A 121,896-nucleotide genomic window follows, 5' to 3' on the forward strand; every position below is an offset into this window, starting at 1 on the left:
GCTGCTTTTGACTTACCAGACATCCTCGTACCTGTCTGTGTGTGTATAATATGTGTGATGCTAAAAAAAAAGCACAATTTACGGTACAAAATATTTAATATCCCTTTCAGCATAAGGTCATTGTAAAAATACTGTTCATTTTAATCTAATTTCAGTTATGGCCAGAAGCAGAACTAACTAAAGTGCTCAGTGTCTATCTCAGGCAGTCACCAGCAGTGGATCCATGCTATTTAAGTCTGGGGTTTCAGCAGCTCTCCTGCCTTCCCCTCCAGTGCACAGCTTTCTGGTCAGGAGCTGTGTCCAAGGGAATTCTTTAGGGCTTTGGTTATGTGTTATTCTCTGAGGCTTCTGCCCTCTGTTATGCTTGCTAGGCCCAGGCATATCAGACTTCAGTCTGCATTCCTGAAATACTGTATATGAATCTCCAAGACCAGCAATATTATGGGATAGATTTGGGGTAGAGCAAGAAGTCATGGACAGGGTGACTTTACCATTTTGTAATCTGTCAGCATGTTTGTTTGAAGAACAGTGGAGAAGTATATGCTTTTGAATGATTTGTTTAGGAATGTTGCTCTGCACTAAACGAGTTCTGTTTCACTGCAGGCAGAATATCATATACTCTTTCCATGAGGCAATCTGAGTGTAAAATACAATCCAGAGTAGGAAGAGAAGGGCTTTACTGTTTTTAATCTTTTTAGTGGCTTAAAGAAAGATGAAATAAAAAGAAGAACTTGAAGAAATATTTTCTTGACCGCATTTAAATGTCATAATATTACCAAAATTCAGACACATTTAAACAAAGCATTTCATTTCATTCAGTATCTTTGCTTTGCACTCTGTAGTGGCTAACACAGCCTATTCCCTGTTCTCAAGGATTAACTTGAGTTATATTTCCTGCTGTCAGTTTGTTGGCCTCCTGATAACAGCTTGATAAATACTCATCAAAGCACTTCCAAAACTATTGCCGGCATTTGCAGCTGATCCATTTGCCTGGAAAATCGAATGCATACCTTGTCCTTTTATAGCAGCTCTCGTGCTTGGCATTTTTAGCAAGGGGGAATTTTCGGGGCATTGTTGCGTAATGGACATTATGTCAACAGTTTTCATTGATTGCAGTCCAGCAAATCTCTCTTGTCTCATACTTTAGACCCTTGGAATTAATCTTGAGCCATCTGTGTAAATAAATGCTAAACATTTTTCTTAAGTCATTATTTTCTCCTTTCTCAACCCCTCAGACATTTGTGTACATTTTTCTGAAAATATCTTCTGGAAAAGATGTCTGTTTATAATTTATGCTCATGGTAAAGGCTGTAATTCACTTACAAATGGATACAAGTGATTGAACACACACACACACACACACCAGTTTGGTTGTTTGTCCTATAGCTTTTCATGCACTTCGTACAGTACATGCATGTCAAGTGACTCTCCCTCCCCACTCCTCCCTCCTGTCCATTCCTTCCATCCGCTCCATCTCTCCATCCCAGCTGCATGTGGTCAGGAGTTTGGACAGTGGGCAGGGACATGGCTGGGCGGTCCTGCTGGCCTGGCTGTGCTTGGCAGTGGGGAGAGTGGGTGGATTAGGCCCTCCCTCCACGGGTCTAGAAGGCCTGGAGCTCTGAACACAGAGCTAACCACTCCAACTGCACTGTATAAATAGAACAAACTTGGGTTTGAGAGAGCCCACATCTTCACTTCTCAACTGTCAAACAGATATGAGAGGCAGCAGCATGTAGGACAGAAAGTAACAGAGAGAATGTGTATATAATGAAAACATAAGTAATGTTATTGAGAAGTGGAATTTCTTGTGAACTCTTGTAGGCAGCAGGAGAAGAAGGATAGGGAGTACAGGACTGGAGAGAAAATAAATGGATATGAAATGAGAGACAGGGGTTGAAAGAGCACTAGAGGAATATTTGCAGCTGGAATGACAAACATAGTCACTAAAAGTGAACTGTAATGTATAGGATATATTGGCAGAATTTAAAGTAAGTCATTTAAAGTAAATCCACATTCTCCACCTTTTCCGAGTGATGACAAGGCCAAAGCCAGCAACTTATCTGCGCAAATCCACTTCCCAACACAAACCAAGTCCAGGTGATGGTTCAGCACACATACACCGTTATGTAAGAATGCTTTCTGGCTAACTGTAACGAGCTGAGTGCGAATTTGACATGAGAGCCCCGGTAGGTCCACCAAATTCCTGCTGCCGTGGAGGATTTTAGCATCCACATTCCTCTCCTCCGCAATGTGGTTGTGTTACAATGAAATACCTTGCGATGCTGAACTCTACTGCCTTTGAAGTCCTGTTCAGGACTGTGCGTTGGGCTACTGTTGTTGCATGCCATTCCTCACACAATAAGAGGTGTTATGTCACTGTTACCCCTGGCCAACCCCATGATGTGTCACACGAGAGGAGGCCAATCCATGCTCACATCGATTCAGCCAAAAGATTTCTGCTTTTGAAAAAGTGCAGGAAAGTCAGATTGAATGCATGGCAAAAACCACAAAGTGGTCTTGAATGCTTTACCATGCAGATAATATGTTTTGATAAAAACATTATTGCTCTGCACTATTGACCACTTGGTTACATAATGCTATAAATGCAAACAGTGTGACTCCAGCAGACATTATGTCTCATTGTATCATTTAGAGTCTGTGCCACAAATAGGAATGAAGATAGATCATTGAGAATATTTCCATAGCGACAATGGGTTTGTGTATTGATTAGTAGCAATGTGTCATTTTAAATTAGGCCATACTAAAGAGATCAGAGCGTGTGTGAGGATGCTGCTTTATTTTGTTTAGTTTTTTTCTACTGCCCAGAGGGCAATGCTAATTCCATTTCTTCTGTAGTTGTTGTTGGAAAATCGATATTTCTGCCAACATCAGTGTCCATGTAATAGCTTTGCGATGATATTGCTTTTAAACTTACACACAAACAAGCACATATACAATCTGTTTGACCATAAGTTGAAAAGATGATAGCGCTGCAGCCGAGATGAGAGAGAAAGACAAATGTAGAGACTTTGATGATAGCCAGGAAATGAAAGGGAACATATCACTCAAGGCAGATATAAAACAGAGAGGTGTCTTATTGATTCTCATATTTTGTACTACTGTCATCACAATGCATATAGGGAGGAAAGGAAAAAGGAGAAGAATGGAGGGAGGAGGGGCCAGAGAGGGAGGAAATGATGACTTTGCTTCCTTCCAGGGGAAAAGCTAATGTAGAAGTTTTGTTGGAGGTGTAATTGAGCTGCACTTTCTCCTTCTGTCTTTCACCCTCCATCAGAGCAGTTACAGAGAGACACAGCATGGATGAGAAAATAGATACTATATGTATGTGTGTGTGTGTGTGTGTGTGTGTGTGTGTGTGTGTGTGTGTGTGTGTGTGTGTGTGTGTGTGTTAAAGGAGTGTAGACAAAAACCAGCAGAGCATGCAGTTTGATGGACAATAGAGGGCCTCTGTGTTGTGTTAGACAGCACAACCAGGTTAGCTGTTCAGAACATGTCAGGTGAGGAGAAACAGGAAGCTGGCTGTAAACAAAGATGGTTTTCAGCTATTCAGTGTTTCAAGTTGTAGCCATGTGTCTCTTCTGTAGGACCACAAAAACACTACCTTCCAAATGCAACTGAAAGACAGATTATTGCATCTTTGATATTACAGCTACAGTGTATGTTTAGTCTGTCGGTACATGTTTTATTAATCCTGACTCAACTTACCAACTTATTTTAGAACCATTCTGTTTGTCATGCATGTTTGAGCCATTTAAATACAAATTGGGTATACTTTACATGCTGCTCATTTTGGAAAAGGAAGGACACCGCTGCCGCTCTTTTAAGTACATCATCTCATTGAGCTTTCCTCTAAGCTGCAATGGTTTATTGGCAACTGACTGGAGAATTAACCATCAGCTGTTTATCTCGATGAACCAACTCCCAATATACACAACAGTAGTGGATACTGTAGAAACATGCATTAATTTGAATTTTCTTTTGCAAATTGTATGGAAATTAAGTTAACATTTGCACTTCAATTTGGATGGAAATTTTTAATTTACACCTGAAGTGCCCAATACAACTCCAGTATAAATTGCTGGCCACTGAGCAGCTCAACAGGAGCAGTTGGGGGTTGATGGCAGCACGTGCAGATGCGGCAGCCAGTAACTCCTTCAAACTTTGCAACATTTCTGTTTTAATTTTTGTTTTTTCTGCCTTTATTACTGAAGCATGTATTATCTATGGAAGCGCGTATTACTGAGTAAAAGGGTTCAAACCATCAGTAAAAACAGTTAACGTTTGGATAGATGAAGCTACAGCAGTGCTACAGGATTGCTTTGAGTGCACAGACTAGCACATGTTTAGAGATGCCGCTACCTAGGAGAACCACATCAATCTTAAGGAATATACACATTCAGTGACATCATACATCAGCAAATGTGTTGATGATGTGGTGATCACAAAAACAATAAAATTATTCCCCAACCAGAAAGCCTGGATGAATGGAGAAGTGAGGGTCTGTCCAGATCCAAAAAAGCTGCCTTTCGGTCAGGAGACAAGGAAGCTTACAGCACCGCCCGAGCGAGACTGAAAGCCGGCATCAAGGAGGCAAAGCGGAGACATCTCAGCGGAGAGACCTCAACACCAACAACACCAAAGATATGTGGCGAGCGATCCAGACCTTCACAGGCAACAAAACAGAGGATGCCATCTCCACTGCCCTCCACTCAGTCTTTACACATCTTGAAAATAACAACACCTGCATCAGAATGCTGTTTGTTGATTTCAGCTCAGAATTCAACACAGTCTCCCCCATGAAACTGATTGGCACTCTGGGCTTGAGTACCACACTCTGCAACTGGATATTGGACTTTCTCACAAACAGACCCCAGACAGTTCGGACTGGCGGGCACACCTCCTCCACTCTAGTGCTGAACACTGGAGCCCCTCAGGGCTGTGTGCTCAGCCCCCTCCTGTTCACGCTGTACATCCACAACTACAGTCCCCGACGTGAAGTTGACGGATAACACACTACCATCATCGGCCGGATTACAAACGATGACGAGAATTCATATCAGAAGGAAATTAACAATCTTGCAGAGTGGTGCACAGAGAACAACCTACTGCTGGAATTTACACTCTAATTAAAAACTCTCATGGTGGGTATTTTTTAGACTCATTATATTTAGATGCGACTGCAAACCGAATAATAGAAAATAAAGACTCAAAATATTCTGAGAGTGACTTGAGGTGTGTGTGGGGGGGCTTGTGACCTCAGTATTTCTTAAATTTTGACTACGGCCCTGGCCAAAACACATTGATGTTTTTAATAGTTGTTTAATAGTTATAATAGATGTCACCATGTAAAATAAAGGCTTGTAAAACATTTTGTCTGGAGTGACTTGGATTCTGCCTTTTGTTTTTCAAAACAATCAAGCTGCCTCTGGATTTAATTGTGGCACGGTCTGATAAGCATTCAGAAATGACTCATACCAGAATACTTATTTTCGCAAAACAAAGTGACTAACTTTTATATTTGAAGGCCAACACGCCATAACTTGGCATTTTAACACAGTTCATCCTTCATTCTAAAGTGATCTACTCTACATGTACTACATATCTTCATGCTCTTATTCTTTTAGTCAAACCCTGGGGTCAAACCTCTAAAGCAAACTAACATGAACACTACAGTGAATTAATATGGCCAGGAATACTCTGATTTAGATGCAAATTTGTCATTTGGAATGCATGAAGTAATTTCCCTCATAGTGATGCCCTTTCATTTTCCATTATCACTCACATAGCTGAATGGACACACTTACCGGAGTAATTTTCACCACTGGCTTTGAAAGTCTTTTATTCAGCTAGCTTGTTACTCAGGCAATTTGAGGTAAGTGCCCCTGCTCAAGGGCACCAAGTCATTTCATCCCAGGAGGTAGACCTGACAAGTAATCTTGTATCTTGAGAACCACCACATTATGCAGTTGCACCCCACAGTGTAAATGGAAATGCTCCATGAAGGTGCTATAAAGCTTGTGTGCCATGGCAATAACATTTATTGGTAACTAGCTTGACTTTTGACGACTCTTTTTTAATTGTATTTTCATTTGTCTATCTATCACTCTATCAAGTCCTTTTTCACAAAACTTGAGAGCTTCAACCTATAGCTTATAATGGCTGGGAGCCTCACCTGAATATTTTTTACATGTTTACATTATGTTGTGAAATGCAGTTCTAAAAAAAGATATCCCACTCTTGAAAGGGGGACTCCAGCAATTTAGCACTGTACTTTAATAAAGTTGAGGGGCACAAGAGTTACAGATTTAAAAACTCAACGGTCAAAATGAAAGCCTCGTCATCAGGCCAACTTTCTCAGACTCTAGTTTGAGCATGTGTAATGTATAAGCACATGGGATTATGCGTGGATTATGTGTACATGTCTGCAAGTTTCACTCCACACAAAAGCGTGTGTGTGTGTGTGTGTGTGTGCACGTGCATAGGAAATGGACATGTGGGAATTCACTTAGCGCCATTTCGATTCTGCCAGACACCCCTGAGATCTTGAGGTGTCGACTGGACCTTTTCACATCTGCAGCCCTGTCAAATTAAGTCTGTCTACAAACAACCCGGCTCCTGTCCGATAGATGCTCAGAGAATCCTCCTGTAACTATATCTGTTAGTCTTGGCTTTCTGGGACAGATCTGAGCAGGGATATAAAAGCTATATGGTTTCAAATTATTTCAGTGGTTTGAGGTGTGCCTGATTTGTCTACCTGGACACTCCAGCAGTCTCAGAAGTGGCCCTTTCCCTTGCGAGATCCTGAAGTCCAGCAGTCGTCGTGTCTTCCAGACTTTTAAAGAATTCCAAAAGTGCTTGAGTAGCGTCTTTGCCTCGGCCTGTTCCGTACTAGTCCTTCTGAGGTCATTGTAAAACCTGGGGTAACTAACTCCAAGCCTTGGACAGATATTCCCACTCACTGGGTTTACTGGAAAAATACTTAATTTGTGGTGGCGTCACTAAAGACACTGTTCACTGTGACATGGTGGGTTGATTGTATAATATAATATGTCATATATTTGTGTTCCAAACAATAGAATGGTTAAGATAAGTCTGAACTGACTCCTGGCACCATACATAGTAAAACGCGCCAAGTCTAATTCACTGACTGAGTTTTGGGGGTCAGGCTAAAAGCCTCAGGGTAAAGTTACTGACGGAGTGTCATTATCTGACATGAATCTAACTCCCCTATGATATACTATCCACTCTGGATTATAGATTTGACCTCCCCTCAGTTTTGCCAAATTGAAGAGATTAATCGAGTCCTCTTGCCTGGTTTTCTCCCAGGGGCTGAATCACTCGCTTCCACTGGATAATGTCATCCTGGCTTTGACAGGCCAAGCCTGGACAGTTCTCTCTACTCCTGAAACTTTAGTCAAAGTCACCAACTGACAAACTTGACACTTACAGTAGCTGACACAATTATGTCTGACCAGAAAGTGAAACAACTCACTGCTGAACTCATAAAGCTATATTTATCTATTTAAAGTCACATTATGGAGAATATAATGTGTTTCTTAATGTTGAACATGTATATGAGGATGATTTTTATTCAAAATGGAAGTACAATGGCCACAAATCAGCAACCCTACCTGCCACACTGCTCTGTATGACAGCGTTAGATAATGCTAAGATCTTTGGAAACTGTTTTGTACTAATAGCATGAAGGATTTTCAGGAATCCTAACTAATGCAGGTAGCAGCTATGTTTCTACTTTCATTTTGACACCGCAGGTTTGCAGCTGTCATTTTAACATCTCAATTGCTTACTGGCAACCCTTTACATCCTTCAGCTGCATTTTAAATGGCATGAAAAGCATTAGAAATATCATTCCTCTCTGCCCCTGAAGATGTTTTTTAATCGCCCTGCCAATTTGACATGTGTGGCACTCAAATAAACTAGCATGTCTATCATCAACCTGCAGAAAATGAAGAAAATAAAATCCCTTGTGTCTGTGTCGGTGGCTTTGAGCTAATGGTCTTATTTAAAGGGTTACTCCAGTGATTTTGTATTACACTTACCATACAAGTTGAGATATCCTCACTTTTAATCCCTAGTATGGGTCAAACGCCAAAAAATGCTGGATCCTACATTTCCCACAATGCAACATCAACAGGGTTAAACATTAAAAAGCATCCTCCGGAGCCACAGACGACATTATACAACTTTTTTCCCAGGCTGAGTAGTACTCCTCGTGACGAGTGAACTGAACTTTATGTGTAAAAACTGGAGTGCCCCTTTAACCTTTTCTGTAAAATGATGGCTGTTGTAGCTTGTTGTTAAAGTAAATTATGAAGTCATCCATCTTCATGTGTTGACAGAAAGCATGGCTCCAGTTATGCCTTGGTGACCAGCCAGGCTCTAAACATATTCTTTCACGACCATAACAAGTTTTTCTGACAGATTTTTATGAGCGGCATCAGTCAGAATACTGAGTTGTTTGCGCCTCCGTTAGATTCATCCAAGCAATCTCTACAGTGTGAATGATCTTGGATTTCATGGATACAAATTACAGATTGCGAAGAGTTCAGTTCAGGCCACCAAACACACTCAGTCTTGTTTACTGACCTTCAGCAAACTGATTTCTTGCTGAGGAATTATCTCACACATTCTACCCAAAACATCACAGCGGGGGCTTGTTTCATTCTCAAACACATGAAATTAGTAGCCTATTGATGTCCATTTTTGAGCCCATGTCAAAGTGAATGCCCAGAATTTGCAATTAATGAAGGATTACAGGCTGCGAGGAGATCAAAACACAGCCAGTCATACTGTTTCTTAATATTTCAGAGGATTAAATGCTTAGCAGCTGGGACAGAAAGATTTTTACTTCATGTTTGGGAAACATTTAATAAAATGTAGTACATTTTAACCTGTTCAAAACTAACTTCAGCTTGTTTGTAGTCCCATTAATTACAGTATATATCTTTATGGCTATAGTTGTGGTAATTATTTCACATGCAAGTTACCTGCTATATTACTTTTCAAAAATGTATTGCACTACTGTAGCTGTTTTCCTACATGTTGTTGGTTAATAATAATAATAATAATAATAATAATAAAACTTTATTTATAGAGCACTTATCAAAACAAAGTACAAAGTGCTTCACAACAAGAGAAATAAAAAACAACAACACAGTGAATGACGAAATATAAAGAAATAAAAGACATAAAATACACAAAAGCAAGAAAATAAACAGCCAGTTCAAGTGGTTGATTGCTTATTTATTGGTAGCAATGAAAACATGAACAAGAGAATTCATTATTAATGAAATGAAACGGGCTTGAAATGTTTCAGTCGGTTGTCATCCTCACCTCCAACACACACACACACACACACACACACACACACACCCTCCCGACAGATAGAGCGCGGTAGCTTTAAGAGGGGAGGCGTGGTACTGCTATTTTGACCGACTTGTCAGTCCCTTCGCTCTCCACTATCATTCAGCTGAATGAACGGCCCCGCACAGGCAGCGCAGGGCATCGGCTCTCTGTTTAGTCAGGCCACCGCGTGACTGAATTTGGTCGTTGTGCCTGGTGACAGCGACAAGGGATTATTATTATCGAGCAGCAATTGTTTTTTCCGCAACGACGCTGGAAGGTAAGTTTACGATTTCACTGAAAATCGAGCGGTACCATGTGATGGTGCTCGCCCCCGGCTCTCCTTTCAGCGACCGTGGAGGCAAAGGGAGCCATCGGCTGGGAATTGTTCCACTGACGCCTCGCTATAGGAGATGGGCACGATGAAGGGACTTTTATAGTGTTAGCTGCGCCGGGTAATTTAGCATTTAAAAATAAAATAAAATAAAATAAGACTTCCACTTCAAGGTTTAAGATGAAAATGTGCTTTGCCTGGCTGCTGTCTTTTTTTTTTTTTGCTCTCCGTGCCAATTAAGATCCAGCGCCTGATTGGAAGCCTGCCAGTCCTCTGGATGCATTAATATTAATTACAACAGTGATTAATGGCTTAATCTCACCTGCTTACCAGCAAATATAACCCGTTGGTGACCGCCATTAGATGCATATTGGTTCATTTATATGCAGTTCTGCTCATGACAGTCTGCCTCCACCGATTATGTTTTGTAGATTTGACTTTTGGTGACAGTATAATTTTCAGTTGTTAATACCGATTTGTGACATAATGATGGGCTGCATTCAGCCTTCACATGATGCGCATTGCGTTTGACCTCGATATTAGGCGGCTGAGCGCTGACTGGGCTGAACGGACAGACATCTCATTCCTGTGCTCATCCAAAGAGGGCGCTGCTTCACCTCAACTGCTCTGTCATCACAGCAAAAAAAAATTGTTCATAACAAGGCATGATGTGTAGTGTTGAGTTTCTGAGTGAGCTTTTCCCTACTTTTTCATTTTTCTGCCCCCCAAAAAAAAAAAAAAGTAAAGTATCATATCATCTATCATCAATATCTTGACACAAGGCAGTGAGAATCTTAAGAAATTGGAACTGGATTTATGAAGCTCCTTATATCAAAATGAACCAGGACAAGGGGAATTATATCACCTCTTTGGAAGACATTTTCTTGTTTGCAGAAAAACACGACTTTCAGGCTCAATATCAAAATAAATGTCCTGTCATGACTGATCCTTCTTGCGGTAGGCAGAAATTCCTATTCTCTTGAGCCAAATTTGGCTACAGCAACTTTTCAGGTTGTGTTTTCAGCATTGTCAAAATGTTTCTTTCTGTAACGGAAACCAGGTGTCTGTTCATAACTTGGCCGTCTAACTTTCAGAAATGAATCTTAACAGCGCCAATTGGTACAAAGGCTGGGATTCTTAGTCTCTCACGTTGGTTTCTGAATTGTTGTTTTGTTCCAAAAAAAAGCAACAACGTTCTGCATTTGTATTTCCTGAAAATGAAGGTAAATTCTTGCACCCTTGGGGGCATCCATACCTCTTAAAGCCCACACTGCTAGTCAGTTAATAGAATGGGAAGGCATCAAAAGCTATTTAATCCAACTGAACATCTGGCAGTGATGCAGCATTGGGTCCTCTTGAACAGTTGTTGCACCATGCTAAGCACAAAATCATCCCCACACAGCTTTGCATAAGGAGTACTTAGTATCTGCTACATTCCTCCTATTGGATCAAGATTGTGCTGTTTGGGAGCGTCAAGTAAGCCATAGTGATCCTTAACTGTTTTTGGCCGAGGTTCAGAGAAATAAGAAAAAGAGAAAAAATAAAAGCGATGATTATAGGTGAAAGGATTGGAATGGATTATGACATAGAAATTACATTTTAATCACGCTAACCCATGGGGACTAAGTGGCTTGCAGGATTTGTCCATGTAAGGCTGCTGAAGGAATTTTCAACAATGTGTAATGCACATACTTTACAGGCATCAATAGGCTGCCCACTGAACCCCACAGACCTGTGTTAATGGACGTCAGTGATGGATGGATTTACTGAAAAGCCCTGCACTATAGCTGGTTGTATATCTCTAAGCAGCGCTGCAATCCACTGAGCTTTTAATATGTTTTAAGCTTTTTCACAGGTTCAGCTTCAGGCATGTAAAATCATACATATAAAACAGGAATATTTCTCTGTTTACTCTCAAGGCAACTAGAGCAGGTGTTCCAGCTATTTGGCTGGAGTATTTTTAGGTCCACTCTTTTGATTATAGAGCATATCCTTGTCCAGCTACCTGTGTGTCTTCAGAAGGGAGAGAGGGAAGAAAAATAGGTCTGACATCCAAGATTAACAAGGCCACTGGGCCTCTGGCTGTGCCCCTGCTGACTGAGCGGAGGGTATAGAACTTTTGGTTGTGCGTGTATGTTTCTGTGGCAGAATGATGACTGGAAGACTTGCTCAGCTCAGTGTGGCTGTGTGTGTGTGTGTGTGTTACCAGGTATCGGTGCGGCCACAAATGGCTCTGGTGTGTGCCCAGTCTAAGCTCCTCTGCCATGGGGGAAAGGGTGGCCAGCAGGGTAAAGACAGGGCCATTGTTCCCAACCAGCTGCTGAGGCAGAGGTTTACTCACTTCACCAGGGCCAGATGTTTTGGTTGGCAATTGCTTCTGCCTGTTGGTGCCGTAAGGTGAGAATCTGGTGTGGCGGGCATGATAGGGCAGGAGCTGAGGCAGGCCAGAGGCATGTGCTTGGTGCACGGAGGGCTATGCTGCTCAAATCTTCTGCATCTTTTGTGCAGCCTTCATTGTAAACACATCTGCCGCCAATTTACTGATGTTTTATGGTTTGTCACAAGCACTCTGGATTTAGATATACAGTGTATGTGGTCCAAATGTGACTTTGTAATAAATCAGTATGCAAAACATACTAATCATCACATCATCTAGAAAGCACTTACACCCCCATGTACTGCACTTGTACCCTTACAGTTCATCAACAAGCATTCCAAGTCAATGGCTTTGTCCTAGTCTCACCTCATAAAATGTGTGTCCTAAAAGTTTGCCAGCAGCTGGCCCTTCTTTTTCTTCTGTACCCTTAACTCATCACTAACACACCGAGCGGCCACAGTGCATGTGTGAGGCTTCGTGCCAGTCTCTGCTCCAGCCCACTCTTTGTGCGGTGGATAGGCAAGCAGCATGCCCGGCTTACTGTATCTGTGCAGAGTTTCTGGCGCAGAGCGAAGGAGTCTGGGAGTAATTAGCTGTGAGGACATAATCCTATACCAGACACAGTGTTGAGTCTGTTAAAAGTGCGCTCCCCCCTTCCTCCCCTTCCAATCCTCAGTAACAAGTGGTTGTGACCCCCCCCGTACACCTCTACTTTACTATCACCTTAATTTCTGAGTACATGTGAAAAAAATTCAACTGGTTTGGTTTGCAGCACAGGCACCTTTTATGTTCAGCCTCATTCAGTCTGGGAGATTCCTGAAGAGTATGGGTCAGGTTTACTTTTTTTAATTTTTTATTGGCGATGCTAGATTAAATAAAGATTTGGACATGTTGAGGTTAAAATATCTTACATATTTTTATTTATTTTTGTCTAAAAAAAAAAAAAAAAAAAAAATGACAGGCAGTAAGTAGCCTGATCTCAGCTTTTGTAGACCAGGTCCTGGCCACAGGGGCTTGGTATGCAGGGCTTGCTTATGGGTGGTTGCAACAGGCAAACAGTCTGTTTCTCCCATACAGTAGTGAGGTTGTTCTCCACCTGAGTTGGAGAGGAACTGCAGCATGGCAGGACTGCCCCAGTATGCCAGAGACCCTTGGCATCAGATCAGCATTGGGGTTACCCAACTGTGCTATGATATGATCTTAATGCACATTTGCTGGCACCTCGCCTCAATAATCTGTATATCTGCAATATTTACTTTCTCTTTCTGTTCTTTGTATCACTTTTGCATCTTAGTCTAGTTATTGTGGTGTGTATGTAAAGTTATGCAACTATAAATATATTTACAGTAATTGCTTGGAAAAACCATCCATGGGTCATGTGTCATACCTCTTTGTTGAAGGAGGAAACCTCTTGTCCAATGGGATCTATCGAACAAAAGAGTGCAGGACACTTTGCATTCCTCTGCTACTCCCTTCGTCTACTTTTTCCTCCTTCTCAGTCTGTACCTATAGTCTAATTTCCTGTCAGTCTTACCACACACACCCACTCGTGCCAAATGAAACAAAACAAGTTATGCAATCATGTGGTTAATTAAGATCTCATAAACCGCAGATACTTTATTATAGGATAGACACCTCAAGTTCTGTTCTCGCAGTTCTGCACAATGTATCATTGTTAGCCAGGCTTTTGTGCACTCGTGCCACTGTAGTGTTTTTGGAAACAGTAGCTTGCTGCCTTGACTACCTGATTAGACTTGCATGTTTCCACCACTGGTATAAATCAGAGGCAATTTAAGTCTCGGTTTCACCATGCATTGTTCTGATTCTACGGAGGGGAGCTTGTGGCCACAGTAAAGGTGGCATTTTGCATTAAGTGTGCATGATGGCCAGATGATTGGTTCTTCAATCATATCAGGGCTAAACACACAGGGAGCAGGTGCTCATGTAAGATTGTCTCTTTAATTTCTTGAGGCATTATCTCCCCATCACTGGGAATGATTTAGCACTGGGGGAATGAAGTTTGAGAATATCCTAATATGCCTTCACTTCCTGACAGCTCCCTGCCCCCTAACTCTCGCTCCTTGTTCCCAACCTTGGTCCCCTTTTTCTCTCTACTTGCCTTCACTCCCCAGACAACTAACTCAATGGAATTGTTGTTTCGACCCCCTTTCTTCATGTAATCACAGGCAATTAGTTCCCATCAAAATAAGCTGCTGGATGGAGGGTTGAGACTTGGGCATCCAAACCCCTTGCTCCTGTCCCCACGCTTGGCTAATATTACCCATATCTACCAAGAAAGGGCCAGATAGGTTTTGTCAGTAGATGGAAGGGAAAGACAGGAGGGGGGTTCCACTCTGGACCTGTGCATGTGCTACCTTGCCGAGCACAAAGCAGCTCTTTCACTTGGGATCTGGAGCACATATGGAATCATTTATCAAACCTCCAGTGCGTCAGTCCCCCGTATTCTCTCTGCTGCAGGTTTCCACTCACCTCCGCATCTCAGATTCACTTTGCCTCTGAAATGAGCTTGAAACGCTGCACCTGGAGATGTTCCTCCATCTGCCCTTGCTCCTTGGTACTCCTCAAAACCAGAATCCAACATAACCGTACCATCTTGAGGTCTAGTCATTTATGTACCCTTAAAATTGATTTCAATTTCTTTGATGTTCTGTTTTGACCTTGTGGTCTGTATACACCATCCACTGGATATAACTGACCACTGTGACTTTGGTTTTTGAACCAAATCGATATTGAATCGTTAATCGAATCGGGACCTTGTGAATTGGAATTTAATCGATTTTGGGAAATCAGTGGCAATACCCCAGCTCTATTTGATATTACAATTAATTTACTGATACTTTCATCGTGGAATATCTGGCATTAATTGCAGTTTACACTTTGTTGAACTATTTCAAAGAGAGTCAGAGTTCGCTTGCGTTTCCTTGAATTAATTACTGTCCACACAAAATTATAGGAATGCTATTTTAACAGTAACAAAATGCCAGCGTGACATCATCTCCAAGGATCTGCCTCTAAACTGCACAGCTGGGTGTAGATAACGGAGCAGCTTGGATGTTTATTTTTTCCCCTTCTGCATTCCAGCTTCTTATTTATAATGGCTATGATATCCAGCTCGGGGGGTTACTTCTATAAAAGGAAATTTGAAGACTTTTGCCGACACACTCGAAAGGAGGTTTGCATGCCACATTTTCTCAAGATGTAACCTTTAGATTTCCAAGAGAAGGACATCAATCACACAGAAAAAGAATGGCGAGTTTGGCTTGGGTCAAAGACAGTGGGATACATGACTGACTACATGACTTCAAACACTGCAGAGTCAAAACACAAAGCTATCAGCTCCCTCAGTAGGTTTCTGCTTTTGTATCATCCAGGTGTATCCTCGAAAGATTTAAGGCCATGCCGTTTGAAGTTTTTGATTTTTCTCCTCTCTAAATAGTCAAAACTGCAATAAGGAATTGTGAAAAGAAGCTGTGTAAAATAATTATAATAGATGCAGCTCTTTGTATCAGAGGTCAAACCTATGTTTTTGTTGAGAATAGACTACACACACAGTTAACTGTGGTGAAAGCTGACCTTTGACATGTGACCTGGTCCAACTCCCTGGCTGGCCCTCTAGAAAATAGTTTGTGTTTACAAAGAGCTTGTCATTATGTGCTTTAGATGTAATTATCTTGACATGTTGGGTAAGTTGCTAAATGGCATTCAAAATCTATCTGGAGTCATGCAGCTTTGTTTTGCCTATGGCCTAACTACAAAGTTCAGCTAGTTCCTCTTTAACCTGAGAATTTCCTCTGCTTGCAAACTGAGTAGATTTGGTCCCCATTGCCAAACTGACGACAGTTCATTTGGCTTGGATTGTCTGCCCTTATGTTTTTATCTTGCGTTGTTTGTTTCCCAGGATCAAATCCTCCCTACATTAGCCTAAACTTCTCAACACTAACAATCCAGATGTCCTCAGTGGCCTGACACCCCATTTAATGCCCAGCATATGGTATTTGTAGCGGTGGATTGTGCTTTAAACAGATTACCTTAATGAGGTCAATTAGCAATGAACTGTGTGGGTTTGGCCACATCATCTGGTGGAGGCCCATACCAGACCTCTGAGTTTCAAAAATTTACTTAAGGTTACTTACAGGTTAAACACCCCTGGAAGAATGTTGAGTCCTTGCTTGGACCACAGAATATCCTTCACAGAACAATGTTTGTGAGTGCATTCACCGTGAGGGGCCTCTTCACAAGAGATACGGCATAGCATGTACTTCTTTGGGCTGTGTTATTGTAACTATCAGATCTTCCTCCTCTTTCCCTCCCTCACTCTGTCTCCTTGGTGGATAAGGGTCCTTTCCACTGCCCTGTGCGGCTCTGTTTGTGTGTTTGATTGTGGGAAAAGTTCTCAACTGTCCATGAGAGTCCCCCGCTCTCAGGACTGGCTTTTCCCTTGGGGTTCTCCAGGCTTGGAGAGGCTGAGCCCCACCATTGCTCTGAGGCCCTTCTCCTCCCAGCAACCCCTAGTGGTAGCAGTGGTAGCACTATTCCCCTGCCCTGTCTTTAGAGTCCCAAACCGCTTGTCTAAGCCATTTGTATGACCAGTCCACTTCCCTAATAACCAGGCTCAACAGCACAGTTTATCTGTGTTTTCAGCTGTGCTGAAAAGCTGTGCTTCAAGCTTTTCAGCACAGCGATAAAGAAGCCTGGCAAAAAGCACTCCCTACCAATGAATCATTTCAGATGGGGGGCTGAGACCGAGACATGAATATGTGACAGTTTTGAGAATGGGCCAGGCTGTGGTGGGTGTACTTTGGCTACTCTTGGAGAATATGTCCTGGCTCCAAAGCTGGGTATTGAACCTGAAATTGATAGCCAAAGAAATAGAAGTTTATAGCTTTGAGTTTGCAGTTGTTTTTTTAATGAGACTTGGTCTGGTTTATGTACAATATATGTCATTTGCCTGAGGGAATTACCTCATTAAACTAAGTTTATGGCTTTGTATATTCAGATTGTGAATTCCAGTGTTTTAATGCATTCATTTGCCAATGATATTGATTTGCTTCCATTTACACATTTGGATACTTTACCGTTTTGTTTTCACATCGGTTTCATGGGATTCCCCTGAAATACAGGTTTTGTCATTCTCACGTAGTGCAGTAGTGTCACTGGAAATTCTCAGACTTTAAATTCCACGATGTATTGTTTGTGTTTGACTCTATACTGACCAACAAATACATAGCCTGTCTTATCTTAAGTAAAGAATTACAGGCTGTCAGTTAACCAAGCCTCCCGCCTCCAGCCTCAATTCAATCTATTCAACTGTAATTTACTTTACTAGTGTGACAAATGTGTTTTTATCAAAGTGATCTAAGCATCTTAACAAGATTTAAGATGTAGATGCATCCCATTCACCCATCTTGTTTTTCCCTTCTAATCCATCATATATTTCTTATCCTTTCCTCACCTGCAGGGTTTGGAAACCATACCACCATAAATTGTTTGACCTGGGGAAGAAAGAATGGTTTAAACATACAGTATCAGACAAAACCTCCCCAGTGATCTCAGTTTGTTTAAAACCAAAGGCCATTACTAAACAGTAAAACATTTTAAAAGCTCAACACCATCATAATTCTTGCTAAGAGTTTTGGATTACTAAATTTGGCTTCTATGTCTTCCCATGCATTTCTTTCCAATCATGTAATGACTTTATGGTGCAGTTCAAAGCTCTTATGTAGAATAGAAAGCGGGGACAGGCACTTTTACTGTGTTCTCCAGGCTCTCTCCCAGCCTCTAATGTATCATCTGAGCTAACTGCCATCTCATTGTGTTTGAGCTTTGAGATGGATGGACGAATGCGGTTAAGGATCCAGGAATGATAACAAATGGTTCTGTCTCTTTGCTATAGAGTAACTAAACAGACAAACACCATCTGAACAGTGGACTCGAGCCATAGATCCTTCATCCCCGGCAAGTTCTTTTTAAAAACTCCTTTTTGCCAAGTGACAAACCGCATGGTTGGCAACAACTAAAGCATTCAGAGGCCGTATGAATAGGGGTCTATCTCAGGAGAGGCTTGTTGAAATGGGGCCTTTGGCTTTCATCCCTCCGGGGGCAGAATGATCTTGTGCAGGTTTTGCGCTGGCAGTGCACTTCAAATGGACTGTTGAAAGGCAAGGCGTTTATTTGTGCTGCATTATAAACTGTGTCCCTTTTCCCAGATTTAGCATCTGTGGGTGTTCTCCATCATCCATAAACATTACCAGGCCATCCCTTCTACCCTTTACATCTGTTCTTCCTACATTCACCTGTAACTACCCCTAACTCTTCCTCTTGACCTGCTGTTGGTGTTTTCCGTGTGTACCATAATTCTCAAAACATTGCTCTTCTCATCTGCTCTCCCCGATCAATACTGATGTAAAACACAGGTTCTCATGTAGATTAGGCGTCTTCTTTCCATTTTTAAAGTTATGCAGATGGAGAGGAGATGGGGAGGAAGCCTGTTAAAACAGTTCAATCCTCCTCTGATATACACTCCATCACTCCCTCGTGGTAAATATCACATGTGGACATCAGGTGACCCCCTTGGTGCTGTTCCCTTGGTTACTGGGATACTGGCCCCTCCTTTGCATCGTGCAGCAGCCCCTCGGAGCAGTGTGCTGTTTTTCTTCTCCTTCCACTTGTATAAACCAGGAGACTATCTGCCATCAGCATTCAGGAAGTGTGGGGGTAAACAAACGACAGGAGCCAGCAGGGGAAACTCAAATGACCCAGCCATGTCCTAGCAACTGTGCAGAGCAGGTTATTTTTGGTAGTTTCTATATCTATCTGTGTTTTATAAGGGGCTGTTTATATTTGTTTATGTGTCATGGTAAACTTGTTTGTGCACTTGTGAGATTACATGGGTTGTAAAAATGAATCAGGTTCAGCTTCTTTTCATTTTAAGCATCATCACTGACGGATGGCGTAAGTTCTTTCCAGTCCTGCCATTGACTAATTAGTCATTTTGAGTGTATTCACTCCCATGCATGCAGTTCCTTGCTACTGTGGTTATGTAGCTCTCTTCTCCACTCTTCTCCACTAATGTGCTGTTGGGACTGGTTACTGTGACTAGTTTTGCCATTGCTTTGTGCAGTCAAAGGATGAGGGTTTGGTTTTTCAAGGCAATTTTCAAGCAGAGGTGTCAATATAAGAAAAATACAGAACTAGAAAGCTAAAAGCTCTGCAAAAATGTGTCTGTGTGCACATATGTGTTGAAAGGTCCATCCTGTCAGCAATGGTGTGATGTAGAGATAACCCATAAGCCACCACTGTCTGTGCCAAACCATCTGACTATTTCAGCCACACAGGAATCGGCCTGCATTAAAGCTACTGGAGGCTGATATATTTTCTCTCTCTGCCTCTCTCTCTCAACAGCTTGGCTGGACTGCCCATTTTCATACAGCATCAGAGCCTCCAATATTTCTTCAGGCAGTGATCCATCCAGAAAATGGCTTTTTAAAGTCCAGTCTCCCTCAATCCCCCCCCCCCCTTACCTTCACATTGTCCAGCAGCCGCGGGGATTAGCTGTGCCATTTATAGTGAGGACACTGAAAGATATTGTGATCATCAGAGAGAGAGAGAGAGAGAGAGAGGTGAAATGGGGATGGGGGGTGTCAGCTCAGTGGCAGTGATGCTACCGGACTGTAACCATGCCCTTGACCACATCTACTGGGATTGACGCTAGCTGTGGGGGGTGGATTAGAGGTATTTGGCAGACAGACTAGACCTTTGGTGCAGGCATTAATGCTCCCATATCAACCCATACACACATCCCTGTCAACCCACCCCCAACCCCCATCCTGCTGCGCTGACAAACGAAATCCCTTAAATGCGCAATTAGCTGCTAGAGTGTTTGGAGCTATTAAAACGGTACAGAGATCAGCTTTAATATGGAAGGAATATGGATGTGATTTATCTTTTTATTTTATGCTACTGACAGTTAAGTGGTTGTGGGATACCAAGAGCCAGAGGGGAGAGACATTTTGGACAGAAGTTGAGGTGGGTATATCAACTTACAGACCTTTTTTTTTTTTTTTTTTTTTTTTTTATTACAAGAAGAAGGAATTATTCAAATCCAATTAGGAAATGAGAATTAAATGAGATTTTCCTGTGGACTTGCCTGAGGTGGGTGCACATGGTTTGGACCTCCTGTTAAGTCAATTTAAAGGCAGCACTTGCCTAACCACCAGTAAGGTATTGCCATGATTGTAAACAATCGGCAATACAGTGACAGCATGAATTTGGAGCTATAATAATGTACATTATTATAGCTCCAAATTCAAAGATTAAATCAGGAGGATATTTTAATATATTTCAAAGTATCTCATCTGGATCATCTTTCTTAAAAAAAAAAAAAAAAAAAAAAAAACCCACTTTCGTATATTGCTCCAAGTCTGTTTCTAACCGCCTTGCCTCCTTCCCTCTCTCACCCTTTCCCTTTCTTGGATCACCATCACTCTGGTGCTGGGCTCTGATTCGCTGCCAGGTTGCTTAGATGACGGGCCGCAGTACATAAACCGGGCAATGTTTGGGGAAGGCAGCGCCGCGAGGCAGGAAATGTGCATTCTTTATCTCTCGCACCTCGGATGGTGCTTCCACAGTCCTCAGTAGTGAGCAGCAGCCACATGAGCAAATGGAAGCCTTATTTTTCTATCCCGTCCATTTTCCACCTTTTTTAAGCCAGAGATAAACTAAATCTTTGAGGTCCGGACAACCCACGCTTCTTTTTGTATTGGGGCGAAAATGAAAGAAGGCAAGGGAGCAATGGTTTGTGAAAAGCAGCAAGAAGGAGCAGCAACGCTATGGAAACACTGAAAATATGATACATCTCAAGGAATTTTCTCAATGATGACTGAATTTTCCTTTCATCACCTGCAGAAATCAGAAGTCGAGTAGTGTCATGCAGAACAAGACTAGATTCACTGATGAGTGAGCACACAGCCTCCACTTCTACTATACATATAAATACACTTGAACACACTCTCACACACCTTACCCGTCATTACCTTGCCTTCCTGACATTCCATCCAAGAGTTTGAGGAAGAGGAAAGGGATCTGCTGATCAGAAGCCTGCTGGTCTGGCCCGTGAAACAGAATGGAGGGAAGAAGCCCTGCTGTTATTCATTTGTGTGTCGCGTACATTTGAACACATACACACAAACTCACTTAGAACACAGTTGACAAAGTATTAAAACAGATGCTGATCATAAATCTGTCTCATGCTTTTGGCTACTGGTCAGTGGTGTGCAGTACATTTCTCAGACTTATCTTCTCTTACTTTTTTTTTCATTAGAATCCACTTCTACTTAGAAGCTTCAAATGTAATGGTATATCAGTTATCAGTACTTTTTACTGTAGTGTATTTTTAGCTGTATTCAACATCAGAGTAACAGTTGCAGACACCTCTCCAGCTTGGCTTGACTTCCTTTTTTAAATTTTTTTACCGTTGTCTCCGGTTAAACTAAAACACTAGGCCAAAGCTGACTAAGCCATTTTGGCTCCCCTAAGGAACAGTGCCATTCAAATAGAAGGCTGTTGATAGCTGAAGAGCATGAAGTTGCCGTTGAGCCCATTTTCCTGTTCTCTCATCGATCTGCTCCTTTCTTCCTCTCACCTCAGTCTCAACAATCAATGCTCATGATTACTGCAATGGCTGATGGGCTGTGTTTGTAAAAAAAAAAAAAAAAAAAAAAAAAAAAAAAAAAAGAGGTGAAGTTGTGAAGCAAGGTCACTGAGTTCTATTTCATATCACGTCCTGCATCGCAGAGGGCAGGCGTGTTCACTGTCTGTGTGCACTACAGTGACCATTGTGGTCATAATAATGCCAGTTCCCACTACAGTACTACTGTCTCGGGAGGGGGAAAAAAAAAGGCAGACTCATTGTTCTATAAAGGAAACTAAGATGCAGAGAGAGGAAAAGCTCCGGGGGGAAAAAAATGCTGACCCACATTTTTGTTGCAGTGTGCAATGGGACAATGATTCGAGGCCCAACCTTACCATTTAACTTAAATAGCATGAAATCGGAACAATGTGTGTTGATTGTATGCCGCCAGAGCAGATGTGATTAACCCAGATTTGTACTACGGGGGTCAAGGCTTTTTTTTTTTTTTTTTTTTTTTTTTTCAGAGCAGGTTGTCATCCTGTGGAGGCCAGCAAATGGGACAAATGCTCAGATTTTCTTCACTTTTATAACCTGCACACACATTTCTGCAATGCTTTGCATTTTTGAAGCATGGGTAAGGAAACTTCTACATCTAAATAAATACAGTTTATAGTGACTAAATGATGCCTATAGTTTTGGCCCATTGGATGCTACACATGACTGCAGTTGTAATGTCCCTGCGGATACACTGCTCACTGAGTTCAGTAGATGTCATACTCTTGAGTAGGGATGCACCGATCGGTATCGGCTGATATTCGCCTTGTTGACTGCTATCTATCGCCAAATAGGATGACATTCATCGATGGCAGTGGCCAATATTTATCTGCTGTGTCGCATCAGTTTTGCGCTGGCTAAATTTTGTGTTGGTTATTTGTATTTGTTGTATAGCAGGCTAAAAAGGCTTGAAGCAGTTATTTTTTTTTAAATAATCTTTTTCATTTTAAAGAAGGTTATATTGAATTTATGCTCATTCAAAGATAGTGTAATGAAGGACTGAACGACTTTTAAAACAGTCCAGTTATTTTTTTTATAAAGAAGAGTTTTTTGTTTCCCTGGCACAAAAGGGGGAATAAATAACAAAAAAACATTGGTATCGGCTATCGGCCAAATTGTTATTTTAAACATTGGTACTTCTACTGGCAACCATTCCAATTGTGTGTGTGTGTGTGTGTGTGTGTGTGAATGTTTGCTTGTATTATAGTTGTGAGGACCAAACAAGTATAGAATGATTGTGATTTTGCAGAGCTTAAATTGAGGACACATTGGTGCTCCTTAAACCTGCAGTAACAGATTTTTTGGCCACTTGGGTGCAGTGAAAATTAGCTGTGAAGAACACTGACAAACAGTTTTGGCAAACGGTTGCCTATTTACACATCCAGCAGACACAGCGAAAAACCTGCTGTCATAGAGAGGAGCGAGATGCAGTAAGGGGATAAGGGTGCACACTTTTGGACAGTCTCTCCTCGGAGGCATTCATGGTGTTGCACTTGTTTTGTTACACATGAAAAGTGAAGGGAGTAGTTGTGTAAAGAACAAAAAAAAAAAAAAGAGAGACCTTGGAAGAGAAGTTCAAATTGTGCCTTCTTTCCTCACCTCTGCACAGCTGACCATTCAGTGTGTGAAGTGGGCATGCTTGTCTGATTGTCCAAAATTCCAACATTGACAAGGTATGGAGTTAAGGACGTTTCTTGACAATCTGACAAGCACTTAGTTGAAGGCATAATGAACCCTTTGCTTTCTCAAAGGGCAACTAGGATCAGTAAGAATGTAACCAATTGAAAGTCCTCATGCATGTAGCAATACAAACCCGTGTATGTGTTTGTCAGAGCAAAGTGGTCAGATCCCTGCTGATGAGCACTTGAGTTGCCACACCAGGCCTGCATTCTTATAAGGAGAGAGTCTAGCTTGATTTCACTAGCATTGTGGGTGTGTTAAGAGCAGAAAATGAACAAGCGTGCAGGACTGGCTTGTCAGTGTGTGTCATTGAGAAGCCAGATGGATTTCAGGGGCACGTGGTGCTGGGTGTGCGTCTGCTACTCCGGGAGCCTGCCTGGGCTCAGCTGGCTTTAATCAACACCATCATTTATCCCTCTTGCCGGTAATCGGTGCACAATGGGCCCCCTCAGCAACACTCCCCTCCACCTCTGCTCCCCCAACACCCCTCCACTCAGCATGGTGCTATATGTATTTACATAGTCTCTCTTGCTCACACAGCAGTGAAAAGACGCATATGTGCGCTCCCCACACTCACACCCACACACCAGGTCATTCACTCATTGTCTCGCACATACAGTAGACACACTTACACACACCTTCAAACCTCAATTTCAAACCTCAAACGTGTTGAAAATTCCTCTCATATAAATCTTAAAGGATAATACCGGTTTATGACAACTTTGGTTTATTTTCATGGCTTTGGCCAGTTATAATAACATTGTATTTACCAAAATAATTGTCCATTTGGGCAAGAAATATGAGCAGTCCAATGATTAGACCGGATGTAAACAAGCCAACGGTTTAGCCAAATTTGCCTGACTATCTAAACCACTTTATTTTAAAACCCGTCTGATTGTCTGACTGTTCATATTTATACCGATGGGGGAAGATGACCCAAACTACTAAAGTATGATCCAAATTGTACAAAATCTGAATTATCCTGTAAGTATTCTTTGAATGTTCTATCTGGATGCAGTTTACACAGTTAAGCAGCGTAGCACAGTAGCAGATGTGGAGGGTGGATAGCTTATTCTTCAGCCGTGATATAAGTAATGGAGTGACAAGTTAAGATTGGGTTGTTATCAATTTAGCTTGGGTGTAATCTCTTCTCCCTTGGTTTGTGTAGATATGTGCCTGATAGCTTCCTTCAGTCTGGGCTGAGTGCTGCTTATCAGCCAAAGCAGCTGGGTAGTCCTGACCCAGCCCTGAAACTATGCTTTTCAAGGACCCTTTGCCTCAGTATGTTCCTCTCAACCACTGAAGGATCATGTTGATTCAGCGGACAACAGCAAAATCCACGTGACAGTCCAAAGTCACTGAAAAAGTCACTGAAAACGCTGCTGAGTAACTTTTAGGGAGCCCCTTCTCAGCTGGGGAACAGGATGTGGCAAAGGGCGCCTTAACTTAGGGGGATAGTAAATCAGTGTAATAACATGTCTGACCCTTCCCACCATATAAGAGGCAGCTGCACAGATAAACTCTCTGTGTGGCTGGATGGAACCCAAGGCACGTGTGCTTGAGTGATGCTTATGGGTCGAGGGTCGACTGTTATTTGGCCTGGCAAGTTTTCTGCAGATATGTTGCATGGTCGCAACTTTTTCTTTTCTTTCCTTTTCTCACCTCTGCACACCTGACCACGGAATGGTGGGGAAATCCTTTGAGTTTGCTAGTTCCCATAGATCCACTGCAGCATTTTGGGATGGGATTAAGTTACTGTTTATCCCCTTCACAATTGGAAATTGTACTTGTTTCCTTCAACATTAAAACATGATAACCGCTGGATTTGTGTTTGAATGGACAGCGGCTCAGAACAGACTGCTCTGACCTACTGTACTGTACTGTAGAGATAAGCAGGACGTTTATTATTCTGTCATCGCTGGGGAGCTCATAAGCAGTGTTGGGCAAGCTACCTGGAAGTTGTAGTGAGCTAAGCTACCAGTTATTCTACATTAAATGAAGCTTCACTACACTAAAGCTACCCCCAGAGAAATGTAGCAAGCTAAGCTACAGCAACATGGCAAAAATAGCTTACTACATTGACAATATGTTTTTAAAAAATTAGTTTTTTTTACGTTGAACCAACTTCATTCCAAGTCAGTGCTATCTCAGTGATCAATAAAACTGTCAATAAGCTGTGCTCTCTGCTCTCACTGCTCCAAATTTGTATTCACTTTAATTTTATTCACTTTCTGCCAATAAAAAGTGAAAAAAATTGTAGTCAGCTAGCAACTTGTTGACAAGTTGCTGTCACTTACTGATCCTTAGCAGTTTTATTTCAGACCGCAGCAGAAAGCTCCGCTGCTTGAGCTTCAGAAATGTTCAAGTTTACTCGTAATGCTTGGGGAGATGTAACGTTAGCTTGTGTGGACGCTACAGCACTACTTGATCAATGAAAGAGCTAAGCTACTGAAAAGCTATTTGATTCAGAAAACAGCGACACTACCACCACGCTGCTGAGAAATGGAGTTAAACTAGTAATGCTGCTACTGCCCAACACTGCTCATAAACTAGGTTCAGTGATGTGCAACACCCAGCTAGGTCATCATTCTAAGCATTACATCTACCAAGAAAGAGGGATTAGGAAAAATGACAGCTTGTCATTCATTTTCTCAGAGTAAAGGGTGTGTTTAGCTGGGTTGGTTGGACCCATTATGGTCAAGCCAGAACCAAGGGTTTGAGAACAAAATTGGTGGGCTATTTTTAGGAAATCCACTTCCTGCTTTGTGATAAAATCTTTTGAGAGAGGAACATTTTTTTTTTTGTCACAGTGGCTTCAAAGGTTTGGTCAGTTGTTGCTTTTGCTGTCAGAGCATTATGCAAAGGCATACTTACAACTGTGTTATGTTTACTTTGATTATTTCTGAACATTATGACACTAGCTGATCATCATAGCTTCTGCCCAAGGAGCTATCATTAGCTAATTAAAATTTGGGGCACATGTTCTCTATTTGTTTGAAGCTGCAACCTGCAATTTCAGCAGCAGTGAACAACAGATATGCCCCCATCACCGGCACCTTCAGTCTAATGTAACGTGACCTTGGTTGTTCAGACGGCACCGTCTGTGTCCAGTGGTGCCACTGGGTTCAAAGAGTTTACCACCCATAACATGAGGTCAATGGTCAAGCAAAAGGGCATAAGGCTGTGGATGCAGACGCGCACCTGTTCACAGGGGGCCTCCTTTGGAAGAACAGATGACTCCCAGATGTTTTTATGGAGATACTGTGACAGCTTTGACCATGTGTGTGTCGTGACGGTACGATAGATAGAATGCACTGTTTCGAATTTAACTAAACTTCCCATCGCATTTCCCAGACATGCTCCACCATACATGGTCATATGCAATGCTTTTGAGGGACGTAAAATCCTTGATTTACATCGTTTTGAATGGATTTTAAGAAGGGACACTCTTACACCTGGAAAAGCTCAGATGGAGGACTTAGTCTTGGGTTCAGTCTGTGGTCAGCAAAGAAGGAACTCATTCTAAAAAGTTTCTCCTGAAAAGATCTGTACTTTTGAGCTTTTTCTTTTGACTGGTGGTATAGGAAACGGTGATAAATTGTAATTTCAGTTGTACAGCTGAAGTTGCTCAGGAGAGTAGTCCTCATGTTGCCAATATAATAGCAACTGGAATATACTGTATAAACCTTGCTTTTGAATGGAAGCATCTGGAAAAAGAGCAAGGCCCTCTCCTTGCAGTTTTACCATGAGTCTTTTTTCCCCATTTGCATTCTCTGTCAGTTTCTATTCTCCCTTTAACAGTTCACACACCTGGAATCATTATGGCCAAGAAGGAGCTATGAGAAGTGATGTATTAGAACAAAAGTCATGCGGGCCCTTTGTACTTTGAATCGCATATTTCTAAAACCTGAAGGTGTCTGCGATCATGGAAAAATTGTGCAGCACCGCATTTCAAAATGGTTGCACTATGAGATTAAATAATTCTGACATTATTCAAAGTCTAATAGTAATGGCCTTCATGCCCAAAGATCAAGGCATTAGATCATTGGTTGACATGGCGAAGCTGTCATGAGTCAGTCAGCGGAAAGCTGGACCATTGTCCAAACATGACAGCATTTAGCTGGCACATATCCAGGCAGACAGCAGAGGTACTGTGGGAGCAGGCAGTTGGGTGACCTCTGACCCTGCCCAGTCTGCCTCTGGGACAAAAGAGCCATTCAGATGCCCAGTACACCCCAAAAGCACTCTCAGTACAAATGCCTGGTAATCCTGTTGAAATACTTTATTTACTCTCAATTCAGATTGGTAAAATCAGGTGGATTATCATGTATTTGTGATTAGAAGAGAGGAAAGAGTTAAGGTAGAAGTACATCCTAGCAGTAGAAAGTAAAAATTTAAACAGGAGGGGTGTAAATAATGAATACAGGAAAGAATGTCACCATAAGAACATGGTGACTACAATTAAATTGATAGTTTATGGCTTTACTGTCATTAGGCTACTCTTCTGCTGATGCTTTTCAAAGATGGATAGTAGTGTTCCCCACTATCATGATTTATAGCTAACATACAATTAGGCCATGTGTAAAAATGTGCCCTCATGTTTATGCTGTCAAGAGTTCAGGCTTTATGCAGTGGCAGTATTTTTCTCACTACTAATTTATCTCTGTGTGGGCGTGAAATAAATGGTTGTGTGCAAAGTGCTGTCACAAGGAATTCCTCTTTTAAACACAACAAACTTAAATGAGAGCTGCCTGGTCAAAAGAACCCTTAAATAATACATTAAGGAACAACACGTTGTAAAACATCACTGTTTGCCATGTTAGCTCTGGCAGCTGCCAGTTTGGAGGAGGACTCTCGCCACTCCTCTTCAATATCTGCAGTTTTAAACACTTCTTCAGAGCCTCTCCTTCAGCTGTTTCTTTGCCCGTTATCAGGTTTGACTGCTCCTACAAATGAGAGGTCTGAAGGAGAAGAGTGGTTTATGAGCCTGGACGAGACCACCTTGGGTGACCCACTTCTTCTTGTCTAATATTCCATTCAACTCTCCACCAAGTGCCAAGTTCCTCTTTACTGCTCCCCCCAGACATAATTTTGCACTTGTTAGCCAGCCGGTGATTGTTCCTGCACTGTGGCAGTGAATTTTTGTTTGTGAAAGATCTCTGCCTGGAATGCTTAGTGGAGTCCTTCATCCACTACCTCACTGGGTACAGGAGGGTTTAGACAGCAGCTCAGCAAGCTTCACCCAGCTGACTGACAAGTGACTGGCAGGTTGTCTGGAGCTACTTGTCATTTCACTTGCACACATATCTGCGAAGAGGAAAGCACCCTACCTGATGTGTCAGTCTACGCTTGACATACTCTGCAGCTAGTTTATCAATCATGACATTTGCCATCCAAGGTGATTTACTGTGGGTAAACACCAACCTCACTTGCGTTTTTAAAGAAATTATCCAGGGAGCAGTGCAAGGTCACTGAAGCCAAGTTTGTAGAGGCCATAATCTGAAAACAAACCTACAGATGGACCCACCCACCCATCTTTTTGCAAGCATACCTAGCTCACTCCATTTGCGTCAATTAGCCGATTGTAATTTTTCCAGATGGTGATGGATGATACAGGTGTATCTGAAGTGTGCTTAATTAGACTGGAGCATGAGCTTAGCCTATTCCTCAGGGATTTTCCCCTGGTTTTGGGGATGGCGATATTACCCTAGAGAGAGAGAGAGTAGAAGTGATGCAAACCTCACTGTGATGCAGCACAGAAAGAGGTGGGAGGGGAAGTGGACCTCATGGAGATAAATCTGGCTCTGTCTAAGACCCGGGCTAATGGATGCATCCCCAGGGCTCGCTCAGGAATGCACTCAGGCATTACCCCTAGCAACTTTGTGTCATCTGTCTTTGGTCCCTAGAGAAAGATGACAAATGGTATTATGACTACCCCTGTCTCCACTCTTTGGCATATCGATGGCTCCCGTTTGTGTGTGTGAGAGTGTAAGTGCCACAGTTTCACCAAGAATGGATGGTGGTTATTGTATGTATTTGGGTCCTGTTTTATAGGCTATGTGACACATATTTATTAATATGCACTGGTATTTTTACAGAGCCGTTGCATTGTGGATACCAACTGTAAAATGCAAATGTACTTTGTTTGCATCTGTTGATTGTCCGAAACATTCACAGTGCAATGTCAAAGGGGCTAAATGTATCGGTCTTGCCCCAGGTTAAACAATCTAACAAAAGGAACGAAAACCTCTATAAAACTCTCTTCTGATACCCAAGGCGTGCCCTTTAGGTTACAGTCCTTTCCCAAAATCTGGTCAGCAGCTCTTTATCTATTTGCGCATTATATAAGCAAGTCTGGAATCAATAGTCTAATATTGATCAGAAATCAGCACCAGACAAGATGTCACCTCACCCAACCTGTGTAGCAGACAAGCAGTCTAGAGGAAGATAAGATCACTCAGTAGGAAATCAATTCACATTTGACCCTTATCTTCAAAGTGTTGGGCAGTAAATGTAACAATGTGTGGTATCTAGAAATGTCAGTGGATTTGTATTGATCAGTCAGTTTTGGGTCAAGAGGCTCTCAATTATGTCTTAAAGGTCCAGTATGTAGGGTTTAGTGGCATCTAGCAGTGAAATTGTAGTTTGCAGCCATTTTAATACCACTCTCCTCACCCTCCCGTTCCAAGTGTGTAGGAGAAACTACGGTAGCCGCGAAACCCGCATAAAACGCGACTGGCCCAATCTAGAGCCAGTGATCGATTTGTCCGTTCTGGGCTACTGTAGAAACATAGCGGTGCAACATGACAGCCTCTGTGGAAGGGGACCCGCTCCCTGTGTAGAAAAAATCAGCTCATTCTAAGGTAACGAAAACACAATGATTCTCATTTTCAGGTGATTATACAGTAATGATCCTAATCCTAAATGTTACACACTGGACCTTTTTAAGGTCTTGCTGATTGACGTGCTGACATTTTTCCAGACACATTGACTGAGGAGAATAGTTGATAGTGTTTGCATTCATTATGAGTTAATTTGCTTAAGTACCTCGTTGGTTAAAATGTTGCACTTATATTTCTTTAGGAGGCTAATTTTCTCAGCTGACTTGGGGCTATGTGGGCTCAGGGGTGGTGTCTGTGACCTGGCCAGTGCAATGGGAGTCTTGAGTTTTTTTACGCTAATGTTTGCACATGCTGGCCCCTCATATTATCACAGTAACATACTTGAACTGCACTTCACAGAACTGTCTGTGGTGTGGCTCTCCAGGGAAACCCAACCCCACCCCACCCCACCACCACGCATTACATTTGGCTGAGCTAATGGTGTAAACTTGACAAGGCCAACAGAGCTTTGTACAATCAAGCATCCCATCTCACCTTCTTCTCAATGAACACTGATTGGATCTCAAGGAAAGCCTTTTCCTGAGTGTGTCACAGGGGTAATTCCTAATGGAGAATCCCATATTTGGCATGTTTTTGTGTGTGCGTGTGCTTGTGTGGGCGTGTGTGCTTTTATGCATTGGCGTTGAGAGGATGCAACAGGAAAAGGGTTTTCCTTTGGGCGTTGTGTGTGTGATATCCCCTCATACACAAGCTTTTATTTGTGCTCAGTCTGCTCAGTGAGGGAATGCATTGGGTGGAGTTGAGATTGCGGGCAGGGTTGGGAAGCGCAGGCCGCCAAGGGTCATTTCCTTTTATTTTGCCCTCTCCCTTGGCCTCACACAGCAGGCACCGACACATACACACATGCATACTGTACATAAATGCATTTATATTCACAGAAAATCCATCACTTTCTCGCTGACATCCACATAGATGCTGTCATGCACTGGAACTGGAATCCAGAAGGGAAAGACGAGGGGGGCGAGTGATCTAAAGACAGAGAGAGGGAGAGAGAGCAAGAGAGGGAGGGGGAGAGAGAGCGGGCACAATGTCAACAGCTCAGCTCCCAGCACAGTCAGCTGAAATCTAGAGCTCAGCTCAGAAGCTCAGAGAGGGGAAGCAGACAAAACGCAGCAGCTTCGGCCGGGAACCGTCGTCAGACTCAGCAAAGGCATGGAATTCGGCCACCAAACACAAACTCCAAATGGCAAAAAAAGGGATCTAAAGCAAGAGGCTGCAGGAATGCTTTAAAATTTTCTTGTAACCTTACTTTGTTGAAAGGCTCTTTATTTTTCATTTCAAGTGACGTGACACAGGGACAATCCATCTCTCAGAGCAGCCCATCGGAGTGGGTAAGTAGGAGATACTTGATCTTGACACTGATACCAGTAACCCTTCCTGGTCACTGTGAGTATTAGCTACACCGTAGTGCTGTTCACACAGTAGGAGATTGCACACGACAGGCTACTGATGTTTAAGGGTAAACCAATGTTTGTCCATGCACTGCATTGTGCTGCTCAGTTCAGCCAGGAAAACACAGACTACTGCAGCCAATAAAATAAACATTAGTTAGTAGGCTCAGTAGAAAGCTGAGCAAGAAAGAAGCTGGTGGGCAACAAGGGCTACTAATCCCTAAGATGATAAAGTTTCCACATTTTTGTGTTGTTGTGATTGGAGGGAAAGGGAGTATTTTACAGTACTTTCTGTTTTACTAAGTCATAAACAGCAGTAAAAACTGGGTTGTGAAATGTGCATGGTCTTTATGCTTGGGCTTTTTCTCCAGTGGTGTTGACAGCATGCCTTGCTTTACCCCCATGTGTGCTGGTGCATTATATGGGCATTGGATTTTGGCATATTGGTGGTAGTCTTGGATTCAGCTCAAGCTGAGATTGTATGGAGTTTTATTTTCTTTGGAAAACGTTGCATGATTTCACGGATGATGGGGGTTCAGTATTGAATGCTGGAGGAGTTAAAAGAGATTGATATCCATGTTTGGTTTATACAAAAAGTTGTCATGTGATGTCTAGGACTCAACATGAAGTTCAGGGAAATGTTTGGCATTTCAGGAATTGAGGGAGGATGGGACAGTGTCATATGTAATGGGCATGAGCCTATTTTGGGTCCTAGACATGGGCTGATCAACATGTTCATCAATCACACAGTCAGGCCTTTGGTGTAAGTAATGGCCTGGCAGCAAGACATTCCATAAAGGCTGTACATCTCTCAGCAACAACTTGCCCCAATATGGAACCAGGGGAGCAGACTTCCACTTATCTCTAAGTGCAACCTGCTTTTGCTTGAGATGTTGGTATTGCTTTTTTATAGACTATCCTTCCACATTACCCTCAAGGGAAGCCAATACTCATTGGCAGCTCAGACCAACATTAACACACTGTCCTAATCTCCCAGGGTTCATAATTTTAAGAACTTGTGAAGCCTGCTTTCCTGTGTGGAATTGTCTATCCCAGTTGAGAAATTGGTCCAGCTTGAGAGTAGATTGACTCTCAATCGTGCTGATCACAATCACCTGTGTGATGAACGTGTTTGTGTGTGTGTACATATACATACTAATATGTCTGCTTTGCATTGTGATGGTTATTTGACAATGCCTGATGAAGATCTTTGTTAGATCGAAACGCTGCTCAAATAAAATTGACAGGAGTTATTAGTACAGTGTGCGGATCTTCTGTTTGATTCCTATCCCAGTTGAGAGGCCATCATCTTAGCTGTAAATTGTATGTGTCGAAAGTACAGTGATGAAAATTTCCATGTGTAAAATTGGTTAGGGATACCTACTTTGGGTTTGCCTAAATCCGATTGCTTGTCAGTGGAAAACATGGCAAACAGATACTTCTGCGTTTGTGAACATTTTACTAGAGGCTGGGCTTCTAAATAGCTGATCTGGGAGATAATAGCAATATGAAAAGGCATAAGACAAACATTATTCCTGCAACACTGAAAGTAATTTATTCCTTTTAGTGGCTTGCATTTGAAGGTCGATTAACCAGAGTCAAAACTCATTTATACAGTCATAGGCATGTCTCTTTGCATTGTGAACAAGATAGTATCCATTTCCACCACATTAAAGGCTTACTCTCCAGTCTGCTGGAAATCCTCCTACACTCACGTGCACCAGGGGGCAAGCAGAGTAACATTGCTAAAAGATTCAGTGCGTGTGGGCTTTAATGAAAGTTGAGGACTTGCGTGTAGTCTACATACAACCCTCTGCTGCCGTCAGCGCTCTCAGGGCTTTTCATATTTTATCGACCATTACGGATGCATGAACTGCTCTCTCAGGATTAGAGGGAGTGCAAAGGAGAGTTAGTGAGCAACGGTCGGCCTTTTATCGTTTCAGCCCTACTGCTGACTGGCAGCTCAACAGCCTTGTCATTAGGATGTGGACAGAGAGAAAAAGAGATGAGGTCTGTAAAGCTGCTTAAATTCAACTATCTGATATTTTGGATGGGATTATCATCATGTTGTATTTACAGTAGAGTCGTTACAGTGTCTGAAGGACAAAACTCAGGGCAAATTTAGGAGTAAGGCTGCTGTTCCTTTCTCTCCTTCAGTGAGTGTGTGTCAAATGGCACTATTGTATTTGTGCCAGTGACACTTTCTGGGGATTATGATGTGAAAGCATATCTCCTCTTTACAGTGCCTCAATTCAGTGCAGTATTACTGTAGGCTATTTTAAAAAATGCTGGTCACTTCAGAGGGCTGTCCCTATCTGTGTTTCTATAACAGTTTCAGAAGAGCATTCCAGACATTACCCAGAAGCCCTCTGTCCTCTATGCTGCAGCTGTTGACCTCTCACCCAGCCAAGATTAATGGCTTAACAATGCAGTGCCCCAGTCCACTCACTGACATCGATAGACATATTCAGACCTTGGTTCAAAGGATGAGAACAATGGCAAGCTGATAAACACATCTGTTAAGAACTGCTGAGCTAATTAGTGAGCGTTGTTGTTAGTATAATAAGTGTATGGCAACTCATTCGTTTTTGTTTCGTTTAAAAGTTCAAAAGTTACCCCTTTCACCACCCAGAAGAGCTAGATCTTCTCAAGCATCTGTGTAATTTGAATAAGTGCACTGTGCTGATGGACAAGGCTCATTCCCTCAAAAAGCCCAGACTCTGGGGTGTTTGAAGAACATGGAGTCTATGGGAAGTCCACCATCCCTTCACTATTGGGAGTCATGGTAACCATCTTTGACGTTGTACTCCTGCCAGTTTTTTCTAAATATATAATAACACATTAAACTGGGAGCTCTTGCGTTCCTCCCATATGAAATAAGAAAATGATTTTACACGGCAGGGTAGCGCTTTGGGGTTCGAGGGATAGTGATGCCAAGTATTGGATTTCATTCTGAGCCTTGTTAATATGTGGGAATGTTGGGGCCTGTGGAATGTGGCGTGGCCGACTTTCTTCTCATTCCCAGTATTAATAGCATAGTTATCCCAGTGATCCGGTCTATTTGATGAGCAGAGATGTGACTCGCAGAGATGTGCCCGTCAGACAGTAGAGAAGTAGGTCAACAGTGGGTCTGTGCTTCTGATGTTAGTCTCGCTCCTCAATACGACCTCCTTCCTGAGCCAATATTAACATCTGTATTGTTATAGTCCCATGCAGCAACTGGTGGACTTTCCTTGTGCAACATGTGGATGACATTCTGAGTACAGTTACTACTACACAAGCTGAAGCCTTGAGAGAAAATATGTCAAGTGAGGTGCAAAACAAAAATACACTTTTGAATGAAGCAAGGTGTCTCAGAAAAAGGTTTTTTTTTTTTTTTTTTTTTTTTTTTTTGGTCAGGCCTCCAAAACGTATCTCTGCAAATTAGGGCTGATTCGTTAACTTCACCCAAGTCGTCGGGTTCGCGCAGGTTCTTATTTAAACTTTTGTTCATGCAACTCGTGTCTGTGGTTCTTGTGCTTTAAATTGTTTATAATAATTAGCTTGGGTGCTTGGGGCCCCTCCACTGCTGCATGGAGCTGCTACATTTGTTTTGATCAAACCAAAAAACTCATTCTAAAAGTACAGTTGTAACAACCCCCTGGTATTCCATGTGGTCTGCACCATTATGAATGTTCCTCACATCAGGACATTTTTTTTTAATGAATCAAGCTAAATGAAATGGCTATTAATGACATCCCTGGAGGATTGGAAACATCCCCCCCCTATTTTTCCAGTGGTTTAGTTGAGGTATTTCCTCTTTATGGGTGAGGTGGGTTACTGTGCCTCATGGCCCTGTTAAAACAAACAGTGCTTATATATTTGTTTTGAATGAGGCTAGAAGCCAATAAGACCTCTGAGAATTCAAATGTTGGCTGTGAAAGAGTTGACAGTTTGAGTTTATGATGTGATACTGGAAGACTGCCATGTATAGGTGGTGAAGATCTGGCTTCTCACTGTTATTTAAAATGAAATGGGTAAGAATTGACACAATATGAACATAACAGACAGTTTGAACAGCTTATCTAGAATCACCAGTTTGTAACAGTTGAGTCACCAGTGATAGAATAACAGTTGATAGTAGACAGATATGAAAAGCATTCAGCCATTGTCATGTTTCCTGAAGGGACGATCTGTGTGTTTCATATACAAGATCAGTAACCACTGTGCAAACCTGGGGCCACTACATATAATTACACTGTCCTTGCATTGGCTGTCTGACTGTCTGTAAACAAAAGAAAATGAAAAATGTCTCCTTGTCCAAATGTGATTGCATTTGCCTTGGAGACAGTCTGGAAATATTTAAGCAACAGTATTAACCACGAGCTATTAAAATAATTAATAATAATTGTGGTTGTGGTCAATTTAAATGGAGGTACTTTGACTCGCTGATGCACAGTCTTCATGTTATACACAGTGCTTTATACTGTATGACAGCCCTATGGAACTGACTCAACCACACCTTCTTAACATTGTTCTGTTGCTATTGTTAAAGCTTGTTATATACAGTGACTAGAAACGCGAGGTGCTTTTGAAACTCTGCTTGAAGTCCATTGTTATGTTGTTTCAGAAGTATCATTTCACTATGAGGTTTCCCAGTACATGTTTTGCCACTGACTCAGACAGTCTTGCCCCAGACTATGTCCTGGCGACACTGTCTGAAGGCACGGTTCCCAGTCCAACAGCTGAATAGTTTTTCAGCTGTCTCATCCTTGCAGCTTCCACTATCTGATTGTGGGGCAGAGAGGAAGCGATTGAGGGAGAACGTAAGCTAGGGAATGAGGGAGGTTTGGAGGAATGGTTAAAAAGAGGGTGGGGTTAAGGGAAGGGTGGGTTTCTGATCTTCTGATCTTTTCCTGGAAGATGCACGTAGGCATAAGAGCACAGACAGCCCTTATCAGTAGGGTTAGAAACCCTTTTTCAACCATCTGTGGATGGTTTCAGTAACTGCTTATATTACTCACATGTACACATTATATTGAAAAGAATCCTTGCTTAATAAAATTATTCTGATAATATTTTGGAGAGAGTCCATGCTGTCATAGCTAAAAATAAGTGTCCCATTGGAGATCAGATGCACATGAACTCCAAAGCAAGGAGAGGAAATTTACCATTGCACGGGCCGAAAGAACTATCCCTGCCTGCATTAGCCTACCCTGTCAGGCCCCAGGAGAATTGTCAATACCAAATCCTCTGACCCATTGTCCCGGTCCACATGAGAAAGCCGCTCAGTGTACGGACTCTTGTGAAAGCGCTGGCCTTCTGTGTGCTTTCAGAACGAGTGCAGGAATGCATCGCATGCAAATGTACTGTGAAATAATGGCAGTTCCTCCATTGTCAACTCTGGTCATTGGCCAGTTGAGGCTGTAACTCGCTGCTCACCACGGAGACCTGCACAGGAATAGATGGGTGATGTCACACCTCAGGAATTCAAGTCCCAATGTGTGTGGTGGACTCAGTGCTGCATGTTTCTAATGTACAGTGTATTTGTTTACGTTAATTTGTTCATGGATGGTTTTAATGCCAGCTGTTTCAGATCAATCACATATCACCATTTCTTTACATAAAGTACACTAAAGCTTCATGCATCCACGGGAAAAGGGCAGGCATATATTAAAAGATCGATCTCAGATTTTATGAATCACTATCAGGTAGCTCAAATGATGATCGTTTTGAATCGGAAAATCTAATTTTTCTTTTTCTTTTTTTTAAACCCAGCCCTAAATGTAACCCTAACCCTTGGCTCTACAGTGTGGCCTCTGAACAGGGTAAGATGTGTGATGTGGTATGGCTTCCCCAAGGCCTGAAGCAGTGACTGTGGGTGGGCCACAGATCCAATGGGGTCCATGGGAGAGTGAGTTTTCAGTATCCGTGGTGATTTGGTTTGGAGCCAGTGGCTTTGGAGGGGGGGAGAAAAGAATTGAAGGGTAGGTCCATTAGTCATTGCACAGGCAGACAGTAGAAAGAGTAGGGCATGTTGGAGAGGGCATGTCTGGGGCAACAAAATCCAAAGGATGGCATCGCTCCAATGTGTCCAATGGCTGAGTTGAATAGCTACCTCATGTCAAATTAATGAGTGTGAGTGGCTCATTTCCGCATCATGTAAAAATTGCATGTGTCCTACATGCAATTTCTTACATACCCGTACACAACCATGACTACCCACAAATATGGGGACATGCAGACATGTGCCAACACAAAACAATTTAAGACCTTTTGGTGCGTGTTCACATTGGTGTCCCAGTCCTCCATGTTGGTATCCTGTATCAATTCTGCAGTTCACAGACAGTTAGGAGTTTACTAATAAATTGTGATTTGTCATCTGCTGTGAGTACCCGTACCAATTCGAGGAAAAGGTGTGGATCTGCAAAATCTCAATTTGAAATAATGGGATGGATTAGGTTTGATTATTCCAATAATGTTATAATCCTTACAATTGTCTTTATATCAAACTTCATTTTTGTTATCCTATTTATGGCTGGAATTTCTTAAGCAGTAGCATTTCACTGGATTTACATTCTGAAATAGGCCAGTAGTTTTCATGTTACAGGTGTCTACCTTTCCTGTGCAGGATTCCAATTGCATACTTAGTCCCAAAGGAAACAACATTTAAACATGAGCTGCGTATTACCATGTTGAACGACTTCTTTATTGTAACAATGTATCAATAAATCCTCCAAGCTCACAGTTTGTTTGAGGGTGCACACTGTAAATGGATCCACATTGCTCTTCTTTCTGACAGAGAAGCTGCTTAAGGCATATTTGCTGCCCCTCAGTAGTTGATAGTGCCATTTCGAATGGAACTCTGGGAACTAAATAATTAAAATGCACTAGCTATTCCACTGTAACCATAGATGTCACTAAATCAACCAGGACTGAAATCTTAGGGATTATAGTTGCCTGGTGCTTTTTCACTTCCAACACTGGTGTTGGCTCAGTCAGATATGTGCTTCTCTCGCCAGCTGCATACCAACAGTTTGCCGAAACAATGCCAATCCCTTAATCACTGCATTTTGCATCTTGTTGGCACTGCTTCCCCATCTCTGGTGCTGGGTGCTTACGTAAGGCTGACTGTACCCTCCTCTGCGGCCCAGCACCCTGGAGGAATGGTCCTCATTTGCGGGACTCAGAAACAATGTGTGTGCAAAAAAAAAAAAAAGTGTGCTGCAGGCCTGCCTCTGATCTTTTATTCAGTGCCTCTTTAAAATAATCTTGCTCTCTCTTCTGTGCCTTTTCTTATTCTACTTGTTATTTGTTTCAACCAGTTTTATTGCTGCTTCTTGTTTTTCCTCCTACATTTCTCTTCCCTTCCAAAAAGAAGGAGTTGGGTGAAAAGAGCTATATTAGAATGGATCCATGTACTACAAATGACAAGGGCACTTTCATAGTGTGAAAGTAAGGGGCAGGTAGAGGTACTGGAGTGTGGAGGAGGGAAGAAAAGGCAGGAGAATGAAGGAGGAGAAGGTGAGCAAGATGCATTTTAATGCAGAAGCCCACTGCAGTTGTAGTTTGAGGAGAAAGAAGGAGGGGAATGTGCAGAGTTAAAAAGGAAAGGAGAGACAATGGGTGAATGAAGCAGCGTGTTTGATTTGGTTCAAGCGTGTCTATTCGGGAGGGATGGGGGGAAAAAAAAACAGGAGCTTGATTTGTATCCGATTTTCTGTTTGGTACTAAAAGCATTGTGTTGTGTGACAGATGTTGGGAAGAGAATTGAAATTACGCAGGCACAGATGTTGGAGAGACTGATCTCTGCATAGATATACACCTTTTCTGCTGTCTCTCGCCTGCACACACACACACACACACACACACACACACACACACACACACACACACACAATCCCACACCAGCAGCAGCCCGTCTCTCCTCACTGCCGCCCCCTTCTCCTCCTCTTCCTCCTCCTCCACTGACCTACTTCCCGGCGCTGGGGATGAAGCGATGAGGTATTGGGCTGAATGAGAAGTGGCAGCAGTATCTCTCTTTATCCCTGCCTCCCTCCCTCACCTCCTTCATCTCTCTGTCTCTGCTCGGCTGCTCTCCAGACTCTTCAAACACTGAGCAGCCAGCAGGCTCCCCTCTCTGCTTCAGGGCTCTTGGTGTGTGAGTATGCAAATACTGCATGTGTGTATGTGCTTACATCTGAATCTTGAGTGGGTGTGTCTGAATTTTTAAACGCGTCAACATGTGACTGCATGGCTGTGCACACAGATGCAGTGTGTTTGTTGCAGTGGCATGTAAGCAGAAGTTCTGTCATGACAAGCAGTTAGCAGTGAACAATCTCTGAGCACTTCTTCCTGCATCTCCCACACAGATGGCTTTAATTAGCACTAGCCTATAGAGATCCACAGGCTTTCACTCGTTCAGTGATAGCTTCCCTTTCCTGTGACTTCTAACGCGACCATACATACATCTGTTTCCCAGTGATGAGCAGGGAAGAGTGAGGAAGTCTGAGTGTGTATGTGTAACTCACTGACATGAAAAAAGACCAGAGAGGAAATGACAGAGAAGAGCAAGTGTGAAAATGGAGAGCACTGCAAAAGTGGCAGAAAAAGAAAAATGAGAACAAATAGTTTAAGAAATAGTTTAGGGAAATTTTGCCCATTTGCTTTTTTCTGAGTGAGATACAGTAAGAAGATCGATATCAGTGTCACATCTGTGCATTAAACGCAGAGCGTTAGTTGGGGCATGGTTAGCCTATCCTAGTTTAAAGACCGGAAGCATGGGGAAATAGCTAGCTTGGCCCTGTCCAAAATTTAAAAAATATACTTACCAACCTCTTAAGTTGTCTCATTTGCACAATGTATCTTACTTCTTTAACCTGTACATTAACAAAAATGTAAAAAAACAATTTTTAATTTCATATGCCATATGGGAGGTATATGCCATTTCTTGACCACCAACAGTTCATCCATCCGCCCAGTACTTCTGTGTAGCATTTTCAGCTATAGTGCTAGTTGCCAGATATGGTTGGCAAGCACAGGTCTTGGTTTTGTTCTCTGTACATGCATGATTGCACTAAACCTCTCTCTGTGACAACAAGACTTCGGGAAGCTGCACACTGGCACTGTGTGACACCATCGTTAGCCAATAAATTGTTCTAGCATGTAAATCCCCCTAAAACCACAAGTTATTATTTCGACATTTCTGTTTATTTACAGGTTAAACAAACAAGAATTCATGTTGATCAGTGAGCTTTAGCGTTGTTGTTTGGTGTGTTTTATCCACTTTTGGAAAGTAAGCGAAGTGGATTTCCCAAAATACATTTACAGAAAAAGACGTAAAACAGTCTCTCTAGCAAGAAAAGCATAACCACCGAGATGGAAGGAACAGAAGAGTAGAACATGGGGAAGGAGATGCGAGAAGTGGCAAGGAAAAATGACAGATGTTACTGTCAGAGGGGGGTTGATGGAGGGAAATGTCACTCCATTCAGCCTGAAAAAGAGGAATAATGGGAGATGACAGCGAATCAGGGAGGAAGGGGAGGAAGAGAGGGATGAAATGAAAAGCTGGGAGATAAGAGGGGCTCTCAGGACACATATGGCAGTGGACATGGTCAATTTGGATTGTTTGTGGGGTGACTCTACTATACAGAGAATGATAAAGCTTACACATGCACAGTCTTCAGTGTTCTGGCTTCCTTATATTCTCTGTATTTCTGTATATAGACTGTATGTGTGTATTTGGATTCCTTGGCCTACTTTCCCTGGGCATGGGCTGGAAGACAGCCAGAAGAACTGGTGTTGAGTGAGGATTGGCCGCACGTGGGGCTCTGTGGGAGAGTGAAGATAGAAACACACACACACACACACAGACACACAGACACAGACAGACAGAGACACTGGACAGGAGGTTTAGGTTGTGTTTTTTGCTGAATGGCTTTAAAACCCCCGTAGAGCAGCCTCTTTTCCATTAGTCTCCGCCAGCTGTCCACAGCAACAATAACTAACTCACCACCATAAAGATTTGGCACCGGCTCATACTTATAAAAATGATGAAAAGTCGTCACTGTTAATAGTTCGAGGCAGAGCCTTTTCAAGTGTAAATGTATGGAAAAAATCTCCATGATTTTACCTCCCTGAATTGGGATTTTTTTTTTTTTTTGCTGTCATCTCAAGTGTTGTACCATTTCCTTTTTTCCACTGACTCAACACAATTAATACTCATCTATGCCTATACAGTACATCCATGCAATTTTGGTCAGCATGCCATGCTTAGCCACATCTGGTATGATACGAGTCAATGTAGCGTCTCTGCAACTTGTTGCGCACAATACCTGCATACTGGTTAGGGGAAGTTTTACACTGTGACTGCAATTTCAAGATTGAGAAGACTCGTTACTGTAGGTTGTTTCTGAATGGATAGAGATTTTGGCGGACAAGGCCTGTTTACCTGGGCAAAGTGGGCAACTCAGATCCTTGGGGGTTACAACCAAGCACCGTGAGCTGTATAACATAATGATGTGCAACAACGTGACCAATAGGAAGTACCATATTCTAAACAACAACAATTATCCAAAGAATGTTGTAGGACCTCACAACACTAAAACAAACCTTCCTAGACATAATTCTATCACAAAAAACAAGTCATTATACACCACTAAAGCACAATGTAAACTGAAATTCTTAAGGACCTTAAAGGATAGGGTCACATTTTTTCAGGTCTGTCTGAAAACAGCACTCACATGCTCATATGTACATTGAAACCGTTTTTGGTCACTGTAGTTGTCCCTTTTGTCCATACTGGCCTTCCTAACATGATTGCAATGTAAGAGCAACACATACTCACTGACACACAGTCTCTGGGGCTCTGCCTGGGCAAAATATAATGAAGATGCCATTTGTAATGTGCAGTGTCCATTGTACCCAAAGTTTGCTTACTGTACAGGCAACATGATACAGTAAATATACTATGCACAGAGAATGGGAGGAACAGGGGGTCAATAGGGGCACACAGGTCATTTTTGCCCTGGAGCCCCGTAGCAGGTTAATCCCACCCTGATGGGGGGCGTTTGGGGATTGTCACCTCGGCTATTATAATGCACATGCTGGTACAGTATCAAATGTACCTCACACAGGCACACATATACAAGATGCCACACATGCTATAATTGACATTCAGCACACTGATGCAATGACTATGAAACAGTCCCCATATTTGAAGGTGAATATACAGAATGATTTAAGATACAATACAATACATGCACATGTTCAACAAGCCAAAGAAAAAGCTTTTGTTGCTTTTTTTTATTTAAAATAGCCTCCAGTCCATTTGTAGCTGTGCACAGCTCTGCTTCTTCTGCCTTTTTAGAGGGATGGCAGATTCAAGGAGGCGGAAAAGGCAAATGAGCAAACGACAAAAGGGCAAGATGGAAATGTGGTGTTTTCTCTCTTCATTTTTTTTCCCCTTTAAGCTCCTGTCGAGGGCCCAGCGCATTCATAAAGAATTTACCATCAGGCTATTTTTAGATGGTGCAATGAGAACTCCTAGGCCAAACAAATGTGTGAGAGAGTGATGGGGGAGAGTTGTGCTCAGTCAAGATGTAGTAGATTGTGGCTTCTTGTGGAAACTCAAGTCATAAACTTTCATATTAAACAGATGGGTGCAAAGCTCTAGCCATTACTTAATACTTGTTTGGTTATGTACAAAATCTCAAATGCATAACATTTGGGAGTGGAACAGAAGTATGTGCTTTTTAAAATCTGCTTTTGTTGGTCTTGGTTCTATGTTCTTTTTTATTGTATTTCATATTAAATGGCTCCAAAATTGATTTATTGATCAAATACTTCTGCTGGATTTGCATTTCCGTGGTATTTGCACAACAGGTTTGAGGTCCATTCATTCACAAATGCAGTAAACTGTTACATAAAGAAGCGCTTTGGCAACTGTGTGAGCCACTGTGGGTGCAAGCTCACAATGTGTAAGCAAGTATGGTTGATAGGACATAATATGGTGTAAAGAGTGTATTATTCATTCAGTGAAGACCACCTATATCCTTTTCGTAGCATTGAGGAAATCCTCCAGGGTGTCTCGGCCTATTCAGTCTTCTGCTCCTGTTGTAGTGTGTATCATTCGCTTCTGTCCATACACATACACACAGTGTACACTCCATTGAAGGAGTGAAGGCACTGCTGGGGCAGCTCTTGGTGTACGTCTGCACAAACAGACACACACTGCACAGGCACCATTGTACCTCACGGACAAAAGGTTTCTTTGTCGAGGCATAAGAGCACCAATGTCAAGACGAGGATATGATGGCGGCCCTTGCAGCCTCTCTGCCCACTTGCCATGCAGCAAGAGTATCTCTGCCCTGGCACATGTTAATAGGGAATAAAGAAAATTTGGAAGGCGAAAAGATGAAACGGTTGTTAAAAGTTTTGGACTTGCTACAACTCCTTGTTGATGTTTGTGTCATCTGTGGCGGTAGGCTCTCATTGCTAAACCATTTCTGCAGTGTACTTTCGCTGGATCGCTTCTTAATCAGTCTGTATTCCTAGCACTGTAATGTCGTCTTGCTTGGATTTTCTCATGATGGAGTTAATACAGTTCTTTTTAGGTAGCATTTTTTCCTTTTGTTTAGCTGTGGTGGCTGTTGCTGCTGATGTGTCTTCCTGTATTTATTCCAAACAAACTGCTGGAAACATACATTTCTTCATTTCCTGTGCACCGCAAATAATTTCTTTCCAAGGAAACATTGGCCAGATACTAGGTGTATAGACCAGCAGGAAGACTTCATGAACTGAGTATAGGCTGAATCTCTGTTGTGCTACATTTTGATTGAAAATAAGATCAGTGATTTACTGTACATGGAAATGTCATGCACTGTGACATTAAACATGCTTGTCTAAATGTATTGAATGTCACTGAAAGTAATTCTTAATTACACTGGAGATACCAAACATGGTTCAGCTGGCATTGTCAAGGTATCGCTAACCTTTTCCCTCTTTCTTCTTTCTCTTCTAGATCATGCCCCCTAGATAGCAGCCTCGTCCTCCTCTCCACTCCCCCTCCCTGCCCCTGGCCCCTTCCTCTACTTTCCTGGTCCAGCACCATCACTGCCACCTGTGTCACCACAGCCACCATGCCCCCCAGGAAGAGGACGCGGCCGGGCCTGGGCTTCCTGTGCTGCTTTGGCAGCAGCGAGCCCCCGGAGATCAACCTCAAGGACAGCGTGCCCCTGCAGCTGCTGGAGTTCAGCGCCCCCATGCCACCCGCTGAGGAGCTGCACGCACGTTTCTCTGAACTGGTGGTGAGTAAAGATAAAGCAATCTTAATAGCTGAGGACGCTAGTCGAATGATTTCTTAGAATGTCATCCAAAGCAAATGTGTGCCCCTAATGAATCTAACTAGTTAGGCCTAGACTTGGGCCTAAGTCTTAACACAGACCACGTTGGACTTGTGGTAAGGGAATGTTTTATAAATTTGAGGTTTACATTCATCACCTCTTCAGCTATTTCAGTACTGGAGCAAAGTCACACTAAGTGATCGACTGGGCATTTTGTTCACTGAATGCTACTGCAATAAAACCTAAGCGGTTTCTTGGGCTACATAATGCATGACTCAGTCTTACAGTATGTTTCACATGTGAACTAATTGCCTGCTTGCTAGCAGTCGCTGTGGAATTACTTTGACAGTATACTAAGGACATTGTTCTATGATGTTTAATGATTTTTGTAGGATCGGAACTTATAGCAGCACGTTTTCAGGATAGTACAGAAAAAGTATAGGAAAAGTAGCTGGGTAATCTGCATATATATCTGTTGCCAAACTGAATCAGTTTAATGAGCCTGTTCAACTTGAATGTAATATAATTCTGTGCTGTTATGGATGCTCCACTAAGAACCAATTTCTGAAATTAGTCACCCTACAGAAATGCTGCCCGTGAAATGAAAACACAAATAAAACCTATGAACTTGGCTCAAAACTATACTAACCCAGGAATTTTCTTATGCTGAGCAGTCCAATTATTTTCCTTTCCCTTCCTTTGCGTGTTGTTCATTATCTCAACTCAACAGGATTAGGGACAGGAACAGAAAGGGGTTTGATCTTGTGTAGGGCATTTTGATGGTTGGATGAGACCATGCACCAAGTCCACCACCAACCCCCCCATTCCACAAATTCAGAAGCTCATCCTTTCCACTACCCCCTTTGCGCGACCGTTCCCATCTCGTGCACAGATCACACTCGTTGGCAGAGGTTGTTGGTCTGTATCTGTGCCAGACACAGGCACAGCTGTCAGAATGGAGAAGTCTGCTGTGGGTTTCAGCTGCCATGCAGGCTGGTTCTGGCTTTGCTGGAAGAACAGGGCTTTGCTGTTTCTGTCTCTTTGTTTGCCCAGTTCCTGTCTCTTGGTCTGTTTCGGTCCTGTCTGTCTCCATCTCAGGGCTTCTGTCATTCTCCTTCGAGCTCAGATTTCCTTCTTCGTCTGTCTCCGTCTCCCTCTCTCAACAATGTGCTCAGCAGCATGGCTACAGGACTGCTTCTGGCACTGTCAGGTCTTAGTCTTGGGGAATGCTAAACTTCACCACCTGCAGGATATATCATTCCTCCAACTGTCAAAATCAATTCAGGAGATTAAGTGAAATTCCATTTGTGATAGGGAATTATTCACTGTTATCAAGGCAGATGTTTTCCCAATGGTGATCTTTTCCCCATTTTTAATTGACCTGATTTGACCCTAAATTTGCTGTCTAGGCTCCTTTATAATCACTGGTAATGCACAAGCCATTAAACCTCAGTAGCTGCAGTATATTTATTAGCTTGTTTAGAGAAAAAAGTTAGGACTGTAGCAATCAAGACATTGATTGCCTCAATCAGTATTTGCTAGACTGGAATGACCTAATGTCCTCTCAGCTGTGTAATAACAAAAGGTTAGTGCCGAAGGACCAACAGGTTATTTGATGCACTTGATGCTCTACGTGGCCTGAACAAATTCATACATGAATCAGGTTTTTACATGGAGAAACATTTTGGAAAAGCGAACAGAGACATGGATTGCTGGAATAAAATAAGAACATGCCCGTCATATGGGAGCACTTAGCCAAATCACAGCAGTCCTCACGGTTGAGAGGACTGACCCACAGCTTGTTTTGGGGTAAATATCTGAGCTTGCAATGAAACTGACACAGATGCATAAGCTGAAGAAGAAACAGAGCAGACAGATCCATCCCCGATTTCAAAACCTCTTGATTTGCAGCTTTTCGACCCAGGAGAGAAAGAGGATTTGGCATTTTCTCATTGGATCTCAGCCCTTCCACATGTTGTGAATAGATTATTTTTAAGATGGTTGTTGGACAGATGCATCTGATGGTGTCGTTCGCAATCTTGGATGTTTTGTCTGTGGGGTAATGGTTGTGTTAGGCTCTGGTTCATCTTGTTGCAGAATTCTAGCATTGAATGTAGCAGACAAGGTTAAAGTCCAACTGATATTAAATTGCATTTTTTGTCTGCTACAGCATACATATCTGCTCTGCAAGTCACTAGCACTCAGAAACCAAAAGGGAGAAATATATATTTTATATTTTTTGTTTCATGATGGCGCCCCCTAGTTTTGCATTACTTCGACAGAATACCTTTCCTGTATCTGCCTACGCAGATGGAGACTTTATTTCAATACAGCCAATCAAACCTTGCATAAAGCAGTAATGTCAGCGTTCTATCATAGGCAGAGCAGATGCAGACAGCAGCCTGTTACGCAACACAAGAGCCAAAGTCTTTGAACAACAACCCACATTAACTTTCCTGCTAAAGTCTCCTTCTTATCTAACTTACAAACATGAACACACGTCTTTTCCTGCACCTTAGCTTGCATTGGGAAAAGTGCACTGCTAACTTAAGTTTGCAGGCTAGACAGCTGATTAGCTGCTCAGCTGCAGCGCATTAAACAGCATGTAAATGTACGTGCAACTGTCACTTCGGTCCAGTTAGATGCTTGTGTGGTCCTTAATCTTCAATACCACTAACAACACACTGTCTGCCCTTGACATGTAGGCTAGGTAAGTTTGTTTTCTTTGTCTCTCTCTTCCCTGCGGTGTAACACCGGCACTCTGACAGCAAATCTTACTGTTGATGATAATAAAAAAAACTATTAACAATACATTTTTTTTAAAAACCCGCTGACATTATTTTTGACTACAAAAAGGGATGACTAAGTGTGATGTGAAATCTCGTGCTACAATGTTTTTGAAAAGGAAAAATTATGTTCCAGTTCAAAGTGTGATAGTTATAGTGATTCATGTCTGCATTGATTGTATGACCAATGCACAAACTGCTTCTACCTAACGATGGTCATCTGGCCAAGCCCTCACATCTGTTTTACTGATCCTGCAGCCGACATGCTGACACATTTGACCAGTCGTCCAAAAACCTCTACAACCAGACCTCGAGCAGTCACTCAGTCTGGACACAATGCTTTTAACGCTGACATAGAGAGCCAATGTAGTGAGGCGAGTAGCTGTGCTACAGGAGAAGAAATAAAGAAAAATAGAGAATAACACAACATAGTGTGTTTCCATGGCAACGGGAGACGGGATTATTGTTATGAAAGCCTTCTCTGAGGAGGAGAGTGAGACTCAATGGAGCCTCTGGAGTGGGAGCGACAGATCTGGGCCAAACAGAGAAGTAAACCACCTCCACGTGTCTTCACGTCCATAATGGGGTCCTCCACTGTGTCTAGAGACTGCACAGTGCACACTCAGCCCACACTGTTGCCGGAAGAAAAGACTGTAGCTGACTTGTCTCGGAGATATTGTATGCCAGAAAATCTTTATCCTTTTTAAAATCCTCCTGTAACTTGTCTACTGTGCCATGGTCGTTGCTTGGAATATTAAATGGAATAGACGTATTACTATGGTGATAAACTGGGTACCTCTCATCGCATATATTTCAACCATTGTCACCACCCAAAGACACACCAGCAAGTTCTGGTATCTCAGAACCACATCTGCTGTCAACTCTCGGCTACATTATACCTAAACATTGGAAGAGTTCTCAAATGCGTAACTTTTAAGCAACCTCTACTAACTTCTCTGCTACTTCATGAAAAATACAGTGTAGAGTTCTATACAGAGTATAGAACAAGTAATGTACCTAAAGAAATGACTTATTGTCCTCGCGGTGTAGCTTACAAAACTAATATTGCAGAATAAGCATGTGTGGGATCCATCATTGGTTCCCTTGTGTAAACACTTACTCTCGTCTTCCAAATGTGCAACAACTTATCCTAGAGAAAAGAAGAATAAAGCTGGTTCCAAGTCTGCCATAAACCCATATGAAAGCCTCCTATGCCAATAATGAACTTGACAAACCCATGCAAATGAACCTGGAAGCAATCGCCACTGATTTGGACACAATGAACAAAGACCACATCAGAGGAGCTAATGGATTACATCAATTAAACTACACATTTGCAGCTGGCTGCAGAATTTCCTGATCGCAAATATGCCGCAGTTCTGGGTTCTGTTTCTTGGATCTGGGTGCATTTTAAACAGTTTCTTTCCACCAGTGTTTCAAGGCTCGCACGCATAGTTGATATATAGGCCATGTGTGAAGTTTGGCAGTGCTTCAAGAACAATGGCAGCTTTATTGTTGTTTATAAAGGCAATTCCCTGCTAATAACATTTTATCATCAAATGTGAAATTGCTCTTTATATTTAGGTAATTGAGAATCCTGCTTCATTTTGGTACTTGGGTACATTTCTCACTGATGGCAGTTTGGTAATCCAAAATGCAGTTTTTGTTTCTTCAAAAAGAAACCAAAGTGTGAGGTTGTTTGGGGACAACTAGACTGCCATTTACAAGTTTCAGCTGATGGGAATGAACACATTTCATTTGCTGTGGCAAGGTTGGCATATGGTCACAGTGTGTCGACACATTTGCAAGGGCCTGAACCCAACTACGCAGTGCCACTGCAGACTAAAACATTTTTTTAAAAAGAGAGAAGTAAACACCAAAGAAGACAAAAATGCAACAGTTTGGAGGCACTCGGGGTAGAGAATCTGCTGTGGAATAGAATTAAATGCAATGGCTCATTTTTAGATTTTAGTTGTGAAGAACAGAAGATGCCAAGTCTGACTCAGCATCCGTATGGCATTTTTCTTTTTGCATACAGGTTGCAAATGAATGCTCTAATTATTAAAAAGGAATGTCCTGTCTTTCACCCATCTGCAATGAGTTGTGTGTTGAGATGAGAGAGGATATAATGTACAGTACTCATAGCCAAATTGGCGCAACTGAATCGGGTCTACTAGGCCAACATCTGGCAAGTACAGTACTGGCAGACATCAGATTAGTGTGTGTTCTCTCTGCCCTCTTTTTGTATCTGCTTTGTCTGTCTGTCTCTTTCCTCTTTCTGTGGGAGCCTCCACTCTTTCTTAGTCCGTCTCGTAATTTGGTAGAGTTTTAATCCCACCACTCTGGGCAGTTGTCCAGCTGTCCGGTGTTGGGCACTGCATCTGTGCGCCTCAACCTTTAATATCGTCCACTTCATATGACTTCCAATTACTGTTTTTAGCAGCACGTAAATTTTGTTCTCAAAGCCGCGATGGTAAACTTAGCCTTTCTCATTTGAAACCTCAACTTGTTTCCAGGAAAACCGGACTCTTTAAAACATAAATCCTCTCCTAATGTTCCCTCCAGTGTGACTTTCAAGCCGGATGCGAATCAAAAATGCGTTGCATAACAGGAGGGAATGGAAATGTTCTCCACCCTCTGAGCCATTGGGAGCGAGTTTCCTCCACAGTTTACGCCCTGGGATGCACCATCTTTCCTTTCTGTTTCTCTCCCTCCATCCCTTGCATTTGTCTAACTGGCTTCCCATTTCTAATGCTCTCTTCCTACCTCTGTTGTAAAGCCAGCTCTGACTGTCCTGAGCCAACCTTATCACGGAAGTGGTCAAGAGGTGTTTGGACAAGGGGAGAGGCAGTAGGCTAGCAATGGCTACTGACTGACTCATCAAAGAGAGGATACTATGACTCATCTGAACGCTGCAAAGCGGTGTGAGCCCAGTGTGTGTGTGTGTGTGTGTGTGTGTGAGTGTGTGTGTGTGTGTGAGAGAGAGAGATGTGATTTTATAAAGGGATGTAAAGCATTTAAATTCATTCTCACCATATCTTAAGAATAAGAATTTGGTTTTTGACCTTTTCTTGGTTGTGGTAAATAATTCTGAGCCAATCTTTGCCTTGTGCGAAGAACTCCAGGACTAGTTGTAAGGCTAGGACTAGTGTAACACACACTCAGATTTGAATCTAGTTTGGGTCAATAATGGCAGCTACAGCTTCCTGTGGGTCCCCTGGAGGCCTCATATGACTTCCGGCCATCTTGCCTGTCTTTCCTCTGCTCGCCTGTCTCGCCCAGAGACAGGATATATATATATATACAGTGTCTGTGTGTGTGTGTGTGTGTGTCATCGCTACCCCAGACAGACCCTCTCAGCCAGTACTGTAAGACTTCACATGAGGTAAAGACATTCATATCCAATCTGGAAATGTCACTTCATAGACGCTCATTAATGTGAAAGGATTTCACTCTTAGACCACACACATTTCCCCATTTAGGTGGAGCCTCACACATTCTCAATCAGTTGTCACAGGGACACACACACTCCCACTCCTGTGCCAGTCACTCACACCTTCTCACTCACTGAGCCCTCTTTCTTCCTGTATATTTTGTTTCTCTCACATTTCGGTGTGCGGTTTGTCTTGTTTCAATCTTTATCTCAAACGCACACGCCAACGTGGACGCTTTTTACCTCGTCACACTTTGTACCCTCTACCTCTGCTCCTGCAGTTCATTTCTGTCTCCATGCTCTTAACCTGGATTGGACAGAGTCTAAACAACAGTAGCAGGTATTCCCACACTGCTGACTTTACTTCCATGTTTCATCACAACGCATCCCTCTCGCTTCCTTTACACTCTTTCCATATGGTGTAAATAAATATTTGAAATCTCCCACTTGTTCTATCATCTGACTCCTGTTATGTCATACAAATTAATTTATATAAGCCATGATTGGTGGCAAATGTGCTGAGATATCTTTATCATCATAATCCCTGTAGGGTATTACAGTACATCATGCATTTGTTAACTATGCTCACTTTCACCTCAAAGATCTACAAGTGATTCCTACTCTAAAATGTTGGCATTTAGAGAAACAGTTCAACATTTTGGGAAATACACTTTTGTTTGCTCCCAAGAGTGAGATAAGAAGATGGATATTTATCTCACTTTTCGTGCTTTATGTACAAATCTGGTGTCTCAAAAAAGTGTATCCAGACTGAAATGTGAAATGAGTTTTAGACACAGTGCGATGTCGTACAAAGTCAATGGAAAGACGCGAGTGGGCACAAATTTATGGAATTTTTATATTTATATATTTTATATTAAATAACAGCTGCCTCTAGTCTTTATATGAAGCTAGGCTAACGTTAAACATGTACTTACTCCAGCTCCGAACTTAATTCACAGACATAAGATTGATATTGATTTTCTCATCTCATTGAGTACTTCCTAAAATGTTTAACTATTTCTTTGAGTAAAACCAATTGAGCGACAGGGTAGGTCAGTTTTTAAATTTTTTTATTTTTAACATTATTCGATCTGCAGTTCTGGAAGAAATATGAAAGAAGAGGTTCAGAGGCCTTAGGTATGTATTTTTCCCCCTCTCTAGCAGCAGGTGTAACAATATTAGCTTTGGTTTACTGGTATGTGAAATCCCAACTGCAGCATGTTGGCGAAGGAGGACGGGTGCACATCAAGACAAGGTTTTACACAGCAAGTGGAGAGTGGTTTTGTTTTGGAAGATTGAGAGGGACTGGGTGTTATTTGGGTGTTGCTATGCTCATGACAAGAGGCCACATGATGCAGATGTGGTATTGGAGCAAGTTTTGAAGGCGTGGGGGGGTGGAGGTGGAAGAAAACGGTCGGTTATTGCATAACTGGAAAGTGAAAAGTCCTCTGGCTGGCATGACACGAACATTCCTCCATCCACCCAATGTCCTCATCCTGGACATCATCTCTCTTTTCTGTTTTCTCTGCTTCAAATGCAGACCGCCACCACTTCTACCTGATGATAATAACAAAATGAAATACGCAGTCCAGAGTAGCGGCGGGGAGATAGAGAGAGCGAGAATGAGCATAGAGATCAACTGCCGGGCTCAGCTCCCATCTGGTTCAAATCCAGGGGTCTTATCCTCAGTAATTTCCCCACCAGCTCCCAGTATTAGCGCATCCAAACAGCAGCAGCTTGGACAGCGAGGCTTTGACCTGGAGACCAGGCGACAGGCCAGAGACAAGCTGGCTTCTCCACCTCAGTTTCTAAGCCTGGGGATGTGGAGAAAGGATCGTGGTGCAACCCAAAGCTGAAAGATTGAAGGACAGAGAGTCACAGCTTAGATGTGTAGCTGCCACAAGATGGCTAGTTTTCTGCTTGAAATTCAAGAGTGTACAGGGTCACGAAAAACAGCAGCATGCATTTATTGTAGCAGGCAATATAGACCTTGGATGATCAGCTCTGGGTGTGAGTCACAATTAGTGATTGAAATCACACTGCGGAGATGAAAAACGCTTTGACCAAAGATTCTAAAGCTTTTTTGTGTTTTCTATCTGTATTAGACCCCCTTGCAGTTCACACCCTTCAGATTTTTCCTTTTTTGACAAAGCCACAATAATGCTGCTGCTGGTTATCCCATTGAAAGGACTGGATGAGAGATGATGTCATTCTTCATAGTGTCGGATACTTGGAATGTGGACCACCTCAGCCCACCCCATCCAGCTGAATGGATGAAAACAAACCCTGTGAATCTACTGGCCGGCTTTAAGGGGCCCCACCTCTGGCACTGGTAGCCATCTTCACTCTGGGGGGCCCGGGAGGCCCGACACTTCTGTCTGACGTCATGGTAGCAAAACTATTATGATGAGATTAGTTTGAGCTTGAGCACAAAGCCCTTGCGCTATAGCATCTCGTCCTTTCCTCTATTTTTTTTGTGCTCATCCATTTCCAGAACCACATAGTCCCTTTCTCTTTCTTCCTTCTTTTTCTATCAGTACATCTCTCTTTCTGTATCCTTCCTCCATCTCTCTCCTTCTCCCCTCAACCCTGATTTAACCATCTCTCCAAGACTTTACTTTTCCTCCCTGGCACACAGAGACTCATTTCCTGCTCTCATATGCATTTCAAAAGGTGCAGGAGGCTCCTTGTACCAAGCTGAAGAATTGAGCAGAGCAGCAGGGTGAATATTAAAACACTCCTCTGTAGTCTGCAGGGACCAGTTCTCAGTCAGACAGTGGGAAGGTTGGACAATCAAATGTCACTGTGTTTCCTCGACTATGTTTTGTTCTGTATTGTTATAGGGATAACAAAACAATAGGGATTGTGTCCTGAGGGATGGGGTAATTATATTCATGTTTCTCCTAGTAATTACTTTAAATGGTGCTTGACTAGTATGTTATGTTTTTTCTTAATCATTGTTTTTCTGCAATTTATCCTTGACATGCCATAAGGAAATCGTATTTAATCCAATGCGAATTCAATTGAATGGCAGTGGTATTGCTGGGTACGCGTCCTGCATCTCTCACGCATTAAAATCAGTGTTGAAATCATAGCAGTAAACAAAAGAAACCTCGCTTTTAGAACACGAGTTTTACCCGGAACGTTTTGGCAGAGCACCAGTTGTTGTGTATCAGCTGTAGCATGCTAGCCAACTTAGCCCGATTAGTCAAGCTCATGTAGTATCGCTGCTCAACTGTATGGGAGCATTACGGTTTCCCAGCTAGTTACAGTGAACATGGACACAGATTAGTGTCAAACTGTATGCCGACATTGTTCAACTGAAGTCGGGTTTGCATCACCCGAATGTGTCAAATAGCGGAACGAGACAAAAACAGACTGGAAGGCGAGTCCTTCTCACCACAGCGTTCAGGCAGCATCTCACTGCACAATCGGACCTTGCCAAATCAATAACTAATGCTATAGGAGTGTTAATCTTTGCAGATATGAGACCATACTCTACGTCTAGGGAATGCAGGATTTAAACATATGGTCAAAATGCTTGAGCTGTGCTACAACGTGCCTTCATTTGTGCATGTTAATCAGTCCGTTGTGCAAGTTCAGGAATCAACAGGTCAGAGTCTTACAATGGAGCATGACTTATTTATTATTTATTTGTGTTATTTATTTTTTCTTATTAACAATATGCCAGTATTTGAGTGCCTTATCTGTTACAGTAAGAATTATGGTCAATGAGCCACTGTTGAATGTTTACATTTTAAATAAAGGACACAAAGTTTATTTAAAACCAAGGTACATACCGAACTGTGAATTTTGTGTACCTTTAACATAATATAACATCAAACACGAGTTTAACACTACAATGTGTCAAAAAACACACATTTTTTCCCTGGGTAATGTGCAGTGGTTTAAAAATTCATACTGTGTGGATAAAACAGCCTCCCTTGTTGTTGCAGGATGAACTGGACCTTACGGATAAGAACAGGGAGGCCATGTTTGCTCTTCCCAATGAGAAGAAATGGCAGATCTACTGCAGCAAAAAGAAGGTGAGTTGGTCTCTGCCTTACTTTACTGTACATCAGTTCCGATCTCTCTGTTGACTGGCTGCCTGAACCCACAATTTAGAGCTAAACTGTCAGCAATGAATGTTATTGGGCAGCTTTTCACCAGAACCCATTTTGAATCAGCGCGGCCGCACAGTTAACCCCTTTTCCAGCTCCTCATTTCTGCATTGACGTAAACATACGCACATATTACGCCAGCTACATACTGCACAATAATTTTCATGTAATATTGTATGTGCACATACAGTACACATATGTAAATAACACGGAGTACACAAATGCAACCCCAGCCCTGTTTCAGGACCCTCTATCTCCAAATCTCCCTCCCCACGTTGGAGCAAGCAATTTCCTTGTGCTGCTTAAGAATTGTCAACATACCATGGAAGCACTAGAACATTCTGGTTAGCCCTCTCGTTCACCCCTTTCCCCTCGCCAAAACATCTCTCGTTCTCCTCATACCCTTCAGCATGTCTCTCCACAACAACTCCGGTCTCACTTTGTGGTCAAATATCTACCAGGAAATGACATTGTGCTTGGAGAAAAAGGGGAATTCAGCCCCCCCTCCCTCACTCAATAGCAAATTGAATAAAGAGTCATAAACCCTCCCCTGTGTCTCTTTGCTAATTTGTTTTTTGGCTGAGGGTTTTGTGCTGGAAGCAGGACGAGGACTGGACCCCTCCTTCCTCTTTCCAAGGCATGTAGGCTCTCAGCTTAGCTGATATGATAGGCTCTGACAACCTTTTTAAAAAGGAGTAAACACACACCGCATTTGTGTGTGTGCATGCATATGTGTGCACCTGCATGTGTAAAAGTTTGTACTTGTATTCAGGCCAGTATTGAGTTACTAGGAAAAAGAAGAGCAGTGGAATTGTGGTGTGTTTAGAGGGATGTCAAGGCGAGGATGGAAGCTGGAGCACCACACCAGTTTACAATGAAATGCAATACTGGTTAAAATAATACAAGAGGAGGATATAATCTTTCTTCTAATACATTATCATAACCATAGGACTTGCAGTGTGCTATGCCCTTTGAATATATTGCATAGTATCAAAGGGAGTTGAGTTGTTGGCAGAATGTGCATTTGCATATGTGAACTCAAATAAAAGTCGCAGCTTCAATAATACTCCAATATCAGTTATTGAATATCTCACTGAAGCAACCGCAGACATTTATGAGGACTCTTTGTACAGTAGAAGGTAGTGGAAACAAAATTTTGGCAACAGCCTTGGCATATTGGAACCAAAATGGTTTGCAGTGCGCGCCTAAGCCGGGTTCAGAGGTAGGATGTTTTAGTTTGTCGTTCCTCCCCCATCTCTCCCAGTCAGAAATCATTTCCTCTGTGAGGCTAAGGTGAAAAAAAAAAACAGTTGTGTGTCCAGGCCAGGAAACAGAGAGCAAAACCGGGGTAACAGTGCACAGCGGAAAGCCGGAGGAAAAACCAAACAAACCCCTCATTCATGGATAGAGGCGGCGTAATGGAGAATGAGGGGGGGAAAAAAACAACTGCCGTACAATATCAGATAATAACCTGCACGTCTGTGTGAATATGCACACACAGACACAGACATGAACAACTAAATACGTAGGAAAATGCACACTTGCAGGTTATTCAGACATAACCCACACACGCATACAGCACACAGTAGTGCCCTGTGTTCCTGAGAATTACAGCATGACAGTGATTTGAATGGAGAGCAGAGGATAGCAGAACTTCCCTCAGCCGTTCCTGTCAGCGACAAACAGTGGTTCCCTTGTTTCCTCCAGCCAAGCGACAGCTCCAGTTGTTGTGGTTAGATAACACTTGCAGGGAGCCACTGAGGGCATGACAAAGGGACAAACTAACTTTGTTCACCTGCAAAACAAACTGGCCAACACATTTACCGCAAACCACTCAAGCGTTGCCATTCCATTTCTTTTGCTGTCCAGTGAAAACCATGTATTCCAAATCTACATTTTCATATAAACTGAAGAACTAAGTTACGCTTCTTTGTGGGTTGAGAAAATTCTCTACGCTAATAAAACCGCTTAAACCCCCTAATTTGCAAGCATTTGACATTTCAGATACAGAGTATTCACTAGAACTGCAAAGATGGTCTTACCAAAAATGGCTTCCCTGCATCTTTGTATAAGAACTCGACAATAAACGAGTTGACAGACACAGAATCCAGTGTCCTTTTATAAAGTTGTTATGGCTAACATGTTAGCTAACAATTGGCTACCTACACAGACACAGAGTATGATTATTGTCCAATTGGAGTTGTGTTTTGGGCCACCTGGTGAATGTAAGCCAATATTCACTCTCGTTTTAGCAGTAGTTTGGTCTTGCTGAGAAAAATATTTGGTTCTTTTGCTTGCTAGTTGTAGACTTTCTTCTCCAGCTAGTTGCTAATTTTGTCTCTCTGTTTCTTGCTGTGCAGGTAGCATACAGTGATTTTATCAGAGCATGCTTGCGGAAAGTGGCTGCCTGCTACTGCTGGAAACAGGGTTGGTGAACAGTGGGACAGAATCGTAAATTAAATGTTCCTGCGGAGCCAAAACAATGAACTAAATGAGGCTAAAAAAGCTCCATAGAGCTGCTAACTGCTGAGTTAGCTGAGAGTTCTCTGTGGGTTTTTCAGTAAAGAGTTCTTTTTCACATTACACAGAATAAATTCTTTCAATGCTAATGTAAAAGTATTGATTAATGCAACTCTAACATTGTTGTTCAGTACCTACAGAACATATGAGTTAAATGCTCATAAGCCTGAATGAATGAAATGAGCAAGCTCTGCTTTAATTGCATCATTTACACCCAAACATAAAAATTCAAATAGCAGTTTTAGTTTGTTTATCAGGGACTGGTCCTCTTACAGTGTCTAGCTAATACCAGTCAGCAGTGATGTAAGGGAATTAGCGTAAATATGGTCTCTGTGTACCATGACTAACTCGAAGATCTTGTCGAGGCCTTCGGGCTTTACATAAACCCTCTGATCTCAACCACCCAGTCAGCCACAGCTAGGGGTATTGGATGTTTATCTGTGTGTGTGTGTGTGTGTGTGTGTGTGTGTGTGTGTGTGTGTGTGGACTTCATTCTTGGTAAGCGTGAGAATGAAGGGACAGCTTGTATACATGTTTAGTGCACAAGCGAAACAGACATGGCATGAGTAAATCTCGATGAGTGCATTGCATTCCTGCCTGTGAATGAGGTTGGTTGCGCACACGTGTGTGTGTGTGTGTGTGTATACTTGTTTTTGCAAGCATGACTCGTCCAACAGCCCCTAGGTAGAGAACACGATGTAACATCTAATAGCTCCTGATAATCGTTCAGTGTTGAGAGCCAAACAGGGGCTCCTGACTCTCATTAGTAGCACTACACACACACACACACACACACACACACACACACACACATTGTGTTTTCAGCCCATGATCACAATATGGCCCTTTATCAGTGTCAAAACACTGACAAAACTAGCATTAATCCATCACTTACTGTCCTTTATTTCCCTAATAAGAGGATTTTCTGTATAATATCAGTTTTGCTTTCCAAAAACATCCAAGTATGTGTTATCCTCATCTCAGATGCTATGAGTGGAATGCCATTGCTTAACATGCGCTGGCTGATGGTACCATATATACCCACCCATTGCCCTCACCTAACATGGCAGCAGCTTATGTCTTCATTTATTAGCCGTGTGTGCTTTATCCCCATCATTTAAACTTTTGAGACCCCAGGCAAAGATTTCAGCTTGAGCATGCGCTAAAACGTGTGTAATGTTGGCTACCTGTAAGAGGCAGCAAGTGTTACATAATCTTCCAGAATTCAATATCCTGTCCATTTCCTGCCTCTTTAGGTGAGACTTCCATAGATAAATATTCCCCGCAGAGAGATTGGCTCTTTGGAATGTTGGACAATCCCCCTGGTTGCGCAGACGGGAACATATTGTGGTGACAGTAGGAGCAAAGAGTACGGAAAAAATATTGACTTATTTATACTAACAGCTGAAGCATTCCAACATCTTGCTGAAACAAAGTGCTATTGTAGTTACTGGATAGCCCATGTGCTACCTTCTTTACTGGACTATACGGGTATTACAATGGAAAGAATTTGGGGCATGAAACTGGCATATTTCGGTGCAGTTATGCCTTTTGTTTCTGGGCAAATCAGACATGTACACACACAGTCGAAAGGATGTGTTTTAGCTTCATGATCGAACTTGTGCTCATTTGACATTGCCCAGGAGATCATTAAAGTCTCTGTGTATTCTGCATTCTCTGAGTATTTTGTCATCTATATCAAGTGTTTGCTTCTGAAATTGTTTGCAGAATATATAATTGGGAATAAGAAGAAACCCAGACATGTCTTTTGATCTGCAATTTAACAGTGATGCTGTATCTAAGCACCAACTATAGCAAATTCAATTCTTTTTTTGCAGACTTTTTTTTATTTCTTGCCAAATACAATATCTTCTAATTACTTTTTTCTTTTTAAATGCAGTCTTTTTGCACTCCCCGCCTTTTGTTTATGAAGTGGTCTGTGAATATACAGCATTTCATTCAGTGCTGTGCTACTTTGAGACATCAGGCCCCCACATTACAGCCCAGGGTCCCTCCGGCTTCTCTTAGCACATGTGAACAGAGTGCGAGGTGCCTGACAAGCGTTCCAGTTGCCAGAGAAACTGGAGATATCGTGAAAACATGTTAGCATGTCACTGAGAGCGATTGTGTAGATTCGGGCCCGTCTGACACCCTGAACAGTTGGTCTACACTTGAAGGAGTGACTGAGCCAAGTTGGCTGCCAAAGCCTAAAACATGAAAGGCAAAATATGCGGTTGTCTGATCTTTGTTGTGCAGAACATGCTACTGTGGTTTGTGCATGTGTGCAGCAGAATCAAGACCAAGCACATGTTGAAGTTAGCAGGGACCTGGAATCAGCAAATCAGCTTGAAGCATGGCATTTTTCTCTTTACCTCCCTCCCATTCTCTTAGTCATCATTTAAAATTGAGTGTACGTTTTAGAGTCAAGCAAACAGTAGAACCCTCCCATGACTCTTTGAAGTGCTTTGGGTTTAACTGTGGCCAATTGAGTATTTGGACTTTCCACCCCCTGTTGTTCCTGAAACCTGGACTTGGAATGTATATGTGCAGAGGTTTCTTACAGTCTGTGAGCTCCATTATCATTGTCAGTGAAACCTTTCAGGAGGTTGGAAATCTTTTTAAGACAGCTTGTTGCATGACAGCAGGGGAGCTGAAATATGTAATTTCATCTACTCTTAAAACAGGTGCCTCTGCAAATGCAATAGCCTGCCAAACACACAGGGAAATATTCTTGAACTCAGGCTTTAGTCAGGTATGTAGGTCTTCAGAGAAACAATATATACCTCAACAGATGGTTGTAATGGGCCGCTCCGGTATCTCACCTGGTGAAGTGCATACCATTACGGCTGAGTTTTTACCGCAGCGGCTCGGGTTCGATTCCAACCCGTGGCCGTTTGCTGCTTGTCATCTATCTCTCATGTATCTCTGCAGCTGTCACTACAAAAAAATACCAACCCCAAAAAAAAAAAAAACAGATCGTTGTAATAAGAGGAACACCTTACAAAAATATACCTGATACACTGCTGTGGATTCCTGTTCTCCTTTACTGCAACTTGGATTGTAAATCATATTTAATGTCACCAGACGTGAGGAATGTACAGTGTAGTGTAAGTGTGTAATTGCTCTAATAGAATGATGGGCTTGCAGCAGAGCACGCAACTGAAACGTTTTCACCCTGACGAGGACCATAAACAGAAGAACACTCAGTATATATCCATATAAAATATTTGTTCAGTGCTATCACGCAAATGTGTACACATACAGAGCCAGACAACCACAAACTCTCCAGTCATATCAAAAGCATGCTGTTTGCACTTTTCATTTGTAACAGGCTCCACTCTTTGGAGTCTGGCTTCCTATCATGAGATTTTAATACCAGTCATCAACTGTGATTAACTCTCAAAATGTTTTGATCAGGAAAGAACTGATTTACCATCACTTCACCCTTTTTTTAGAAATTCCATTAAAAGGGCAACTATTCAGGAAGTGTATGGACTGATATTACTAGGACCCCCCAAACAAACCTCATGTTGTAATCATTTTTCATTTGTCCCAAAACAAGACGAAAATTACAGTACTTTACTCCGGCTCGTGAAACTGCCAGAGTAAATGTTGCATTGGGCTCAACATGTTTTTTGAGGGCGTGTCGGCGGCGGTAAATTCGGCTGAAGGGCCAGAGAGAGGCAGTTAAGTTGTTAATCTCAGCGTCAGGATCTGTCTGGCATCGTGGCCCGAGCGTGTCAGCAGTATAGTGGAAAAGACGGCCAACTTGAAAACACAAGCTGAGTAGTACAGTGAGTTCTATTGTTTTTGTTTTAGTTTAGCTCTTTAGTTTGAGCTCAAATGTTGGCACTGGGTGCTGCAGATCAGAAACAGTGGTCTGTATGAGGACTGAAATCCACAGTGACCAACCTTATACTCAAACACTCAAGCGGCTCCACTGCAGCTTTTTGGGTTGGATTCGTAAATCAGTGGATTTTCAGTTTCTGCAGCTCATTTTTATGTCGAGGTTTGAGGTTCATTGGGTTACTAGAGATAATAAGATAATTTTATGTCTGGGGACGATCGATTCAGGCTCGTCCCAGAAAGTAGTTTGTCTGTCTTGATCAACAGATAAGGTCATTTTCTTTTAGCTGTGTAGAGCCACCATGCAAATATTGAAGCAACATTTTAGAAATGAGAGGATTGGGTGGCATAAAATATAGATTTTCCATAGCAAGAAGGAACACAGAGAGAAGTGAATGCCCTTGTAGTAAATGAAGTTAACGTACTTGCCCCTAATGGCTGCAACATAGTTAAATTGACAATCTCCCAAATAATCTGTTGGTGGAGCATTATTATAATAACTTTTATAATATGCTCATTACTCTAAGCAGATGTACTGCCATGGAATGTTTTGTTTCTTTTATTATGGTCTTACATAGAGTAATTTCAGTTGAGGGATCCTGCAGTTTTATGTAGGTTTTAGCAGCTTTGTGTAGGAAGGGGATCTGAGCCCCTCTAATGTCAGGAGTGTCTGTGATATTGTGCAATATATATTAGCAATAAAACAATGTCGCGTCTCTAACGCTTATCTTACAGAACTATCACATTTTGCATTAATGTGGCATACTGTAAGTTTCCGACTCTAGTTGACGTGCACACAGTAACAAGAACAACAACAACGCTCCAGCAGTGCTCTAAGCCCGGCCTAAACAAGACCAGATGTGAACGGGGAACATGGTCTCTGTTTTCCCCTGTGTCTTGGTTGCTCGTGGCATCACGCTTCCTCGGATTGGCCAGGACAAATTGATATCAGACAGAGCTATTGGAAAACTATTGTGGAGTGCATTTTGTTCCTCAAGGCAGTTCTTCTTTCTCTCTCTTTCTCTTTGTCCATGTGATTAAAAGCTAAGACAAGTGAATACTCTGAGATGCTGTGACCCACTTAATGTGGACTGGACTGCCTGATCTATTTAGTCTTCATGTGGCTGTTTGAAGTATGCAGCTACAGTAGAAAGTGAAAGAATGATACTAGGAGAGTGAAATAGTATGAAAATAATGTATTAGATAGATTTTGATATTTCTCGTACACAGGTGGAAATTCTGGCCTGATGGTGTCTCTAGCGGAAAGGTCAAAGGGTCACCATAAACATTTGGATTAATCTTCTGAGGAGCAGCCATTTCTTTCATGGCATATTTCGTGGAAATCCATTGATTTTATTTTTAGATATCATGTCATGGACCAAAGTCTCAATGAAGGAGCAATTTTCACCATAATCATTAGGAATCATATTCCAGGGTAGCCTGGTTCCAGACCTCTGAAAAGCTGTCCACATCGCTCATTGAAGGCTGTTTTCCGCCAGTTAGAGGAACAATTGACCAATCAGAGCTCACTAGGCAGGATTACAAATGGGGACGTTATCCTACTACATAGCTAGTTAGCTACGTAAGTTGACGTAAAGTCTTAAATTAACCTATTTCTTTGATCAATGCGAAAAACGTTAACTGCCTCTAGCACACACAATGTCAGGCTGAATACATGAACTGAAAGTGGGTGTGAATATAAGGCAACTTCAGGGGACCCGGAGTATCCATACCAAGCTTCTTAAAAATCGAGCTAGTAGTTGTTAGTATTGGACGGTCAGGCCAACTGGCTGCCATGCAAGGCCTCAGCCATGTTCGCATCACAGTGTACAGTATGTGATGCAAACCTTAACTAACTGTGGTCAGCATTGAAAAAGTAAGTTACAGTGGGTTTCAGTATGCACTATTTACTTGCAGAGCTATACTGTAACATATTTAAAGTGATTTTAAAGTGACTGAGTCTGTCTTTGTGTCCATGCACAGGAGCAAGAGGACCCCAACAAGCTGGCCACCAGCTGGCCCGACTACTACATTGACCGCATCAACTCCATGGCTGCTGTAAGTCAAACGCATTAACTTTAATTTTACTATTACAATATATTTCACTTACTTCGAGCATCTGACCACCACTCCTAAGAGGTCACTGTTCACTCAGTCATTCTTTCTCAGACTTCTCTCTTGGCTCGCTTTTTATCGTCTCCCTGCTGACTGCTTGTTAGATTCGCATGACCACATTCCTTCGCTGTGACCCCAGCATTCACACACACACACTGTGATGACAAACAGGCCATTTAGAGGCAGTTCAATCAGTGGGAATGGCTGTCAAAGACACGGAGCAAAGCCTAAGTGACAGTATTCATTATTTCTAGTCAGCGTGGCTGCCAATAAAAACAGCATGATACCATTGCAAAACTGTCTTCTACCACGATCTCAGTATCATTTTAAACATCACTGCTGTTATGTGAGCTGTTATTATTTGATTGTACATTTGGCCACTGACTAGTTTGTGACCAGTGGCCTCTGACCCTGAATCCTTATGTGGACGACAAGTTGGCTCCCAAATGTTTGGAGATCATAAAACATGACATTGTAAGAGGGACTCTTTAAGGATGACACGTAAACATGAAATTTAGAGACAAGTGGAGACAGTCTTGCAATTCCAGCAAGAGCTTCTCGTATCAGTAACTTCTCAAAATTCCACTAGGTCAGTTTTTTTTTTTTTTTTTTTTTTTCATCTAGCCAAGGAGACCAACACTTAATACATTTACAAGTCTTTCCAGGCCATGGATCAGATAAACTGTTCAACCATAACTTACGCAGACCACCATAAACATAGAGCCAAAAAGTAACGACATTTAATATCTGTTTATTGCCATGTTGTTTGTTTTTCTGGCAAACGCGCCTGTAGCAACAATCCATGTTGAAGATCGCTATTTTTACAGCTGTTTTTGTTTACTGGCTCCACTCAGGGGACAAAAATGAGCTACTTTTGAATGGTGCACCGGTACCTGAGCTTAGTGTTGAAGTCTGGAGAAACAATTTTACTGTCATACTCTTAACGGCTCAGACAGCACGCACACACACACACACACACACACACACACACACACACACACACACACACTCGCACAGACACATACAGTGTTGTCAAGACAGAGTGCAGATTTGTGAGTTGCCAAGAATGTAAAATCCGCCAGGGCTGTAGCAGTGCCTCTGCGCTATTAGGTGTCAGACATGCTGTCAGTTATGTTTCAGCCTTTCTTTTTCTTTTTTACTATACTGCAAAACAACCGGAGTCTGTAAGTCATTTGTATATAGTCTACAGCATACACTATAGAGTCTTATTTATGTTCATAAAACAAGTGTAAAATTGTGCCAGTGTGATGAGATATTTTCACTTTCTTCCAATGGTTTCACTTGTTCCAGACATTTTGTAGAAAGGCAGATCAAATAATCATCAGTAAACATTGGGGGAACAAAGTTGTTTCAATAAACAATTGAAAACAAATGTATTCACATTGTAAGCAAATTAAATTATATTACATCATTGGCAGAATTGGTTTTGCTTGCATAAAGATTAAAAATGTATGACTATAATAGTTTAAATAGATTAATAATAATAATAATAATAATAATAATAATACATGCAGCTCAAAGTGCTTTCAATGAAGATACAATATATATATATATATATATATATATATATATATATATATATATATATGAATATATATATAATATAAATAAAAATAATGATATTTCTTGCTGTCTCCATTCCCCTTTTTGCACAAGCAAGCTCTTGTTCAAGCCCCACTTTAGCAGTGTCTCCCTTATTCACCATAACTCGACCAATTTCCTCCCCTTCCTGAATAATTTTTTCTCTCCCACTATCAGTCTTCCATTTTCTCCACCACCGTGCCCCAGACAGCATCTTGACAACAGCGCATTTTAGAATTTGGAGGTGCTCTGCTCGCCCATGACTTCATGTCTTGGCTCCCAGGCGAGCTCTCCAGGGGCAGCCCTTCCACAGTAGCTGAGTTATTGGATGAGCTCATTTTCCCTTTGCCGCCCGGAGAGATTACTGTACAACCAGCATCTTGACGTTCATTCATAAAACCACGTCAGAGCCCTGAGGTTGTTCGTTGGCCGCAGAGTGATAATCCAAACGTCCTTGTGACTTTGACAAGAGTTTCTGTAGCCTTGCTGTCTCCAAGCTAGTGTGTTGAGCCTCAGAGCTCCTTCCTGGATAGGGCTTTCTGTAGATAGACAGAAAAGGAGATCCAACACAGAGGCAAGGGGAAGGGCTTCTTATATGCCAGTGATGTGAAGAAACACACAGAACTCTGAGCTATTGCATTTTTTCAGCTTCCCAACCACAAAATAGGGACTCAGTTCGGCATTACAAATGCTTTCAAGTCTTATAAACCTATTACATTTAGTGTTGTTGCTGTAAATGGATTTCTAAATGAATACTAGTGTTGCTCCATAACTGCTTGGATGTGTTTTTAAAAAAAAAAAAAAAAAAAAAAAGCAACTGTTTGCTAACAAGTTCGCCATATCAACTTAAAAGGTGACAATAATGTCAATGTTTTGTTCCTAGCTTGTTTCTGCTGCCTCCAAGGGGCCAAAAAATCAGTTATTGCAGGTTTAAACTATGTCTTATGTGTTTTTTACATTACAGTGTTGTATATTCAAATAACACTGTAGCTTTTATCAGTACTTTAGTAAAACCTAAGCAAAGTAACAAAGCTTCTGTATTTGGAAGTTATTTCCAGCTTACCAGATACATTGCTTAGCTGTGACGTTAAAAAGACTGCTGACAAACTAACTGGCACTCAGTTGAACTGTAACTCTATCTTCTTACACTTGCTAGTTTTGAAAATGCTAGAGCTCCTGTACAACTTGACAAAAAATAAATAAAATAAAATAAATAAATATATATATATATATATATATATATACTATATATATATATATATATATATATATATATATATATATATATATATTACTCTCATCCTAATGTAAGAGAAGCTTTCATCAGCTAAGTAGCATTTTAGTGGGTTAAATGAAGTCCTCTCAATGTGTTTAATTTGAACACATAAGAAAATGTGATAGAGGAGAAAAGACTGTGATAATATAACAGAAAATGGCATGACCAATTCGCAATTAAAGGCTAGTAAATGTGTTTAATTCCACTTGTTTCCAATCACATCATTCCACTCAATTTCAGTTTCTACCCACATAGGAACAAAGGATAGCTAGGTTTCAGCTAGCATTTTGTTAGCCTTGTTAGGTTTTGTGCCTCTGACTTTGCATGACTATTTTAGTTGAAATAATGTTGTTTGCCTTCATTTATATTGAGCAAATACTTTTTACTTGGCACATCAGTGACCCACATGGTCCAAATTAAGGTTTTGATGAGCTGCACAAATCACTCACTAAGTTAACGACGCACTGACGGCTAGCTTGAAGGCATAGTTCTGGCTCTGGGGGGCACTTCCCATAATAAGGATTTAGGGAAGTACCTTCTGCTGGTTTACCAACTGGCTATAATAGTATCCTTATGTGCATGTTGGCCACAGGTTCGAATGCGCTTACAAATAGCAGATGTAGGAAGGAGCCATTTGGCTAGACTCATTGACATGGTGAACTGGCTCGCAGCACGACCAAATCATTCACTCTCCCCAACACTTGTTGTGTCCAACTTCCCATTGACTAACATGTTCGTTTAAAGAAACAGGAGCCAGAGCCTTTACTTCTTGGCACAGGGTCCATGAGCCATCTGGAGTTGAGGCTAAGTCGACACGATGGATGTTTTGACTGCACTGTTTCTAGATTAAACACTCTCACTCACCGGACAGACCAGAGCAGTTGTTAGGTAGTCAGACATGGGGTCTGGCTTCAGCCGGCTATGTAGGCGCTGCTGGTCCAAAAAGTCCTGTCTTGCTATGGAATATTGCACCCAACTTTGACCTGTATGCCTTTTTAAGGGTTTAAGGATTGGAAAACAGGGTCACATTTAAGCAAATATTTTTTCAGGCAAATGAATGGCCAGTCACTGTGACTAGCTTACTCCACTGCTGAAACACACACTGTTTGAACCTTAGGACTTGGCAGTGAGCTGCCATGGAAAAAGCCTGAAGAGGCTAAACAGAAGCCCTGTGGCCCTGACTAATGGGAGCACAGCAGCTCTTTGATGTTGCTGAGGGTAGCCTTTAAGTGATGCAGAAATGCATTAACACTACCACCAAGTGCTTTTTTTATGATTTGTTGTAAGCTTGATTGGAGCTAATTGCCTGCATGACTTATTTTGGCATGTTGTATGGCTTCAAACAGTTCTTTAAAAGGAAAATGACATGGGGGATACACATGATCTGTTTTTTGTGGTGCCTGAAACATTAGCCTGCTAATGAGGCTCTGATTATCTGTGACGCTCGGACTAATTGAAACAAACACATTTACTTGTGAAGAGGAGGAAATATGTACTGTTGCCGTTTTATTGCTGCCAAATTAAGATTAACATTCTTGTGTTGACCCAGGAGAAACAATGAAAGGCTCTTAATTAAAAGTGAAAAATACAGAATTCTTGCCAGCAGGTAGCTTGCCCAATGGCACCTGCTCTAAAGCCAAATCCATGTCCAATATTAATCAGCTGTTTCCACAAAATTCGATTTTCATTTAATTTCTCACCATTTCTGCAGATGCAGACCCTGTTCGCCTTTGACGAGGAGGAAATGGAAATGAGGAACAAGGTGGTAGAAGATCTGAAGACAGCACTGCGGACTCAGCCAATGAGGTAAGTGAATTTCTCCATCCAGCTAAACCGTGATCTTTTCCTGTGCTGCAGACAGCGCAGAGCTTTGCATTGCTTGGTTCTCCTTCAAGTCATACATTCCTGCTATTTAACTTGTTGAGGTAATGCCCCACATATTAAATCCAGTTAATAATGTAACATGCTACAGAAAAGATTGACTTTCCATGAGGTCTGTCTCTTGCCACAGCAGGGTTTTGAAAAAAAAAGAATGAAAAATACAACCAATAAAGAAATACGCCCAATGATATTATTTTCAGATCTACGCTCCCATTTTTTTCACCCCCTGACATGGTCATCAGCAGCTGTTAGGCCTCACTCATCACCACAAAGAAACATTCAAGGACATTGGACTGCCCACTAATACAAACCGCCTCCCTCTCCCCGTCAGCAGCTCCTTTAAAGCTGTCCATCAACCTTTTCCAGACGTATGATGCCGTGGTCTGGATCAAACCGGGGTGTTGAGTTTTCTCAAGGGGAACTATGAAGTGACAGACGTAATGTGCAGAGTGACAAAAACCCAGAGCAGCCTTAGTGTCTGGGTCAAGTCTGGGTTGTGTGTGTGTTTCTAGGCCAAGTGTGTGTATGCATGGTTGTGTTTGTATCTTGTATTATATTCAAGTGTACTTAATTTACCTCATCAAAAGTGGATGTAATGACTCAATCAACACTATTCAGTAATGCACCTGCCCCCGTGCTGTACACAGAGTGACTTATTGCTCATTAGCACGCAGACGTTTTTATGTACTGTAGCAGTGGCGTGGGTAGCAGGTGTGTCCCACAGAATATGTGCATTCAGGGAAAGCCTGGGCAGTGTGTTAATGTCCCACCAGGCCTTGGCTTTGTGACAAATGGGTGGCTAAGGCAAAAAAAGATGACTTTGTGCTTTACAATTTAGATGTCTGGGGGAACTGTGCGATTTAATGTGGCTATCAGCTTCACCTAAACATCCCCTTTATGTGTCACTTCTTATGTCCCTGTGTGTATGTGTGTTTTTTGCGAGACATGGTGGTGTCTGTCTGTATTCAGCTTTGATTCATGCCTGCCTTTGGATGGCTGCCTGAAATGGCCTCCCATCCCTCCTTCCCTCGGCATTTCAGAGAGGCAGCTGGGCCTGGTTGTGAAGAGGTGCCCTTGTGCCCTCAGCCCGCTCCGCAGGGCCACAGGACCCAAACACATGGTGGACATGCAGGGTGCCAGGCAGAGCGCACAAAAGGAGCACATTGTCAGCAAGCCACCCACTGTTGTCACTTTGACTTAGAGGCTGATTATAAGCCATTGAAATGACAAGGTGACATGTTCGGGTCATATGTTCTGCTGTGTGTTACTGTGTGTGGAATATGATACTAACACTGGCAAAACCGGTTATTTAAAAGGTGTATATTTTCTTTATCATGCCAACCTGGACCTCCTGGAGGTCACTGAGGCCATTTCAGTTCCTTAAATTGAAAATCTCTGCTTTAGGTTAACTATTTCAAACTGGAAAGTAGTGATATGCAACCTTTTATTGGTTTGTCACCCCTTAAAATAAAGTAAGGTCTGCTTGTGACCTTCATCTCTTGTTATGATTGTGGTGTGTACATGAGTTTTTAGCAGCTCAACGAAACATATTTTCTCCTTCTGATATTATTTTATTTTATGAGGCTTGAAAAGCCTTCTCACCTCGACTCACCCGGCACATCTTCACCACCTGCACATATGGATTGTGTAAATTAGCAAAGTCTGGAAATAAAGCCAGTGACAGCTCGCGCGCAATCGCTACACTCCACATCCTCATTATCAGTCCTATAATATGCCGATTTAGATTCCCTAGAGCCGTGCTGTTGGATCTGTGTGCTGAAGTGGGTCCAGCATTAGACAGACCAACCCAATGGAACCGCGCCATCCTGGCACAAATACAGTAAGGCTACTAACCACTCTGTGGTTTCTGGCACCCGGCTGTTACCAGCGGGAATTAGCCGACATTATAGAATTCAGTGATTCTGCTACCAGTTATATCCATCAAGTCATGGCGGGCTTATAGTGCCACAGCATTCCTTGGTCTCGTGTTACCTCACATAAAAATGATCTTAACGTGTTATACACAATTGGGTAAAGATGCCAAAAACGGGGAAAAGACAGCACTGGTATCGGTGATACTGTGAGTTGAGACATCATAATCACCATGGAGAGAGAAAAAGTTGGATTGGTGCATCCCTAGGTATAACTATCCCGTGATTCTCAAGACAAAAGCTGAAAGTAAGAGATCAAAGTAGGGAAAAGGCAGAAAAAACATCATTTAGTGTCAAAGAAATATATATTTTCTTTTGCATTTCTTTGCAGCTGTATTCAATATTTTTATAATATATCAAATGAAAATGTGAAAACAAAGAGAAAGGGTTCAGTCGTAGTAATGAACCTACAGAGAATTATCAGCTGAATCTGCAGCTTTCCTTGGCTTTATGGAGCTTTCGGAGTTTCAGCTCATTGTTTAGCTGTCAGGCCCACAACGTTACTGTTTTCGTTCACTCTCATCGCATCTCATAGCATCGCTTTAGGCTGGAGCAGGCAGCTGTTTTCAGTGGAAAAAGCTCTAAAAACCCACTGTACACTACCTGCTCAGCACCAAACAGCAGACACACAATTTGCGACTAGAAAACCCTTAAACATGTTTTAGGACTGTGTGAAACTATACCACTACTGGGGAGTTCCAACCAAGAATATCACAGGAGCCGATATATATACATATCTTGTTGTTGTTGTTGTTATTATCTACTTATTATGAATATTGTTGTTATTTTTTGTTTTGATTAATTTAGTTAGTTTTTCAGTTCATCAACCCTTTGTTCGTACAGTAATAATTTATTACTATTATCATTGTTATTATTATTTTTAATATAATTTCAGGTGGAGGAAGGGAGGGTTGGGAGGTGAACATGGGAGGGCTCTGACGGGTGGGAGATATAAAAAAACAAACCAAAAAAAAACAATCCTGTTTATCTATACTTTATAGTTTGAATAAAGATAAAGTGGAGAGAGATTTTAGTGTCGGTCCCACAAAATAAACTGGTTTTCATCAAAGCTCATTTGCTGACACAAATCTGTCCATTAAAGGAATCTTTTGATACTAGAGACCAGAGTGTAATACAGCTGCTAGATTTTCTAATGATTTGAATGAGTCCATTAAATACCTGCTGTATTATCTCCAGTATTATTGTCCTATTATTGTGCAGATGAATGTAGTCATGCATAAGTCGACTATTCCATTAAGAGTTGTTATGTGTTGAGTATTTAGTAGCAGTAGGGCTGTATTTCTGCTTTCTCAAGTGAAAATTCACTGTCACGACTTTTTGTTGTGTGTTGTTATTCTGCTCTCCCCTAAAACCCAACAAGTGGATGCAGACATACAATGCTTCTGACATCCTTTAGAAAACAAGCCTGATGAGTAATGTAGGAAATGTGAACTGAAGTAGGCAGGATGACAATTAATTAAAATACGACTGGACTGTATCAAACATTGCCTCCAACAGTGAGAGGAGACAGCAGGCAATACATTCTTGCTGTGACTGATGCTGTACTTTGCCATTTACCAGAAATTGTTTTAATAGTTACAGCATTTTAAAGGCCCAGATGTTTTATTTCAAATATAAATTGTATTCATTTTAAACAGCCATAAAACAAAGACATTTTGAAAAGTGGCCGGATACCTCTCTTATGGGAATTTATAGCTTATCTCATTTTCTCTGCCAGCAGTTATTGCTTTGTTTACTAGCTGTCAAATGGAGCTTGAACCATCACGCTGGGGTTTTGTGTTTACTCCCATAACGCAGAATCTCAACTCAAGTGGGCACGTGAGGGCCAAAATGCAACTCCCACAGCCAGCTGTGTAGTCAAATCAAATCTGGTGTACATTTCAATTTAGCTTCCAAATATCTAAATATTTACACTGCTGTGTGGTATTTTAACTACACATGTAAGTGTACTTACATAAGCACTGTTGACCTATTGACTCATCTGCACTCATGTTTATGTCCATGCTGATGAGCATACCGTGCGTGCATTCTTGTATCTAAGACGTGACGTTCCTCAATCACTGTCATTTCCGGGATGAAATAACTGCAGGAGGACAGGAAATGAAGCTTTCCTGGAGGTCACTGAGGCCATGCTGGCCCAGAATGCACTGCAGTCCCAGGATCATGTCAGTAGAGCATCGCAATGCTTCCCAAGACAGCTCTCTGGACATTATTTCTGCGAGTCTCTTCCAGCAAGAATATTGACTTGAGTTGACTGCAGCCGTTCTCCCTGCTCCTGTGTCAATAACCCTTTGGACGATTCGCCACCACCACATGCAAATATTATCCTTCAAAACATTTTGCCGCCGGATCTCTCAAAGGTTCCGCTTAACAGAGAGTGAACTTTTCTGTTTTCATATATTACCAAATACATTAGTGGGGGAGCGGAGTATCACACCTTTGCAGTCTTGGATGGAGCAATGTTTTTGCTTCTCTCAGAGCGCAGATTTCTCACCCCTTGGTACTTAGCATTTAAGGGGAAAATGGAGAGAAATGATGGCCAGGTGGTTATATACAGGCAGGTTTAAATAGACTGAGCCTGCGGGTGAGGGAGGTTTGTGTTTGAATGGCAATAAACAGATGGAGAGAGGGAGAAAGGTGGTGTAAGGAAAGGGAATTGTATTCGGCCCTTACTTTGATCCCCAATACATTTGGATTTTCACGTAATTATAATATAATAATATAATCCTGCTTAAAACCACATACAAAGAACACACAGTGAGGTGAAAAGTTTGTGTTTAGTTTGGTTGTTTCCCAAATTATGTGTACTAAATGCAGAGATGGAAAGGGTACTAGAATATTTTACTTAATTGAAAGTAAAATGACTTTGAGTAGTTACCATCTATGATGGTATATGACAGGACTATTCAATTTAAAGAACACCTTTAAGCTAAGTGCGTTAACATGTCAGCGTATACACTAGCCGAACAACATCACACCAACAAAAATGACAACAGGAATGACATTAAATGAAAAGGGCTATAGACGCTATGGAGCGTGCAACAACCGTACATAAATGAAATAAACTGCCAGTAAAGCATCGCCAAGGCAGACAACACAGATGTAAAAACAATATAAACTCCACAGCGGCTGCAGCCCACAAACACACAGACTAAAGCAAGAAGAGAGCTGCACACAACCCCACAACACAGTGGTTGTTGATGTTCTGCTCTGAAGAGTGAGTTACAACCTACGACCATCAGTGACCGTCTGAACGCCATCCTGAGTTTTATGCACTGCGAAGTCCTCCCTAACCTACTCTAGGTTCAACTTCTCTGCTCGTTCATTCTCAATGCATAATATAACCAGTCAGCTCAACCTCTCTGGTCCTCAAAGTTTTCAAAACGTTAGAGCGGAATGAGCGCTCGGCCGTGACAACTGCGACTGTCAAAAACAGCAGGAAGGTCATGCACACCTCGCTGAAGGTAGACGATTCTAAGTGAACGTGGCTATCTAAGAAGTCACTGCTGGAGGATCCCCCCATGAGCATGCAGACCCAGCATGCACCTGTTGGTCACACCAGCAGCTTCTTCTCTGCTGCAGCTGCTGACTTGGCTCCTTTCTTTTGTTCCATTCTCACACAGTTTATCATGACTGTTGTTCTTACAACAATGCAGAGTATATGTAAAGTATATAAGTAAAATTACCATTTTTTTTAAATACTCCAAAGTACAAGTACCCCCCCAAAAAAAAACAAAAAAAACAACAACTTTGTTACATTAACAAGATTAAGTTACTTCCACCCCTGACTTAAGTGTCATACTAATGTCTGTGTGTGTGTGTGTGTGTGTGTGTGGTTTAATAAACAAGTCACAGGAACCATTGTGGAAACATGGGCCACGTCACACACACAGACTTCTCCCTGTAGATGTAATGATAAACCAAGTCCATAATTCCCTCCATGCCATGACACACATCACAGATGTGCACAGGGGTTTTTATTGTGATCTGTATGTGCGTGTGTGTGTGTGTGTGTGTGTGTCAGTTTTATGTGTGTTGCCCTTTGTTTAGCTGGGCCTCACATAGAGTTAAATTTATTTTGAGCGAGAGCCGTGGTGATATCGTATGACTTCTCTTCCGAGCGCTGCAGACACCTCAGTCAAATAGTTTAAAGCAGCACCTCTGAAGAACTTCCTGGGCTCTTGTCTACACTCTGGGCCTTTTTGATAGTAGAACAAGACATGTGTGCATACGTGTGTGTGTGTGTGTGTGTGTGTGTGTGTGTGTGTCCCTGTGCCTGGGGGTAGGTGAGTGGGTGTTGGAAAGAGATAAGTGTGTACAAACGTGGTGATTAAATGAAGGGTAGAAGAGAGGCAGAGAGCACATGATCGCTTGAGTGTGTGTGTGTGTGTGTGTGTGTGGAAGTGTTGCACTTTGATAAGTTTGTATGGTTAGGCTTTGAGGCAAGAATGAACTCTCGACCGACAGTCTGCCACACAGCGGTTCAAGAAGTTGACAGAAAGCACAAAAAGGCAGAATGTTTTTGCCTGTGCAGCTAAAACCTCAAAGTCCAGTTGTTTTGGAATGAATTTTAAATTTAAATGTGAGCATCTGGATTAGTTTTCTGCACTGTCCTGCTCATTTAGAATATCGTCTGCCTCTGGTTGAGGGGGTTTTACGCTTTTTAGATCAATGGAAATTACATGACCCTTAATGCTAACTAACAACATTGGCAATCATTTAATAACGTAAAAAAAGTAGGTATCTCAAGGTTTTAAATTTCAATCTGCAGCTAACCTTACCTTTTGAACAACCTTGGCCTTGACTACTTTCTTTCTACACTGTCACTTTTTTGTTTAGTCTTGTCCAATTCCAAGTTATATTCCTTGCTTCTTTCTTTTGTCTGTCTGAAGAACTTTGTGTGTGTGTGTGTGTGTGTTTGGCTCGTCATCGGTATTGTTCAGCTCTGCCTGAGCTCATATTGAATGCAGCAGTTGTCGAGCTCTCGCTGTCTTGAACGCAATCCCAGCGGCTTTTCAAGTATGCAGTGGTTGTTCCAAAAAAAAAAAAGAGAGAGAGAGAGAAAAAGCCTGCACGCCACTCGGCTGAGCGTGAATGTCAGCGGATAGGAGAAGACAAGAGGAGACTCCAAAGTCAGAGGAGATGGGACGCACTGATTCAAGTGCTCACTGGAGAGAAAATGAAAGATGGAGGGAGGAGGAGAGAGAATAGTTGTATGTTAACAGTACACCGGATAAGTTGCTGTTGAATGTCCTTTTTGAGGAGCCATGCATATGTGTTTGTGTGAAATGTTTGTGTGCATGCATCTATCCTCCTACTTCCCCTATACAAGCACATGCTCTTGCATGGTGTTATGGTGCACAGGATGTGTGCGTGCGTTCGCGCACGCGTTTCTGGCAAAGTTGTCGACATACCAGCAGAGCGGCGAGCGAAGCCTTGAATCCCGTCCAACCTTTAGAACCCAGACTCCGAGAAATCTCTCACCCTCTGCTTTCCATACATTAATCACAAGGATGTTCAGCGTAATTTCTCTTCCAGTGCGAAACCGCTCTCTCTGAGGTGGCCCCGCAATTCACAGACAGGCGTATGGCTATAGCTGCCTTCGCCGCTGGCCAAAGACTTGTCACTGATATAAGGATGTGTAACTTTAACAGTTGGATCAGTCTGCCTCGCTCTAGTTCCAGTGTCTGTGTTACATCTGAATCACGTCATATCTAATATATTGGATTTATTTTTCGCCACCTTGGTGTTGAGTGGAGGCCGAGACTGCAGCGTCTGTGCTGAAACAAGAAGCACATTGTCTGCTGAAAAGTGTGTGTGTGTGTGTGTGTGTGTTCTGTGATTTCAATGCATTGTCAAAGAAGTTTGACTGTATGCATGCATGCATGCATGCAGTATGACCTCCTTGATCTCATCCAGGCACTGCTGGAGATCAGAGGATTATACGTCTTTGAGAGATTTACTGGTCATGCCAGGTAAAGTGTGTGTGTGTACTTGTACTAGCTACATAGTGAGGACTGAAACACTTTTTTTTTTTACCTACAGAGGGAGGACATTTTTGGAAAGTGAGGACATTTTGGTCGGAGCTAGGGAATGCATTATGTCAATGATGGTCCTCACAAAGATAGAAGTACAAGGATGTGTGTGTGTATGTTTCATGTTCTTATATCCCGGTGGGGACTTGTGTCACCATGGGGACAGAATTTGAGGTTCCCCCGGGTAGAGACTGCTTTTTGTGGGTTAAGACTTGGTTTTCGGGTACAGGTTACAAATAGGTTAGGGTTAGGGTCAGGGTAAGGGTTAAGGTTAGGCATTTAGTTGTGATGGTTAGGGTAAGGTGCTCGGGAAAGCATTATGTCAATGACTGTCCCCCACAGGGATAGTGAAACAAACGTGTGTGTGTGTGTGTCTGCTGGAAATCTGGGACTGATTGTGTGTGAGCAGGGGGACGAGCCATGGCCTCAATGTATAGGAGAATAATTGGATGATTACCATTTTTTGCGTTGTGGTTTTTCCACGCCTGCCCGAGCCAAGACAGCAGTGGGACGGGATGGAACTTCTGACATCAAAACAGTGTATCTGTTGCGATGAGTAGCAATACATCTCAACTCGCAGACCCTCTCCCTCTTTCCTCACTGTCCTTTCCACTTTCTGGCTCCATCCTTCTTTTCTCTTCATGTGTTCATCATCATCTCCTCGCTCCTCTCCCTCTGCCTCTTTCACTCTTTTATACAAGCCCTCATTTGTTTGAAATAATTTATGAGGCCTATCAGGAATCTTAGTGAGTGGGAAGGTCATTTACAATACAGCCCACGGTGTGCTCGCTAGATGTGACTTCCCTCAATGTTTACATGTCCGGCCTGTCATTCAATCGCGCCGTGCTTCTCCCCCAGAGAGGTTAATTACTCGCTCCTTTCTAATTAGTTCAGCTACAGTAATGAGGGTTGTCAGTAGGAGACTGGGCGGACTTGGATTGTGACAGCGTCAAGTTTCACGTGTAAAGAAGCTTTTCTTGCCTTTGATGATTTTTCTGTAGGAGTTGAGTACATTATCTCATTCAAATCAAAATAAGTAAATATCTAAATTAGTGCTGAAATGATTAGTCCATGAGGGGCACTCTTATCAGTTTCACACATAAAGGTCTGTTCCCTCGTCATTGGGAGAACCTATTCAGCATGTGAAAACAGTGGCTCTGGAGGAGCTTTGTTACGTCTTTGAAAACAATGCCTCGGGATGTCGTGAGGGTTGTCGTTGCTTGTGCAAGGAAGCCTGCGTTACAAACTGAAGGTGTGAAGTTTGAAAGATGTGGGAGTGTCTGCACGCTATTGGTTGCAGTATGAGCAATTTAGGATGCAGTTTTTCTGGAGCTTGACCCATGCTAGGGACTAAAAGTCAGGATATCAGCTCAGATTTTGACCGTTCATTTTTTTTTTTTTTAATCTGTCTGCCTTGTGAGTCTCCTCAACTTTATGGAACTCTAAATCACTGGAGTACCTCTTCAACCAATTAGTTAATGGACAGACAATGAATCATGAACACAATTAACACATTTGACGATTAATAGTTTATTATTGTAAACCTTTGGTTTTGGACTGTTTGTTTGGCTATTTGAATACCTGATTAAAATAATAATTAGTTGGAACCTTAAGCTAAATAATAATTTTAATTTGAGTTGATTACTGAAGTGGACATTCCTTATGCTTGAGCAGCATATGTTTTTATTAATAATATATTTTGGGCATTCTATGCCTTTTACCTGATAGCAAAAATAGAGAGATGACAGAAAATTAGGAGATAAAGAGTTGGTGAATACTACCCGGCTGGACGTGAACCGGGAACGTTGTAGTTCATGGTTGGCAACCAGGGAGCCACAGCATATAGCCACAGCAAATACTTCAGTCACTGTGTGTGTGTGTGTGTGTGTGTGTGTGTCGGGGGGGGGAGCTTGTAAATAATATAACAGAAGGTAAAGATGCTTTAAGGTTTAAGTGCTGCTTTAAGGTTTAAGTGCTGCACGGTCTTTACTAACTGTAGCACTGTTTGTCCTTTTAAACTGTATTTTGACACTTTGACACACAATTACATTATGTCATCGTACTCTCCTTACGTTTGACTTTACTCTGAATCTGTACTCATGTTCCTTCCGACCCCCTCCAGGTTCGTCACACGCTTCATTGAACTTGACGGCCTCACCTGCCTCCTCAACTTCCTGCGCAGCATGGACTACGAGACGTCAGAGAGCCGCGTCCATACCTCCGTCATCGGCTGTATCAAGGCGCTGATGAACAACTCCCAGGGCCGCTCGCATGTCCTGTCCCACCCGCAAAGCATCAACACCATCTCGCAGAGCCTGCGGACGGAGAACATCAAGACCAAAGTGGCGGTGCTGGAAATTCTTGGGGCAGTGTGCCTGGTGCCCGACGGACACAAGAAGGTCCTGCAGGCCATGGCACACTACCAGAAATACGCTGCCGAGCGGACTCGCTTTCAGGTGAGGCAAACTGAAGTGATCTCTACCTAAAGTGAAAAAGGTGCAAACAGCACGTTACTTGAAGTGGGGTCATGTCTCATGGTACAAACATACTTTGGGAGCCTTTGCTGGAGACATGGGGCAGACAGAGATTATGGGAAAGGACAGGCAAAATATTTCAGAGTAATGCTTAAATAAATCAAGCTGTGGCCATTTTGATAAGTTGATAAGAGACTCGTGCTGCAGCACCTCAGACTGTTGGCCTCAGGTTAAGTCAACACTCATATTAAAAGCAGGTGAGGACATCCAGAGTTATGGAGGTCAGGGTATGTGTAGTGCTTTAGTGGCTAGCAGGACTGAGTCAGCAAGCCACATCTCACACGTCCACGTCCCCCCCCCCCGGGGTGTGTACAAAGTCATGCCACCTCAGGCTAAGCTAACACCACAGCAGCTGAGTGATTCAAACTTATGAGGCCTTTTTAATGTTTGTTCGAGCTATGATTAAGCTGCAAAGTATGTCGGTGGTCAGTGTAAGAGGGAACAAAGGGTGTGAGAAGTGAGAACAGTGACCCTGTGTTACCTTGTTCTCTTCAGTGTTGTATTAGAACAACACGGTTTTGATAAATCAAGATTCCTTTGTCGGTGCAGTGACATGTTCCTTTTATCTCTGACCCAGTTGCTATCTGATGAGTTCAGTGTTGAAATATATTTTAGATCAAACATGCTTGCTGACTGAACTTTCCATTCCATCTGTCCTGACCATGTAGACGCTGTTGAATGAGCTGGACAAGAGTACAGGCCGCTACAGAGACGAGGTCAACTTAAAGACTGCCATCATGTCCTTCATCAACGCTGTGCTCAACGCTGGAGCTGGGGAGGTCAGCATGAACACACCCATATGCCTTTTAGATTACACCCTATCAAATAAAGGCAAGGCTAGTGATTAGTTTCAGTATTTGGGAAAAGAAGTGATGGCAATTGTTGTTGTTTTTTTTTTTTTTATTTGTGAGGGGGGAAATTCTTGGGAGATGTGTCATTTATTTTACTGTAAGCTTCCTTGGCAAGGGTCATGTGATTTTCCTGGATTTATTTTGGGAATATCTTTGTCAATTCCAAACTTCCTCCAGTAATTTTGCAAGCGCTAAAATGTTGTTGGGAATGATGACCCACACTAGATATTTAATTACCCATGTCCCCGTTTGAGGTATCCCATAATGTCCCATTATTACCACTTGTGGATTCATAGCACCTTTATCATCCTCTCTTATCATTTGTTCTTTTGTTTATAGGACAACCTTGAGTTCCGCCTCCACCTAAGGTACGAGTTCCTGATGTTGGGCATCCAGCCGGTCATTGACAAGCTCCGAGAGCACGAGAACGCCACTCTAGACAGGTGAGGGGAGACCTAATGAGCAGTCGGCTAATGAACGATCATCCTCCTCAGTAGTAATTCTGCTGTGCAGACCAGCAAAAAAAAAAATACTTGAGATTTACTGCTTTATGTTTAAAAAAATAATAATAGTATCAACATTTTTGTTCCTGTAAAATGTTATTCTTTTGTTCTGATCTCATTAAAATCCAATATATAGAAAAGTATTGAAGTGGTAACCCTTCCCTTTGACACAAACTGGGCTTACACATTTGATGAAGGTGACAAAATACTGAAATGGCCATACACATTTTTTGTTACACCAAATCAGGACATATTTTGTGTTTTATAAGTTATATGGGCTATGCATGAACAAATTATTTTTGTTTGCCATAAAAGTAATTCACATATGAACAATTGTAAACTATGTTATCCAACATAGTGATGTTATTTCTAGGTCAGTGACAGAAATCCAAACAAACTTATTTGGCATTTGGGAGGGGTAGTGCTGTGTATAAAGTACTATCAACACCTAACATGGATATAGAGCATACTAGATGCAAATCTATTGTATTTAACCATGTTTTTTTGTGTGTCTGAGACCCCCCAAAAGAAGTAATGTGTTATTTTCTGTACCAGGCTTCTTAAACATATCATCAAATCATGTTTATAAGCAATTATCAAAAAAACTGGGGGGAAAAACATGAGTTATTAAGCTGATAACACAAAGTTAAGTTTATGTTTTTTGAGCTGTCAAAGAGTCTCCAGGATCCCAAACACAACATTAGGGTTAAATGAAGCTACAGTACATACTTGAATCTCAGACTGTTATTTCTCTCTGTCCAGGCATTTGGACTTCTTTGAGATGGTGCGGAATGAGGATGACTCTGAGTTGGCCAAAAGATTTGATATGGTGAGTAACCTAGAATTACTCTTAGACAACAGTCTATTTTCTTGTCAAACTAATATCAGTGCTTGTACGTCTTTGGCTTTATGGCACCAAAGATCCAAAGTTAAGCAGAGCAATGGTCAGACTTAATAGTAATTCAAGACCCGTTCTTTTTTTTATTAATAGACCCATGTAGATACTAAGAGTGCCGGTGCCATGTTTGAGCTGATCAAGAAGAAGCTGAGCCACACAGATGCCTACCCAAACCTCCTCTCCATCCTCCAACACTGCCTGCAGATGCCCTGTGAGTAGCTACATAACAAGGAGGTTTTCTTGCCTTGTCGATAAGGCTCAACTTTGGGAATGTGATTGCAGTACAAGTAAATTGTCTTTCAGCATACAGACAATACCATTACCACTCGATCAAAATCAAATCTGCATACAGGTTTCATGGATCTGAGGTTACATACATTACCAGATAAATCATATCTGGAGTGTACTGAGTAAAGTGATACCAATTTATTGATTTACTGTTACTATACTATTTACTATATTTACTATTTACTATTACTATTACTATACTATTACTACCAATTTACTATTTCTGTCTGTGCTTCCACACCCAGACAAAAGGAGCGGTGGCAGCCTGCAGCACTGGCAGCTCTTAGACAGGATCCTTCAGCAGATAGTCCTACAGGACGACAAGGGAGAGGACCCCGACAACGCCCCCCTGGACAACTTCAGTGTTAAGAACATAATTCGCATGTAAGTGTAATCTCATTTCCTCCATGAAAGCAGACATGTCACAGACACACACCCTTCACAACCTCTTGCCCATTGGCAGCTGCCATACAGTATATTTCCTATTATTTTGCATTAACGTGAATATATAAAGATGTCAGGTATAATGCAAACATCTGAGTGTATGCCCCATGTTTATTTACTATCATAGGATATTACTGTAAGTGGTGATTCGGGCCAAATGTTAAACTGTAATTCATACCATTATAAGAGAGAGTGACTGAAAGTGCACTGTACTTACAGTGAGTGCTCCGTGCCTTTTTTTTTTTTTTTTTTTTTTTTTTTAAAGCTTCTTCTTGTCCTCCGAAGCTGCAAACACGCTCTGATTTCTGGAAAAGATCTTGTGGGTAATGCATCCAATCAGCATCACTTTTAACTAAGATCAAAGACAACTCAATGCAATCAACAATATGTGCTTTTATGTCAGAATGTTTGAAGCATGGCTAGAAGGCAGAGCAAAGCACTGGAATATCATGAGTTATGCATCAGAGCTTTAGTGTAAGGAAACATTTACAGTAAGCCAGTATTGACTTGTGTAATAAGACCTGTTTCAACACTCGTGGCCTGGCTTTTTTTTTTTTTATTTTGGAGCTATTGTGTCAATGATGGGAGTAGAGAATGTGATTGCACAGGAAGGTGAGGTGAAGTGAAGATGGCAGCAGGGGGTCGTGAGTAGAAGTGGAGGAAGAGAGAGCGGGAATTGGCATGAAAGCAAGAGATCAAAAGGAAATTGCTCTAATCGCATTAAGTGGGGAGGCCGGCCAAGTCAGCCATGTTTAGGTGCAGTGAAGCAGTCACTTGGCTTCATGTAGAAGACAACAGGGAGAAATAATCATTTTATAAAGGAAAACCAAGCATTATAACTTGGAAGTAGATGTTTTCTATACGTCATCATGGGCATAGTCTACACTGTCGCTCAGAGAGATTCATTTCCAAATGATCATTGACATTTGCTGGTTTTTGTGGTCTGGGTTTCACTGAATTTTGAAACTAATCTGGACTTGTGTTCAGGAGCCAAAGACTGCGGTGTGTGCTGCGTGTAGGTAGTGTTAAAAGATGGCATCCAGGGCCCCCCCCCACTGCACTTTCCCCTGCTGAGGTGCTGTCATTCTTCTCTTCCACTCTCCACTTTTTTGTTATTTCTAAACCAAGCTTTCAGATCAGTGATGAATGTGTTTAGTCTTTGCGGTGAAAGCACCATAAAACATGTAGCGTGGTAAACCTTGGCCCCTGCTAGCTCCGACTTTGTTCACTAATTCAGCCACTATTGCTCGTGCAATCAGCTCTCTTGAGTGTAATTCTTTCCAGTAGCGTACAGAAAGTGAACTTGGATGCTGCATCTAAGCCCGGATGTCCATTACTGTCCATTGCAGATCCATCACAGTGGTCAAAACACTCACTCACTTTACATTACTGCCAATATCTTGTTGTGTTTCCATAAACTCTCCTAGAGTAAATTATGCCTGGAAAGAGAGCGCTTCAACTGAGATTTCCTCATTGTTTTGGCTGCATGCCGGAGGCCCTGACGGTTAACGGGTAAAAATGTACAGTCCGTCTCGTGCCGCGGCAGCTCAGAGGGGGAGGAGGGGAACGTTAAAACAACTGTTAAAACAACTGGGAGACAAAGTCATTCATCATCTGTGGTCACCATGACGATGGGTTAACACTCTTTTACGCTCACATTTTTCCACAGCTATGTAAAGGTATTTATTTGACTAGTCAACAATAAAGTCATTGTGTCTCTTTGTTTTAACGAGTTGGATCCGCGGCGCATTGCTTGCGCTGTAATTAACGCAGTACTGACTTCGTAATCAAGTTCAGACAGTCCTGTTCACTAACACAAGCGTTTAGAAGACCTAAATCTGATTAATGACTAATTTGCTTTTAAATTGCCTTGTGGATTTCCTCTTGTGAATTGATTACAAGCATTTAAGTGTGAATGATTACCACAGTGAAGTTACTTTATCCTTACTGGCAGTCGTACCTCAGCACTTTCCCTGTTCAGTAGTTCCTTCTCGCGTGCTCTTTCTTTCTCTCTCTCATTGTTTGTTTTATACTCTGTGCTTAGTGACACTGAAACATGTCTATTCTCTCAACTCTAGCCATGGCTTCCACCGATGCTCAAGGTTTCACTTTCCAATCTTTCTTCATCTAAATTAATTTCTAAAACCACTCCATTTGATCATGTAATTAATTACTCTTTCATTCAGTTTTTACATGTTACCTCCTATTTTTAATTTATACCCATATGCAGCCTCCCTGATTGCCTCATTATCAGGAGCACTCATTTCTCACATTAGCTGATCTCACATATATATCAGAACATCAGTGTAACACTGTTTAACCTCAAACCTTACCAAGTGCCAAAATGTATAACTGAATATAATTGATTTCAGCCCTGCAGGATTTATTTTAGCACTAATGTTGTGTTACTAATGTTGCAGCTTAAAAGACTGCATCAACCCAGTCAATGCTGTTAATGAATCTGAATCCCTCTCACAAAAAGGAAGTCAAGAATTATCATTAGTGATCAGTTGATTTCCAATCCAATGATTGAATTTCCTCAAAATATTCTGGCTTGACTTTGTTGGACTGCAGTTGACACCTTACGTGGAAGCATTTTGTGCAAGGCTGTGCTCAGTTTATCTGTCTGTTTTTGTGTCTTCTGTGCTGATTTTTGTCTGCCTGCTTCACAGGTTGGTCAATGAGAATGAGGTGAAACAGTGGCGAGACCAGGCAGAGAAGTTCAGGAAAGGTAAGATATGCTTGACACACTGCACTCTGCAGGTGGAAAGAGAAAATGCATCATCAACTGCATCATGGCCAAAATGTTGCCTACAAATCACTATCTGTGTGATGTGTCTCTCACTGTTCACATTTCTGCCCCATTGTTTCCTTTTAGATCACGTGGAGCTGCTAGCTAAACTAGAGAGGAAGGAGCGGGAGTGTGAAACCAAGACCCAGGAAAAGGAGGAGATGATGAAGACTTTGAACAAGATGAAGGACAAACTCCAGCGCGAGGGAGTGGAACTGCGCTCAGCCAGGGAACAAGTCTTGGACCTGTCCTCACGCATCAGTGACATAGCCGTGAGCAGTGCTGCTTTTTATGCTAGGTTACAATATGACATATGAGTCGGTGATATGCTGTTCTGTAATCTTGTAGCTAAATGCTAAGTGTTTCCCCCCACTTTTCTACAGTTTACCTAAAGTTTAAAAAGTTATCATGAATTGAGGAAAAATATGTGTTAGACAAGAACAATATTAACCTTATCTCACTGCATTCACTACAGAGATTGGTTCAAGGTGTGTTTAGCCTAGCTTAGCACAAACACTAGTAAAAGGAGGAAAAAAGTCAACGTTGCCTTCCAACAACTCCAAAGCTGTCATATTTACTCGTAGCTTAATGATCTTAGCTTGTTAGTTTATTCATTCAAGCTAATTACTTCTCTGGCCCAGTAACTGAACGCAGCATCTCAGAAGTCCTGTTGTCACTGTGAAGTTGCTATCTCTGCATTTTTGTTTAACCTTTTTAACAAAACCCAGCTGAGTTTTGGATGTATTGTTGGCTTATTGTTAGCTACATGTAAGTAAGACTGTTTTTGGAGTTGTTGGAAGGCTTGTTTTTCCTTTTTTTTAATATAGCTAGCTATTTCTCCCTGCTTCCAGTCTATGTGCTAAGCTAAGCTAATTTTGTTGGTTTTGTTGTTAAACTGCTATCTATCTTCTTATCTAACTCCTAATAAGACAGCAAACCAGCGGCTCTCTGACATGCTTTTAGCTGTTTGTTTTAGGAGGGTTACACTTATTTTTGATGACATCTAGCTTTTAAGTTTGAATGCACTTATTGTATATCGCATAGGACAAAAGTGTCCACCAAATGAATGTAATGATATTCAAAACATATATCAACTTTATCTTTTATTTTCCATCTCCCCTCCTATAGGGCGGCAATGTGTCTTTCCCGCCTCCTCCTCCCCCTCCTGGCGGCCCTGTGGCGCCACCTCCACCTCCGATGATGGGTGGCTTTCCTCCCCCTCCTCCTCCGCTACCATTCAGCTGCCCGCCTCCTCCACCGCCGCCTCCTCCACCTGGAGCACCGCCTCCTCCACCAGGAGCTCCTCCAACTTTTGGAGCCCTGCCTCCTCCTATTCCCTCTTCATTCAACTCAGCGACCACCATGCGCTCTAAGTCCGTCCCTCAGCCTTCTCATCCCCTGAAGTCCTTCAACTGGGCCAAACTAGGAGAGGTGAGAGAACGATGAGAGCCTCTGCTTTGCCAAACTGTTCTGCTGTTGTGTGAAAACATTAAGACTTTAATTCAGTTCAAAGAAAACATCCAGTTTTGTAAGTATTTTCATGAACAACACCGAAAAAATTAAAATTCCTGTTCATCCCTGATTTAAGTAAGTAACGCAGAACAAAATTTAGAAGTAGGACTTTCAGTGTTAATCAGTGTTTAACCCTTTATGTCCCTTTACCCCTTTTCAGAATGTGATCAATGGCACCATTTGGAATGACATCGATGACCTGAGAGTTTTCAAGATTCTTGACCTCAAGGACATAGAGAAGATGTTTTCAGCCTATCAGAGACAACAGGTTTGGATTTGTGGGATACAGTATTCTGTAATGGAGTTTTATGACTTGCAGTTTGGCGTGTGTATGTTTGTTTTGGCGAGCATCAACATATACACAGAAATCCATTATATGCCTGTTTTAATAACTGTTAGAGTTACATTTAAAGTTTGAATTTTGCCTTAATTCTTTAACGTGTGTGTCTAGGTGAGGGTGTGTGTGTGTGTGTGTGTGTGTGTGTGTGTGTGTGTGTGTGTGTGTGTGTGGGCTGAGGGGGTGGGATATTGTAAGAGGACTCTTGAGAGTGCCAAGGGTCCAGCTCCAGGCTAACATGAGCAGCTGTTCACTGCTGAATGCCTTATTGTAGAGATGCCACAGAGCTCAAGCTTTGCCCTATTATCTGCAGAACATTTGTGTGAGAACTGGGGAACTGACTGGGTCTTCACAGGCTCATGGATCAGGGCAACAGACACACCACTAAAGTCATGAGATGTCACGACACAGGCAACTTTTTACTAAAGTGAATGCACTGAAATAAAGAGGCAATTGACTAAACCATGAACCAGGGACTAACTAATAGGATAAGTGCAGTTTGCACGTGGCGATACCATACAGTACATAGCAATTCCTTCCCTCTGTGCTACAAACTAATTACACACCACTTGTCATGTGATAATACTGTGCGCAGTTGCATAAATTGATATATTTTATTGCCTCAAATGGGTTTAAGTGGAATGTTAATATGCTCTAATTAGTTTCTAGTAATCATAGTTTAAAGCAAGGTCTTTAAGGCTCAGTGGAAGAGCAGTACTTAACCTCTATAGAGGCATTACCATTGTTGAATTCCTTTATAATGCATTTTACTGCCATGCTTAAAAGCCTTCTGACAGCTAAAAGCACAACTTCTCCTTTCAGGCTTTTATTAAAGAGTAATGGGTCATTTGAGGTTGTTGCTGACAGTGATTTACTGTGGGTATTTATTTATACAGAGCAGGTTTTTATTGGCACAGGCCAATGGTTAAATGCAGATTTCTATGGATATAGCCACATAAAAACCCAAGATCTTTCTGGCTTTGACAACTCGGTTCTATTTGGCAAGAGCGATATTCAATTCAACTGGACAATATTGCAGTGTTTATACATGGCATAATTGCTTTTTTTAAGCTTGCCATTGGTCGTTCATTCAAAATGGGCTTTTGTTTACATTTGCCCTCTGTAAGATTACCACACTCATTTTTCATGTTCTTGTTTTTCCATGTCAAGACAGATGTAGATGCAATCTGTATTCTCTTTAAGAATACAGAAACCAAAATAGAGTTTAAAAGCTTTTTTGTTCACCTACCTATGCAGCACAGAGATATTTCAGACTTTCAAAATAGATTTCATGAGCCCATGATGACTTGGACAGTAGATTATTATTGTTGTTTCTCACAGAGGGCTTCCCAGCTTCAGCTTGTAGTATGCATAGTTGTAGTTCTTTGCTAGCCACCACTTTTTTTTCTGCTTGAAATGCTAATCTTTGCATGTGTTTTTAAATTTTTTGTCTCTTTCTGCACTCTCCGACTGCCTGGGCAGGACCTGCTCACTAACCAATCCTTCAAACAGGTGAGTTAAAGGTCTTCCAGCATCTTCATCTCATTGTTACCTACCTTCAGAGCTCTATCACCTTCTCTTCTGCGATGCAGCAGCCAGCCAGAGAGGCCAGTTACTTGTATAATGAATGTGTTATTATGTGACTTATCTCTGGTTGTAGGAAGTTTTACACAGTGCTACAAGTGTTTGCTGCTGTTTTCTTGGGATGTATGAACTGTCTCGCATACCTTCTCCTAAAGAATACAGAAACCAAAATAGAACAGAGATTTCTTTCAGCTCATTGTTTAGCTGTCCATCCCATAACTTTACTTTGCAGACAGACACAGTTAGCGAGCAGCTGCTGAACATAGCGACGCATTTAGCTGCTAAAGAGCCAGATATTTCCCTCAGGAGATGGTGGAGACCAAACACAAAGCTAAAAGGAGAGTAATAATAGTAATATTGGACTTACATTCATCATGTCAGCAGAAACACGATTCCAAATGAATGCTTATGTTGCTCCACGTGATAATAGGTGATAATATGTGATAATATGTCAATGCTAAAGTGGTTAAAATACCTGCAGGTTTAAAGACATGATTATCACCACTGGATGAAATAACAGTGTAGAGTATATAGCAAATGGAAGAAGGTACATAGCTGTAGACTTGGACAGTTTCCCTTGGTGGAGGTTCAGAAAACCCAAATTTAAATGCAGCATTAATCTTCATCATCATTGCCTTATTTTTGCTTATCATCCCCATTTTCATCTTAGTTAGTGTGTTGATTACCATTATTACCATCCTCATCTTACATTGCTTTAATTGTCATAATTCATCATCATGAACTGAGCAGGAAAAGCCTGAACTGAAATGCAGTCACTTGCATTTAAAATAAAGCTTTCACATCCATGTTGCCTTGCACAAGAGAAAAAAAAAAACCAGTTCAAACACCTGACCACATTTTGATCACGCCACTTAATAACTGTTATAAAAGATGAGGGGGCTAGTCTCTGGTTACATTGGGTTGAGTGCACATGCTTTACACACACGTTGGCAAAATTGACTTTAGCGCGTGGGCAGAGAGGGCTTTGGCAAGCACAGTGAATGGGAGTTGTCCCCCTAAGCCAGTGCCAACCTCATTCTGCTGCAAGGCACCATGGGTCAATGCAGGCATGGAAAAACGACACTTTCTTTACAAGCCACATCTGTTTTACGTACGTCATAGCCAGCAACCTCAAAAAGGACGTTTTCTGGCAAGCTGGAAACCAGCTCGGACCATAAATAGAATGTGTTTAACATGCAACCCCAACCAGTTTTCTTAGACATGTATTCTTTCCCCTTGTGGATTTATAATACTACATTTGTGTGAAGCTTACAAAAATATCTGATTGGCCTAAACCAAGTTTTGAACAGTGTTTCCTGTCCCTCTGCGAGGTTTATAGGCCTGCCTGCATTGTGTTTGTAGTGTTGACTCACAAAATAAAATCTCCAAGATCTCACATGACCTGCTTTGGACCTATTTTTGCTTGCACCGGTTAATGCAAGCAAAAATATCTCCACAACTTTTTTTGATACGTTGTCATACACCTTCCACAATTCAGTCCAGGGTTTATCATTTTTAATGAGACGTGCATTATGGCCTCTGAGAACTGATGCATGGACACTTAACGTTTGCAGTCAGTGACTGAAAGCAGGTCAGGAACTTGACCTGAGGCCAACTAAAGTATTTGGCTCGAGTGCAACCTTTTAGTCTGCGCTTGATAGTGGCAGTGATCAAACTGCAACAACTGGCCTTGGATTCCAGTATTTGAAGTCTTTTTTTTTTTTTTTTTTTTTTTAAATATCTGCTCCAAATTAACGCATTGTTAAATGCTTAGAAGGGGTCGTGTCATCTTTCAACAAGATAAAGATGTCAAACAGATGTGAGGAGGCGATGTTTCATTGTGCAGGCTTTGCATTTTATGTGAGCACTCTTGTGAACGGAACTATGTTGCAAAGTTAATCTGCTTCTCTGTCTTTATCTTTCTACAGAAAGAGACGGGGTCTATGGATGACATATACGTCAGCACGCGCAAGGTCAAAGAGCTGTCAGTCATCGACGGTAGACGTGCACAGAATTGTGTCATCCTGCTTTCAAAGTACGGGTCCCAGCCAGAATTATGAATTATGCTCCATTACACTATCAGTAAACAACTAGTTATTATCTGTTAATTAGATTACAATTCTGAAGAGATGCCCTGAGCACAGGCTGTTGTGAAATAAGTGACACTGCAGGGTCAGGGGTTAGAGTTGTAACTCAGCGTGGAGCTGCTTGAGGCAGTTGCTTCTTATGTCTGGTACAGGATCTGTGTTTTTAATGGACACACGAAGACATCTGTCAGTGTAATTGAATTACCATCTATGCACTTTTTCAAGAGCATGAGTCATATGACAGTCAGAAAGCATTGTCCAGGTACGGATGCATCTCTGGAGTAGTGTTCAGATTTCAACAAGGCTATTTTGAAACATTTAAGTACTATCAGTCTCCACATTAAGTCATATAGAATAAATGAAGACACATAAAATGACCCCTCTCCCCAGGGCTTTGAGCCTTGCTATATCTGAACCAGAATCATTTAAGATCCACCCGACAATACGGTTACCATTTGTATGTCCCTAACAGCAATGATCCAAAGCCCTTTTAGAGAATTTGAAACCTAACCCCTTTACAGATCAATAACAGGCTTCCTGAGACCTCTCTCTGTCTGACAAAACTGCATGGACCCTGAACTCACTCTCGTGTCAATAGTAAATGACCTGAGGGTACAAACTAGACCCAAATGGGGTCAGCAGTTAGTCAATAAGGCTTTGACACAGACTAACAATGCTGTTATTGATCACAACCCAGCGTACTTAACACTGATCAGATGCACTGAAACCAGCTGGCAGTGCTCCCAGGGTTGACACTGGTCCAGACCAGTATTCAGAGTCTTAGTATCAGCCCACTCGCAGGTTTCTGTATTGTGTGTTTGTAATGTGGCAATTAATTACATTTAATGAAAGAATGTAACTAATAATTAATAATAATTATGATTTTCTTCCTTTGCAGGTTAAAAATGAGCAATGAAGAGATCAAGAGGGCGATCCTAGAGATGGATGAGAGAGAAGAGCTAGCCAAAGATATGCTGGAGCAGGTGAGGTTCAAGCTAAAAGCTAAAAGAGTAGGTAAAAACAACGTGTATGGATTTGATTGATAGGGAAAGAAAATTCTATTGTTCTATCTATTGTTCAAAAAAGGCTTCAAAGAGGTTTGATGTACTTTGCCCAGACAAAGTGCTATTATAGATTTCAGTTGAAATGTGATTGTGTTTCACCCTGAAATGTTGGGGCTTGGATCTTTTCAATTTATTTCAGAGTGTAATTTTGTATCGATTAAAGTTTTAGAGAAAGTAACAAATATTACAGTAATATTAAAGTAATAAAGCTAATCAGGATTAAAAGAAAATGAATACTGAATTTCCTGAAAAAAGTTTGATACTATACATTTCAGTTTCAGTCCACAGATTAACATTGTCCTTGCGTCTTTGCAGCTTCTGAAGTTTGTCCCAGAGAAAAGTGACATTGATCTCCTGGAGGAGCACAAACATGAGCTGGAGCGGATGGCCCGGGCTGATCGCTTCCTCTTTGAAATGAGCAGGTACACAGGACTACATTATTGTATAACACTTTGCTTCAGATAACAACATTTGTGTGTTAGGTATCTAGTTTCTGGTGTCTACTACATTTTCTTTTTTTCAGTGTAGCCAAACCATCTGCAAAGCATGGAATTGCACAGATCTGCAATTTGCAAGGCTGGTTAATTTTTATGTAAGGCAATTTGTAAGAAAGTGAGGTTGTGGTGATGAATATATAGAGTATATTAGTTGCACAAAAGTCAGTATCTGTGTGATAAAACAGATGTGAGATGTTTGCATTGCGTACGGTCTGACAATCTGTGGCATGCATTTGAAATTTCCAAAGTGAACGAGATTTTGTGCAGAATCAAGACATCAGCCTGTCAACCACAACTAGATCCTGAAATATTGAAAAGCGCAATGTCTGTTGGAAAAAGAACGAGCTTTTGAAGCAGCATGGGAAGGCTGGGTTCAAGAACAAGTCTCAAACTTCAGGGTTATTCATCATTTAGCTGAGAAAAGAAGTCACGGCTGCCCTTTGAGGACTCCCATCACATCAGAGAGTGGGGATGTTTTAAATTGATGCCTTTTTTCCTGCATTCCATCCTTTCTCAGAATCTGCACTGTTTGTACAAGATAATTAAACCTTTTCATTTCCTTCAGTGAAATATTACCCTGTCCACTTTCTTTCCTTTTGACCGCATCTCCTTTGGTCTGAGGAATACATCTGGGATTTGGTTATTTCCTTTTTTTTGCCATTTAATATCCCTGGTCCCTCTTTGAATTTCCCACTCCCTCCCTCAGTGAACCTTTTGGCAAGTTTAACATACCCATTTGTCAACTCTCCAACTTGATGGCAGCCTATTAGATGATAAAAGGCCTGTGGAAACTGAGGGAGGGAGTTTTGTACGATTGGGTGACTTCTAGCTTTGAACTTACACTACCCTGGAGACGAATGTAACTCACTTCCCTCTGTTTTTTTTCCCTTTTCTCCTCCTTTGACCTCTTCCATCCCTTCATCAGAATTGACCACTACCAGCAGAGACTGCAGGCTCTGTTCTTTAAGAAGAAGTTTGCAGAGCGTCTCGCTGAAACCAAGCCTAAGGTTGAAGGTAAGGACAAAGACCTAAGAAGGCAGAAAACTTGACTCATCTAAAGGATGAGGCTGGCAATATTCTATATTTTTCTTGTCAACAAATTCCACTAAAAAGGCTAAAATCAAGAATAAATTGATCATAATAACAAGTGTTGTCTGCCAAAGCCTGATGTATCTTATTCCTCTGTGCCATAGAACTCCATTGTTTGAGACCACACCAATGAAGCCACACGGTTGCACTGGGTGACATGTTCATTCATTACCATGAACACTGTAGTTTACTTTGATTAGATCCCATATACACCATCCTGCTGCCAAAAAATACTCACTAGACTGAAAATAGTCCCCAACAACTGCACTATTTTCTCCTGTTTGAGTAAGATTTACTAAAAACTACAGCTGTTTTAGGAAATGCCTTTTTTTAAAAGAATAAAATAGTATATAGTATATATAGTTGTGAGCTGTTTTAAAGATTAACTTAAGTAGGAACCAATGGGCTTGGGGCAGAGTGCCGTGGGCAGGGTAGAGAGTATTGAGAAACACCTTGGGCCTGATGCAAGAATATTTACGTATTCATATCCTAAACCTCTTACTTTTTCCTGTGAGGCCTGTCTGTCTGAGTGTTCCAAGTTGGATTCACCAAACTCTTTTTTTTAACTGCACAAACTTACATTGTTTTGTTTCAGCCTGATGAGCGCCACCTGTTCACAAGGAAGCGCACGTTTGTGAGATTTGATCATTAGCATAATCAATGCCCCTAAAATTGCCATATAAGGCTGCCTGTTCCACTCTGGGAAGTTTTGTTCACAAAAATGTTACCAAAGAGCACAAAGAACTTCAGTCCAGCTGTCAGAAATCAGCAGAAGGAAACATAACAATTTAGCAGTGCCAGTAGTTATATTAGAGGACCACTTTGGTGTTTAGAATATTTTCTAAACAGTTAACATAATAATAGGACAGCTGCTAACAACCTGTCGACAGAGCACAAATACACTTAAATCACTCGAACATGCCACACGACTAATTTTTGCATGAGACCCATTCTTGGTTTTGTTCTTTTTGACACGTGCTCTTTTGACATGGTTTAAGCTTTTTCTCGCAACACTGTTACACACAAATGGAGCAGAAGATTACATTTTAAAGAACATGCTTGTAGGGCATACTACAATCAGAAAATTGTACGCGCTTACACGCACACAAAAAAAATGTTTCAGGCACTAAAAATGTCATCAGCTATGAACACTTTGACCAATGCTTTTCACAATGACTTGTGAAATCCCTTCTTTGTGTTAAGTGTACACGTGTGTGTGTGCATGGTGAGAGTGGGTGGCCAACTGTATACTGGCCCACTGTTTTTTTCCTTCAAGCCAGCTTCCAGGTTACCAAGGAGGCTGTTTTGGAAAGCTGGCCCATGTTGAGAGGGGAGAGCCTCTCTCGTAAACAGCTCACTGCAGCTCACTTCAAAGACTTCAAAGATGTCCATAGACATGTGAGCGTGCACGTGTGTGCACATGGGTGTGTCATGCCTGAGCTGTCATAGTGTCTGTCTGAGCCAGAGCTACTTGAAAGACACTCTGCTGCCTTTCTCGGCTTTGATGAGCACATTACATTATTTGTGCCAGCAGTGTTTTATTTGCAGCGAGGGCTGACTTGACAGTTTAGCTCTGTGTGTGCTGTAGCTTTTTTTTGTCAGACAGCCTATCCATTCTAGTCCGAGATCAAATAATATGTATCTTCTGACATACATTACTGGCTGCCAGGAATGGAAAGAAAGTACGAGCAGAAGAAGAATCCTGCGAGTTTAAGTATTGATTCAAGCCTCCAGAATCTTTGTTGTTGGATCCAAACGTTCCCAGACCGCACTGTTCATCGATGCCCGTAATAAAGTTCTCATCCCCTTTTATTTTTTATGTTACTTTTATCTATACTCTAGATGAGACTATATTTCCCTGGACCACCCAGCACGTTCAATAGAAGCATTTCTGAAGACAGTGCAGTGGGCCGCCAGGCCTTTCTGCATCCAGCAGAACACTGTCAGCAGGGCCAGAAGAATGGTTCCCATGCTGTGTCACAGCAGAAAGAACTGTAACAATAACAATATGGACTTTGTTAATGATTTTCACATTCACACTGAGGTTTCCTCTGTGGATGGGGGAACCACCTGCACTTTGCCAGACAAGTCTGTTCTCAGAGGGAAAGAAACAGACAGCATGGGGTTGTGTTTGGAATATTCCCTTCCCCCTGCTGTTCTATAGATGGATGGAAGGACTTGATGGGTTTCCCCACTGAGCTGCCCAGTTATGGGGAATATTGATCAATCATCATGAAGGATGTTTAAAAGGAAGGAAAGGATGAGAACCTTTGGGCCACGTACAGTTGAGACTTTAGTTTGCATGTGTGTCCATGGCGGCTGAGTAGAGAAACAGAATGGAAGGGAATGGCCAGTTCATTATGTAATATAAAGGTGATGCACTAAGCAAAGTGCACACATATCAATCACCAACTATATGATCTCTCCATCTGCTTCTCTCTCTCCATTTTTCTCCAGCCATCCTGAATGCGTCTAAGGAGGTGGTCCGGAGCAACAGGCTGACTCAGATCCTGGAGGTGGTGCTGGCCTTCGGCAACTTCATGAACAAGGGCCAGAGAGGCAACGCCTACGGCTTCAAAGTCTCCAGTCTCAACAAGATCGCTGACACCAAGTCCAGCATAGACAGGTGGGCTAGGGGGACATTAAATTAAGCCTCATACCTCTTCTTCTCAGTGTTATAATTTAGTCAAATGGTAATACACAGATCTCACACACAAACTGTTTCCAGTGCTAGTTTCTCAGTTTCTCCCATGTCTGGTGTAGATAAATGTCCACACATTTGTTCAGAATTCATATAACAATGTGCTCCATAGATCTGGCCTCATACTTATCAATTTAAAAATTTAGTATCAAAGTTAGTGAAGTTGATTGTTTTTCTGTACATAACATAGCGTGTTTACAGTGCAACAAGGACTGCTAGAAGCTATGGCTTCAAATTGTCAAAATGCAAACATACATTGGTGTGAAAAAGTGTTTGCCCCCTTCCTGATTTCTTGTCACACTTAAATGTTTCAGATCATCAAACAAATTTAAATGTTAGTCAAAGATAACACAAGTAAACACAAAATGCATTATTAAGGAAAAACTAAATCCAAACCTACATGGCCCTACATAACTGTGGTTTATCACACCTGAGTTCAATTTCTCTAGCCACACCCAGGCTTGATTACTGCCGCACCTGTTCTCAATCAAGAAATCACTTAAATAGGACCTGCCAGACAAAGTGATGTAGACCAAAAGATCTTCAAAAGCTAGACATCATGCCGAGATCCAAAGAAATTCAGGAACAAATGAGAAGGAAAGTAATTCAGATCTATCAGTCTGGAAAAGGTTATAAAGCCATTTCTAAAGCTTTGGGACTCCAGCGAACCACAGTGAGAGCCATTATCCACAAATGGCGAAAACATGGAACAGTGGTGAACCTTCCCAGGAGTGGCCGGCCTACCAAAATTACCCCAAGAGTGCAGCAACGACTCATCCAAGAGGTCACAAAAGACCCCACAACAACATCCAAAGAACTGCAGGCCTCACTTGCCTCAGTTAAGGTCAGTGTTCATGACTCCACCATAGGAAAGAGACAAAATTGGCCTGCATGGCAGAGTTCCAAAACGAAAACCACTGCTGAGCAAAAAGAACATTAAGGCTTGTCTCATTTTTGCCAGAAAACATCTTGATGATCCCCAAGACTTTTGGGAAAATACTCTGTGGACTGACAAGACAAAAGTTGAACTTTTTGGAAGGTGTGTGTCCCATTACATCTGGCGTAAAAGTAAAACCGCATTTTAGAAAAAGAACATCATACCAACCGTAAAATATGGTGGTGGTAGTGTGATGGTCTGCGTCTGTTTTGCTGCTTCAGGACCTGGAAGACTTGCTGTGATAAATGGAACCATGAATTCTACTGTCTACCAAAAACTCGGGGAGAATGTCCAGCCATCTGTTCGTGACCTCAAGTTGAAGCGAACTTGGGTTCTGCAGCAGGACAATGATCCAAAACACACCAGCAAGTCCACCTCTGAATGGCTGAAGAAGAACAAAAAGAAGACTTTGGAGTGGCCTAGTCAAAGTCCTGACCTGAATCCTATTGAGATGCTGTGGCATGACCTTAAAAAGGCAGTTCATGCTCGAAAACCCTCCAATGTGGCTGAATTACAACAATTCTGCCAAGATGAGTGGGCCAAAATTCCTCCACAGCGCTGTAAAAGACTCATTGCAAGTTATCGCAAACTCTTGATTGCAGTTGTTGCTGCTAAGGGGGGCCCAACCAGTTATTAGGTTTAGGGGGCAATCACTTTTTCACACAGGGCCATGTAGGTTTGGATTTAGTTTGTCCTTAATAATAACAACCTTCATTTAAAAACTGCATTTTGTGTTTACTTGTGTTATCTTTGACTAATATTTAAATTTTTTGATGATCTGAAACATTTAAGTGTGACAAACATGCAAAAAAAAAAAAAAATCAGGAATTGGACAAACACTTTTTCACACCACTGTATTGGGATCAGGCAAACCACACTTGTGGATGTTTTTGGGATACCCAAACAATATGCATAATAATAATGCTTTTTTAAAATAAAAAAGTGTCATAGAGCATATATAGTACCACTAATGTGCCAAATTGTGGAATTTCTATGCAACTTCTCATGAAAATAACAATATATAGCATTCCCGGTGAAGACATGTAATGACTATGCCATAAGCCTGCATATAAAATAATAATAAAGATTTAAAACTGAGCAAAACAGCCTAGGATTCAAAGGGTTAAAGAAAAGTATTCAAGATGATCCTTTAATAAGCAACTCTACAGGAAGTAGTGTTTCCTAGATTACATTTGTTTTAAAAGTTTTGTCTTCACTTGTGATCCAACAGGAACATCACCATGTTGCACTACCTGATCATGATCTTTGAGAAGAACTATCCTGACACACTGCACATCCAGCAAGACCTCAGCAGTGTACCAGAGGCTGCCAAAGTCAAGTGAGTGCACAACATTTCACTGTGGGGACGCTTGCAGGGAAAATACTTTTTCACCAGAGCTACAGTATGTATCTCTACAGTGCATCCGGAAAGTATTCACAGCGCTTCACTTTTTCCACATGTTGTTATGTTACAGCCTTATTCCAAAATGGATTAAATTCATTATTTTCCTCAAATTCCTACAAACAATACCCCATAATGACAACGTGACAGAAGTTTGTTTGAAATCTTTGCAAATTTATTTAAAAAATAAAAATATAAATCACATGTACATAAGTATTCACAGCCTTTGCCATGACAATCAAAATTGAGCTCAGGTGCATCCTGTTTCCACTGATCATACTTGAGATGTTTCTACAACTTGATTGGAGTCGACCTGTGGTAAATTCAGTTGGTTGGACATGATTTGGAAAGGCACACACCTGTCTATATAAGGTCCCACAGTTAACAGTGCATGTCAGAGCACAAACCAAGCCATGAAGTCTAAGGAATTGTCTGTAGACGTCCGAGACAGGATTGTATCGAGGCACAGATCTGGGGAAGGGAACAGAAACATTTCTGCAGCATTGAAGGTCCCAATGAGCGTAGTGGCCTCCATCATCTGTAAATGGAATTTGAAACCACCAGGACTCTTCCTAGAGCTGGCCGCTCGGCTAAACTGAGCGATCGGGGGAGAAGGGCCTCAGTCAGGGAGGTGACCAAGAACCCGATGGTCACTCTGACAGAGCTCCAGCATTTCTCTGTGGAGAGAGGAGAACCTTCCAGAAGAACCACCATCTCTGCAGCACTCCACCAATCAGGCCTGTATGGTAGAGTGGCCAGACGGAAGCCACTCCTCAGTAAAAGGCACATGACAGCCCGCCTGGAGTTTGCCAAAAGGCACCTGAAGGACTCTCAGACCATGAGAAACAACATTCTCTGGTCTGATGAAACAAAGATTGAACTCTTTGGCCTGAATGGCAAATGTCATGTCAGGAGGAAACCAGGCACCGCTCATCACCTGGCCAATACCATCCCTACAGTGAAGCATGATGGTAGCATCATACTGTGGGGATGTTTTTCATGTTGTCATTATGGGGTATTGTTTGTAGAATTTTGAGGAAAATAATGAATTTAATCCATTTTGGAATAAGGCTGTAACACAACAAAATGTGGAAAAAGTGAAGCACTGTGAATACTTTCCTGATGCACTGTATTACAGCAGAGAGGAGCATGCTCTCAGTCCACTCTCAAGTGCATGTGGTTTAAAGTATTGCAGTGCCAACAGTTGTGACTTGGGTAAAGTTAGTAGGTGATTTCAATTTATAATGAAGTTCTTTTCTGCCACATGTTTAGAGTCTTTTACTTTAAAAGTCATTTGAAAACATAAATTAGGACATAAATTGTATCCCAGAAGTTGGAAAGTGCAGTACAAGACTGTAGGCAAAGACTGTGTCCATCTGTTTTTTTTTTCTTTCTTTCTTTCACTAGTTTGGCAGAGTTGGAAAAAGAGGTGCACAATATCAAAAGTGGACTGAAGGCTCTAGAGGCGGTGAGTTGTTGAGTTGCATTTGTGTCACATTCCCTCCCATTGGTTCTTCTCCTGTCTGTAATTATGTTTTCGAGCATGGCAGAGAAGGACAGCAGGGTGAGGTGTTTAAATGCTGGTAATGTTCCATGCTGACATGGAACGGCAAATGTCACATTTGCAGCCACACACAGAAACAAGGGCTTGTGTGCACGCACACATGAATGCACATACACGTATTACACTTCAGAGATCTACTGAATTTGTTTGTTTTGTTGGGTGTTTTTATCGTAACTGAGGAACTTTAAAATCATCACCATTCATCAGATGTTCTTCCCTTGGCTTAAAGGGAAAATCACTGATCACTTCCTCTGTCTCTCTCTCTTCCTCCTTCCTCTCTAAGTATGTGAAGCACACAAGAATCTCATAACTTAACCAAGTTTCTTTTTGAAAATCACACACCTCTCATCTGATTCTCCCCCCCTCCAGGAACTGCACTACCAGCAGAGCAGGACGAGGGAACGTGGGGATAAGTTTGTGGCTGTGATCGGTGACTTCATCACTGTGGCTGGCTTCAGCTTCTCTGAACTGGAGGACCAGCTGAGTGAAGCCAAGGACAAGGTAGCTAACTGCATAACCACTCAGTTGTACAGTGAACGGTGTATGTGAATATGCGAGAAGAGCATACTGTAAGCTCATGTGTCCATGTGGGTGGCTTTAATGCATCCTTTGCTAGTTGTCCTCACTGCCAAACCTTCATGTCAAACAGAAGAGGAGGGAGGAAGAGAGAGGGACAAAATACTGAAGGGAGAAACCATGAGACCTCTGTGCATCCCTCTTAGTTCAGTGCGATGACTTGAGCAGTGCCGGGGAAACCCAGCATTGAAAGATTACCGTGGATTCCCCCCTCATTCTCCATTTGTGTTTGTCTCTTTGAGTTATTGTTTTAAATCCACACTCTCCTTCTTTTTACAACTGGGACAAATGGCCTTTTGAACCCAGCTGGCTCATGTCTTGATGTATGGTAGGAAGTATGTAAGCTGAAGCAAGCTTTTAAATCTTGCAGACTGCATTCAGCAGTTACATTAGCACAGATACAACATTCTACTTTATTATGACGCTTGTCTGTTTCCAAAATAATTGACATAATGAAGCTAAGAGCCCAAATTGCTTAAATTCTCTAAAGGATCAACAGATTGTGAGAGAGACAGAGAGAAAGAAAGGAGGAAGGGCCCTTGGGTTTCATTTAAAGCCTCCCCTCTCCTTAATTATTTGTTCAAGGTGGAGGTTGGTAAAAAATTTGAGGGAAAACGGGCCAGTTGGGACGTCATGTGAAAAGAACGGGAGGAGCAGGGCACCGGTTTCTGCTGTAAAACAAAAGAACCTGTGTTCACCGGCCCAGACTGTAAACACACACTTTTCCTAACACGACTGTGTGTGTGTGTGTGTGTGTGTGTGTGTGTGTGGTTGGTAAATGGGGAGTCTGACGCATTAACTCAGTGCTTGTCAAGGCTCTCTGACAGTCTGTTAGGTTTCCAGTGGAATACAAATATGGAAGTTTGGGTGTGCGCTCGGCGTTTGAGTCTTAAGAAGGTTGAGGAGGATAACTAAACAGAGCAGGCAGTCCAGTGAGACTCATAAAGCTCTGTGTGTGTGTGTGTGTCTGTCTACGAGAGACACACACACACACACACCCTCGCCAGACAGTACTACATACATTACAAAGGATTACAGTTGTCCAAGGTCATGTTGGTTATTGGGACAGAGGTTTCCAGAGGAGAGAAGGGATTTTCCTCTTATCCAGAGAGATTGGTTGGGTTTATCCTTAACAGCACATCCACACACCCACACATCGACATGCTCACAGACAATACAGTACAAGATTCAGTCTCTATCCCGGAACAAAACAGCTCCGTTTCAAACAGAAAAAAGCAGAGCAGGGAGTGCTTCAAGATATTCCGTCGCTACACGTGCTGTTGGAAGGGGAAATATGAAGATAAAAGATGGAATTAAGTGCAGCGGTAAATGTGACCTAAAAAAGAAATTCAGGTTCAGGCACTAATGTGAATTTGGCTAGTAAAAGACCTTCGACAGAACAGTTGGAACAATACAAACAGCACTTATGTATCAAGCTGCCTTCATCATTCATGCAACCGAACCAGTGTCTCTGAACATTTTAGCCCATTTGCTTTAAATTATGTATCCTTCACATTGCTGCCAACCATTTTCCAAAGCAGACTGAAGTGTTGTTTTTCTTTATTGATTTCACACAGTAAATGTGTTTTCCCACCTTACAGGCAGCCATTATAGTTTCAGTTCTTTTCAGTACAGCATGAGAATTAACCTGCAGAGACTTGAAACCTACCTGAGTCAGCTAATCCATCACAACAATGTGTAATGTCTTTTTATTATTGTCCAAGTTATGTTATCAGTGCAGGATCATGCAAATTGTAATTGCAGACTGATCTGAAAAGCGTGGATGGATACCACACAGCAGTGATGTCATTTTGACAAAAATAAGTTCCATGTTGCTAACTACAAACTGAGGGACTATTCATATCCTCTTTATTAGTGTCCATAGCGGGTGAGCGATCAGATAAAATTATTATAAAAAAGTATAATAATAATAATAATACTGATATACAATAAGACCACATTGATTCTCTGAGGACATCCCTGTCTTCCCGTAGGTACTTTGTGCTGGATAAAAAATGATGTGCTTCATGTTGTTTGTAAATAGATGCAGCTTAGTTAATTAGGTTTCCCTTGAGTGCATTTGCATAGCAAGTTCTCACACGCAGAGCAGTCGCAGTACTTCTGCATAATTGGCAGGAATTAAGCAGTGGTTGAGGAGAAGGTGCCAAGCAAGACCAAATCCATGATGTGTTAACCAGAGCCAGTCTGAAACAGCCTGTTAAAAAAAAAAAAAAAAAAAAAAAAAAAAAGTGCATCCATGATAAACAAATATTACAGTATAAATACAAATTTGAACACAAACAGCAGGGGCGTATTAAATATTCTATCAAGAATACAAAAAGATCATTATCCTCTCACAGAGCGCAGCAGTGTTTGTGTGCGTCTGTGTGAGATGAGCTAAATCGGTGTGACTTCACATTCTCCATTTCTGCGTGTGTGTGTGTGTATGAATGAATGTATGTGTGTGTTTACTCGTTTAGCACAGACCCGAGGGGATGAGAGGAAACAGATTTGACCAGACACATAATTATAGGATGGAGAGGGATGATGGTGGGGGTTGCCATGGTGAAAAGCCCATAATGACAGGATGATTGTGCATCCTCACAAAAGAGCGAGCCCCAACTCCGTCGTATCACAACACTAGAACCACATGCAGTATACTCGCCTCGCGAAATGCTGCTGAAGTGCTGAAAATGTAATATCAGTCATATTTTCATTCGCATTTATTGTTTACTTTCATTCTGTGGTGGAAAGTACATTCACTCAGGTGCTATACTTCAGTACAATTATGAGGTACCTTGCTTGAGTATTTCTATTGTATGCTACTTTATACTTCTTACATATTATTATTTATATAAATGTTTATCCAAATCTTAGGTATGTATTCATTAAAATGCTGTTTAGACATTATTGCTTCAGTGTAAAAAGGAAAAAAGAACAGATGCCATTCTGCAGTACTTTTACTTTTCATACTCAACAGCTGCACTAATCAATATTTTATATAAAGAATGCCACAAATGACTGTGTGGGTTTGTCACTACGAGTGAACCCTTTCACATTGCACAGTGAATGATCACCCAACTCCGTAGTTCCTCTCAGCTCTACCGACTTTGAAGACCGTTTCGGAGCATTGTTTTGGTTTTATGGCCCACAAACTCCACTCTAATCAACCTTGTTCTCAGCTGAAGCAGGCAGCAAAAAAAGCTCTAGTTGAGCTCTACAGTGGAACATTTAGGAGCTAAAGAGCTAGATATTTCCTTCAGGAGCTGGTGGAGGCCAAAATAGTGGTGAAAAGAGAGTGAATATTGGACCTACATCTGTCACGTGACCAGAAGCGCGACTCCAAATGAATCCTAATAATGCTCCTTGTCTGCTGGATGTGTTTGCGAACATGTTCGCCACAAACAACTTTATTAGGTGACAATTTATCAACGTTGTGTTTTCAGCTTGTTCTGCTGCGCCTAAGTGGCAAAAAGAAACAACAATTAATGCAGCTTAAAATACATTTTGCTGATAAACACTTCTTGTTATTTAATTACAAGCAGAAGTCCTGCTTTCAAAATGTTCCTTGAATATTCTTACACTGTGATATTGCTATCTTTACTGAAGGATCTAAATACTTCTTCCACCACTGCTTTCATTTATGTAAAGCTTGAGAATAAGAGCAACAGTAAGGGCAAGACTCAAAAGCTTCTTTTAGAAATACTCACTGAAGTTGTGTTGTGTGCCAAGAAAAGCCATGTGAAAAGTTTATTTCCTGAAATCAGTATAATCACGATTAAAAATCATGCACTGAAAAAAAAAAAAGGAAAAAAAGAAACACGATCTGTATTTTAGTTTTGCCAGAATTGTGCAGCCACACATGCACCGATCTGACGCTGTCCTGATGTCGTCTTTTAGCAAGACACTGACTCGATCTGGTCTTTAGAAACTACTAACTCTGTCCTCTATGTAGCAATAATATTGAACTTCAAGTATCACATTATGTTTAAGGATATTGGCTGGTCCTTGCTGTGTTTTCTGCTGTATACTGCAGTAAAACGCTGTGTGTGTGTGTGTGTGTGTGTGGGAATGTAGAGTAGGTTTGGCTACAGGCACATTGTTCTGGCACAGAGCACTGGACAGCTTGGACGGAACAGGGTGGACATACGGTGGTCAAATCATGCAGTCATTCTCCCACCGTGTGTGGGTGTGTGTGTGTGGGTGGGTGTGTGTGTGGGTGGGGGCTCACGTGTGCCTTTCATCTGGACCATAGAAGAGGATACAGTGCATGCAATAAAGCATTTGGTTTTGGTGTGTGTATCAGCCATGTCCATGTACAGGCCAGCTTTTTTTTTTTTTGTCACTTCCTGTCAAAATGCTAACATTTGTACACATGGTTATCTGGTTGCAGTTTACCAAATCGCTGAAGCACTTTGGGGAGGAAGAGAGGAGGATGCAGCCCGATGAGTTCTTCGGGATCTTCGACACCTTCTTGCAGTCGTTCAACGAAGCGCGGCAAGACCTGGAGAACATGCAGCGACGTAAAGATGAGGAGGAGAGGAGGGCGCGAATGGAGGCCATGGTGAGACACACATTTAGAGAGCAGACCTGAGACGGCAATGGTTTGGACAAAACTCTTACTTTGTTTTATTTTGTTGCCGAAAAGAGTTAAAGTGTTTAAAACACTTACGTTAAGGGGTTTTCTTCCTACTCTCCCATGGTTCTGTCTTTGTCCCGTAACTTCCTGTCTCCATTTTCCAGCTCAAGGAGCAGAGGGAGCGGGAAAGGCGGGCCAAGAAGAGCGGCGCCTCAGACGAGGCCGGCGGGGAGTTCGACGACCTGGTGTCGGCATTGCGTTCCGGTGAGGTCTTCGACAAGGACCTGAACAAATTCAAGCGGAACCGCAAGCGCTCCGTCAACCAGCTGGTGGAGGGTGGGGGCCGCGAACGGGCTGTCACCAAGGTCAACTACTAGGTCGGAAGAAGCAAAAAAAAATAAAATAACTCTAGACACCTAAATTCTGCCGTGGTGTAGATCTCTGAACACCTTAAGTCCAGGTCCTCGACCGGTGACCATTGACATTGGAGAGGATGTAAATAACGGCTGGACTAGACATGTAGCGACATGTGTGGACAGCCACGCCGTTTTGAAGGATGCAATGCTCTCCTCTGATTGGTCTTGTAAAGCTATTTCTAACCGGTTTGTCCTGGGCGTTATGATCTGGACAAAGGACAGTTGGGATCGATGGATGGACAGACAGACGGACAGACAGACCACTGTGACACATTAGCCCATGTCTTTTGACCATATCCTTTTAACACTGTGCTCAAGCTTCCAGCTCTTCATCACCCCCTGTTTTTCACTGCTCTCTTTATTTTTTATTTTCCCCCTCACAAACCCTTCACCGTTCCTCTCTTAAGTTCCTTGGTGCAGGAGCAGCCCAATCTTTTTGCTATCTGGCTCTAAAACACACAGGAAATTGGGATCAGCCAGTCACTGTACATAGACACGAGGCCAAGAGAAAGGACTGGAAAAGGGACTTCGGGCTGATTTTAAAAACAAACAGAAAAAGAAGGTGGGAAGGTGGAACTAAGCCATAACCTCCACAGTCATGGTTGCTTCAAGTGTCCTCCAGAACAGAGACTTTCCAGCCACAGAATAGGTGGATATTCATGAACTTCCTTTACTGCAAAGAAGGGCATGCAGTCAGCAAATCCCAGAATGCTTTGTAGGCTTCTGAAAGAGTTGGGAAGGATTCACGACCGAGGGGGTTTACGCTTCAAAACAGAGGATTCATCGCGACGGCCTCCTCCAGCACACAGCATTCCCAGGGAGGACGTCCGTGCATCCCGAGGTGCGATTTCAGAGGACACGACTCTCTTTTCGAGGAAATAAAAAAACAAAACTATTTCTCAGCTTGATCCGCATGACAAAACGATGACTGTGCCACAAGGGTCAAGCCTCACCTACACTCTCAACATTGTTCTGGCATTAACCAGTGCCAAAGCAAAGAGAAAACAAATGTAACTGTATTAATACAAAACAATACTGCAATTAGGCGTCGATATATATTTATATTTAGATGCAGACAAACTAATTGCAAAGATGTCGAGGTTTTTTTATGTTTTCATGGCATTTTTAGGGTTTTGTACACGCAGTGCATTATTTGTTGGTGTTGCAAGTTCACATTGCTGTTGAAGTGAATTTGTATACATTTTGACACCTGTATGTCTTGTTTGCACTGTAGCTCTTCTGACAAACGTTACACTCCTAGGTCTCCACAAGCCATCCACAGTGTCCTCTGGAAGAAAAAAAAAAGTCCTCTCTGTACTTAAATTGCACTTATCTATATAAAAAAAAAAGACAGTGAAGGAATAAATTTAAACTTAAAGGCACAATCTGCAGTTAGTTTGCAGTGCTCTCCCTGCTCAGCTGTCCGTGTGCATGATTCACATCTGAATGTGTTGTCTGCTCCATCGGCTGCAAGTAAAGTCCAGGCCATGTGGACTCCAGGTGAATAGGATGCTGTATAGCAGTTCTCATTGGGCCTTTAATGGCTCTCATCCATAGTATCTGTTCCACTGGTGCTAGAACATGTGGTCTCTGGACAGAGCCATCAGTCCAGTTGAGGATTTCGCAAGTTAAAGTAGTGCGTGATCACTCTGTTACCAAGATTCAGGCTCACCATACAGTATTTCTGTGCGTTTTTATTTCAGTTGGTATTGTAATATCCGACCACACCATGTGATGAGTCTGTCATTGCAAAGTCAAGGTAAAACAAAGCATGTAAAAGGGTGTGAAAATTCGTGTAGTGGCTTGATGCAAATATTTAAGGTTCTTTAATGGAAGACATTGACCGGACACTAACAAAGACAACAGCCTCAGAGAGCTTCATAGAAAACAGTCCTTACTTCCATCTCTCCTTCCAGCTTCTCTCAAACGTAAGTTTGCATATGACCCAGTTATTATTGGCAACCTGCTGCTAGCTAAAACGTTAGCAGTAGGCATGACAAGGGCTGCCATGTGATGTATGGGCTTAGATGTTCTTCTTGAGGATGGACCTACAGTAGCTTACTACAGGAAGTGTACCCACAGAGAGGGCTCTAATCCTGGGGTGAGGGCTCCGCTGTGGAAGGAGCCAGTCCTGGTCAGTTCTTAGGAGATGAGGAAGTTGATAGGTTCACACTCCATTTTGGGAGATAAAATGAAAGGAAGGATCTATTAAAAACAAGAATCATATGCCACATATGAACATACGGCGTCATATAAGCAGGTAGAGGGTAACACGTGCATAAAGTTCACATGAAAAATCCTGGTGGTAATCCATTTTGTTCTTAGATAACCCGTTTTAGTCATTCCATCTGCATGCGTGGTTAGATATAGTACAGTATGAGCCATATGTAAGGTGTCCAGGGGTACAGTAGGAAGATTGGACTTTGTCTTTTTCAGAGCAAATCTAAAAATGGGAACATCCTGTGTTTAATCTCCTCTGTTAGCCCATGCATGCAGGTTTCCTAATAATCCAGAATTAGAGGAGGCAAAACAAATATAAGGCCGGGAATCTAGCTACGCTTTTTCTTCACAGCTTTATGTTCTGGAATATATCCTTATTACATATAGATTGGCTGAGTTTGACAGGCCAAAGGATTTGCACAACAGCCCCTGGGTTAGTAATGGATAAAAGTTGTGATTGTTCTCATAGTAACATCAAGGACTCGTACTGCAGTTCCTTTCTCCATTCCTCATTTTAAATTAGAGGAATGTACTTGGAGTATATACAGTAGTGTTACAAAACACAAGACACTTCCAATATCGGATTATTAAATTATTATTATTATTAAATATCAGTTTTTATTTAATTTGCAGTGTTTCATGAAGATCTCTGCAGTAGTAGTGGCTATCCCAGTTAGTCTTTGTTCCTTAATTCTGCCACATTTTCATTTTCAGCTTTAAGTGCCTCTGACCTTGATTTCACACATGTACGATTCCTATTATTGTGTTTTAGTGCTTGTGGCTTTCCAAAAAAAATGTACTGTGTATGCTAGTGAAATGCAGCTGACAGTGGGAATTAGACTAACTGGCGCCATCTTGTGGCTTCAGATAGTTCACTTGGTGTTACACCTGACATCGCAAGCAGTTAGAAGCAGTTCTCCAAAGTGTTAACGTGATATGACACTTGACCCCATCTCTAGGCACAATAACTCACCAAAGTCTCCTAAAATGAAGTCCAACGGGTGTACTAAAGTGTGGCTGGCATGTCATCAGAGAGGTTTGACCTATTACCTGTACAGACAAAATCCCACTCCCTTTTCTCCTAAACCTCTATTTAATCCATAATAGGTCATTTCACAGAGACACCTCAACCTACCAGGAGTTTATTCCTTTAATTTGTACTCAAACGGAAGCAGGAGAGAAGCTGATGTGAGGTTGAAAGGACAATGTGAGTGCAGAGGGGATCGCATGTCCCACACTTTAGAGATTAACCAGTAAACCAAATAGATTCAGACACTTTGAAAAACCTGAAAAGTCTATTAAGTCCTAAGGGGAAAATGACATATGATTGCTTATTCTTTAACCAGCATCTTATGTATATTTGAGCTATTCTATTTCCTAACCTCTGCTCCTTTGTCTTTCGAGTTAATCAGAGTTAGTATATCAGACTTTGGCAGACCCTTTAACTCTTAATCCAGAGTTTTAACCCGTATTGTAGTGCAGACTATTTACTGAGGGGTATTGCAACATTGTCAGTATTATTACATGTTTATGTTGTTACATGTTTGGATGTTTATTTGGCCATTGACTGGCTGATTTTGGAGTGTACAGATGGAAATCAGAGGAATGAAATTAGTAGCTTGTTCAATGCACTTTTAATATGGGACATTTCCATTTGCAGCGCCATTTTGAGGGCTTAGAATCCTCTAGAAATGAGAAGGGTGCAACGAAAGTGATGCAAAAAAAAAAAAAACATGGTGTGAAGAATAAAGAGAGGAAAAAGGGTGAAGTGAGGTTGGGGACTCCGGCTGGGCCGCTGGAAACACATTAATATTCTGTTGGATGGCAGAGATGGGATTTGTGGGGACATAGACACAAAGAGGTGACACTCATATGTAACAGGAGTGTATTGAGTTTTAAATCCTCACCTGTCACCTGCTTTAGTGTGTAAAAGAAAAAAGGGGGGTGTTTTCTGACACCACCACATTTCTGTCAAAAAACGCACTTGGCGTCGACCTGCATGCCTAAAGAAGGGTGCACAAAGTTTGATGTGTTGACTTCAACCTTTAATAGAAAATTGCTTGCAATATGAAACACACCTGTTACACGACAGTTTGCTCACCCAGTTTTAGAGGTTGTATAATTGTGAGGAGTCAGTATTTTTATGGTTGGAAAAAAAAGAGTGTCCTCCACCGAAAGATGTACAGTTGGAGGAAAAAAAAAAGCATTTTGTACACCATTCTTGATGTTTGAGATAAGATTTAAAAAAAAAAAAAGATTAAAACATTGAGGAATGTTGCATTTTCCTGTAAATTGTACCTCTATTTATTTGCCTTATTTAGTTTGCTATATTTTGTATGTACACACAGCATTACAACAAAATGTTATATTAAAAATATGAATAATTAAACTGTGGTCCTGTATGATGGATAGTTTTGAGACTTGTATAAGAATGAGATTTTTTTTTTCATTTCTATAATTTTATTTTTGTTTTGTATTTTTTTTTCTCACCCTGTGTCTTTTGTAGGGTTACAATAAACTTTTGTCCCTTACAACTGATTGTTTAATATTTTCTTCAGAATGATCAGTTTCTTATTGACATGGTGAATTATGAGGAATGTGAGAATGAGATCCAGTAGGTGTACTGACACAGAAGGGACTCAAGGAGGCGTGCTTATACAGGAAAGGAGGTATTGATTTACAAATGCTTAGCCTGTGTTCTGAGAAGAGAGAAACACATCACAAGACGGATTTTGTGGTATACAGTATATTAAGAAAGAGAAAACGCGCTGTATATTGAGACCCTCTTGATTGTATCTCCAACATGCTATACAGTGGAGTATACATCGAGCGTAGTGTTGACACAGACAGAGAACAAAGACTTAAATGCATGAAGATGTTATTCCTGCATTTCTAACGTGAAAAAATAAAGTAGGACCCAGAAGTATTCAGATCCTTACCACAGTGGAGAAATACTCCATTACAAGTAACTGTCCTGCAATCAACTCCTGCCTCTGTCAAAAGTACAGAAGTATTAGCAGCTATATGTACTAAAAGTATCAGAAATAAAAGTACTCGATCTGCAGAAAATTGGCCCCTGTGACTGATACATTTCACATATGACATTTGTTAGTTGGTCGAGGTGGAGCTAGTTTTAACTACTTTAGATACAGTTGACTCTCTTTATCTGCATGGGGCAACTGAGCGCATTCAAGGGCAACTGAATGCTGTCAGCAAGGTTCTGCAGTGTCTCACAATCAAGACCAAACCCAACTTGGTACTGTTTGACAGGATCACCTAAAGTATCCACAGGTGAGATGGCAGATGGCTTGCTGACGATCCTGCGACTGACATTGGGCATGGCAAACAGTAGAGCCGTCCTCGTGTGTGCAGGAAGTTCTCTCTCTCTCTCTCTTGAGGGTCTCCTCTTAACAGATGGAAATAATCTTTTTCTCTGAAACGATCAGCTGAGATGATGATGATGAAGAAGTCAAACTTTTTCAAATCCAGCATGCTTCAGGTACTTGTCAGCTGGAAAATTGGCAGTACCCATACCAGGAAGACCCCATAGTGTAACATTGGGATAGTTTGGATGGGGGTATGGTGTAACCTTTGAGGAGGTTTCTACACAACCAGTAGGAGCGGCTCTCTCATCCCTGTTGTCTATGCCATTAAAAGCATTAACAAAGGTGGATTTATCAGCCTCCCTCTCCCGTGATGCCAATATTTAGTGGAATATTATTCCGCTGATCCAAATACACCCGGATCTTTGCAGTCGCTGAGACAGGTCCACTGGTTAGCAGCACTTCTTTAATGAATTCTATTCGTTCATAATCTAATGGATTATCCATAGCTCTCCTCAAAAAATAAAGAAAACCAGAACATCATTGCACTATTTTGATTTGACATGTGTATTCCAAAAATAAAACTATAGTCTATAGGCTACTGTAAGCTAAAGTGTGGCCTACAGTGATTTTAATGAGCAGCAAAACCATCAAAACATGCAAAAATGAATTCAGAAACGTTTTCATTGTAACCTAACAAGACTGCAGTGATAAGCACAGGAAAGCGCTTATGCTACATATTAAACAGATGCAACTTCAACATAAATGCCATAAACATTACATCGTAATACACAATACAGTGCACTGTGTTGACTGTAAATATATGATGCTCCGGTTGAGGAACTTGGAACGTTGCTACTCAGCAAGAAAGTTTAAATCATCTTTCTGCGCCGTTGTAGTTGTCAGAGTTGTGAAGAGTTCAGCCCCTTATACAGTCAGTGGCCAATGAAAACGTCCTGCTGTGAATCTACACCAATCAGTGTCCGTCATGTTTCCTCTTCCACGATATCGGTAACGCTGTCCGATATAATATATAGTCTGTTTATAAAAGAGCTGCAACCTTTGACATCTGCACTGACACTCATTCACACAAACAGTATTTGCCTTTAGTAACGTCTACGGTGTCTCATACGTTACAAAGTTTGCGAGTTTGTTAACAAACCAGTTAGGTCAGACCGTTCGAGAAAGCTTAGAGCTGGTTTCAGCGACATGACATTTTAGTGACCTAGAATATTAATATGTGGCCTGCAGGCCTAATGAAAACGTGAAAAATAACGCGCAGGGAGGCTGGTTCGGGTGTTCAGAAAAGAAGCACTGCAGTGTGAAGCAGCGTGGAGAATGTACGTACTGTAAATGTAAAATAAAGGCCAACTGTTTCATCGCCCTCCCATATCATCTCATTAGGTCTGTGTGACAAGTCATCTTCATCAATCACCTCCACCTCCTTCAGTTGACTGATATTTTCTGCCTCTTTTCACCAAAAGAAAAATGTCTCCATATTGCTGCCCTGGAGCCAAATTTCAGATTGTAAGATTTTTGTTAATATCAGAAATATCCGCATGTACTGGAATAAATGAGCTCTGTAGACTATACGGAGTTGTGGTAGGAAAATGTGTTTGACATTTGATATTATTATGATTTTAGACACCAATCAGCTGTAAAAATAATCAACATTCAGTAATCAGACTGCTTTATTATACTGTATACTGTATAATTACTGCTGATTTAACTCATAATCCTGGGCACACCAAAAATTTGTTATGTGTTTTATAATATATGTTAATGCAAAATGTTTACATTTTAAAATGGCCTTACATATTGATGAAGAATACATTTGGACTTATTTGAGACTGAATCCTAAAGTTTAGAACTTGAAACGCACGTCGTGACCTGAGATTTGGTATCAAGACCTGTGACTTGACATAACTGCTGTAGTAGTATTTTTTTCTACTTTTCATGGCATGGAAAACAAACCGTATGTGTTTATTTCTTTTTTACTCCACGTCCTCAGTGGTGAAGAGGTATGCATGGAGTTCATCCTCGGCAGGAATGTTGTCCTCATCGCTGACTTTGCTCTTCAGCTCAACAGGGATGCATCTGGGCATGAGCTTTCTTCCTCTCTAAAAGAAAAAAAGAACGACGTTTTAGCCTTCCCCCAGGTTTGCTTCTGTACCTTCAGTTACTGATGACTGCTTTGACTACATGTTGGAGTAGAAAAGAAACCGATCAATACAAAACTTCTTTTTTCTTAAACATTCATTTTTAGATTTGTGAGGTTTGGTGTCTTTATTTTACAAAAGGTAGTATTATTAGTGTTTCTCCAAATTACTACATTTCTCATAAACCCAGTTTCATCTTATGTAAGAACAGCACCCTATTTCTATATTGAGCTGTAATGTATTCCAGCAGATTTCCCCCAAATCTTACCCAGTGACACACATGCAGTGTAGGATGTCATTCAAATGAATGTGGTAATTGTTGTTTGATAATACATTTTGATCTGTGGTATAATGTTTAACAGTAGAAAACCTAATACAAAACATAATGGCATAAAATGTTATATGTATCCATTTTGAAGTGAAAGACTCACTATTTTCTTGGTGTCACCCAGGGATCTTTGCATGCACTTCTTCATCCTTTCTTTCTGTTTCTCCCTCTCCAGTCTCAGCTTTTCTTCACGCAGCCTGGAACGTAATATAGCATACAGGAGGAGCAGGGGTTTTGTGACATGTGACATGTGACATGCTCTTTGGGGAAACATCTCTGTTCAGAGTTCCATACGTTACACTGTACATTGTTTTTTTCATCAATGCATTGAAGACATAAAGCCAGTCTGAAATGTCTATCTATGCCAGGACTCCCACAAACTGCTGTGATGTATGCTGACAATGTCCAAATTTGACTAAAACATTACCGCCCCACACCATCGTTACACCCCAACATGATATACACATACACACGGTCATATACACATATATTCACTTTTTATTATTTACAAACAAATCCAGGAAAGAAAGGTGATGGAAAGAAAATCAATCATTCAAAAGTTCGAGCGAATGTTCAATTATAAAAATATCATTTGCAGTGCAAACATGCTGTGTTAAACTGTTTTAAATATTATTTTGGGGGACTGACTGGCTGATCATAATAGAAAATAATTATGAACCTGATACCATTGGATGAAATATACCATCAATTGGTAATATATCATGTACTCTAAACTTATGTAATATATACTGTAATAAACTGTATACTTATCTAAACATTAGTGTCTACTACCCTCAAGCTAGAAGCCCTCTCAGGCCTATGGTCAGTGAGACAAACCTGCTCCTCCTCTGACTGTCCTTGATCTGCCTCAGTGTCTCCAAGCTTTCTTCAGGGATGTTCTCAAGGAGCTGGAGCTGTAAAGACATACGGTACTCGACACTGGACAGCTTCTCCAAGGTGCTGAGGTTGGTCAACCGGCCATCCACGCAGCAGCAATACACTTCTGTCACCTTCATGCCCAGAGCATCCAACAAAACATCCTGTAAGCAAGGACAGGAAGTGGGATAGATGAAAGGGGAGGAGAAAACGAGGAGGAGAGGAGGCAGAATAAACCATAAAACATCATGTTAAAATTAGCATGCTGTGTGCAGTTTACTGATGCCACATTAGATGATTTCTGGGTGTTGTTCCCCAATGGATCCATTTTAAGTTGCCAAGTGCAGCTTTTAGATTTGAAATAGGGTGATGTTGGAAACAAGTGTAGCCAAACGTACAGTACATTCTGCTTCCTTACCTGGTCCTCTCTTTTTAATGAGTCATGGACCTGAACCTTCTTTCTGAGCATGGCAGCTCTCTCCTTCTCTTTGTCTATTCTGTCCTTCATGTCATTTACCTGCAACGTTAGCTTCTCTTCATCCTCTTTCCTATAGACAGAGAGGATTTAGCATTGGATGGAATTATTGCCACAAGTTGTTCACAGTATTTTGTACATAGATTTTGTCTTTCATATCTATTGGTTGTCTTGTGAGCTGTTTTCCCTTGGTTGCCTTATGTGCCTGCTTTACATGTTTTTTGTGTGTTACTTGCCTCTTCGAAGTTACAATTGTTATTTGTCACTTTTATTTACTTACTAATACTTTGTATAAGGTTGTTTTTTGTTTATGATGTTTCCTCTAATACTGCACATTCTTTAGTGTTGTCTACCTTGTGGCTTTACTTTTTTGTTGTTTGTCTCATCAGTCTTCCCAGGGACTGCAGATTAAAATGAGCTTTTTGGATAAATATGATGCTTACATTTTCTTCAAGGTGGTCTCGATGTTCTGCCGGAGCTCCTCAAGTGTCTCATCCCCCCTGGTGGAGTTCTGAATCAGGGACAGGTTCTGCTCAGTCAGCTCTGTCTGCAGATCCAGTAGCTGCTGGGGATCAGAGAAGTATAGCTCCAGTTTCTCCTGCAGGAGGGGAAAGTGACACCTCAATGTGAGCACTGCAAATAAAACACTAAAGATAAAATTAGGTAGTGCTTCAGGAAAACTGACCTCATGTTCTGAGCTGTTGCAATCCAGTTTAGAAGTGGTGATCCTGAAATGCCATAGAAAGACTTTAGGCTCAGGAGAGGTTAAGATGTCATGATATGTGTGGGTAAACTGTCATTTGGTAGATGGTTTTCTGTATAGCTTTATGAAACAGCAGCAACAAGAATGATAACAAATCATAAAAAAATAATAAAACATAATAAAAAATATAAAATTATCAACAGAAAGAAAATGAATTGAAAATGTGAAATGATGTTCAAATAAAAAATAAATACATAAACAAGAAAAAAAAGAATGCGCAGCATAACACTCATCAGTCTCGTCATGGATGTGTGTGTTGGTGTCTCCTTACAGTGTGCCGCTGTGGGCTGTTGACAGCATGGGCTCTCTGGTCGAAGGCAGCACTCCACCTGGACTGGACTCTAAACCTCTCTCCAAACCTGTGTGCATGTTGTCATTCCCATCACACTACTAAGCACTATTCATACTCAGAAGTCAGGATATGTGAGCCTCTGCAGCATCAATTCTGTGCAGTTTTTTTAATCTGTCTCTTGTGAGTCCACAGATTTTAATGAAGTGCAATACTAAATCAATGGAGTGCTCTTTGAAGGGAATCCCAAATCTCAAACACACAAAGAGTAGTATTGCTAAAGTCATCTCATTTATACTGGAAAAGATGAGACAGCTCAGACCAGGTTTTATTTAAGACCAATATCAGGGGATCAACAAACATCAGCCTGGCAGTTATAATCTACTTCATGTTGATTCACTGGGTTTTAACACTTACCCTGTCTAATTGCTGACTCCTGAGGCTCCCTGTTCTGCACATCCTGAGTGTCTCTGTCAGACGTGACTTTAGCTTTCAAAGCCTCTGCCTCTTTGCCCTCATGCCACTCCGGAGGTGTAAGCATGAACAGAACGTTCTTGTATCTCCTATATTTATTCAGGATTTCCTCAATCTTGGCAAATTTACTACGAAGAAAGACTAGGTTTAGGTCCATATAACATGCTACTGCGTCCCATTACAATAGTCATTGCGGATTAATACCTCAAAATTGTTCTTTACTTTACACAATATATAGTTCTTCTCCTAGCACCTGTTGGTTAATTACTTTATGCACATAAAACATGGAGAATGTGCACATATTTATGTTAAATTTACAATATTCTCATAATTCTACCTTTTTAGAGTCCTTATTTCATCAGTTAACTTCTTAATCGCAGCATTCCTCTCCTGTTTGGACTTGCTCTCTTTTTCAAAGCTGACAACAGAGACATTACAATTATTCCAATATTTGAAAAATAATATTTAATTCAGTCTTAGGGCTTGTGTCCATATAGCGTTATTTTTCTGGGGCGCTGGGGAGAGCTGGGATGAAGCGCTTGTGCGGTGAGACATAAAAACGCTACGTCTACAGAGGGTTAACTACATAGTTAACGACACACTTACAACGCATTGGTTGATAAAAGCACAGGAACACTCCAGGAACATTCAGTGTCCGGCCGATCTGTTCCCACAAATGGGCTTTTCTGTATCTGTTATGATAGTTTCTGTCTGACATATCATAAAGCTCAGGATTGACAGACATGGCCAGAATGTAAGTTATGACTCTAACTATGGATCTATGAGACCGAACGATGACTGTCACCGCGGCCTTTCATGTTTAATGATGCCATCCGTCTACCTATCCTCGAGATCTTATATCAACAAAGTCATGTGACTGACCTTAGGCTCGCTGTCTATAAATACATCCAGGTGAGCATGCCTCTTCCTCATGCCTGGAACGCCCCAGCCCGTTCTGAGCGACAAGAAATGGTGACGTCATCATTCGGTCTCATAGATCCATAGTTATAGTCATAACTTACGATCTATTTCGACTTCAGTCAGACCGTCACCATGACTGGCTCCAAGCCATCCCTACCACCTGCCACAGTGGAGAGGACAGCCGAGCCCAGTGTTGTCTGCATTGCCACATTGACCTTGTAAAAATGGAAAAAAGTACATGGAGCACTCCACGATGCTGCTGCACAGATCACCACCCTGGTGAACACTCTTGGTGAGAGAGAAAGGCCAAATGGAAGTACCTGGTCTGGAGTGGTCTGGGCAGATGGTTACGTGCAAATATGCGTCCATTAAATCTAGGGAAGTGAACCACTCCCCTTCCTCTATGGACTGTTTGGTGGTCAACATCTTAAAAGGGAGCATCTTCACAAAGGTGTTTTGTCACCTTAAGTCTAAGATGGAACGCAGGCAGCCATCTTTTTTTGGAATGAGGAAGTAAGTGGAGTAAAACCTAGCAAGCTGTTCACCGGCATCTAGTGTCAAAATGGTCTCCTTCCAACACTCCGCCAGGCACAACGGGCATATTGGTGAGGTCTTTATATTTTCTGAGAGGGAGGTCTGTGCCAGCCAAATCTGTCTATGAGCTAGCATGGCTGATGACATGGAAGCCCTCAAATCCCTTGTGAGCTCCTCCCGAGCCCCCTTTCCCTCTGCTCTCCAAGTGGCTACTGTGCGACATATGCTGTTACGTAATACCAAGGGCTGAGGGGAAGTGAATGAGGGGAAGTGGAACTACTTATGAAACGCAGCCTCAGAGATTTTCAACTAGAAGCGCTCGGAGCAGCCGCACAAGAAAGTTGCTGGGTGCAGCGCTTTTCCTCCAGGTGGCCGCATGCTGCCGCATACGCTCTCTCCTCATTGGGAACAACTGAATGAAGATGCTATATGGACACAAGTCCTGAAGTTACAATGACATGGAAACCATTACTGCTTACAGTTTTCTGGAATCCACAGATTTCTCCTCACTCCTCTTGAGGAACTCTTCTAAGTTGTAATTCTCTCTCTCAGTGATTCGTTCAAGCTGTTTCAGATATTGTTCCTTTGCTGCAATGTTCTTGTCCATCTTCATAATATGTGACCTGCTCTTTATCAAAGATGCCTGAAGAAAGAAGGATGAGGGTAAAGGGAGTATTACAGATAATTAAGGAGAGGAAGGTGAAGCCAGACATGAATTGGCAGTGGAAATAAGATAAACATATCAACATACTATGTCTTTGTCATCATGGATCCCATGCTTTTATTTTAAAAGAATAGTTCAACATTTTGGGAAATATTCATATATGCTTTCTTGCCAAGAGTAAGATGAGAAGATTGATACCACTCTCCCATGTGTCCATTAAATATGAAGCTACAGTCAGCAGCCGCTTAACTTAGCTTAGCGGAAAGACTGTAAACATGGGGAGATAGCTAGCCTGGCTCTGTCCGAAGGTAACGAAATCCACCTAGCAGCACTTCTAAAGCTCAATATCTAACATAATATATCTTGTTTGTTTAACCCATACAAAAACCACAATATTAAAATAACTTGTGGTTTTACGGAGAGTTTCTATTGGTTGCCTGGCAACCTCATGGTGAAGCCATGACTCCATGTAGTCACTGTGCTTGCCCTAGAAATAGTCACGCACATAACCCCCCTGTCAAACCACAACATGCTTTCTTTATGTTAAGCTATGCCCTCCTGGTTGCAGCTTCATATTTAACAGACAGATATGAGACTGATGTTGATCTTCTCATCTACTTCTCTGCAAGAAAGCACTGAAGCGTATTTCCCCAAAGTATTCCTTTAGGTTAAGCTTCAGTTAACGACAGGGTAATGATTGTGTGTCCATAGGAAGATTTGATCTACTAACAGTAGTGGAGAAACGATAAGCTTTTTGGGCTGTATTTTTGTGGCGGTGCTACACCCAGCCAAGCTGCACTGTGACAGTTTTCCAAATCTTGAAATTTGTTTTGTCCATACATCTGATCATTTTGAACCCAGCAGGAGTTTCGTTGAAGTTGTTAATATTTTAGTGGAAATTTGGTCTTGGAAGGTGCACTGAGAACAGAAACAGGTCTCTGCTGGCAATTTTGTGATTCTGTCCACAAGCGCAAACTAAATACACGTGGAAATGTACAGAAAAAAACAAACAATTTTAATAAACACTCTCCAACATGTAGATGCAATAAAATCGGCATAAGAAAAAAGAAAGTTTATTGTGATTAAAGCAGGAACATCCGTAAAGCGGTCTATACTGATCTATGAATCAATATCTGTTGTCCACAGATGCTTTATGCTCTATGATTAAATCCCTGTAGCCATCTGAAGCCACGCTCTGATCTGTACTCTTGTACACTTAGCACTGCTGCACCTGCATGAACCATAGCAGGTGCACTTGGAAATGTCCAGTCTGAGCAGCACTGGTTATTGCACTTGCGCCACTAAAATAGGACCTTTTAAGTCATTTACCTCCAGCAGTGCTCTCTGCCGTTCAATGCAGAGTAAGTCCCGTTTTCTGTCTCTCTTAATAGTCTCTAGGGACAGAGGACAGATCATTCTTAACACTAAAGTAAGCAAACCTTTCAAGCCAAAATTAGTACCTTTACAACATTTTACATGCTTTGACTCTCTGCTCCGTATCCACCTACCATGTTTAATCGCAGACATCTTCAGGTCAGGACTGTCTTGTGTTTGTTTAGAGAGAGTTGTGTTATTCTTAATTTGTTGTGGAATCTTCACCGTCTCCTGTTTCCCCTCCTCCACCACTTGTCCTGCCAGGTTTTCTGTCTTTGTCAAGAATTTACGCAGCACCTGAGCATGGAGGAATACAACAGTACAATCTCAAACATAACACTACTAATATGCAGTGGATGTAAAACAATGTATGATTTGTACATGTGCTTACACACACCAACCTCTTTTCTGTGCCCTTTTGCCTTTACAGTCTCTGTAGACATGATATTACTCTCTGGCACTTTGAGCTGGCTTTGTCCTGTCTCCCTTCCTCTCAATTCTACACAGAATAAATGAAGAAAATGTGTTTTACCAAACAAACATTGCTGATAGTTTTTATAGTTTTTTTCTAAGTTTCTTCTCTGCTTTTGTTTTCCAAATCTGTCACTTTGTCCACTGTTTATAAATCTCTGAAAGTAAAAGCTCTGTCAATATTTGAAACAACAAGACAACAAAAATATCTGGTCCTTCTGTTGAAATTATAATGTTAATACTACTAAAATGACTGTAGTCACACTGTTTGTGAGGCATGGCATTATGACAGATACTTACCTAGCTTCGGTGACGACATCTCTGAGATTTCTTTTGGCATCTTGTGCTCTACTGGCTCTGTATTTAAAGTGACTGCAGGTTGCAGAAAGAATGACAAATATCTGCACTGTTTCTCTATGTTCTAAACAGAGAAACAGTTGCCCAGTAGCCTCGATGTGGCTGTTTCCACATCGAGGCTACTGGGCTAGTGACAGCTTTGGGTCGCCTGCCAGAGGAACGTAGGCTTTCTTCATCAAGTGTCAGCTTATAGGTCTGTTCTCTAACCTTATTCTTAAAACATATCACTGCATATCCCCTAATAAATGTTTAGCTTAATCAAATTAGCACAAAACACAGCACATTAACACAGAAAACCCGTTGAAGGTAATAGCGCTGTTCCAGCATAGGAGTACAGTATGGTTTCTATGGTAAGTTAACTTAAAGTTAACTTTAAAGTTAGCCAGTTAGCTACATTTGTTTGCAACATTTCTGCAAATAAGAATGTTGTTGACAAAAGTGATCATGTTGTTATTAAGTGTACCAGCTTCAAGAGAACAGTTGTCTTGAAGGTTCTCTCGTCCTTAAAAAATGCAATTCTGTGTATGTAACGCTAAGTTAGCTTAGTAATTAACTTAGTGTTTAGCATCAACATTTTGGTCCCACTAAAGCAAACTGTTTTAAGCATTTTCAATTTGATATTAATAATGAACTCTACTACCTACGGTACCGTCTGACACGACTCTTTACAACTTTATCACATATGAGACTAGTTTTGGACTTCAAATTGGGATGTTTTGGCATTTAGCTAGCTCCCGTTTGTCGACTGTGACCATGGTAACTGCTGCCTTCAAGGTTCCTTGTAATATGGCTTTTTTTACTTTCGACGTCATATCTTCAATAAAACTTGTTGGGCAAATGCGTTTCGTGAAAAATAACGAATTCTGCGACATTTTTGCAACATATGGGGCAGAGCAAAACAGGCCAATATTAGGATTGGAATGCTTCTAACTTCAAAAACGACCCCATCTGATTGAAAAATGGCCCGCTCACTGACAAAAAGATGTAAAGATAATCAATATATTCCATGTGCAAAAGGTGACAAAATGTGACCAAAAACAAAACAAAAAAGCCCCTAAAAATTGTTTGTGTTAATTTTTAACACACACACACACACACACACACACACATATATATATATATATATATATATATATAACCAAACACCGTTTAATACATTATCAATAACACTATGTAACGGTATGACTGGTTGCGTGGGGTGCCAGTTAGGTCAGCGTCTAACAATATTTTCGTCAGGTTTGTGAGTAAATATCAGTGAATGTTAATATTTAGCAACTATAGTTTTTAACACAAAGTATGCCCTCAAGCCTCAAAAATACACTTACTATCATAAAAAAGCCCCCTTTTTTATTTT

At 41.6% G+C, this 121,896-nt stretch overlaps 3 protein-coding genes across 8 annotated transcripts; 1 reads left to right on the forward strand and 2 right to left on the reverse strand.

Moving 5' to 3' along the window:
• The first annotated feature begins 9,481 nt into the window (after nucleotides 1-9,481).
• daam2 (dishevelled associated activator of morphogenesis 2) lies at nucleotides 9,482-110,065 on the forward strand. Of its 3 annotated transcripts, none has more exons than XM_044166089.1 (26): nucleotides 9,482-9,664; nucleotides 44,772-45,057; nucleotides 55,269-55,358; nucleotides 63,783-63,857; nucleotides 68,504-68,598; nucleotides 78,783-79,116; nucleotides 79,863-79,973; nucleotides 80,385-80,488; nucleotides 81,311-81,377; nucleotides 81,540-81,657; nucleotides 81,980-82,118; nucleotides 84,851-84,909; nucleotides 85,057-85,241; nucleotides 86,098-86,400; nucleotides 86,642-86,749; nucleotides 88,301-88,330; nucleotides 90,331-90,437; nucleotides 91,388-91,472; nucleotides 91,869-91,975; nucleotides 92,976-93,064; nucleotides 95,597-95,765; nucleotides 98,009-98,116; nucleotides 99,587-99,647; nucleotides 100,113-100,244; nucleotides 104,713-104,883; nucleotides 105,063-110,065. In XM_044166089.1, the coding sequence occupies exons 2-26, from the start codon at nucleotides 44,890-44,892 to the stop codon at nucleotides 105,273-105,275; spliced, it is 3,228 nt and encodes a 1,075-aa protein (XP_044022024.1). In that variant the 5' UTR covers nucleotides 9,482-9,664; nucleotides 44,772-44,889; the 3' UTR covers nucleotides 105,276-110,065. The 3 variants fall into 3 exon arrangements, with proteins under 3 accessions (XP_044022024.1, XP_044022026.1, XP_044022025.1); XM_044166090.1 differs by lacking the exon at nucleotides 9,482-9,664 and adding an exon at nucleotides 31,657-31,711; XM_044166091.1 differs by lacking the exon at nucleotides 88,301-88,330.
• LOC122861542 (interferon-inducible GTPase 5-like) lies at nucleotides 106,993-111,373 on the reverse strand. Its single transcript, XM_044166097.1, is given in 4 exon segments — nucleotides 106,993-110,960; nucleotides 110,963-111,011; nucleotides 111,013-111,214; nucleotides 111,216-111,373. Coding segments are annotated over 4 exon segments (684 nt in total). The 5' UTR covers nucleotides 111,365-111,373; the 3' UTR covers nucleotides 106,993-110,676.
• Nucleotides 111,374-111,449: 76 nt separating this feature from the next.
• LOC122861541 (cilia- and flagella-associated protein 100-like) lies at nucleotides 111,450-121,334 on the reverse strand. Of its 4 annotated transcripts, none has more exons than XM_044166096.1 (15): nucleotides 121,183-121,334; nucleotides 120,486-120,557; nucleotides 120,116-120,213; nucleotides 119,849-120,011; nucleotides 119,670-119,734; nucleotides 118,156-118,319; nucleotides 116,559-116,639; nucleotides 116,165-116,349; nucleotides 115,730-115,817; nucleotides 115,381-115,423; nucleotides 115,139-115,293; nucleotides 114,738-114,768; nucleotides 114,182-114,384; nucleotides 113,448-113,541; nucleotides 111,450-112,977 (listed from the first exon to the last, which is right to left on the reverse strand). In XM_044166096.1, the coding sequence occupies exons 2-15, from the start codon at nucleotides 120,523-120,525 to the stop codon at nucleotides 112,852-112,854; spliced, it is 1,536 nt and encodes a 511-aa protein (XP_044022031.1). In that variant the 5' UTR covers nucleotides 120,526-120,557; nucleotides 121,183-121,334; the 3' UTR covers nucleotides 111,450-112,851. The 4 variants fall into 4 exon arrangements, with proteins under 4 accessions (XP_044022031.1, XP_044022027.1, XP_044022030.1 ...); XM_044166092.1 differs by having other exon boundaries at nucleotides 114,639-114,768; XM_044166095.1 differs by lacking the exon at nucleotides 121,183-121,334 and adding an exon at nucleotides 121,006-121,167 and having other exon boundaries at nucleotides 114,639-114,768.
• Between the last annotated feature and the right edge of the window lie 562 nt (nucleotides 121,335-121,896).

The sequence above is a fragment of the Siniperca chuatsi genome, linkage group LG15 (genome assembly GCF_020085105.1).
Source record: "Siniperca chuatsi isolate FFG_IHB_CAS linkage group LG15, ASM2008510v1, whole genome shotgun sequence".
Lineage (NCBI taxonomy): Eukaryota > Metazoa > Chordata > Actinopteri > Centrarchiformes > Sinipercidae > Siniperca > Siniperca chuatsi.

Excerpts from the sequence above, each read along its gene's own strand:
- daam2 (XM_044166089.1), top strand. The coding sequence starts at position 44,890 with ATGCCCCCCAGGAAGAGGACGCGGCCGGGCCTGGGCTTCCTGTGCTGC. Across the intron at positions 68,599-78,782 it reads CTGCGGACTCAGCCAATGAG|GTTCGTCACACGCTTCATTG; the intron begins GTAAGTGAATTT and ends GACCCCCTCCAG. Across the intron at positions 84,910-85,056 it reads GGCAGAGAAGTTCAGGAAAG|ATCACGTGGAGCTGCTAGCT; the intron begins GTAAGATATGCT and ends GTTTCCTTTTAG.
- LOC122861541 (XM_044166092.1), bottom strand. The coding sequence starts at position 120,525 with ATGCCAAAAGAAATCTCAGAGATGTCGTCACCGAAGCTAG. Across the intron at positions 115,424-115,729 it reads ACAGCCCACAGCGGCACACT|GATCACCACTTCTAAACTGG; the intron begins GTAAGGAGACAC and ends ATGGCATTTCAG. Across the intron at positions 113,542-114,181 it reads GACAGTCAGAGGAGGAGCAG|GCTGCGTGAAGAAAAGCTGA; the intron begins GTTTGTCTCACT and ends ATTACGTTCCAG.